Source organism: Diabrotica undecimpunctata, chromosome 1, assembly GCF_040954645.1.
Source record: "Diabrotica undecimpunctata isolate CICGRU chromosome 1, icDiaUnde3, whole genome shotgun sequence".
NCBI lineage: Eukaryota > Metazoa > Arthropoda > Insecta > Coleoptera > Chrysomelidae > Diabrotica > Diabrotica undecimpunctata.
In genome coordinates, this window is record NC_092803.1 from 164,392,484 (window position 1) to 164,516,387 (window position 123,904).

At 33.1% G+C, this 123,904-nt stretch overlaps 4 protein-coding genes and 1 long non-coding RNA gene across 5 annotated transcripts; 4 read left to right on the forward strand and 1 right to left on the reverse strand.

The window, feature by feature from the left end:
- Positions 1-13,017: 13,017 nt before the first annotated feature.
- mRpL17 (mitochondrial ribosomal protein L17) lies at positions 13,018-17,998 on the forward strand. The gene is made up of 2 exons (XM_072531676.1): positions 13,018-13,308; positions 17,429-17,998. Exons 1-2 carry the CDS (start codon positions 13,111-13,113, stop codon positions 17,927-17,929), a joined length of 699 nt encoding a protein of 232 aa, XP_072387777.1. The 5' UTR covers positions 13,018-13,110; the 3' UTR covers positions 17,930-17,998.
- Positions 17,999-26,496: 8,498 nt separating this feature from the next.
- Positions 26,497-79,459, forward strand: bbx (bobby sox). The gene is made up of 5 exons (XM_072520407.1): positions 26,497-26,719; positions 38,849-39,453; positions 58,439-58,900; positions 61,702-62,202; positions 68,129-79,459. Exons 2-5 carry the CDS (start codon positions 38,896-38,898, stop codon positions 68,324-68,326), a joined length of 1,719 nt encoding a protein of 572 aa, XP_072376508.1. The 5' UTR covers positions 26,497-26,719; positions 38,849-38,895; the 3' UTR covers positions 68,327-79,459.
- LOC140432494 (uncharacterized) lies at positions 49,896-78,315 on the reverse strand. Its single transcript, XR_011949807.1, has 2 exons — positions 78,195-78,315; positions 49,896-50,217 (listed from the first exon to the last, which is right to left on the reverse strand). It is a non-coding gene; the product is annotated as an uncharacterized lncRNA (long non-coding RNA).
- Positions 62,463-65,507, forward strand: LOC140432492 (uncharacterized). Its single transcript, XM_072520406.1, has 2 exons — positions 62,463-62,998; positions 63,124-65,507. The coding sequence occupies exon 2, from the start codon at positions 63,174-63,176 to the stop codon at positions 65,115-65,117; it is 1,944 nt and encodes a 647-aa protein (XP_072376507.1). The 5' UTR covers positions 62,463-62,998; positions 63,124-63,173; the 3' UTR covers positions 65,118-65,507.
- Positions 79,460-81,403: 1,944 nt separating the features above from the next.
- Positions 81,404-101,139, forward strand: LOC140432495 (post-GPI attachment to proteins factor 2-like). Its single transcript, XM_072520409.1, has 3 exons — positions 81,404-81,916; positions 83,580-83,780; positions 87,135-101,139. Exons 1-3 carry the CDS (start codon positions 81,490-81,492, stop codon positions 87,266-87,268), a joined length of 762 nt encoding a protein of 253 aa, XP_072376510.1. The 5' UTR covers positions 81,404-81,489; the 3' UTR covers positions 87,269-101,139.
- The last annotated feature ends 22,765 nt before the right edge of the window (positions 101,140-123,904 follow it).

Consider the following 123,904-nt stretch of genomic DNA (forward strand, 5'->3'; position numbering starts at 1 on the left):
AGTAAAAGTGGATTCAGCATTTGAAAAGAGTATGAAAATCTAAATTAAGTGATTAAACTTTTTTACCAAAACAAAATTTTACCAAAAAAAACATTTCAAATACAGAATCCATTTTAAAAAAATATAATATACAGGGTGTTGCTTATGGGGCGAAATATCCGGACCTGGATTTCTTATAATTACAAATTAATTAATCGATTGGGTACCTTAAAGTATACTTGCGTGCCAAATATAAAGAAAATATACAGTGTGATAAAAAGTTGTGAAATAAATAAGAAGTTGGCAAAATAGATAAAACATTAAACGTATGTTACTTTTCCAACGAAACACCCTGTATAAATCCAATGTAAGACCAACTATGATGTGCAGAACTTCATGTTTGGTAGTAACAGTGGGAATGCCTATTATAGAAATAAAAATGCTAAGTTGAATAAGTGAAGTAACCAAAAGGATAAAATGAAAAAATGAATATACCAAGAAAAGTCTGGTAGTAAAAAACAGTTAGTAAGTTAGGAGTCTTAAGATGCAAGATGATAAACAAGAGGTGGATTTGAAAAGAATTATTATTGTTAGAGACACTAAAGATTGAGATTATTGTTGTTATCATTTTGCAATAATGTCGTAGTTATGCCGACCTACGGCAACATATTGTAAGCATGAAGTGCAGAGATTGATGGAAAAAAAATGGTTTAAATTTGTCTCGACGAAATTTACAAAGTAGGCCTCCACGATCCTACACTGGCTTCCAAACATCACAGGATAAATGTAATTAGGGAACGAAACTATCATAGGAATAATCGCAAAGAGAATTGTGATTATTTAAATAGTATTAACCTTAATATTGCAGATATAATTATGCTAGTTTTTCCTCACATTGTAAACTAACAAAAATCATACATAAAAATAACGTCATTTTCGACTTATAACTTCTTTTTTCAATTTATTTATTGTTTTAGTATGAAAATTATAATAACTTAAATTATGAATTTTCTTTACAGGGAAAGAAGTAATGAAATGGGTTCATTAAGCAGAGAAGAACGTAGGAGAAGGCGAAGAGCCACCCAAAAATATCGAACTGCTCATGCCACAAGAGAGCGAATTAGGGTAGAAGCATTTAACGTTGCTTTTGCAGAATTAAGAAAACTTTTGCCTACATTACCTCCAGATAAAAAACTATCGAAAATAGAAATTTTAAGACTCGCAATTTGTTATATAGCATATCTTAATCACGTCCTGGATGTATAAATGTAAATAGCATTCCTCTATATCAATTATGAATGAAATATTAATATTACTTTGAATTCCAATTTATGACTTCTAAATATTTTTTATACTATCAGTTACGGATGATAGATATTAACATGACGATTCTGACTTCATTTACTGCTGCCCTAAAAAGTCCTGTAGTAGTTAAGTTGAACCATTTCCTTAGGTTGTCCATCCAGATATCCTTCTAATATACACCTGTAGCAATGCATCTCAAACGCTTCGAGTGTATTCATAGATTATATCCTTGTCCATTATTTCAAGAATTCTGACTAGAAGTCATCTGTCCTGCAGCCTCGTCATCTTTAACATTTTTATAGCATCTTCTGCTTCCGCTTCTTCAGTATGAATAATCGTAGTCTCTCGAATATCTGTTAAATATCCCTACTTTTTGATTTATATAACTTTGTTGTTTATATTCCTGTGGAGATAAAATGAATTACGTTTACGTTCTAGTATCTCGATTTATTTACATCAGTCTTCCATCTTTCTGTTTTTAGCTTTTCTATTTGTTTGTTTTGTATTTCTTTTTTATTTATTGATACGCTGCGTTGTCATTTTCTTTGACTTTTCTTCTATTCATCAACTATAATTATACTATCCTACTGTGTGAGTAGATTGTGGTCCTTGATATGAGCTCATGATTGTTCTCTTTTTCCGTATTATTTATATATTTTAATTCTAAAATATATTAACTAGAAACTTTTTCATTTCATACAGAAGTAAAAAAGTTCAATGATAATGTTTGATATGTACTTGGCTCACTCGGTTTGATCTCATTTTCCATAGAGGGACCTAATCCAATCGATACCAAATACCTAACAAAAAAATACTTAAGAACTCGGCATAGCTTCCTCTTTTATAATTGTGATATTAAGATTTAGTTTTGTATATTTTAGTAGATTTATTTACTTATCATTTTGAATTAAACTTTAAAATCTCATATTATAGATCAAGATCATCTATCTTAATATTAAATTAAACTTTAATTAGACATTTATAATATAATATAAATATCATAAATCTGATATATAATATTCTTAACTTCTGTAAATAATTTATATAATAAATGTGCAATAAAAATTCAATCTGTATTATTTTCTTTAATATAGCAGTGTTTTTTCCCATTTTAGATATATCAGCCTAATGATCAATACTCTTAAAATTATCTCGAAAGTTATTAACCAAAGAATATGGACAAAATGCGAACAAAACTTAAGCGGTGAATAGTTCGCATTCCGTCAAGGAAATAGAGCCAGAGAGACCCTCTTTATTCTTAAAGTGCTCTTACAAAAATTTAGAAAACATACAAAATATGTTTATGTGAATTCCATAGTTAAGAAAAGACGTTTAACCGAGTAAAACACACCAAAGTCATTGACCTACTCACTAGACAATGGTTAGACGAACGAGACATACATTTTATTTTAAATATGTATTGAAAACAAACAGCCTCAACTAAAATGGGCGAAAACCTGTCCAGTAGTGTTCCCTTAACGTGAGGAGTGCACCAGGGTTGTGTTCTGTTACCTCTGTTCTTCAACAGAAAAACCTACAACAAGACAGTAAAATTAATGGAAGGCTGATCAACAACATAAGATATGCCGATGATATTGTCATCCTGGCAAACGTTCAAATCTACAAGCCAACATTCAAATTTATAACATCCCCATAGATATCTTGGCTCATAGATAACCAACGATATAGAGATTGAAATCTGAGCTCGAATAGTATACTCACGATCTGCATTCCTTAAAATGAAATACCTTTTGACTTATACAACCCTTTCACTGGATACTAGGTATCAATTCGTGAAAGGTTGGAGGCTGAGAGAAGTAGATGTTTAGAAGAATCCTGAAAATACTATGGACAGATCATGTCACTCACGTCGAATCAAATATTGCGTAAATTTGATCCTGACAGAGAACTTATTATATAATCATGAATGTGTTGCTTGTGTAAGTCCATTTCAAAAGGTAAAAGAAATAATAAATTAGACTTACTCACAATCAATTTAATTTAACTATCCAGACGACCGGTTTCGCTTTCTGCAATATGCAAAGCATCTTCAGGTCTCGATACAAAGTTAAATAAATGATGCCGGTACTCTATTAATTGATGGTTGAAAGAACATGGTTCAAACTATCCTGTATTGTTGAATGGAGAACTTAAGTCTGCTATTGTAATTGTTTGACAGCAAACGGGGAAGTTCTTGAGGAGACAGATTTTATCCAATGAAGTAGAGTTAGGTGTAATGTGGTTGTTTGTTAGATGAAAGTAATGTTCCATACCATTGAGTTATTTATATTTATTCTAGAGATATATTTATGAAATGTGTGTTATTTATTGAGATTTTATTTTATGAAGGTGACAGTTGTAAGGTAATGAATGAGATTAGATGTACAAATTGCACACCCACACAATTTGTACATCTAATCTCATTCATTGCCTTACAACTGTCACCTTCATAAAATAAAATCTCAATAAATAACACACATTTCATAAATATATCTCTAGAATAAATATAAATAACTTTTAAATAACTCAATGGTATGGAATATTACTTTCATCTAACAAACAATCACATTACACCTAACTCTACTTCATTGGATAAAATCTGTCTCCTCAAGAACTTCCCCGTTTACTGTCAAACAATTACAATAGCAGACTTAAGTTCTCCATTCAACAATACAGGATAGTTTGAACCATGTTCTTTCAACCATCAATTAATAGAGTACCGGCGTCATTTATTTAACTTTGTATCGAGACCTGAAGGTGCTTTGCATATTGTAGAAAGCGAAACCGGTCGTCTGGATAGTTAAATTAAATTGATTGTGAGTAAGTCTAATTTATTATTTCTTTTACCTTTTATTATATAATATTCTTTAAAATTTCGTACACTTCATCAACGCGATTTTTTTGTTCATTATCATAAAATCGGCTTTTCATTTTTAGTGGATTTTTTAAATATTTGTCGTCGAGGGATTAATGTTGATTCCTCTTTATACACTGGCTGGTTAGTTTCGCTAATTTTAAATTTATTTACAATCCCTGAACTCAGAAAAACTACTGGATCGGGCCCTAAATGACATAAAAAGTGGCCTGCCTGCCTGTAAAGCATCCAAGATGTATGGTAGGTATACCAAAAAGTACATTGAAAGATGTGAATGCAAAAGTATGTGCACGAAAATATTGGAAGATAACCAGTTTTAACTAGTGATGACTAGTAGGAACTAAGACTTCGTGTATTGCAAAATCTAACAGTTAGCCGTTCCTTCGTTACAGAGGGATGAATGAGAAATTGGTTCAAGAAAGTATATGATTATTGAGTCAAAATGGCATCACAGATGTGTTGGAAGATCCAAGCCGAATATTCAACTGTGACGAGACAGCTTTTTTCATGGCTCCACAGGACAAAGAAATGTTAGTTAAAAGAGGGTCTAAAACTGTATATAACAGAACTACTAACGATGAAAAGGAATATCTGACCGTATAGCAACAATATCAGCTACTGGAGATATCCCACCACCAATGGCTTTGATTCCCTATACAAGGCTACCAAAACATTTAGTTCCAACTATGTCAATAGGTTGGGGTATCGGATACAATGAAAGTGGATGGATGAATACAGAAACGTTTTATGAGCATGTCGCAAACTATTTTAATAAATGGTTGAACGAAAAAACATTAAACGACCTATCGTGTTATTTTTGTATAAATATGAATATATCTCTGGCATTGAGCGAGTTTTGTCGTTAAAATGTAATTGTTTTGGTAGAGTTGGTTCCAAATTCCATACATATCATGCAGCCGCTTTATGTTACTATATTTTGACCTGTCAAAGCTACATGGCGCAAAATAGTTCATGATTTCTGAACCTATTTTAAAAATCAATCTCCCTACGCTTCTCCTATCCTCTACTTTTCCTTGAATTATGTGTCTCAAGATGTTGTATCTTTCGCCTCTCATCACATGTTCGAGATATTGCAATTTCCTTTCTTTTATTGTATTTTCCATTTCCCTCTCTCTGTCTATTCTCCTTAACACTTCTCTATTCGTGACTGTATCTACCCATGGAATCCTTAATAATCTTCTAAATGTCCACATTTCAAACGCGTTAAGTCGATTTATTGTATTCGGGTTTAATGTCCATGATTCAGCTCCATAGTAGAGTACACTGTGTACATAGCATTTAATTAGCCTTATTCTGAGGGCCAATGTCAGATCTTTGCTGCATCAAATCTTTTTTATTTTCACGAAGTTAGCACGTGCTCTTTCAATTCTGACTCTTATTTTATCATTCCCAAGTAAGTATATCTTTTTACTCTCTCACTCAATCTGCTGGCCGCCTACCGTTAATATTTCGTTTATATTGTTGTTCTTGCTAATTTTTATGAATTTGGTTTTTTTGATGTTAAGAGAGAGTCCGTATTCTCCACTATATCTTAATATTTTGTTCATTATTCTTTCCAAGTCTTTCAAGTTGTCGGCTATTATGACTGTATCGTCGGCATACCTAATGTTGTTAATTAAACTTCCGTTCACTTTTATGCCGACTGTCTCGTTTACCAAAGCTTCTGGTATGATTTTTTCAAAATAAGCATTAAACAATAAAGGCGACAGTATGCAACCTTGCCTGACCCCTCTCCTTATCTCCACTTCTTCTAACACTTTTTTTCCAATTTTCACATTTGATCGTTGGCTGAAGTATAAATTTGATATCAATGTTACATCCCTCAAATCCTGATTCTTGTTTTTGAGTACTTCTATAAGTCGGTCATGTTTTACCTTATCGAATGTCTTGTTGTAGTCTATAAAGCATACATAAAGATCTTGATTAACATCCAAAGATCTTTGGGTCAGCACGTTAAAATAAAATAGTGCCTGTCTTATGCCCACTCCATTCCGAAATCCAAACTGGAAATCACTAATATCCATCTCTAGCTTAGCGTATATTCTATTATGGATGATTTTTAGCAGGGTTCTTAAGGTATGTGACATTAGACTGATCGTTCGATAATCACTACATTCTTTGGCATTTACTTTCTTTGGTAGACAAATAAATGTTGATGTCAGCATTTCACGTGGAATGATTTCTGTGGAATAGACTGTATTCAGTAGTTGGACTAAAAGATCTATGTTTTTTTCATTGACCAGTTTTAGCAATTCACTTGGTATTTCATCTTGACCAGCAGCTTTATTATTTTTCATGGACTTTACTGCATGCATAATTTCTGACTTTGTTATTTCGGGTCCCTCGTCTTTACTCTGATTATCTTCATATATATTTTTCTGTCTCTGGTCATGGAATAATTCCTCTATAATATATTCTTTCCATGTTCCTAATTTTTGTTCTGTCTCCACTAAAATGTTTCCTTGTTTGTCCAATAGTATGCTTGAGGTTTTTTGTTCTGCTACTCCAGCTAATTTTTTAACTTTCTTATGGAGATTGACGTTATCATATTTGTTTTGTAAGTCTTCTATTTCTTGACATTTTCAGCGAAATAAGTCTCTATAGCTTCTCTTACGAATATTTTGCAAACGTATAATTAAATTCTAACCAGTAAAGTTATAGCGATAAATTAAAATATTGATTGTTTTCATTGTATTAAAATAAAGTATCGAGAGTTATAGATATGTTTGATTCAATAATTGAGAATATTTGAAAGCGGAGTACTAATCTAACAACTAAAATTAAATAAATAAGCCTATTTAATAATTAAGAGGTAGTAAACAATATTGTTTACACAAAAACTTTAAATTGTTGGTTACTGGTATTCGTTTATACAGTTTAAAAAAAAAGGTATAAACACTATTATACATGTATGGGTAATTATCTACCTTTCTTTACTATCTCCTTCGTTTCTCCCAAGGGATGCAGATTTTGTGGAAACGGGTCTCAGCTGTTCAGAGCGCTCGTTGATATAATTTGGCGTTTAACAGCCATGAAAACAGAAGTGACGCAATACCTAATGGAGCTTTATATAGTAAACCAATACTAAAAATCTGTTTTAAAAAATATATCCACGGTAATTTTTATATTTCTACTTATCTTTCAGTGTGAAATATCAAGTAATTTACTTTTGTTTGATTGTTTTTTTTTTTTATTGTAAATACAGTGTAGGTAACATATTTTTGATACAGTGCAGTTATGTCTATATCATCATCACTATCTCAGCGTATTCTACCAATTATGGTGCAGCCTCCCTTAATATAGTCGTTCTTCATTTCTGCCCACGATTGCATAATATTCGATTTTCTGTGCCATTGTGTACATTGTTTTCTTATGTCATAATCCCATCTTAAATTTGGACATCTTGGTCTTTTGACGCCTCTTGGATACCACAGTGTAATTTAACTGAACCATCTATTGTCAGTTCTTCTCGCTAAATGTCCTGCCCACTGCTATTTTATAAAATTATTTCTGTGGATTACATCAGTGATATCAGTTGGTTTTCTGTCTGATTCATTCTATTCTTTTTCGATCTCTCTTTGTTATACCTAGCATCCATAGCTCCATTGGCCTTTGAATGACTTGTATTAATTTCTTCTTTCATTTCTCTTTTTTGTTTTAGTATTATTTTGGTTTTATTAAACAGTTTACTATGTTCATTTCTTTGTCACTATCAAGGATGATTTCCATTCATTGAGAGCTGTCGATTTGGTCATGTAATCTTTCATCAATTGTTCTTTGGTAGTGATCCGAGTTTTCTTTTAGATTGTTAATATTTATACCGGTTACTGTTGGTTTTGTACCATTTTGTTCATTTTCTGTTCGATTTTTTCTTAAAGAATATATTTTCAATAGGCATGTTTTGGTAGTGTGCAACCTGAACCAGTATTTCTCTCCTTTCATTTTTCTCACCGATTCCATACTTTCCCATGAATTGTTCCTTGCCGTTTCTCTTTTCCACTTTGCCATTAAAGTCACAAATTAAATACTTGAAGTGACTTTTATTGTTATTTAATGCTTCAGTTATTGTAGAATTCCTCTATTTCTTCGTCAGTGTGAGTATACATGTATAATTTGTATATTATATCTCTTTGATAGTTTTAAGGTTAAGCTACTTTAACTACTAGATAACTAGTATCCGAGATACTAGTTATTTCTACTACTCTTCGTTTCCATTTCTTCTTGCCTGTTCTGTTTGTTGATGATCCCCGATAGTAGAATGTGTTTCCTGACGCTAATTAAAATAACTCTTTATTTTTCCGTCTTACTTCGCTGATTCCTATGACTTCCCATTTTATGTTTTTGTTTCTTTTTCCAGTTCTACAAATCTGGATTTATTTAATAGCGAGCGGCGGTTACATATCGCTATATAAAGCGTTGTTTGGTGTTTTATTTGGTTGACGGTTTAGACTCAGCAGATTTGGAGCACCCTCTGCCCCTTTTGAGTGACTTTAAGTTTCGCTATTATTTAATTCTTTAGTGTCCAAGTTTCACAACCGTGTATCATGATTGGCAGTATACACTGATTGAATGCTTTTTTTCTTCAGGTGGAGTGGCATTTTCGATTTGAATATAACTGCATTTCTACCAAAAGATGCCCAAGTCACTTTCATTCTTTTGTTGATTTCTCGGAGTAAGGAGCCAGATTTATGTGTTAATTGTCCCAGGTATACATACCCGTCTACTGTCTCAAATGCAGTGTTGTTTATTATGAAGTCTTGGACATCTACTACCTCGTTGTACATGGTTTTTGTTTTTGTCAAGTTCATTTTTAGGACAACTTAATTAACTAGAAATAAATCAAGAATTTGCCAAAAAACTGACAATATACAATTCATTTTGTTCCAAACTGTGCTGCTTACCAAAAATTCATAAAGAAGGGATATCACTTAGACCTATTGTAAGCTCTATATAAATTCAGGAACATATGACATCCAAATTTCTTGCTAATATTGTAAAAGACGCTTTTGACAAAGTGAACAACTATAATTTATAAGATATAATTTAATTCAGAATTATACAACAACCTCTAAATATAGCTTTTTATTACTTTTAAGATATATTTTTGACAACGCCTATTTTAGCTTTAATGATAAATTCTACCGTCAAATATTTGGAGCACCTGTAGGTAGTCCACCCAGCCTCATAATGGCAACTATCATTTTGAATCATTTACTTGATACCGTAATTTCACAATTACCCTTCTCTTTGCCCTTCATTAAAAAATTTGTAGACGACCTTATTTGTTCTGTTCCTTCTTCAAAAATTCAAAACACCTTAAACATTCTCAATACTTTTAATAAACATACACAGTTTACTTTAGAGACTGAAAGTGAATATTCGATATCAATTCTAGACACAAGATTAATAAGAACTGAATAAAACAAAATACATAATGATCGATTGATATCAAAAGCCAACACAATCTGGAAGATATTCCGGTTTCTGTTGATAATCAATACAAGTAGACGAACTAATGTACGCAGACGACCTAGTTATAGTAGTAGATAGTTATACAAAATTGAATAGACTGGCAGAGATGTAGACAAAAGAGATAGAAAATTAAAGACCGTAGAAACATATGATTACCTAGAGACCACAATTTATAATGATGGAAAAATAGACTTAGATATATCAAAAAGAATTTATCAACTTACCTAAATAGGAATTTTAGCGAATAGAATCGTGATGTTGACTATTCCATCTCATACGAGCCATAATCTCTAACCGCTCAATTGTAGTATTTTTGGCCCATATAAAACATTTATTAAATTACATCTTCTTCTTCTTCCTTCTTGTATGTAGGCTTTAAAGCCTGTTTCTTCTTCAATATTAGCCTCCTAAATTGTTTAAATTGTCGCGCCATCTTTTTCTTGGGCTGCCAATACTTCTTCGTCTATTTGGTGATTTATCTCGTGCTATTCGTACTGTCCTATCCTCTGCCATTCTACTAATGTGTTCGTTCCACTCCTGTTTCTGTTTTGTCACCCATCCATTTATGTCTTCTATATCGCATGCTTTTCTTGTTTTTTCGTTTTTCTTCCTATCCCTTTTTTTGCTTTTCCACTTTTTCCTGATATTTGTCGGAGTATTTTCATCTCTGTTGTTTCTAGTAGTCCCCTCGTTTTAGATGTGTCAGGTCTTGTCTCCGCCGTGTATGTTAATATTGCTGCTTTATAGATTCTTGTTTTTGTGTCTTGTCTTAGGTGTTTGTTCTTCCAAATTGCGTCATTAAGAGATCCCGCCGCTTTACTTATCTTTAAGCTTTGTTGTCGTACTTCTTCTTTAACATCTCCATAACTAGTTATATCTATTCCCAGATATCTAAACCTTGCTTCCTGCTTTATCTTCCCATCAATTTCGATTTGACATCGTAATGGGTATTTAGATGTTGTCATACATTTGGTTTTTTGTGCTGATATTATCATATTGTATTTCTTGGCTGTATTGAAGATGTGTGTTAATCTTTGGAGTTCGTCTTCTGTCTCGGCGATGAATGTGGCGTCATCTGCATAACATAATATTTGGATTTCTTTGTTCCCCATTGTGTAGCCATGACCTTTACGTACTGCTTGTATTATTTCGTCCATTATTATATTAAAGAGAATTGGCTTAACGAGTCACCCTGCCTGACCCCGCTTTGTACTGGTATACACTGTGTTAGTTTTCCATTTACCTTTGCCTGTATTCGATTATGGAAGTAGATGTTTTCGATTGTTTGTATAATATTGATTGGTATGTTTCTTTTATACAGTAGGTGTAAGACGTCTTCGATTTGGATGCGATCGAAAGCCTTTGTCAGGTCTATAAAACATAGATATGCTGGTTTATTGTACTCGATGGCCTTTTCTGTGATTTGTCTTAGTACACATACGGCGTCTACGCAGGATCTTCCGGATATGAATCCTTGTTGTTCATCTAATAAAGTTGTTAGTTTATTGATTTTGTTGGTTAGGACTTTTGTGGTAAGCTTAAGTGCGGTGTTCTGTAGATTTATACCTCTATAATTGTTGGGGTTTCTTTATCTCCTTTTTTTAACATTGGTATCATTATGCGTTTCTCCATGCGTCTGGTATCTTGCAGTGCAATATTAATTTTTGTATAAGTTTTGTCATCTATAGGGTTATACTTTCTCCTCCGTGTTTTAGGAGCTCGTTGGTTATTCTGTCTGGTCCTGGTGACTTTCTTTTTTTGAATGAATTTATGGCTATTTCTACTTCCTGAAAACTGATGTCTTAATTCAGGTACGATATTGTGTTGATTATTATTTTCCTTTGCTTTAAACAGTTCCGTCAGGTATCTTTCCCATTCGTTTGCTGGTATGTTATTGTATTCCTTCAATTCTGCGATTTCTTTCCGTTGGTTTCTTATGAATCTCCATATTTGTTTTTGTATACCGTAGAAATCGCTTTCCATCCTTTTTGTAAACTGTTCCCAGTGTTAATTTTTTGTTCTTTTTACCAACTGCTTAAATTACATTATATTATATACTAATATAACAACGCGTGCACCGAATGGATCAGATTAAGTAAAAACCGTATCTATTTACGATGTCGTTTAAATTTCTGGTCTGGCATATGAACTAGCATTTAACCGCACAAATATTAAATCTGGATTCAGAGTTTCAGGGATCTGGCCGGTAGATGAAAATGTACCTATTTCAAAAAGTAAGTTTTATAGTTCTTTGGCCGTCAACAGAAACAATCCTGCTAATATTAATGAAGCCATTCCTTCCAGGCCCCTTAATAATTATGTCGAAATAACTAATAAAATAGAAGAATCTGGGCCACCGTACAAGTCACTAGAGGTAGTCTGCCCTTTACTTAAGGCACATCCAAGAACAAACATACAAACAGGTCATAAAAGGGGTTAGTGTCGAATCTTAACTGATACACCTGAGAATACAGAAATAGAAAAGAAATACGAGGAAAGAATGAACAAAAATATGAAATAAAGCTGGAAAAAAAGTTATGTACCTACAGCCAATCGATAAAGCATCATTTACCAGACAAAAAAATTTAAAAGACTAAACCCGTCGCTCCCCAACAATACAGGGATTTTAACAACTTATCACCTTCTGACGACAACGACGACGTCGAAAGTATGCCTTGCGATGATAGTTCGGATCCTTCTTCTGAGCATGAATTGGGAAGAATATCTGTCCAAAAATATTGTACCAGACACTTTAGAGATTCCACGGAAAACTAGCAGATTCTACCTAACAAAGCTTCTTGGAAAAAAAAGCGTACGTTTTTAGTTGCTCGTTAACTCCAGCGATAATTGTTAAACTAACTTAAGAAAATTGGCTTATCTGAAAACTTCTGCCTGAATCATAAAAAGGCATACGAAATCGAAAGACAAGACATCATTGAATGGCTTGTGGAGGCTTCCAATAAAGATGCATCCTCAAAATGTCAACGGGATATTATTTATACTTTTACCTTGGATTTTCCTGGCTAATTGGCCAGCTAAAGCCATTACAAAAAAACTTGGATTTTCAAAAGATTTGGTTGAATAAGGTTGGCGTTATTTTGGTTGTTTGTTCTCTTTTTTAAATAATAATAAATACTTATTTTATATTGTTGGTAACTTATTTTGCTTAAAATATTACTTATTCTAAATAATAAAAAAAATTTAATTTTTTATTTATTTATTATTATTATTTTTTTTTATTTAATCCAAAACTAAATTTTTGTTATTTATACCTGTTCTTTTAATAATATCATCTTCCTACTCTACGTTTTTACACTTGTACAGAAAATCAAAATAAATGGTGTTCTGTAGTTTGCAGAATACAGCAAGAAGAGAATGACATCCAAACAAAAGAGAAGATGAAGATAACCTTTTACATAACATAACCTATAAGTGGAAGAAAAATATAAAATACTAAAATGAATCAAGCAGAAGTTACAAAACTAGTTTCTAAATTAAAAATTAAAGTAAACCCTAGGTTAAGAAAATTTAGAAATCCTCTTGGACCCGAAGAGAGGCTAAACAAGTTAAGGAAAACCGTAACGGCCCTAATAAAACATGAAAGAATAGAACTAAATTTTGCCAGAGCAAATGAATCAAGGATGTACGCTGAAAGGGTAAATGGGATCAGTTTTATTGTATTATTAAGTTGTACTTAGTTCTTGTGATAGTAATTATGTTATTGTGAAATAATGTAGACCCAGTTATAAACGTGTCTCTAGGTACCTGCAGGTTACTGTCTAAGACACACAATTTGGAATATGTGCATAATGCATTTTAGCTAATATAATGAAAAATACTTTCATCAATTTGTCATCTCTCATAATTGGGCTTCATCTAATTCTTTAGCACTTTATTGTCTCCAATAAATTATTTCTCTGTACATCTTAATCATTTGTCTCTCTAATATTATGACATATAAATTTCCATTTGTCTTCTGGTACTCATTGTGATTAAACTTATGTACAGTACAGCATCAATTATCTGAACATTGATCAACTAACAAACGCTTAGCTGAACTCCCGGCTCACAACAAAAGACGAGCATAAGTAACTTTATGTCCCAGCTTGATTCTTTTAACAGATCCACAAGTTGTAAAACGTGAAACTGCCTAAAACACAGATTTAGATTATGCTGTATATTAGAGATTTACTCAAAAAGATTCCATAGAGAACCTATTCTGATCTGAAGATGTGTGAAAAAGCAGTTCAATTAAATGAAAAAAAAAACAGAGCATTTAAAATTAAAGAATTTACTGATGGAAGAAAATTACGCTCTCCAAAACATTCATAATGCAGGCGAAACTTGGCTCAATTGGAAAGCATTGCCACGAAAAACTCTTGCATCACGTTGTGAATTAGTAGCACCTAGACCTAAAATATGCAAGGATTGTATCACTGCCCCAGCTTGTGCCAATTGGACTGGTAACCACTGATTGTCAGTGCTTGTCATTGGTAAAAGCAAGAAACTACATTGTTTTAAACACATTAATATCATAATATGTCTGTGATCATTTACATTTTACAAATGAGTATTTGGATGGATAGTACAATTTTCATGGAACAGTTTATAGAAACCTTTATATCCTCTTTTAAGTATATCAATTAAAAAATGGCAAAAGACAGGTAACATTATTGCTTCTTGATAATGCCCCAATTTGTCAATGCTGAAATGAAAAAGACTTAAAAAACTTCGTGACCTAGCCACTAGTAAACAACTAATGCTTAAAAATCTTTAATTTCATCATTATTGTACCTAGAAGATGTTTTGTTGTAAAGACTGAACTTGTTTGTTTAATTCATATTTATTATTAAAGATTTAAATACATCTGTAGGTATGTAAATATAGCTTTCATTCTTCTGTAGATAAATATGTATGGCTATATCAATACAGTTTGATTGTCTGGAAAAAACGATTTTCTGAACATCCATATCCCCCAATTAGTTCACATAATTGATGCTCTACTGTAATAATTGAGTTCCCATATGGGGAGTGATTTGTTATTAAAGCATGTGCCATACCTGTTTAATAAGATTGAGATTTGGAGATTGTGCTGGCCACAGCAATACATCAATACCCTGCTTGATCAACAAGTTTGACACAGTACATGCAACATGTGGACTGGCATTATTATGCATAAAGTGAAAGTTTTTGTCAACAGCTCCTACAAATGGACATTATGTTGAAAAATGATTTTGAGGAACTACTGAATTCTCAAAAACCAATTTGGAAAATTGAGGTCGGTTCTGCTGTAGAAAATTATTCTTCCCCATACCATTATTTTATCACCTCTGTATGTGTAGACTTCCTGGATATGTGTTAAACACTCTACATTTCCTGATCTTCCCTATATTCTTATTAGACATGAATCTGGATGAAATTCAACTCTGGATCAGTAAATAAAACAGCAACCCAGTCACTTTCGCCCCGTTCTTTATAGTCTTGACACCACTTTAAGCATGGAGCGTGATTACCTAAGGAAAGAGGAGGGCATCGATCTTGAACTGCAGTTGTAACACATTCTCAATCTAGATATTGCTCAGCTGAACATGTATTTCTAAAACTCTGCTATAATTGATTTATAAATCTTCAATAAATCCTCAGATACATACTCAGCCTTCAGCCCTCTTCATTTTGCCCAAAGTTAAATGATATCGTTTCATTGTAAAGCACATTATTTTTAGGACACCTACTAAAGAAGAACTTCTTCTTCTTTCTCTTTATAACCATATTCTGCTTGTTCATTGGCGGAATACTACCTCTATGGAAGGTTATCACTCCATCTTTTGCACGGTTGTCCGATACTTCTTCTGCTGATTGGTGTTATGTGGTTATTCCATTCTTTTTTTCTATTTTGTGTCCATTCATTTATACACTGTATGTTATATTTTCTTCTAATGCCTTCAATCTCTCGGCATATTTCCTATAATTCTTCTCAGTACTCTCATCTCTGCCGTTTAAAGTAGCCTTTGTGTTGTGGCTTCTGAGGCATATGTCAGTATTGGTCTTACATTGGCTTTATAAATTCTTGATTTCATCTCAGTGTTAATGTGTCTATTGCGCCATATAGTGTTATTAAGCCATCCTGCCAGTCTATTTGCTTTTTGTACTTGATCCCTCAATTCTTTCTCCAGGTCTCCATAGCTAGACAGTGTAATTCCCAGATATTTTATTTCCATTACTTGTTCAATACTGACGCCATCAAGTTCTATTTTACATCTGGTTGGTTCTTTGCTGACTACTATTGTTTTAATTTTCTGAGATGAGATTGTCATATTAAATTCTTTTGCTTTTATGTTAAATCTGTGAACATCTTCATCTTCTGCTATCAATATTGCGTAGTCCACATTACAGAGTATTTTGATTTCTTTGTTTCCCATTCTGTATCCCCTTCCTTTGTTAACGCTTTTGATTATTTCATTAATGATCAAATTGAAGAGCATGGGGCTCAATGAATCCCCTTGTCTTATTCCGCTGCCTATTTCTACAGGTTCTGTAAGTTGTCCATCTATTCTGACTTCCATTTTGTTGTTTTGGTAGATGTTTTTGATAGTTTTTATAATTTTTAGGTGAGCTTCTCTATTACAGAAGATGAATTACATCTTTGAGTCTTACTCTATTAAACGCTTTCTTTAGGTCAATCAGACACAGAAATGCTGGTCTATTATACTCTAGTGATTACTCAGTAATTTGCTTTATAACGAATATTGCGTATCTTCCACTACGAAAATCCTGTTGTTCATCTGCTACTTATCCTCTGATTTATTATCACTTGTAAAATTTTAGTTGTAAGTTTTAGCATAGTATTTAACAAGTTTATACCTCTGTAGTTTTCTGGCTGTTTTTTATCTCCTTTTTTGAATAGTAGAATTAGTTCGCTTGTTCTCCATTCTTCCGGTATTTTATTGTGTTTTATAATTTTATTAATTAATGTTGTTAATTGTTCTGTCATTGCTGCTCCACAATATTTTAGAAACACGTTTGATATCCCATCTTTACCTGCTGCTTTTCTGTTCTTCAGGTTTTCAAGTATTTTCCGAACTTCCTGTACATTTATATTAAGTTCTTCATTTGTAGTAATTTCTGGTATTTCCGGGTCTAACGTCGTTTGTTCTTCTTCTGCATATAGCTTTTTTAGGTAGTCAATCCATGTATCATTTTCTATGTGTTTTGGTTCTATTAGTTCAGTTATCTCTGTTCTTTGACCTCTTATGAAGCGCCATATTTCCTTTTGCAACAAGAACTGTAGAATGTAAAATTGAAACTAGCCAATATTTATTAAAGTATAAAAATTCTGCTTTTTTTCTCTGTAAATAAATTGATGTTGATTAAATAAATCTTGGTGTTATTTTATATTATGTACCTGTATAATTCCTCTTTTAGTCATATATCATATTATTCTGTCTGGTTTTGGGTATTGATAATGAGGTTAAAAAATGTGTTCTTATTTTTAATTTACATAGCCACTCTCTACTAGGGTATTGAAGGTGTTGAACTTTATCCTGTGATGAATTACAAGGGCCACTCCAAATTTTTATTCTCACTCTTGTATTGTGTGTGTATTTTATTCAGTTGCCTAGTCATTGTTTCTTATATTATGACTAGTGTTATTTTATATTTTGTGAGTTTATTGAGCGATGTTTAGGTTCCTCTTTTTCACTTTACAAAATACTTTTGTATTACATACAAATTTAAATACTACATAAAACATATTTTCAAAGATGTTTTTTTTTTTAGTTAATATCTGATGCAATTCGATATGGAGACTGTCACAAAACAACTATGGAAATGGCAGACTATTGGTTGACAGAGAAACAAGTGATCCACAAACTCTTTAAAGTGTTAGTTTCCAGGTACGAAAATTACAACATAGCCTACACTAGATTGGTAAAAGCTCCCAAACTTAATGGAGAAACCCGAGAGCGAGCTGTATTGGAACTAAGAGGTAACCCATATCCTTCCTTGTGGCCAGAGAATAATTCAAGTCGAGATTTACTTCATAATGTGTTACTAGATGAAGCTAAGAAGGTATACAGGATGGAAAAATATAAGGAAATTGCTGCTAAGGTAGAAGAAAATATCAAAGACAGTAATAAGAGTTTAGCTGGGGCAGAAAAAGCTAATGTAGATAAGAAGACAACAGAAATGGGAACAGAAAAAGCTAATGTATATAAGAAGACAACAGAAGTGGGGACAGAAAATGAGAAAGTAGAAATTAAAGACAAAGAAAATGTATAGTATAGTTTTTAATGTAATGTATAAATATTTGCAACATATTTAAGTATAATATAATGTATGTAGTAAGTACATTTAGTTTTTGTTCATCATAAATTGCCACACAAGATGATTATTATATTTAGTCAATGCTTTATCTCTAAGTGCTCTCATTAATTGAAAAATTTTGATATAGGAATATATCTCAATAACCTAAACTCTTTGAGAGTTTATGTTTGTCTATATCTAACTTCATCAGAGTCTTTTTTCTAGTAAATTAGAAAAATACTGTTTTATTCTAATGGCTTTTTGGGCTAATACGTTATTACTAGTTGTATAGTAGTTTGCCTTATCATTTAATTATTTCCCGTTTTTAAATATTTTCCTGCTTTCATTGGATTATTAATTTCGTTGTATATGATTTTACCTAAAATTTTCCAAGTAAAATATACATGAAATTTTCCAGAGAAGTACTGTGTATCTATATAACTATTTCAGCTTAATTCACCTGATATTCGACATGGCCCTCCTTCTAATTTCTTCCATTTTACTTTTTTTTTTTTGTTGTATTCATCCATTTCAGGCCTGTGAATTTTGTGAGATCATGGGCCTATTACATTTTAGGTCTTTCTTATCCTCTCCTGTTTTCCCAAGGCCTATACTGTATGATTAGAATATTTCCAAGTTTATCTTATATGATATGTCCAGCAAATTGTGATTTTACTTTTACTATGTCCCTTCCCAAATCAGTCACTTGAGATTTTTCTCCAATCCACTTATTTGTCTTCTTCAGTTTTATATTTAGCATTTGCTGTTACATTGGTCTTGGCGTTTTCTTTATTCTATCAACCTTTGTAAAAGTACCTACAAACTTGTGACCCATAAGTAAAAACCGGGAGTACTCATTTGTTAAAACCTTTTATTTTCAAGTATTTTTCATATATTTGGTTTTTAATAATATGGTAACTCAATTACCAGACGCCTCTCAATCAAGCCTTATTGTCCTTTTTATTTTTGTAGTCTGAATATATTTGTCTATTTCAATTAGATGTCTAAATATAATATACTCATTAAGCTGTTATATTATCTGTGGTCCCATTCTAATAATTTTCAGTGTGAAGAAATCTAAGAATTTTCCTTTTAGTTCTATTGAAATCTTTCTGTCACCACTCTCCTCCTTCCATTTCATCCATCCTACTCTACTGCATGTATCTCCATCTATTTCCCCATTACTCTGTTTTATACCGATCCCAGATACATACTTAAAACTATTACTTTTCATGATAATTTCACCATCCAAAGTTATGATCTTATTTAACTGAACATTCTGGATACTCCGTTTATTTCCTACTGATTTTTAAACCCGTACATCTATTGTGATAACTTTTTGGTTAGTTATGACGTAACCTAATTCGTTAGTGCTCATGCAAGTCTATTCCTTTGAGTTTTTTTTATTAAATTAAAGAATAAATTAATAAAGCATCTGCTGTGACGTTTTCTGTTCCTTTTACATATATAATTGGAAAGTTGGATTTTTCCAACTTCAATCTAAATTTGGTTAATCTACTGGATGGATTTGCCATATCGAATATGTAAACCAAAGGGCGGTGATCCGCCCAGGTAAATTCTTTCTGTAGCAGACAGTGTACCTATCCATTTAGAAAAGCCCCATATTTCTGATAACAGTTTTTTCTCTATCGTTGGATAATTTCTAATAATCTCTAATAAATAATCTAATAATAACTGGCTTGTTACTATTCGACAAAGTCGCTTCTAAAGTAATGCCTCATGCATTCCTTCTTAAAATAAACTTATACTCCTCCGATAAATCTGAGAATTTAATCACAAGTACATCTGTGCATTCGAATATTACATTCTTTCTGAATAATTTATTTAATAGTGCAGATATTTCTGTAAAATGATTAATATGTTTCATATATTCTACAATGCTGTAAATCTCTTTGTTTCCTTAGCGTTTTTTTGCGTTAATTTTGCGTTTTTCTGAATCTTGTGCTATTCCTTTAGTTATAATTTTATGCCCTAAATTGTTTACCCTACTTTTTCTTCATGAATTCACGTTTACTTGGATTAAATTTTAAATTTAATTTTCTTAGACATTCTAACACTTTCATGAAGCTTTGATTGTGTTATTCCAAACTATTTTGAAAAATATCCAAGCCCTGTTGAAGCTGGCAATGGAATAAGACAGGGAAATACCCTGAGTCCTCTATTGTTCAGCATGATTATGGATGAAATAAGAAAAAAAGTAAGAACTAAAAAAGGACACCAAATGGAAGAAAAACAACTTAAAATAATCTGCTATTCAGATAACGCAATACTACTATCTCAAAATGAAGATGATTTTATGCTGCACCAATTTGATATAACTGCCAGAAAATTTAACTTGTGAATTTCCCCAAACAAGACAAAATGCATGGTTATAACAGCAAATTTACTAAGAGGTAAATTGTAGCTGGAAGGTCAGATAATAGAACAAGTGATGGAGTTTAAATATCTAGGCATCACATTGTCTAGCTATTTAAAGCTCAAAACAGAAGTGGAAGATCAAGTGAATAGAGCAAACAGAGTCTCAGGTTGCCTGAATGAAACAATATGGAGAAATAAAAATATCAGGAAAGAAATGAGAGACAGAATTTACAAAACAATCATCAGAACAATAATGACATACGCGGCAGAAACATGGCATGACACAGAGAGGACAAAAAGAACGTTATAAACAGCAGAGATGAAAGCACTTAGAAAAATTGATGGTAAAACATTATGGAACAGAGCTAAAAGTACAGATATACGACGTAGATGCAAGGTGGAGAACATCAAGAACTGAGTAAGAAATAGAAGAGTAGAATGAAATGATCATATAAGCCGAATGACAACAAATAGAGTAGTAAAGACGGCGAGAGACGGTTCCCCGATACGAAGACCACGAAAGCGATGTACTAGAGGTACATTGAAAAACAGACAGTCATGTCTACATAAAAAGAAGAAGAAGAATCCAGGTATTATCATTGCTCTTGAAAATCCTAGGTTTGTTCTTAATCCCATTGGAAGTTGTCTTTGTGTGACCTCTATTGGTTGTACTCACTGTGTAGGGTCTTGATTCTGGGTCAAGTTCTACCTAATAATATTCTTGGTATAAATCTAAATGTTAAAAGTATATTGCTCCCGATAGAGCGTCAAGAATTTCATTTATACCAATACCCTCCATTTCTTGTTTCCTTGTTCGGTACTTGTCTTAGTACAGGTACAATAAGAAGCATCGACGAAAATTCGGATATTTTCTATAATCCCATCATTCAACATCGTATTTATTTGACAATCTTATTTTTGCTTTGTACACATCCTTTTCATATTTTATGTTGCCTTTTTTAAGGTCTCATAAACTTGGCTCCCATGCATCACTCTTTCACGTGAGGTCTTTGCGATCCTGGTCTGAGGTAAGAAGATAATTCATAGTGATTGCCAAGGCAGGACCATATCGATCGGCTCTAAAGGCTTTGGAAGCACCCGAAGTCAGCTCTAAGCTGGTTCTTGAGTACAAAAGAGCACTGGCTGATATTGCGCTGACCAATAAGTTCAACTTCATATGGGTACCGGAACAGTCAGATGTGAAAGGAAACGAAAGGGCCGACGCCCTGACAAGACGGGTCTCTGCCTGTGAGACCCAAAATTCTGATTGGAGGCCCGTTCCGTACGAGTCGAGGTAGTTTCAAGGATCTTTTTTGCGGAGATTCCAGAACTCTTGGGCTAGTGGTGGAGGTATGGGATAAGGTGGATCCACATAGCGGGGCCATCCAAAAGTTTTACAGCCCAACTTCTCCTTCTGAGTAGAAGATGCTTTCTTGTGGTCAATATGCTTACCGGATATAGTAGGGGCCAGATATCCCTGCCCGTTGTAACAGGCGACCAATGGGAAGAAAGATTCGTAGGGGTAGTACTTTCGCTTAAGGTCGTATGCCGAAAGGTTAGGTAGACCCGAGTTCCGCTAATGCTTTCATGTATCAGAGGTACACGAATTTCTTCATGTAGACTCAAGCGGTATCTACATCTGCTTGGATTGGCGGATGGCTCAAGGTGTCGTCTGTGTGATAAGGAGGAGGAAACCTCCTCACATGAACTCTGGAAGTGCCCGGCATTGGTCCTCAGAGTTGGCAGACCATGAATTCGTCCTTAATAAAACAGAGCCAAATGAATGAGTTACCTCTAAAGAGACTTGTGGCTTATTAAAGAATTCGATCGAAAAGTCTGGAAGAGCTCTGATTTAAAGTCCCTGCTGATTCTAGTAGATCTGTATGCCCGCAATAGCCTGGGTCCTGGAAACGCCTAAGACCAGGTTCTTATGGGTCCGATCCGGATGAGAGGGGTGATATAATGGACTATCCTTTAGAAGGTCTAAGTGTCCGGTTGTCAGATTGTAGTTGGAGACTGTTGTCGCTCGTTCTTCTGTTTTCTCGATGTGAATAAACCAATATACGGTTGGTTTCACAATTTTACATAAAATTAAGTATATTTGACACTTCGACTTCCACTTCCGAAATCGTTCTCAAAATTCAAAACATTGTTTTTTATATATTTATTATACGGTTGTTTCTTGGATTATAATAAATCCTTCCAAAACTAAATAGACGTACGGGCTGTAATAAAACAAACTTGGTATAATACAACCATCAATAAATACAACCATCAATAATTTACCTATATTAGGTTGCTCCTTTTACCTATATTGATCTGGCGTGGTAATTTCGATAATTTTTAGCTTCTGTTAATAAATTTTTAAAATTCATTTTAGATGAAATGTTATTAGGTACTTGGATCTTCATTCCAGTACCTAACAAATGGACCACATTGTAATTTCCCATCTCTAATAATTGTCACGCCCACCTTAATCAAGGGAAAAGATGATAAGATGTTTACATATTGTAATTTTCGTTTATATTGTTGTTACTGAAACAAAAAATAGAGACCCAAAGTATTATTTTATTCAGCATTTAAAAATTCTCTAATGTTAAAAAGTGTGCACAAGGGCAAGGCTACATCCTTTTCTACATAAAGATATGGAACAATTATTTAGGAAATAAATCAGCCAATCCTGTTTACCTAAAATTCAAGCGAAGCAATGTTGCCGTGTTTAAACAATATACATTATAAGAAATTTAGATATTGAAAAAATTGTATATTTATTATTAATCTTTATAGGAATAATACCGCATAAATCTGAAAATAAAGAAAAAAAATTCCAATAACAGATTTAAAATTAGATAAGGCGACGGGTATAATATAAGCAATATAGTATGTTAAAATGTTTAAGATATGTAATAATAAATTATTAGAAAATATTTAAAAATATTAAATAAGTATTTAAGTAAATATAAAAATATATAAGTAAATAAGTAGACAAAGAAAGAAGAATAACGAATACATATGGCAAAAATAAAAATGTTTTAATTGATGAGGGTAGTCTCAAAGAAAGGTAATATTAAGACCAAAATGAAAAGGTATGTTCTAAAGGAAATATACAATAATGGATTTATGACTCACGTTAATTCGTGTTTGCTTCCTTGGTGTCAGGTATTTAATTTTTGATTTCATTTGAACTTAAAGCAAGCCATTTGTTGTCGATTGAAAATTTGTCAGAAGTAGTTTGATTTTACCGTAGTACACATCAATTTCTACAACACTTTACAAACAAAATTGTTAAAACAGGAGTGCTGTGTAATGCAAATTGAAAACTTTGATTCTCGATGAAAAGTTAGAAGTGCTCGAAGCAGTTGTCAAAGAGTTGTCAAAAGAAGAAAGATGTTGCTGAACAATTTGGCATACCAATGAGTACCCTGTCAAAGATAATAAAAAATGAATCAGATATTAGGAAAAATATTCAAAACAGTCAAAATTTGTCCCGTAAAAGACGATGAATTGCAGAATCTCTTGGTTTGGAGGGGTACTTACTTAACTGGTTTGAGCAGTGTTAGAGCCAAAAATAGCAGTGTTAGTTGACCACTGTTAAAAGAAAAAGCCGAAATATACTTTAAAACATTGGGAAAGGCTCATTTCAGAGCGAGTAATGGATGGTTAGAAAAGTCCAAAAAAAAATAAATGAACTTGTTTATAAAACAGTTTGTGGGAAAAGTGCAAATGATAACATTGAAACCTGTAACAAATGGAAAAGTGAATTGCAAGATTTGTTATATGATTACGAACCTGATAATATATTTAATGCTGACGAAATTGGACTGTTTTTAAATGTCTTTCTGATAGGACTCTAATTTTTAAAAATGTCGGGTATAGAAAAACTGGCACCATTAGTGATCGGTAAATCTATAAAACCTCGATATGTCAATCACTACCTTTGAAATATGAAACAAAATAGAAAAGTATAAGTGACTTCTGCAATTTTCAAAAACTGGCTCATAAATATTGTAAAGAAAATGATCAAAGAAAAAAGAAAAATATTGTTATTTATTGATAACTGTATAGCCTATAATGATATTCCACAAAATGAAAGGTATTAAAATCCACTATCTACACGCCAATACCACATAAAAATTACAGCCTATGGATCAAGGTACCATTAAAAACTTCAAATCATTATATCGAATAGAAGTTGTCAGGAACATGTTGAATAATATGTAAGAAAAAAAGAATTCTACCACAGATATATTGCAAACCATGAGAATGGCTGATAAAGCTTGGAGAAATGTAACTACGACTACAATAACAAACTGTTATATAGCGGTTTTTCATCGTCGACGTTATTAATAAAAGAAGCTGAAACTGAAAATGTTTCCATTTAACCTCCTGCAGAATGGAATAAAGTGGTGTCTTAATCAAAAATATCCTTTGAAGACTTTGTAACTTGCGATGATGGAGTTACGACTGCTGGGACATTATCTGATAACGAAATGATCGATTCAGTAGGTCATAAAACAGATACTAATGATTTATATGACATAGAAAACATAAAAAATACGACATGCGCTCCATGGGTTTCCATCAAAGAGGCAAGAATAGCATTGAATACTTTACGGAATTTTATAGAGCTCACCAGCAACTCTGAAGAACGAGAATTTTCTTAGAACATAGAAAACATAAATATGACATGCGCTCCATGGATTTCCGTGAAAGAGGTAAGAATAGCATTGAATAATTTACGGAATTTTATAGAGCAAACCAGAAACTATGAAGAACAAGAATTGTCTGATCTTTATACCTTAGACAATGCTATAGATACGAAACAACGGAATTCTGTAAAGCAAAAAGACGTTACCGACTTTTTTTAATGTCATATTTTTATATTTTAAGGATGCTTTGAAATAATATGTTTATTTATAATAAATAAATAATAACTTGAATTTTTATTTATTTTATCTCTTAAACTTAAGCTCACAAGTAAGAATGACTTTCAACCTCTTTATGTCGAAACAAAATGCTTAATCCGCCTTGAGTCGAAATCCTCCATAAGTCAAAAAATCTACATCTTGAATTTTTTGGCGTCTCCCTTGATGCTTGTCTCTCTTCACTTATCCAGGATGCTGGTTATTGAGTGGAGTCATGTACTCCAGTATTTTTTGTTAGCCTATTTCCGGGTAGTCTTTTTAAATTTCATACGTTTTTTCTGATAGCAATTTTTATGTTCCAGATTTTTTTAATAGTATGTTATGCATAATGCAACAAAAGAAAAAAATGAAGACTACAGAAAGATGCTTACCCAACGAACTAAAATAACTGTAGAGAATTACCAGACAAAGAGAAGAGAAGCAAAGATAATACACAAAAGAAAATGCGAAACCACCTAAATAAGAAACTTAAATATATAGAAAACCTCAATAGATAGAAAGAATTCAGAGCATTCTATAAGAAAGTTAACATGAACAGAAAATAATTCAAGGCAACCACAAGACAATGCGGAAGTCAGAATGGCGACCTATTAACAACAAGGAAAGATGTATTAAATAGATGGGTGGAATACTTTAACCAGGCACTTAATATAGAGGAAGAAAAAGAAAACCTGAAAGACGAAAGAATGATGATTTTTTTAACTGTTTTGTTGTATTGTCCAGTCCACTTATATTTATCACCGATAATTTTTCCATTTACCTTTCTTCCTTCTTTTTTTGTCTTCCAGTTCGTATTTTTTGTTGAGGGTTAATATCTCGTTTGCATATAAGAAGAAGGGTTTGATAACAGTATTGAAATGGCGGATTTTAGTATTCTTTGATATGGATTTCCTGTTACATTATGTTTTTTGTTATCCCTAGTGCTTTTTTGGTCTTTTGTAGTCGGTAATTTTGCAATGTTTCTTCCTTCGCTGTAGGTTGAATAAATTCCCCAAGGTATTTAAAATGCGGCACTCCATTAATTAATCTTTTGTTCTAATTTAGTGGTATCGATCCTATTGAGGGTTTATTTATTTCTTTATACCATTTATGCCTGATTTTTTGCTTCTCTAGAAATACCTATGTAATTCTTCTTTCAAAAAGGAATCCAATTGATATTTTAAAGTTTATTCTGGAGATGCCCGTAAAATTCAGGAGCTTGGCAACGATGTGAGGAAGAGATTGGTGGGGAACAGCTGACAGCCAAACATTTTAGACATCTTTGATTATATTTTGTGCAGTTCATTAATGGAACTTAAAATTTTAGTATGACAGAAACATAAAGAGTGGGTGTTATATTTAAGTTTATTGTTTTTAAAGGTTCAATTTTAAGTAATTATAATTTATAGTTACCATTTATTTTAGTGTTATTTTAAAAGTGACGTCATGTGATTGCGCTTTCATAGAATACCACTTATTTAAGGTAAATTCTTTGATTTTCTCTAATTAATTAAGTGAATATAACCCGATTATTTAGCAAAACAGTAGGGTTTTAGTTTGCCTTTTAGATTTTAGTAATGACAAACAGTAGAGTTGCTTTTTTCAGTAAATATTTGATGTTTAACCAATACTTTATAGTGGATTTGTCCTTGAACGATTTTGTGTTTTAAAATTATACATTTTCAATTATGCTCATTAAACTTAGTATTAATATCTGCGGAGCATACTAATTAGAGGATTTTTTTCCAATTGTCATTGATTTCAATCAATAATAACATCTGGTAGGAATTTTCTTGAGAAAGTTAACAAGTAGGACATGAGTTTATTTCCCAATCTGTAAAATATTTGTGCTTTTCTTTGCTATTTGACATTGAAAGTGATCAATTATTCAAATTATGTATTAAACAAGGTTTTTATTGCGGCCGCCATTACAATCCTATTTGAAATTTCAGCAATTTATATAGATTGTTTTTCAAACAATGTTTACATTTGTGTCTTTATAAATAAGTAGGTAGACCAGATAAAGAAAACCAGAAAATATTTATCTGGATACTGTAATCTTTGTCACTTATGTATTGTTTTATTAATAAATTAACAATCTGGTCACCTTGAATCTTTACATGAACACTAAATCTGCATTTTTTACTTATAGTTAAATTGTTTTTGGGTGTGATTCAGAAACCTATTTTAATAAGATACATACTTCTATACTTTTCTATAAATAGCTATTTGAACATGACAGGTTTTTGTTTATATTTTGGCTGATGCTTATATTTTTTTAGTATAAACACCTTTTATTTTCAATATCATTGATATTGTAAATAATAAATCCTTAGATAAATAAACTGGAGGGTTAATGTCTTTTTTTGACCAATAATATTGTGATAAATATATAAAATATTTTGAGTTTCATTCATAATACTTGTAGTAAACTTGGATAAGTCAAATAAACTGGTTAAACCTGATTTTTACCTTTTATAGAATATTAATAATTGTGTTAGTAGTAATTGATGTAGACATTGTGTAAGGATGAAGCTATATTACACAATAACTAATCATGAGATGCAACATTTAGCCTAGTTGACTTTATTATTTTTTATTACTACAAGAAAATATAATCTATGATACAATAATATGGTTTGTTATGCTCAAATTTCTGATTCAGTTTCATATTAAACATTTGTTCATTATACATTTTAAATTTGGTTGAATTTATACTGTCATCTGTTCATTGGTAATTCAGTGAACTTTTTGATTCCTTAAATTGACATAGAGAGCCAAAAAAATGCAGTTGGGGTAGGCTGTGAAATCTCTTATTTATAAGGCTTTTTAATAATCATGACAATTGTTGTTGAATGACATTATATTATATGTATGACTTGGCATTGTAAATGTTAAGTTGGGTTTAATTTATTCAAGACCAGTTTACAATGTGAAAAAACTCTGAAAATCCATAACAGAAAAGTCTAAAGGTGACAAGTCATTAGAACCATTTTCGTTTGTTTGTTACAGAAAAGAGTCTGTGTGTTTTGACTTAATTGAACAAGTTTTCAACAATTTTTGTAGTTTTATGTAAAGGACCCTGGCACTTTTCTTATGTAAAAGTAGTTTCAGTTAAACTTTGCAGAGAGGTAGCTTTGGTCATGCTGATCAAAAGTTCTCATTGCCCAAGGACTAAGGAATCAATTGTTTCTGAGTTACAGAGGTTCAAAATGATGGTTTTTAGTCCATTTGAATAATACATATTTGTATAATATACAGGGTGTTAGTAAATAAGTGGAACAAACTTCAGGGAGTGATTCTGCATGAAAAATAATGACAGTTTGTTATATAAACAAACTGAAGATTTATTTATTTCTCTGAAACTGGATGAGATATATAAATGAAATTTGGTGGGTTTTAAGAGATAGTTATTGCCTGTTTTTTGACATGAAATTAAGAATTTTATATTCATCATTAGAATGCATATAGGGGTAATAGACACAATTTATTTAAAGAAAAAATGGTATGCCACTAAGATATTTCAAATTAAAAATAATTTTTAAATTCTTTATTTAATTTGTGATAAAAAATCTTTCCTCCTTTTTTTCATATGAGGCGCCATTTTTATGCAATAAAAGCATACCAATAACAGAAAAAAAAAACACTAATAAAATTTTAAATAATTAAAAGTATGCAAAAAACAGCGGTTTTATGTTTTTTGCATAAAAACGGCGCCTCACATGAAAAAAAAATGGAAGAAAGATTTTCTGTCACAAATTAAACGGAGAATTCAAAAATTATTTTTAATTTGAAATATTTCAGTAGCTTTTCTTTTTTTTTCTTTAGGGACCATTACCTGTATGTGTGACAATGATGAATATAAAATTCTTAATTGCATGGCAAAAATCAGGCAATAACTACATCTTAAAACTTAAAACAAAAATGTTTATAACCTTTTTTTGTGTAGAATGAACCGTTCTCTTAGAAACAACGCTTGAAACGACCGTCGATTTCAAATATCAGTTGAAATGCGCCCGAAATCAATGTTCAATAAAATTTGTATCAGCTCGACGGTAAAAATTCGATATCTTTTGATCCAAGTGTCCTATCGACAAAAGTCAAGATGCGTTTTAAAGGTAAACTGTGCAGCTTTCGCATGCAGTTCTGTATTTTGCCGAGAATAAACTCAGTTTTTATAAAGGTTTTAAATAAACGTGGCGCGATTTTTGCCATTTTTTACGATTCTCGTCAGATCAATAAAATTGATCACTTTTATTGACCAGTTGCAGTAAAATTTGATTTTTAGAGACCAATCTTTAAAACCTATGACATGAAATTTCAAGTTGTGGCAACAAATATAAGACATTTGAAATATGAATAAAAAACGCAGAATTTAATGTTTTACATTAAATTCTGCGTAAACAAAATTGGGGTCTCTCAGCGAAAACTGGCCAGAAGATTTCATGTTGGAAAGACTACAGTATACAGGACCCTATCGAGTAACAATATTATCTACCGGAAAAGAAGAAAAGCTCCAAAATACACAGAGGATCAATTAGAGAGAATTCCGAGATGTTGCCGCGCGTTAAGGCGAGTGCATTTCGTCAACAAGTTGATCGTGATGGACGATGAAAAATATTTTACTTTGTCCAACTCTGAGATGAAGGGTAACGATGGGTTTTACACGAACGATTACGAAAATGTACCTGATGAAATAAAATTCAAAAGTAAGAAAAAAAATTTTGGTATGGTGTGCAATTTCTGAGGCTGGCTTTATCTCACAGCCCTACATTGGTGTTGTTCGAGGCGAAGCCTTGAACGCAAATATTTATATTCAAAGATGTCTCTCTAAATTGCTTCAGTTTGTAAACACACATCATGCAAATGATCAAATAGTCTTTTGGCCAGATCTTGCTTCATGTCTTTACGCGAGGATCACAAGGGACTGGTACGAAACTAACAACATTACCTTTGCACCGAAAGCAGACAATCCCCCCAACCTACCTCAGGCTCGTCCAATTGAAGAGTTCTGGGCAATATTAAGTCGGAAAGTCTATAATAACGGATGGGAAACACAAAATCAGGAACAGTTAAGACGCCGCATATATACAAAAATTAGAGAAATTGACGCCGAGGTCGTCCAAAGGATGATGCAGGATGATGACGCCAAGGTGTCAGGGGAATTATTAGGCAAATCGAAAATAATGGTCCCTTGTCTGTCATTTGAATTTTGATTTATAATAAGGATAGTTAAGTTAAATTGTTGAATAATTTAATAAAAATATAAGATTATTGTGGTCACAGTTATATGCTTTTGAAATTTTCCCCAAAACTTTATGTAATTATGGTTTTCATTCACGCTTGAATAAATATGTATGACTATTATATATCAATACATTAGGCTTTCACGGCCATCGTCTACCTTGTTAAACTGTTTGTTCGGGCTGTTAGGCCGTTGTCTTCTGAGATTAGTTCTCGACGTTTCGCCAACACTAGGGGTTGGCATCTTCTGGAGATGTTACTGCTTCGCTTGTAAGCTGAAACTGACTGAAAACCGATTTTCCTAACACATATGTCCCCCAATTAGTTCGCATAATCGACGCTCTACTGTACTAAGTACTAAATTGTTACAATGTTGCCGTTAAAATGTGTTATTGTTTCTCTTTCTAATTAAATGTTATGAGCAAAATCAGACAATTTCATTAATTTCTCTACAAATTTGTTGTAGCTCTTCAATATGCAAGTTACTTGACAATGACTTTACGTAGAATAGTCCAGCTCAGCTTATTTAGCAATAAAAAGTACAAAACTTTTGAGAAGGAAAAAAATATACTTCAAAAACAGACTCAAAATAAAATATGCAATATTTTTGGCTATGAGTGTATAATTTTGGGTAATTTTTTAATTACCTAAAACTGTAATTAAAAACCGCTGAATTTTTTTAACTATAATAATCAATGATACGTAACATTTTAAATTTGTGAATACTATAAAAAAACTTCACTGAATTCAATTCTTTTTAAAAATGACCAAGTTTGCTGCATCAGCTCCTTCATTTTGTATTTAATTATTAACAAATATTTTAAATATATTTATTGAAGAATGGGAACAATGAATCACCAAAAAGAACAAAGAAATCTTTTAAAAATTAACTAAACTAGTCCAAGCTTGATAAAATTTAAACTAATTTTGATATTTCTAATCACCTTTAAGTAATGGCTATTCTTGGGTTATCAAATTGATTTTTACATTAAGTACTTAGAATTTGTGCTTACATTTAAATGCCATTTTTCGTCGAATGGTTAGCTATTTATGAATGTTGGCGACTTTTCCGAAAAATTTACAAAATCAAGTACTTTCTGTCAAATTTGACAAATCACTGCCAGTAGGTTTTCTTAGCTACTATTACGGTCAATTAGTTTCTGACCTAAACCGAAAAATAAATTTGTACCAAAAATATCGTCATTAGAGTCAGTAATTATTGAAAGTTTGTCACACACACTTGTCCACTCCCGGGTTAATTGCCTGAAAATCTTTTATGAGGTGTTTCAGTTTATTATCGACTATAAATGCCACCCCAAATTCCTTATTTCCTCTATATAAACCACTTGACAAGATATTTTGTGTTTTTGTGTCCAGGATACCCTTGCCTAGCCATCTTGTTTCATGAATTGCTGCCAAACCAATCTTGTATCTTTTCAATTCACTGAGCAGGGCGCTCAACGCTCCGTATCTATTCAAAGTTCTAATGTTTTAAGTCCCAGAAGAGAAATCCACGTTTCGTTGCCAATATCGTTGCCTTAATATCCGTTCCGAGGCTTGTTAGCGGGTTGCATAGTAATGGTTTTTTTTTCGGAGATAGATTACTAGCCTATCGCCCAATCCTCCTCCTATATCCGGGCTTGGGACCGGCACTGGTAGTTACTGAGCTACTCAATCCACCCAGCACTTGCCAGAGGCATAGTTACATTAAAAAATTGAAACACCTAAAAGTTCGTTTTGTTGCCGCTAGCTATTAACCCGACAATTGTGTTGTGGTGTGAAAATCACCCACCGGAGAGAAAAACAAAAAACCAAGAGAGAAAAATACACAAACCAACAGAGGATAGTTCGTAGCTCTAATAATTCTATAAACACTGCAAATCGTCACATTGTGTGGGCCCAAGAGGGTAAGGACCAAAAGAACACCAATAAGACGTTCACATAGACATCCTACCAAAAAAACTAACAAAAAATATAAAAAACGGCCTAGGGAAAAAAATTAAAACACTAACAAAAACCCGGCGAAAGCCAACCAAAAAAATTAATAAAAAACAAAAAACCCGGACAAGTAGGACCCAAATACTTGAGCACCAAGTCTGGTTGGGAGACTTGAGGCCCAAGCAAGCAATTTTAGATTCGCGGACAAGTCACTAGAGGATTACAGGAACAAAGCGCGTCACGCTGTCCTAAATTTGAACCGGTTAGGGAACCATGTTGGAGTTCTATTACCCAAAACTCCCACATGAAGAGCATTTGACTGATAGTTGTGTCCCTATCGCACATCAGAGTGCTAGAGGGGGGGGATAGTCTGGAGCACTGGACTCATGTTTTTAATTCGAGTTGATACACCTCGCTCCAATAAATTTTTACACCCGAACGTAATTCTTAGGATCGAACATGTCTCACAGGATGGGTTTAATTAAATTGCTTGCTTGTTGTCGCGTTCTTTGGACCTGTGGGTGATTTTGATCCCCAACACATAGTTGACGTTCAGTATTATTTAGTTTTTGGTAATTTTCACCCCAGAACACCGGTTCATTTTTAACAGGTAACTTCTTATACTACCACAATTTATTTTGATTTTTTTAACAGAAACATAATTGTATTGGTAGGAATATTGAAAATTTAGATGTTATTAATTTCAGACATATAAAAATATGTGTAGTAGGGAAAAAGAATAAGAAGCCCTCTTGAAGTTTTGGCAGGATGAATTAACTGGATCAGAATTAGTAGCAGAAAGCGAATCTGAAAATGAAATTCAGCAGGTTGGCCTTCGTCCCAGTGAGGATGTTTTAGAAAATCAACTTCAATCATTGGAAAATTATCAGCCTGGAACTTCTAGTCAGAAAAGTCAATCATCATCGGAAGAATCTTCTCAAGACAACAATACGTTTGAAGATGATAGAGTAAGACAATCTAGGTTTTTTTATCGGACGGGATGGGAAAACAAAATGGGCAAAGAACTGCCCTAATAAATCGGTTAGAACACGACAAGAATATTTAATTACTCTAGTTCCCTACATCAGTATATCACTAAACCTACGGATGCAGCAGAAATTCGTGCAGATTTCGGATTATTACATATATCTGACGTTTATAAAGCAAATAGGTTAAATCTGGAGAATCTTTGGGCTACAGATGGAACAGGAATTGACATTTTCAGGCTAACAATGTTCCTGCAAAGATTTATATTAATTTTAAAGTGCCTACGATTCGATAATATCGAAAATAGAGAATAACGAAAAAGAGTAGATAAACTGGCAGCTATACTAGCTGTTTTTGATCGATTTTTATCCAATTGTCAACAATATATATTTTATTCCTAGTCGATACTTGACGATCGACGAAAAAATAGAATCTTTTCGGGTACGTTGGTCCTTTCGGCAATATATCCCCAATAAGCCCTCCAAATATGGCATTAAAATATTTGCCTTAGTGGATGCCAAAACATTGTACATTTTAAATTCAGAGGTATATGTTGGCTCATAGCCTGAAAGATCTTTTCAATTCAGTTATCGACCGTTTGATGTAGTAAACAGGCTTGTAAATCCAATACGTGGTACTAACCGCAACATTACATTCGACAACTGATTTACCAGCATACCGCCAATGGAACATCTCAAACAATCTTTTTGTATTCCAAAAACAGAGCTGAAAACCACGCAATTTTCGGATTTAAAAAAGACATTTCTTTGGTGTCCTTTATCCCGAAGAAAAATAAAATAGTGTTAGTAGCTTCTTTACTTGATCATGATGCAGAATTTGACCACAAATCAAATAAACCTGAGATTATCATCATCATCACTAGCTCGACAACCCTTTCTGGGTCCTGGCTTGTTCTTTTGCTTGCTTTGTTTTTCCAGTTGGTAATCTTAAGTGTTTTCAGATCTTGTTCCACTTGTTCCATGTATCTGAGTTTGGGTCTTCCCTTTGACCTTCTTCCTACTGGTGTTTGCCTCATAATATGTTTTGGTGTTTCAGTCTCCAACATTCGTTCAACATGGCCTATCCAGCGCAGACGTCCGATCTTTATGGATGTTATGATCTCGGGTTCATTGTATGCTGTTTATGCATTGTAAACCTGAGATTATAGACTTTTATAATCACACTAAAGCGATGGCCTCTAACAATATTTTTTTAACAATATTTTTAAAATTTTAGTTATGTTATTTATCAACATAACAAGTCAACTGAAAAACTAAAACGCAGATTTTTTTTAAAAGAACTTGGTTTGGCACTAATTAAACCATATTATATTGAACAACGAAGTAACAGTCAAATAATATCACCAGACATACGACGAAACTAAAAAGAAATGACAGCGGAGAGGACACTCAAGGACCTCCCAACAAGAAACAACGAACAACATCCAGATGTGGAGCATGTCCTCGTGGAAAGGACAGAAAGTGTCAAAAAAAGTGCAACAAATTGTTAATTATGCTATTTAAACAAAGTTCTTGGTTACTTTTTATAAATTTTGTATTTTTTTTATTCTGTATCTCCAACAAAAATTTAGTGAAACAAAAAGTTTGGTTAATAAACTAAATGTTAGTGTCTTTTTTGAATCATTGAATTTTTTATCAATTATTATTGAAATCATTGATTTAAAACCTTAAAAAATAATATCAAAAAAATATTTTCTCAATTTTATAAAAATAAAAAAAATGGGGTGATAATTACCCCATACTGTCAGAAAATGTGACCACCCAGTCACCGGGTTAAATTCAAATGGTGGTCAAAAATTTATATTCATTAAATAATAAAAAAAGAAATATCCATATTATATGTACATCAATCAGTTTATTATTTGCACAAAGTCGAGCAGAAATTTACAAGTAAGCGAAACATCACTATTTTATCATTATGACTCCGTTTATTACACCTGAGAATGTAATATAAAATGTGCTATGACTACGTAAAAAACACCGAAAACATTTTGACCAATTACACTTCAGTAGTGCCTAATACGATTTGTCAGAGAGTAATAAATTCTAATAAACAAAACAACATATCAGTCAGTCCATTGTTCATGTGAAGTAACACATTCTTGATAGTATTGAGAGTGATCAACTGATCAGGTATGTCATACAAAAAATATTTTTCTTTTTATTTCAATGCTCAGCATGAAACTATTATTGTTTTCGATAAAAAAAATTATTACGCCATATTATAGTTTTACGGAATTTTTCAATAGTTAATGTTTGTTTAAATTTAATGACTGATCTTGAAATTAAATTTGAAAAGATGTTTTTTGTACTGCAAATTTAATTTTTATTTTTAAATTATTTAAAATATTTGCCATCAATACATTCATTTGTTTTGATTTGACATCTATAACTCTTTCGGACCTAGTGTCAATTGTAATGGACACAACTCTTTTTCTTCTTTACGAGCCATATCAGAGTTATCCGACGTTGACGATCACCATTGCGGAGGCTTCTCGTTCTTCTGCCACATGGAATAATTGTCCTGCATTTGATATCTCAGTCCATTCACGAATGTTTTTTAACCAAGAAACCTCTTTTCTTCCTACACCTCTACGGCCTTCTATTTTGCCGTTATGGATCAGTTATCAGATTAAGGATCAGACACACAATGATAAAATCCAAATAACGAATTTCGGTACTGAATATTGCCTATATATGAAATATTGATATTAATTAATATAATTCTCGAGTCTCTCCTTCTCAAGATCTCAAATTCCTCTAGTTTTTCAAGTTCTGTTCCGTGTCCTCGTGCCGCTCGTCATTGTTTTTTTTTTGTTTTGTTTTATTAAAACTAATGCTGTAAAGTTCCAGATGGACAGTGCTTTCTGATCCAGCTAAGTCATTTATCGTCCGGGAGGTTATCAGGTATCCCGGAGGCACCGTTTGCTACTGCATTCCCCACAGCCATTCATCCCCTGGTCACGGTGGCTACCGAAACGGGATTTCGGATTTTTTATCGAGGTGTACTCCTCTTGATTTGCAACGGTTTTCTCCGTTAGCAGTTAGCAGCAATGCTCGTATACAGCCTGGTGTTCCTCAGTGTAGCTGCTTACTCTACACTGTAGAGAGATCGAAAGGATAAAGAGTGAATAAGGAGTGGGTGATGCTTTCTGATTGTAGTCGAACTTCAGGTCTGATGTATCTTTGGATATATTGGTCATTTACCATTTGGTGACTGCATATTTTTTATCGAGGTGTACTCCTATTAATTTGCTATGGTTTTCTTTGGTAGCAGTGACAGCAACGGTTGTATACAGTCTGGTAAACCTCAGTGTAGCTGCTTACCCTACACTGTGCAGAGATGGAGAGGATAAAGGATGAATAAAATGTGGGTAATGCTTTCTGATTGTACTCGGAATTCAGGTCTGATGTATCTTTCGATATCTTGTTTATTGACCATTTGGTGACTGTGATTTATGCGACAGACTTAAAAGGTGACAGTTAGCGCCTAAGGGCCGTCCAATTTTCGTCAGAGATGGTACAATCAGAAGTCGGTTTTTGAGGAGGAAGGTGCAGCAGCAATTGGGAATGATTTTTGCGCCTTTCAGCGTCCGGCGACCACCCGGTGCACCGACGGCAGACGCTAGTTGGACTGTTCTTGGTTTCTTCGGTCGCGCTCCCCTCACATTAGTAGAGACCAAGATCAATTACTCGACCTTCCACCACGTCGAGGCCATTCCACAGCCCAGGAAGGATCTGGTTCCTGGTATATTCTATAAAGTTCGTCTATAAAGTTGTATCGTCTCCCCCACACTTCATTGTTACTCACCGCTCCATAGATTCGCCTTAGTACTTACTTTTCTTTCGAAACATCCTAACGTGATCCAGGTCTACGATCCCTATGTTAGGACTGGCCGTATTATTGTTTTGTAGAGTTTTATCTTTGTATGTCTCGATATAATTAAGGATTTAAGGAGATTAAGCCCAAAATACCATCTGTTAGCTGTAAAAATTCTACGGTTTATATCTGCGGTAGTTTTATTTTCATTTTTGACGATAGCTCTCAGGTATAGAAATTCATTAACTGCTTCGATGGCGTCGTTTTCTATAGGCCGTAGGATTTGTGCCGTTTTGGTTGCGGGTCTATTTTCATGTACTTCCTTTTTTGGTATTTTTGGTGCTACGTACGTCTCTCGTATAGCGTTTTTCGTTATCCCAATATTTGTTATATATATTGCACTATTTGTTATATATTGAACCGGTGGTTATAATCAGTTGGAGCAAGTTGTATCTCTCTTCACGCGTGAAGAGGCTAACATTTCCGTGATATTCCAATTTTCTTGTTTTGATTGTATTCAAGATTTTCGTTTCTTTATTCATCCTTCTCTTTGTGACGTTCTGTCCACGATATTTTATAGGAACATTAAAGGATATGTCTTTTTTTCTGTATGGTGCAAAGTATTTCAAGATTCCAATTACTTGGGAGAGATTTCTGTGTCCATATTTCTTTTATGAGCTACTGGAGTGCCATTATGGTATCGTGGCCACCTTGTTTATATAGTTCAGAGGGGAGATTATCTATTCCAGGTGATTTGTTTCTGGCTAGTGTTTTAACTGCGCCTTTAACTTCAAGAATCTTTGGTGATTCCTCTTCACTCCCATCTGTTCCTCTGATCTCATCTCTTTCGTATTCCAGGTTTTGTTCTTCTTCTATACATCTTTCCTTTTTGTTAACAGGTCGCCATTAAGACTTTTGCATTTGTTTGTAGTTGCCTTGAATTTCTGCAGAATCATTTGGAGTTCCGAAATTTAGCCCTTCATTCTCGCTTTTTTTTTTCTTTTGGATTGATTGGCCCTTTAGACGCAGTAATCCATATTCTTAACGTCTGAAAGCCATCCAGTACATACCAATGATTGGGTTAGCCTGAGTTTCTATCTTTTACCGTAGTGCTCATCTATCGGCCGACCATACCACTTGCCTATTGCAATTCAAAGTTGCAACATCTATTTTAGATTTTAAACTACTATGTCTAAATTCCTGATTTTCTGCGCGGGCAAACCTACCAACTCGCTAAACTATTCACTTGAAAATAAGTGACGAAGTGATTTTTATGCTTCCTGTCATTTGGGGGTATTTTTTGGAAATTTATTGACTTTAGATTTTCTATAACATCTTAAGCTATACAAAAACAAAAAACATATTTTTGAACATGTTCATATTCTTTTCTTTTACAGCAGTTAAGGTTAATATTCGTTACCGATAATAAATAGTAAGCTTACCCACATAAAACATATTTTCAAGAAAGAAAACAATGTGATTTTACTATTGTTAATATTAATAAAGCGGTTTATTTTTAACGTATTTTGGATTTCTGTATAGTTTGTTTATACATTTTTATTATTACTAATCTAATGTCCTAAATATTTATGTTTTGTTTCAGGTTTCTGGTTATGTTCTAATTTGAAGTTCTAATTTCATCTAACAAACATGAGTTTTATATATCAAAACCCACAAAATTTCGCAAAACCACATACTAAGAATTTTATGTTATCGTCAGAAACACCTACGAAAACCACCTATCCAACTGATAAACAACCACAACTTAATGAAAACAATAATCAGTTGAGTCCCAATGGTAATGAAAAGACATTAAAGGAACTGTGGTCGAAACACAAAATGAAGATGAGCAAAATCAAAACGGATTCCACCATAAACATCGACAACAAAAAGATGACTTGGGATGTCGATAAACCCTCAGAAGCTCTTGTACAATTCGAAGAGCTTGAGGAACCGAAACAGGAAGAGATACCTGTTGTAAAAACTGAAGAGCCCTTAGATAATACCAAAGATGAAAAAGAAGAATCTCCTTCGCACCATGCCAGAAGACCGCCTAATGCCTTTTTGATATTCTGTAAGAAGCACAGGCCGATCGTTAGAGAAAAATTCGTCCATTTGGAGAATAGAGGGGTGACCAAGATATTAGGAGAATGGTGGGCACTACTGAGTGCCGCCGAGAAACTGCCATATAATGATTTAGCTAAAGAGGTAATTTTTTTATTTTATGACAATAAAAAACACTTATTAATAATTTATTAATATTAATAGTTTCTTTTTATTAATGGAATTACAAAATATGTACATAATAAAACTATTTTTTAAATATCTACTTAACATTGTTAGTCGAATGCACATAAAACTGGCAATTTTAAAGTAGATACAGTGATAATATTTAGACGGCATGCATAAATTGCAGAATACGCTGATTCATATTTTATTCTATGAGTAATACGAGGCTTGCCGTTTAAGTTTTTTACAATCAAACAATAGATGGTGTTACTGAATTGCGACGTCACTGCATTTGTCAACGTTCTCGTTTCTAGTATTCTAGTTTGTTATTTCGAAGCTAGTGGTAATTTTGAATTGGATGAGTAGGTTGTTTACAGTGAACGTTTAGCAGAAGCAAGTTTGTGCAAAAATGGAAATCAGTGATTTCCATTATGAACGTGAAAGCAAACAACATACGGTGTACGGTTCATTCATGGATCACTTCGAAGGTTTGTTTAGTCAGGTGTACTAAACACTTCGCAAATAAGTTGTCAGGTCGCACGTCATTTTCAACGCGACAATGTTGCAATATTCACACTCTTGAATTCTTGTTAATTTTTCTTCATCTGTGTTATTAGACATCATTATTTATCTTGATTTTGGTTTTTGTTCTAATGCACCTATCTTTTAGTAGTTTTTGGTATCTCCAGCACGATGTATTGCAGTTGTTTCTTGAAACTAGCATGCACGTTACCTTTTCTTAATTTATTTTTAGTTCTGTAATTTTTGCTTTCTCTGTGAGAGCATTCAGTGCTTATTTTAACCTTTCTTGTTGTTAGTGCCACGCCATACCTTTTATTGAGGCATACTCTTTAATGTTTCCACTATATTTGTATAATTAGCTTACTAATTACATACTGTTTTTTTAATTTCTCCGTCTATTACTATATTAAAAAAATATATTAGACAGATTGTCTCCTTGTCGTACACTATGTTAATATTTTCCATATGTTGAAACGGCCAAAAAATGATTTTAGGTGATAATAAGCAGGTCGTAATACAAGGGCAATACAACGGCCTCATTGCTCGTTATCGGGAGCGCCGAGAGTTGATATGAATATGAATAATAGATAACAGTTTGACAAAAACAAAAGGAATACAGAATGCTAGAAGACTGCAAAGCTAAATGGGCTCCAATAAATCTTAACTAGAGATTTATAAAGGACTCAAATTACGTTATAAACTATATCAAATTCTTACATACACCAAACTATTCAAATTAACATGCTTAAACTTATATATTACAAAAAAAAGGTCAACAAAATAAAATCATAAAAAGGATAATCAGGATCTGATAAAAACAGGCGACATTTCAAGAAAAGTAAATTAATTATTTTTTAAAAGATTCAAAAATGAATAATGAGGGAAATGGACCAAAATGTTTCTACCGAAAAAGCTTTTTGGTTCGTAAATTAAACACGTAATATAAACGGTACATAAATGAACTGAACACTCAATACATATATTTCTAGTATAATTGTCAAAATCTATCGTGAAATGTTCTTTAAATTTACCTCAAAATTCAGAAGTCTAGTGTAGTGAAGCATACTTCATAAAAAGACAGACCCAACCCATTTTAAACGCACATAAAAAATCCATTCTTATCTGGTCAATGTTTCGAACCAAATACCTATTCTAAGAATAACCGAAAAAAGCAGAAACACATATCACAGAAAGTGATGGAGTCGAAGAAAGCTGGACAAAAATTAAGTCTAATATCTTATCCTCGGCCAAGGAAGTTCTTGGTGAAAGAAATATAAATAAAAATAAATCGTTCCGAAGGCGAAGAAGTCCATGGTTTTGTACAGAAGTGAAGGAAAAATGTAAAGAAAAGAAAAACGCTTACCTGAAATACCTGTCAACCAAAACACAAGAGGCATACCATAATTACAAGACAATTAGAAATGAAACATATGCACTTGTAAGAAAAATTAAAATGATCACTGGGAACGCTTTTCGAAAGAAATTTAACATGATTTTTATAACCAGCAAAAGGAAATATGGCGCTTCATAAGAGGTCAAAGAACGGAGGTAAAGGAACTAATAGAACCAAAACACATAGAAAAGGATACGTGGATTGACTACCTAAAAGAGCTCTATTCAGAGGAAGAACAAACGACGCTAGAACCGGAAACACCAGAAATTACCACAAATGAAGAACTTAATATAAATGCACAAGAAGTTCGTAAAATACTTGAAAGATGAAGAACAGAAAAGCAGCAGGTAAAGACGGGATATCAAATGAATTACTGAAATATTGTGGAGCAGCAATGACAAAACAATTAACAGCATTAATTAATACAATTATAAAACACAATAAAATATCAAAAGAATGGAGAACGAGCAAACTAATTTTACTATTCAAAAAAAGAGATAAAAACAGCCAGAAAACTACAGAGGTATAAACTTGTTAAATACTACCCTAAAACTTACAACTAAAATTGTACAAGTACTAATAGATCAGAGGATAAGTTTAGCAGATGAACAATGGGGTTTTCGTAGTGGAAATTCGTGTACAGATGCAATATTCGTTATACAGCAAACTACTGAGAAATCACTAGAGTATAATAGACCAGCATTTCTGTGTCTGATTGACCTAAAGAAAGCGTTTGAAAGAGTAAGACTCAAAGGTGTAATCCATCTTCTGTATAATAGAGAAGTTCCCCTAAATATTATAAAAACTATCGAAAACATCTTCCAAAACAACAAAGTGGAAGTCAGAATAGATGGACAACTTACAGAACCTATAGAAATAGGCAGCGGAATAAGACAAGGGGATTCATTGAGCCCCATGCTCTTCAATTTAATCATGGATGAAATCATCAAAAGCGTTAACAAAGAAAGAGAATACAAAATGGGAAACAAAGAAATAAAAATACTCTGTTACGCAGGTGACGCAATATTGATAGCATAAGATGAAGATAGTCTGCAAAGACTGGTCCGCAGATTTAACATAAGAGCAAAAGCATTTAATATGACAATCTCATCTCAGAAAACTAAAACAATAGTAATCAGCAAAGAACCAACCAGATTTAAAATAGAAAGTGATGTCATCAGTATTAAGCAAGTAATGGAAATAAAATACCTGGGAATTACACTGTCCAGCTATGGAGACCTGGACAAAGAAGTGAGAGATAAGTACAAAAAGCAAATAGACTGGCAGGATGCCTTAATAACACTATATGGCGAAACAGACACATTACCACTGAGATGAAGTCAATAATTTATAATGCCAGTGTAAGACCTCGAAAGAGAAGTAAGAAGACAGAAGAAAATGTAACGTACAGAGTAGACACAAAATAGAAAAAAAGAATGGAATAACATAAGCAGAATGGAGGAGACCCGTGTCATCAAAATAGCAAGAGATAAGTCACCAATCGGCAAAAGAAGTATCGGACGAAAGCGCAAAAGATGAAGTGACAACCTTCCATAGAGGTATTGATCCGCCAATGAACAAGCAGAATTGCTTATAAAGAGGAAGAAGAAGAAGAAGAGAAGAACCAAATTACTTAAAACGAGATGTTAATATAAACTGGCAAGGCTTCTTTGTCAGTGATGTAATAAAATGACTCCTTGCTACAAGTTTGCTCGTATTGGTTTTATATATAATTTGAGAGTTGATGAGCGCTATATTTAGCAAACCGCAAAACACAGTAAAAGGCCAACGGTTAGTAAATCTAATAACATAATACTCTGCTTTCATTTTGTCAGCAACATCAACGTCTCCTTTTGTAAAATTGTAAAATGTAACCATTTCCGGCTTATTCTCAGCCGAATCCTTATCTATTTTATCACTGTCATAAAGTGTTGAAAGCGTAAGGACTTTTTATGCCTTCTTAGGACATATGATGTTAGAGAGTACATTTATTTTTTTCTATTCTGTAAGAACGCATAGTGCTGTGAACAAGCCGATTTCTCACTTGAACGAATTCTTCTTGTACTTCCCTTTTGTTCTTGCGTAAGATGCCCACATAAGTTAATTTGTAAATATGATACAAATCATTGGCAAGTATAATTGAACTGAAGTCATTATCAGCTGTTATATCAGTCCCTGATTTGTCCATAGGTTCTTCATTTGATAATTGAAGGGGTCCGGGAGGTTGCTTTTCACAATAAATTTCCATATTGTGAACGTAAAAGGTCCTTGCATCAGTAAGGTCATAGACTTTTATTCCATACTTAGCTGGTTTGTTACTAATATACTGACGGAAGCAACAACGTCCTCTAATAAGCATCCAGCATTTCATCAACGGTAATATATTGAGCAGGTTTGTAACTGCGATGACATTTGGAGACAAAACCATCAAATAGACTTCGAATGGGTGATAGGTTATCTAGGGTCGATCTAGTGTTGCCCAAAATCGGTCTTGGTCTTGTTCTTGCGTTTTCGCAAGACCAAGACCGCCTAATTTTAGCAAGACCAAGACTGACCGTGCAAGATTTACGCAAGAACAAGACTAAGCCTGCGAGACTCTTACGTCTTGCAGTTAGGGCCGAGTGTCGTTTTAGCGAGTATTGTAGTTCGGGTATTTGCTTAAATACTCTATGAGACGCAAAAAAATATGTAATAAAAATTTAAAAAACTGGACTTATGTGCATTACGAACAATACCATATTTTGTACATTCTTTTCCAGCATACGACTTCTTCGCTCTGAAATTAATTGTCCAGATTTTGAGAATAGCCGCCTTCTGGCCTTCTAATCATAAAATAATCTTGCATTGCTACGCCGACAGTAATATTGTATCGAATTTTTTTAAAAATATGCCACCTTAGCTATAAAAAATATAACACTTTCTATTACAGACACCCACTTAATAATTCAATTTTTTTCCATTATAATTTAGTTAGGAGGAATCTAAATAAACAAATCTTATCGGCCTAAGACTAAACATTGTTTCTGCTGAGTGTGCGATGAGATCATTCGGTTAAACCAAATTTGCTGAAAGAGCGCGACTAATATTCAAAAGTTTATTAATAACAGATAATGTCGCTTACCGTGTAAACAAAATACCGAAATATTTAGAATAACGAAGTAACGATATATAATTCTCGGTTTAGATACTTAGGATATTGAATAGTAACGGACATTTATTTTAGTAGTTACTTTTTCGACATCACTTAACTTCATTTGACAAGTTTACAATTTGACATGGGGACAAAGATTCAAATAGTTTTAGTCGGAGTAGTGAGCGTTGGAATTATAGATATAAAAGACCTAAAAGCAAATTTGATGAGTTTTTCGAAATAATTCATGCATCCCAAATTGCTTTGTTTGAATTGTGCCTACATAGAAAGGTTAAAATAAAAATGAAAAACAGAAACACTTCAGGTTCAAGGAAGCATCTAATATCTTTTCACAAAAAAGAATTACAAATATTTCTTCCTGAAAAAACAAAATTCTGGTTCTTAAAAAAATGTTCCTACTACTTTATTTTGGTAAATTAATGTATTTATTAAGTAGATATCTCCTTAATTTAAAGTAACTTCTTTTGATTATCATTGTTTTCTTACCTATACTTTATTTTTTCAAGTTAGTTTTTTATATAAAGTGGATTATAGTTTGTTATCTTATCGCCTAAAGAATATGTGCCCTTGATACCTGTATGTGGATTTTTGCCACGTACCAATCTTTTTTAAGATTTCCATTTCATATATGGTGGAGGTCCATCAATACCTTTCTAGATAGAAAATGTTCTTTAAAATACAGTCAAGTTTATGTCATTAATTTTGTTTTTTTGTGTTTTAACCATGTTTGATTGACTTTCATGGGGCATGGTAGATAGCTGGGTTAGTTAGAGCATAGGCACGGATCGCTTAGATCGTGGCTTCAAACTTCCCTAGTAACGTTTAATAAATAACAATAGGCTAATGGGTAACTGCAAGACTTGCAAGACTCTTGCTGCAAGACCAAGACCGGGAGTGCATTACCAAGACCAGGTGTATTGGCGCAAGACCAAGACTGTGTAAGTCTCGTCTTGTTCTTGCATTTGGGCACCACTAGGTCGATCATTCATGTCTTTTGTTGTGGTCGTCGAAAATGATTGCTCGCTGAAGTAAACGGAAACGTTTTTCCGACATTATAGCTGGAAAATAGTCTGCTGCAGTACCATCTGTTGCCCAGAGTTCAATCAAGTGATTTCCTCTTTTTACACTTGCTAAATAAAGCAATCCTATAAACGCCATTATTTCTTTTAAATTAGTGGGTATCTCGAGGACGGATGTATGAGGAACGCAATTCATCAAGTTTCTGGTTTGTAAAAGTGAGATTTGAGTGAGAATATCTATAGGAAAAATATTTTCCAGCAGTCTACAATTTCTTTTTCACCTACTACTACTGGAAGTTTAGTAATAATATTTGGATGACATGTTTTAGTTGAAATAAAGTTGGGTTTATGCTTTAGCCTCTGGGTGCCATCTTTCCCAATTAACTGAGGCCCAATTTGCGGATTAATTCTAGGAATATTGTCAACATAAACTTCTTCTTTTGTGTCATTGGAGGATTGTTTAGTATTGGTGTAATGTAAACTATGCTCCGAAACATTATCATCAATATTCTGATCACTGACTCGTACTCTGACGGAGCTTCTTTGTGCCATTTTAGCCAAAGTGCCTCTGATGTGACACCGCCATATCTATATATTTACGTACATTAAACCCAAAATTAAATAACATTTTCAACGCTTACCTAACTATTGAAATGATTCAGATCACTAAATTTCACAAACGCATAAGATCGCTTTGTTAGATTTTACTTAAAAATTTTCACGTACACGAACAGTCGCGTGTTAGATTCAGATTACTGTTCGCCTTCATTTAGCTATCGCATGCGCAGACACGCCATTGTAACATCTTTATAGCGTTGCAGGGACCTGGAAACGATTTTTCAAATTCTGAAGAAAATTTGTGTATTGGATAATTTTTTGTTAGATTTTATCTAACAGCGCGACTGATGGAGGGTTAAACATTATATTTTTTATCAAGATCTGCTAAAAGGTCCAGAAAAGTAGGTATATACTTTAAGCAAGATTATATGGGTGTCCTTGTTTAAAAGTTTGTTTTTAGATATCTCCAGTGTTATCTTTATTATTCTAGAATAATTGCAGTTCCCAATTCAAGTTTTAAATGATCAAAACGTGGTTCCTCATCAGTCTACCTATCAATTTCATTCCAAATACTGTGTTTTCAAGTTATTATAAATTTAAGTTTAATTAATATTTTTAGAAGTAATAATTTATTGAATATTTAGAAGTCATTAACGAGCAACATTCGATGTAACACTTTAAGAATCTCTGGTGATAATGGTTCAGCTGAAGACAAACATACAACAAATTAACTTAATTCAAGTATACGCACCAACAGCGGATAAGGATGAAGAGGAGATAGAACATTTTTAAATGGAGTTAGACACAATTTTAAGATCTATTAAAAAAGAAGACATTACAATAGTAATGAGGGACTTTAATGCTAAAGTCGGGAGAGACTTTACTTTACCACGATAGACTTATGGATTTTTGTCAAAATGAACATTTTGCAATAATGAACATAATGTTCCAACTACCCGACAGAAGATTATACACTTGGAGATCTCCTGTATACGACAAAGACCGCATAGATAGAAATCAAATAGACCATATATTAGTCAAAAATAGATACAAAAACTCAATTAAAGCAGTAAAAGCATATCCCGGAGCACATTTCAACTCAGACCATAACCTGCTGATAGGAAGAATGCACGTGAAACTCAAAAAGATTGTAATACCTAAAAATAAACCAACGTTTGATCATACAAAATTAAGAAAAAGAGAAATACATCAAAAAGTGATCCAACAAATCAACTCAAATCTAACAGAACGAAAACAAGACGAAATCTTAACATCAGAAGATGTCAATGAAAAGTGGAGCAATATTCAGAAGGCATTACTAAAGGCCGCAGAAGAAAATTTAAAGCCTAAAAAGACAAATAAAAAACAGAAGTGGATGACTTCAGAAAATGTAGCATTAATGGAAGAGAGGAGAAAAGCCAAAGGGAGAAATGAGCCCAAATATCAAGAACCACAAAGTAGAATTCAAGTAGAGATAAAAAAGGATAAGAAAAAGTGGTTATCAGATGAATGCATAGAAATAGAAGAGTATGACAGAAAGTACGGCAGCTTTAATATGCATAAAAAAATAAAAGAACTAACAAATACCAAAAGGCGTGCACACTATGGGATACTCAAAGATGATAATGGTAAACTCATTGCAGACATCAAAGATAAACTAAGATTTTGGCAAGAATACATAATGAAACTATTCGACGATGATAGAATGATACAAGAAGAACCACAGGAACAAACAGGACCAAAAATAATAATGTGCGAATTAGAACAGGCAATTAGAAATGCAAAGACCGCAAAATCAGTAGGCGCAGATCAGATACACACTGAGCTAATTAAATACATTGACGAAGAAACACTGCATATACTTTTAGATCTGTTCAACAACGTATATACAACAGGAGTTATATCCGAAGATTGGTTTTTGTCCACGTTTGTAACACTACCAAAGTCAGTACATGCGACAGAATGCTCCCAGTACAGAACAATTTCCTTAATAAGCCACACACTTAAGATATTTCTCAAAATAATACATGGAAGACTACACAAAAAAATAGAAGATATAGGTGACAGCTAGTTTGGATTCAGAGGAGAGGACTAGGAACGAGAGAGGCTCTGTTCGCTTTTACGTTCTCGCGCATAGACGACTAGATATGAACCAGGATCTCTATGTCTGCATTATAGATTATCAAAAGGCTTTTGATAGATTACGACATCAGAAACTCGTAAAACTGTTAAAAGAAAAGAATGTGGATAGTCGAGATATACGGGTTATTGTCAATCTGTACTGGAATCAAAAAGCAAAGGTTAGAATCGAAAATGTCGATACAGAAACTATAGAAATCAAAAGAGGTGTTAGACAGGGTTGCGTGCTGTCCCCATTGTATGGAGGAAAATAAACGGAAAAATCTTGAACAACATAAGATTCACAGACGACACCGCTGTTTTTACAGACAGTCTAGAAGGACTGCAACGCTTAGTAAATAGATTACATCAAGTCAGTATCTGACCTTCCTCTGGAGCTGAGGATAAGAGCCTTAAGATGTTACGTGTTCTCGACTTTGTTGTATGGAATGGAAAGCTGGACACTAAAAGTGGATAATATGAAGAAGTTGGAATCATTTGAGATGTAGTGCTATTCGCTCCGTGCATGACCATGGTAGGGGTACCTTGAAACGATGCCAGCGTGCGTAGCGGCGAAATATGACACAATTGGAGTCTTTATACGCATAAATTTTATCAAAAATGTGTGCAAATACATATTGCGTATTTAATTGTGCTAATAATAGCAAAAATAGCAAGTGTAGTTTTTATAGGTTTCCAAAGATTACATATAAATTAGAGAAAAGAAAAAGATGGATCCGTGCGATTAATATGAAAAAGTAAATATCACATAACATCATTTTATGCAATTAAAATAGGAAATATTTAAATAATTTACCTTAAATGATATTTTATAAGGCTTCAAGCTAACTGCAGAGTGCCTGATGACTTTAGCTTTTATATCATAACTTTTATTATTACTGTTTTTAATTATATGCTCTTTCACGTGAAAAACTTGATTTGCCAGTACTAGATTTTTAACTTTTCTTTTCCGTTTGGGCTTAAAAAGATATATTATGATGAATTTTGAGAAACCCAGTTTTTAATACTACATTTATTTTGTACATAAACTGAAAAAATATAGTTAAAAAGTTAATTATTAATAATTGTCAATTTCGCCTGTATTTAACAATGTCAAACATATGTCATTAATGTCATATGTTTAACCTGAAAATTGGTAGACTCCAAAACTGTCAGATGAAGGCGGTAGGTGTCGCGTCAGTCACGCACAGAGCGAATAGAAGGATTTTGAAAATACCATGGACCCAAAGAGTTAAAAATGCAGAAGTGTTAAGAAGGCTACAAAAGGATGGCGAGGTCATAAGGCACATCAAAACAAGAAAGCTGAAATATTTAGGCCATATTACCAGAGGTGCGAAATATGAGATAATGCAAGGTAAAATCAAGGGTAAAAGATCCATAGGAAGACAAAGAATTTCCTGATTAAGAAACCTAAGAGAGTGGTATAGTTGCAGCTCAGTAGATCTTTTCAGAGCAGCCGCCAATAAGGTACGGATAGCTGTGATGATAGCCAACCTCCGATAGGAGAAGGAACTACAAGAAGAAGGTATAACCTTACTACAATAGTTATATACAAAGGCATTTATAAAGGGAAACGTTATATGAAATTAACCATATAAACAATGCAAGAACTTATGGAGGTGATCACAACATCACAGAATAGAAAAGCAACGCACATCATTTATTTATTTAGCCTATGGCATTTTGACACATTTATGTTACAATAAACAAGTTGTATTAAAATTGACTCTATATAAAAAAACTTAATCATATCTAATTTATAGGAAAACATCGAGATTGTTTATGTAGTTAATCAACTCAGGCGTCGCAAACAGGAAATCTTGGGCACTGCCCTCTTAGACCCGCTGGTAGTTTACCTCACCTGTACAACATATATGCACATGAACCATGGAGCAGACCAAATAAACTTGGAACTTCTCAGATAACTTCTCAATGTTAGTTGGAATCCAAAATACCTAAAACTTTACAAGCGGCATAAGTTATACTGTGTAAACTTTTTAAAAAAGATACCGTAGCAATTTTAAAAACTGTAGAGGTATCAGTCTATTGAATGTCATACCAAAATTATTAATAATAGATTAAAAAAATATTACAGCAGCCATTATAGAAGAATAACAACACGGCTTTTGAGAAGGCAGTGTACTAACGACAACGTTTTTATTATAAAACAAATTATAAAAGGAAGAAGAAACTAGAAACCCATATTGATTTAATATATTTTGAAAAAAGCCTTCGACCGGTTTGATAGACAAAAAATTATTTGAATTTTTTTTTTTAGTTTTGAGTTTGTATTGATATGTTTACGCTTTGATGATAATACCTCTCGTGCAAAACGTAAGGCTTTAGACAAGTTTGTACCTATCAGAAAGATATTTTTATTCAGGGGTTTCAAAAGAATTATACTAACTCAGAGTATCTAACCATAGACTAGTAAGTACTGGGCTTTACAAGCAGGTGTACTTTCAAAATATACTTTCTTAGAAAGCCTGAAAATATGATTTAAAACTTGTAATAAAGTGAGATGCAAAAACAAGCTATATGTGTTCTACTGTGCCACATAAAGGTTGAATTTCTACCCAGTATGTTTTAAAGCTAACTGAGAAAATTCAGGGTACCAATCGCAATATCACCATGTACAACTGGTTTTCGTCGTGTGAATTGGCCGAAAACCATTCGAAAAGGGTTCAGCAATGGTTGGAACGCTTAGAAAAAATAAAAGACCTGCGCAATGTTTGGAAACGAAGCGTTCAGAAATTCGTCCTCAGTATTTGTAGCTACGCAAAAGTTAACACTAGCAACACATGTTCCAAAACGGAACAAATGTGTTCTATTAATCAGTTCGATGCGCTCATTAGACGAAGTAGATTAAGTTACCAAAAAACCAGAAATAATTCTGTTTTACAACAGCAGAGTTCGTCGATACCTTCAATCAATTCTGCCATGGAAAAAGTTGCACTGCGATTCATCTTAATTGCATCGCCTAAATACTGTGATACAGCCTAGCTATTATGTTTCAAATATTAAATGAAGTTTTCGAAATAACCTAAGCTAGTTGAAATAATGAATAAATACGTTAAAATAAAACAAAAAAAAAGATTATTTGAAAAACTTTTAAAAATTATGTTTATAAATTATCTAAAAATATTTCGTTTCCAAGAATTTATAAGAATAGTTAGTGTTTGTTATAGTATCATGAGTTAGTTCTATCTATAATTTTTAATTTCGCATGGGAAACCCATATCGTTTGGAATAAATTCTTAGTTTTATTTATACATCGTTGAAATGTTCCATTTATAAAAGTTATAAGAATTTTCAGTCAGTCACACAAAATGAATAAATATCTTTATACCACAATAAATGGTTGTTATCTTGATTATTTCGAACTTTCGATAGGAAAACATAAATTTTATTAAAAACACGGCTGATAAACGTTGTTGTACTTTTTATTATCTTGCATACTAATTGATATCTTAAAAATGCAAATAACAGCACATATATGTGTTTACTAAATAAACAAATACCACCATTGTTATAATAGCATAAAAATCAATTAACATTGTTTGATAATAAATAAGATTTGATTTGACACGATGGTAATCTCTGGAGCCAGGACCGGATCTTGGAGATTTGTCAGGGTGGGCAAAGATCAGTTTGCCGTCCCTTGCCAGATCCCCTACTTCCCCTCAACCGATCAATAAGCTATAATGCCCACTTAAGCTATTTTTTAGATGCTTCTTCTTCTTCTTTCTTGTATGTAGGCTTTAAAGCCTGTTTCTTCTTCAATATTAGCCTCCTAAATTGTTTAAATTATCGTACCATTTTTTTCTTGGTCTGCCAATAATTCTTCGTTCATTTGGTGACTTATCAAGTGCTACTTGTACTATACTATCCTCTGCCATCCTACTAATGTGTTTGTTCCACTCCTGTTTCCGTTTTGTCACCCATCCATTTATGTCTTCTATATTGCAAGCTCTTCTTATGTTTTCGCTTCTCTCCCTATCCAACAGACTTTTCCCTGATAATCGTCTTTTTTCGGAGTTTTTTCATCTCTGTTGTTTCTAGTAGTTGCCTCTTTTTTGATGTGTCTCGGCCTTCTGATGTTTTTTGAGGTCTTGTCTCCGCCGTGTTTGTCAATATAGGTCTAATTGCTGCTTTATAAATTCTTGTTTTTGTGTCTTGGCTTAGGTGTTTGATATTATCATATTGTATTTCTTGGCTGTTGTATTGAAGATGTGTGTGAATCTTTGGAGTTCGTCTTCTGTCTCGGCAATTAATGCGGCGTCGTCTGCATAACATAATATTTGGATCTCTTTGTTCCCCATTCTGTAACCATGACCTTTACGTACTGCTTGTATTGTTTCGTCCATTATTATATTAAAGAGAAGTGGTCTTAACTAGTCACCCTGTCTGACTCCGCTTTGTACCGATATACACTGCGTTAGTCTTTGCCTGTATTCGATTATAAAAGTAGATGTTTTCGATGGTTTGCATAATATTGATTGGTATGTTTCTTTTATACACAAGGTGTAAGACACCTTCGACTTGGTTGCGATCGAAAGCCTTTGTCAGGTCTATAGAACATATGTATGTTGGTTTATTGTACTCGATGGCCTTTTCTGTGATTTGTTTTAGTACAAATACGGCGTCTACGCAGGATCTTCCGGATCTGAATCCTTGTTCATCTGATAAGTTGTTAGTTTATTGATTTTGTTGGTTAGGACTTTTGTGGTAAGCTTAAGTGCGGTGTTCAGTCGATTTATACCTCTATAATTGTTGAGGTCTTCTTTATCTCCTTTCTTGAACATTGGTATCATTATGCTGCTTCTCCATGCGTCTGGTATCTTGAAGTGCAATATTAGTTTTTGTATAAGTTTTGTCATCTCAAGGGTTATACTTTCTCCTCCGTGTTTTAGAAGCTCGTTGGTTATTCCGTCTGGTCTTGGTGACTTTCTATTTTTGAGTGAATTTATGCCTATCTCTACTTCCTGAAAACTGATTTCTATTTCGTGTCTTAATTCAGGTATGTTATTGTGTTGATTATTATCTGCCTTTCCTTTAAACAGTTCCGTCAGGTATCTTTCCCATTTGTGTGCTGGTATGTTATTATATTCTTTCAATTCTGCCATTTCTTTCCGTAAGTTTCTTATGAATGTCCATATTTGTTTTTGTGTACCGTAGAAGTCGCTTTCCATCCTTTTTGTAAACTGTTTGTTCTTCTTTTTTTTTAGATGCGCTAGTTGAAATTCCGCATTAAGTATATGTACGCCCTTAAGAAGTTCTATTTATGAAAAACACTTTAAAAATGCTTTTATACATAGTAATAAATACATTACACTATTATTGAAAACACTTATCTTAATACAGTTATACGTAGGTAATGTATTAACTTAATTGCACTTAATTGCAACTAAGCATAGCTTTGTTATTATATTGTTCCTCAAAATTGAATTCTTCGAGCATTCTTAGCTGCAAATGTCATCTGATCATGTCGTCAAAATTGATAAGAGATGCTCATTTGTATTCAATTGATAGTATACTTAGATTAGAGATTCTCTCATGTCCTAGACTACTGTAATTTTTCATGACTTTGAGTTTACTAAAACTTCGTTCTCCAAATAACACTATGACTGGCAGTGTGAAAAACATTCTCAATGCTGTAGTAATGTTAGAGTAGCCTTCCTGCCTTCCTCTAGTTTATTTTTTTAAATAAGACTTAACATTTCTCTTGATGTGGCTTCTTTTAAATTTTTGTTCAACTGATAAAGTGGTGCTTAAAACTTTAAATATTTAAATTCTTCAATATTGAAATGGCCAGTGTAGATGTTTGTCAATTCTTGTGCTTCATTTTTATATATTTTATTTGCATTTCTTTAGTTTGAATTCTATTCAAAAATCCAAACTTGCTGTTTATGTTGTCCTTAACCCTGTCACTGAGTTCTCTAATCATCCGGTCAGTAACCTCTAATATACTAAGCTACTTTTTTTAATGAGAAGTATGCAGTTGTTTTTGGTTAACTAAAAACTTCACGTTTGGAGGAAAATATGTTAAATTTATCCTCAGGTCCTCAGGACTTCCAAACGGTTCCTACATTTATTTTTGAGAAAAACCAGTTTTGAAAACCCTGCCTCACACCTATAGGTCGTAACAAAAGGAATTATAAACCTTATCGCTTTTTCTGCTAAAACTGGGTACTCTAGGCGGCAAGACAGCCAAAAATCTATCAGTGGTATTTTGTCAAATATGTCTTTGAGTGCCCTATCACACGATAGTTCAATTACTGACTCAATATCGAAATCCGGAAGTCCTGTCTCGGATTCTAAAACTCCTGACTCCGCTTGTAAATAGATTCCTTATCCATGCTTTGTTGCTATGAATGGGGGGGAAAATATTCCTTCAGATTTGCCTCCAGTCCTAACAGGTGTTCCTTGAAAGCTGCTGAAATCTCCTTCGGCAATGAATTCACGTTATACTCTTTTTGTATTTCTGTTAGCTTTATAATTTCTTGCTTCTGCGCGACATATCCACAAATTAAGTTTTTTTATTGTAGCAATAATGTCATATTTAAATTGTGCAAGAAGTCAAAAATATCACAAAAATAGGTTACCTTGATTAAACAATTGACATTATGAAAACTGTCTTAAAATTGGAATATTACATGCCTAGCCGTTGCTGGATATTGTTCTAAGAATATTGAAATTTCTTCCTTCAATTCAATAAGTCTTTTTAAAACATTCCCTTTTGTTAGCCAACGCACTTCGAGGTGTAAAAGAAGATGTTCATGTTCACTTCCCATTTCTCTGCACAAAGCAGAGAATACTCTTGAGTTTAATGTTCGAGATTTTATGATGTTTACAAATATTACACACTTTTGCAAAGATTCAAAGATGAAAAGCAGTGGCATTTTTTTGACAGCTAAAGCCTATCTGTGGATGCTACAATGTACTCAAACACATTTTGGTGCTACGGCTTTGATCTTCGGAAAAAGTCCAGTACGAGTGCCTGCCATTGCCCGTGCACCATCACTACTTAGTCCCACGCATGTATTCCATTCAATCCCATTGTCATTAATGTAGCTATCAATCAGATAAAACATTTCTTCAGTCGTTGTTCTTGTTGACAGAGATTTACAAAATAGAAATTCTTCGTGAACAGTATGTTCAAAAAGATTATCTGATATCTCTGTACTTTCATCAACTTGCAAGGAACAATAGTTACACACCTTTAAGTGACCTATAATAGTTTCTTCAATATTATCTGCTATCTCCACAATCCTACGCTTTACTGTATTATTTGATAGAGCCAGCGAATTCACTTGCTTTTCCTGTTCTTTATCATATATCAGAGATGCTACTATTTTCATTGATAGATCTATTAATTTCTCGGTAATTGTGTGAGGATAACTGGTTCCATCAATTAATTTTGATATTTCATAAGAAGCCAGTAAAAGGTTTTCAGATTGAGCGTTCTGAGAAAAATTCAAAGACATTCTTTTTGTTAACTGTTAATTCTCTCTTTTTATTTATAAAACAATCTATTGGCTTACTTCTGTATTCCTTGTGCTTCAATTTCAAGTGTCGCTTCAATTTTGAAGGTTTCATGGACTCATTTGAAAGTGCACAAATAACACATAATGGTTTCCACAAGGAAACTAAGTTCCTGTGTTTGGCTGTATACCATATATTAAAAATTTTGAATAAAATCCTTTATAAAAAGGTATATAAAAAACCCAGTTGGGCTATGTTAAATTGGCAAAACGTTTTCGGAATAAGTATTCCATCATCAGTACCAAGTTAATACATGGATGTAGCCACTAAATATGGGGTTACAAACCCTTTAAAAATTGCTAATTGAAATTTAGTTTACATAATGTCTGTTTTACAATTTAGATGGTAAAGTTACCGTTGGATTGGTAACATGGTGACATATGACTCTGCAATAAGTTGCAAGTCCTGAGACGGTATGTCTACGAGGACTTCAATAAAGCAACTGATTCAGTTGCTTTATTGAAGTCCTCGTAGACATACCGTCTCAGGACTTGCAACTTATTGCAGAGTCATATGTCACCATGTTACCAATCCAACGGTAACTTTACCATCTAAATTGTAAAACAGACATTATGTAAACTAAATTTCAATTAGCAATTTTTAAAGGGTTTGTAACCCCATATTTAGTGGCTACATCCATGTATTAACTTGGTACTGATGATGGAATACTTATTCCGAAAACGTTTTGCCAATTTAACATAGCCCAACTGGGTTTTTTATATACCTTTTTATAAAGGATTTTATTCAAAATTTTTACATAATGGTTTATCATCAGTACCCTTTATAAAACCGAACTGCAAGTAATCTTCAGCATATGTCGGGTCCAGGACTCCTTCTTTTTTTGTGAGAGTTGTAGACTGCGCATCGAGTGGCCGTTTGTAATTACCACTCGTATCTGCCTCTGGAAGGACATTACTCGACTGTTTATTATTATTGTCGCTTTTAGAACTTGTACTCGACTGCAGATCACTCGATGGTCTGTTTGTGCAATTCTTAGAACTTGTACTTTGTATTATAACAAATTTATCCTTCGTTAAATTCAATGTAATCAATATTCACGAAAAACACGCGCTCTCTGGCTCTGGACACTTAAGCTTAAACTGAATGGAAAAAAAAGAGCAGCGCTGCAGCAGACGAATATTTGTAATTTGGTGGATGTTGTAGTGGGAGGTTAAAATTAAAGCGGTGGTTTCAGTCAGAGCGCGATCTTAAAAAGCAAGATGTGAAACGGCGAGGCGAGGCGACCCGGCATTTTCCTTTCGTGACCCGGTACCGGGTCGCGACCCACCATTTGGGAAACTCGTTTAAGGTGTCATCTAATGTTGCAGACCATCTTGCCTTTCTTTCGAGTTTCAATGTCAGTGGCACATATTTCCGGAGAACTTCCAAATGTGAAGTGGAAGCCGCAAAAAAATACATACTCAAAGCTCCAAAAAATTCTGAGCCTTAATAGTATCACTTGCGCATTAGGACTTACTAAATTAATGAAGTAAGCAACAATTGGAACAAAATATGCTAGCTCGTTCTCCTGAAATAATGTCGACTAAACTTCTTTACACTTTCCCGTCATATTTGCCACATTGTCGTATAATAATTGACCTCTACAGTTCTCCAAGTTAAGTTTATCTTTACTAAGGATATACGTGCCAGCGGTAAGCGACTTAGTCCTCCACCGAATTATGTGTAACATTTTGGTGTAATAGGCCTTACAGTGCATAGGCCTTCGGTATTGACGCTTACTTAACAATATATTAAATTTATAAATGTCGTTAAGTTTGTCTAGTTTTTTCCATCTCAAAATATTCCTTCACTCTTAATCAATTCTTGTTCTTTTTTTAGAAAATCTTTGCATATTTGAAATATTTTAACTGTTTCACAAAAACAGATTATACAAATACATTTGTTCAGATTATAATTGAAAAACTTTAATTGGTTAAAAAACGAATTCGATTAGTTAAATAATGACGTATTCTGAATAAAACCAATAAAGTATCTGTTTAGATAGTTAACAACTGTAATATTTGACGAGTGCCTTTCTGTACTTTGTGTTATCCTGAGATTGTGGAATTTCTTCACTTACTGATTTTAACTCATTAGACAGTAATCATTTCAAAGCACCAGTAGGATAGTTTGGCCTTGTTGTTCCAAACAAGGTTGTACATCTGGTTGCTAGGACCGAGGGGCATGTTGTATACTTCTTCGCTATTACCATTCCTCTTTCGCGCAAAGAGCAGTATTTTACTCGGATCTGCTCTTTGAGTTGTCAACAATGACTTCATTGTAAATTTTAATGACAAGACTATTATTCTATATGTAGTTTGTAATTACTGGCCATTGACATGCCGACCAGTGACTTTTTAATTTAAATATAATTCGACTTCCTGGTTTACAGTTTTTCTTATTCGTATCTCTTGAAACGTTTTGTGATCTTCTTGGCAATTTTAATAATGGCAATTATAACACGCACGTTTTCTTCTGTTTTAAAGAATAAAAAAGATGTGACTTGACTTTTTAAAGTTTCAATGCCAGTTTGCCTGTAAATAATAAATAAATAAATAAGTAAATAATAGTTATATATCTTCACATATACTATACTAAATAAACAATATTTGTATAACATAATATATTCCGTTTCAGTACAAAGACGCCTTCCTATCAGCCAATCCTGACTTCAGATGGTACAAACTTCCGGCACCTCCGTTGCGCACTTTAAACACCCGTCCTATAACAGCTACAAAACCCCATCTACCCATATCTAGTCCTTCCAATAACACATCAACTTTAACCTCGCCTATTCCCGAATTTACTCCCGGCAAATTGGCTGACGAATCTCAACTCGGTGGCCTCACCTCTCTCATGAACAATTTCGTTTCCACACCAAAGACAGAACCGGAAAGCAACAACAATGTATTGAAGCCGGAGAAGTTTGACGAAACCTTCATCAGTCCTGTTTATACTACCAAAGTCACCACTCCGCCGAAACCGATCAAGAAGCGATATTTTGAATATTTTGAATCCAAAGACTGTGTGAGAAATCTAATGAACGACATAGAAGCCAACCAGGAAGTCGGAGGTATTATGTTGCAGGATGCAAGCAAGGTAAGAATATTTATTATATCATATATTGCATCATATCATATATCACGAGTATTTCAATTTCAAATGACACTACCACGCTATATCAAAACATATTTTTGTTCTCATATTGAATAGATGTAATAATTAACTATAAGAGTTACATTGTACGGTAACTTTGATGATGAATGAATGCTTCCTTTTCTCTCCAGCACACTGTGGCTGTGGAATCTCCTGGTTTGCTTCTTAAACTGTGGCAGGTTATATAAAAAAAACTGAAGTATTATCAGGTGGTAGATTAAGCAATTGGTGTATCAGAAAGTATGGTAAAAAGGGTAATTAAAGAAAGTAAAAACAAACCATCTATTTCAAAATTTGATTCACCCAAAAGAAGCATTTGCAAGCCCAGTCCGAAGTCATCGGGTAATCCATTTGAAGAATACATTATAAGAGATACCATTTATATATTTGTTAATACATTCACAAAAGAAGACCTATCTTGAAAGCAGTGTAAAAATCTGTTAGAAACGAAGGAACTGTGATAAACTATCTTTTAGAAAAATTGTGAAGAAATTAGAATTTAGATCGAAAAAGGGGAAAACACTTTTCAAAACACACACGGTTCCAAAAGGTTGGAATGATGGATAAAACATGTGCAAAAATTTCCTGTATTAAGAGCAATGACTGATTACTTTACTTGTGGTAAAAATGGATTAGTTGAAAACGCTGCTCTCATTTTCAAATTCGGACTAAACAGTGGTGATTTTCATGACGGTATGGATCACCAGAATTATATGAAAGGGTTGAAAGAAAAATTTCTTCCCAATTTACCTACATACATCAGCTCATGAGCAAAAATACATCATGGAAAATGATTGGACATGAAAAAGTGAAACAAAACAAGAAGATTCTACAAGAAGATACTCTGTACTAAACCTAAAAACCCTACGTATGCTGTAGACCAATTACTAGCAAAATATGGCCAATCTGCCCTTGAAAACTTAAACCCTATTGAAAAGATATGGGCCAATTTAAAAAATGAAGTGACAGCAAGAAACACCACTTATAAATTAGCAGATGTTCAAGAGCACTGTTTTGCAATTCAGTATGAAATTCTTCTTCTTCTTCTTTATACGCAATTCTGCTTGTTCATTGGCGGATTAATACCTCTATGGAAGGTTGTCACTCCATCTTTTGCGGGGTCGTCCGATACTTCTGCCGATTTTTGACATATCTCTTACTATTTTGACTACATGGATCTCCCCCATGGTGCTTATGTGGTTATTCCATTCTTTTTTTCTATTTAGTGTCCATTCGTTTATACACTGTACGTTACATGTTGTTCTAATGTCTTCACTTCTCTTTCGATCTCTCAGCGTATTCTCTGTAATTCTTCTCAGTATTCTCATCTCTACAATTTCCAGTAGCCATTTTGTTGTGGCTGTATTGGGTCTTGTTTTTGAGGAATGTGTCATTATTGGTCTTAGACTTGCTTTATAAATTCTTGACTTCAAATCAGTGTTAATGTGTCTGTTTCGCCATATAGTGTTATTAAGGCATCCTGTCTTATAGACAGAGATAGAGATACTTAGAACAAATAGAAAAGGTGATCAGTGATGATGATGATGAAGGCATCCTGTCAGTCTATTTGCTTTTTGTACTTGATCTCTCACTTCTTTGTCCAGGTCTCCATAGGTGGATAGTGTAATTACACGGTACTTTATTTCCGTTACTTGTTCAATGCTGAGGCCATCAATTTCTGTTTTACGTCTAGTTGGTTCTTTGCTGATTATGATTATGATGTTTTTAGTATTCATTTATTTTTTCGGGCATGCGTGTTTCCAAGGTTCATGAGATTTTGCACCAACTCTAATGAACAAACTAATAGAAAGTGTAAAACAACGGACTGGTTACAAAGTGTGAGACATATATCAACATCACAGGCTACACAGACGATGCTTTATTGTTAGGCAGCAGCGAAGATGATCTACAGAGACTACTATACACATTTAACAAAACTACGAAAGAGAAACAGCATTAGAAATCGTAGAGAAAATAAAAAAATTTATGTCTTTTAAATATATAACAGAGGATATAATAAGTACCGAGACATTTATAAATAAACAGTCAATTAAGTCAGAAAAGCAGCAACCATTGCAGGTGCATTAATGGATACAGTGTGCAACAAAAAGCGTTTAGGATTGAAAACAAAAGCAAGAGTTTGTAAAACCTGTAAAAAATCAATACTTAAATACGCAACAAAACAGGTCCTAAAAACAGCGGAGATGGAGATATTAAGATCTATAGTAGAGAAAACTAGACGGGGTCTAGTAAGAAACAAAGATATCAGCCAAAAATAAAATGTCTAAGATGTAGTAAGATTGGGAAGAAAACGAAAAAGAAATTGGAATTAACATATAGCGAGAATGGGAGAATATAGAATTGTAAGAGATGAGAAACCAAGAAGAAGGCTCCCAGAAAAATCACAAATAAGGGTAAATATTACCTATTAAACACAGGTCATAGGCTTAACGTATGAAAAAGCCGAAAACAGCTTAGCTATAAATTTTATAAACACTGAGTCAGCTTCTAAACCCATATTATTGATGCCCAAAAACTTCCTGTTATTTATATTGTTTAGTTTATTACACTTCCTATTTCGAAAAATCCAAAATCTTTAAATTTATCAATTATCGGATATATCTCGGTCTTAATCTATAATTAATATGTTTAGGTAAACATACTAAAGTATGTTTTTCATATTTTGATGGTTTGTTCAATATTTTTTCGAGATAACATTATTTTCTGATATAATTTATTTTTAGGCTATGGAAGTCTCACCTGCAAAATATCAAGACAGCTTTCCCGATTCAAACGGCTTAAAAGAACCTAGGAAATCAGAGAGAATGTGCAAGGGCAAGCGTTACGAAAAATTCATGGTCGAAGGCAAACTACTCGGCAACAAAAAGGACACCAGATTTATTTATCAGAGGCAAACTCGTCACGATTCTAGAATGGACGAAGAAATGAATATTCTAGAAAAACCAGAAACACCAAAGTTAGATTTAGGTAATACTATCAAACGTCTCGCGGAACGTACCAATATCAAAAACGATTTCGACAACGACGTCGCAACTGAAACTGACGTCGAACCCGAAATCAAGCGAGTACGCAGCATATCCGAGACCTCAGAGAACGGAGGCAAGAATGGCCCTCCAAATTTTAACTTAGATTTAAGGATAGCAAATCTTCCAAGTTTGAGCTATGCAGAATTTACACAGAGAAAACGCGATAGCAAGAAAAGAAAAGCCCGCAGCAAATCTGAGGTAAGTATTTTTTGTATATTATTATCATTATCTTTTCTTCTGTTTCTATCTTGGATAATATGACTATTTCCCTTCACAGACATGTCTCATCTAATCCTTCAATCATGGTTTATTTAGACTTCCTTTCCTAGTCCTTCAAGGAATTTGAAAGCGTTGTTTCATATTTAGTTTTTACTATTATGTCGTTGTACTACGTCTATACCGTACCTATAAATAAAGTCCTTTTATCCTATGACGGCCGATATGCAATTAAGATATCGATGGTGTAGCGCACAAATGTTGTAAGTGCAATCTGTAGGAAAAATGAGTTAAGTATCACGTAAGTATATTTAAAGCTATAGAATTATTATGCACAAAGGTGGTAGATTAAATCCATAAATTTAATACCTCTAGCGCCATCTGCCATTCAGTATAAGTACTTTACACTTAAAATCTGTATGCGCACTTGTTGTAAAATCACCTACCACATTTGTGCATGTATTTCTTTGACGGTTTATCCAACAAATGGTGTACCTACCACTTTACACGTGTTAATTTTGAGGTTATACAATATTGTTTACTTGAGTTACAAAAGTATTTTGTGCTTGCTCCTGATTTTCTGTAATAAAATGACTTCCAGGGTGGCAAAAATAGTAGAATTGGCATTAATGCAAAGGAAAACTGGTATGTTATTTATAAGACATGTTTAATTTTAAAAGTAAAAGTTTTGTTTTCTAAGATTCTAGTATAATTGATCATCAAAAGGAAAGTTCCACAAGTACGTCTGAGGTTATTCTATCCACGGAAAGTATATCAAGTAAGTAATATTATATCAAGTAATTGTAGAGAAAACCTCATAAATATTATGAAATAAATTAAAAAATTGGTTAATTTAGGTAACTAATAGTCCCTATTTTATACATTTGTAATTTTTGTTTGTAGATGTGAGCAGATTACAAAGTGAGCTTCCTAGCACATCCGGGACTGCAAAAATGTTTTCGGATGCATCAAACAATGACAGTGAAAGTGAAAGAGACCCTTTTGAAAATTCTAGTGAGTCATTCGTACCTTCAGATTCAGAATTAAGCTCAGATGAGGACCAGATAATGGAAGAGCCCCTTGAACAACACCGGGAAGAGCTCGCACAACAAAACAATAAAACAAAGAAGAGAAAACAAGGTAATAAGTTTTTATGGAAAAGGTCCATTGTGAAAAGAAATAGGCTTAGTGGAAAGAAATATATAAACAGGAGTGGAAAAACAGTTGAAGAAAAGAAGCCTTTGCCCGTTAACTGCACCAAATGTAGGTATAAATGTGAAAAAAATATTACTGAAGAACTAAGAATAATTATTTGTCGCGAATACTGGGAAATGGGCGACTATGATAAGCAAAAATTACACCTGAGTTCATTAGTGACCGATGTTCCAATAAAAAGAAGAAAACAACAAGTAGAACAGTCAAGACGTAAAACTTCAAGGATTTTTTATTTAAAAAACTTCGAAGGCTTGAGAATTCGAGTGTGTTTAAATTTTTTTTGTAAAACATTTAATATTTCCCATCGGGTAATTGAAACATGTATGAAAAATGTGGGTAATACTCATACCTACACTGGATTTGATAAAAGAAAAGGTAAAAGACCTCATAATGTTACAAAGGAACAAGATGTATTGCTTGTCAAGGAACACATTGATAGTTTTCCACGTGTGGAATCACACTATTGCCGGCGAGATTCAACGAAACAGTATTTGTCTTCAGATTTAAATTTATCCCAAATGTACAGATTATACATTGGCTTCTGTGAAAATCGAAACGTGACCAAGGTTTCTAAATTTGTTTATCAGAAGATATTCCACAAATATGACCCAGCATTGGATTTTTTCATTCCGAAAAAGGACCAGTGTTTTAAGTGTAATGCTTATAATACTGCTAAAGACAAGGAGCCATTAAAAGAGGAATTTGACAGTCACAAAAAGAGAGAAAAGGATGCAATGCAGATGAAATCTGAAGATAAGGAAAGAGCCGCTAGGGAAAAAGGACAAACTTTTAGAGCCGCAACATTTGACTTACAAGCAATTTTGTCAGTGCCATTTGCGGGAGACAATCAAATATTTTATAAGTTAAAGCTAAATGTATATAATTTTACAATTTTTGATGCGTCAGATGCAACAGGTCATTGTTATGTATGGGACGAAACACATGGGAAAAAAGGCAGTACAGAAATAGGAACGTGTCTCCTTAAATACTTGTATAGCTTATCGGAAACTGTGACGCATGTTTCTACATTCAGTGATACATGTGGAGGCCAGAACAGGAATAAGTATGTGTCAGCCGCATTGCTCTATGCAGTAAATACAATTAAACATTTGGAAGTTTTCGATTTAAAATTTATGGAGACAGGGCACTCCTATTTGGAAGCTGATTCGATGCACGCCACAATCGAAAGAGCAAGAAAGCATAAAAAAATTTATTCTACAAGAGAGTGGTCTGTGCTAATTTCAGCTGCAAGAGTAAAACCTAAACCATACTGTGTACATAATTTAAATTTCAACGATTTTTATGATCTACAGAAACTTGCTGACCTTATGACTCCTAACAATACTTTAAATACAGATAAAGAAAAGGTTCAGTGGCTAAAAATTAAATGGATTCGTTTTGAGAAAAAAGATCCTTTTTTAATTAAATATAAATACAATTTGTATGATGATACTTTTTTAACCATAGATGTTTCTGATACAAGGAAACTAAGAGGAAGGTCACAAACTTGGGAGTCATTAGCACTAACCCAAAAATATTTTCACAGATTGCCGGTATCCCAAAAAAAGAAGAAGGATCTCTTATCTCTTTTAAATTGTGGTATTATTCCACAAGATTACGCTCATTTTATTAATGACATTCCTGTTACTAATGAAACATTATTACCGGACGACAACGAATAGTTTTTTTTTAATATGCAAATTTTGTTTTAATTCTTTTTTTAACACATTTTGTTATTTCATTTAAAGAAAAATGTTAAGATTAATTGTTTGTTGTTATTTGAATCAAAACCTGTGTTTTATCATCTGTTCACCGTAACATAATTTGAACCAGTTTCCCAAGTAATGGTTATGCACAAAGGTGGTAAGTAACAAAGTATTTAATAAAAATATTACAAGTCATTTTTTTTTAAATGTTATTAATTAAACTTATATTTGATTGTCTTTTGACGTTATTGAAGATAATTTGTAATTTTCTTAGGAATTCGTGATTTAATAGAAAGGTTTAAACTTCAAACCGATTTTTCTCAAAACAGTAACTTTAGCACTTACAACATTTGTGTGCTACACCATCGATATGATCAGTGGGTCGCTAATATTTAAATCCGATCGATTGAAAAGTAAAAATATTTTATGTTCAGTAATAATATTGGATTTTACTTTATCAAAGGCAAATAAAATGAATATAATATGTATATACAGGGCGTTTACTTTCTACAGACACTGTATTAAATATAACCTTGAAACAAATTGGCACTAAATCACTTCCGAGTTTTCAGCAAAACAAAAGGTTTAAACACGTGTAGTCCAGTAATTAATACCAAAACTATTGAGAGTATGCAGTCCAGTAATTAGACCTAAGGTACTTTATCGTTTAACTAAAACACACCACAAAGTCCGAATTGAATTCCCAACACACTTTTTTGTTTCTTCTTTTTAGCAAACGATTTGACCTATTCACTGTCTGATATTTCACTAGCAGAGTCGTCACTATCTGAATTGTCTATCCGAATAATTAGAGGCCGGACCTCATCTATAACTCGCTCGGTTTGAAAAGACTGAACGATTTTGTCTTCCGTATGTCTAATACAATTTTGCCATTGTTCTGCCTTTATTTGTTCTAGCGATTCTTTACATAAACTAAGAACGCTTGCTATACCCCAAACTAGCTCAATATTGCATTATAGTGGCAATGGTAGGGCGGAAATCGAAGAACTTCATGGCCATATTTAAGAGCCATTTGGTCAGTAACAAATTTCTTTTGAACTTTGTGCTCTCCACACCTTTGAAGTAAATCGACTTTTAAAAATATGTCACTGTCATAAATTTTCTTTTCTGTCAACCACAACTTTATTTCTTCTTTTGTCTAGCTGCTTGAAGGAAATCTCTCTTCTACTCTTGAGTTGTAGGGTGCATTATCCAACACTATTATGGATGGTCGCTCCAATTTTTTTAACAAATTTTCTTCAAACCATTCTTCAAAAATATTTACATCCATATTTCCATGGTAATCACCTGTATTCTTTGTGGACGAAAAAATTAAACTAAGCATCAGGAATAAAACCCTCATCATTTCCAGCATGAAGTATAATGTAGCGTTTACCATTATCGGAACGACTAGAAGAATAACATTTCGTGGTGCCATCTTACCAGGATGATTTTGACATATTTCCTTTAGCTAAAATCCAAGTTTCATCTAAAAATACAACTTGCCTCGGACTATCAGACATTTTATTGTTCATGTATTTTCTTAAAAAATGCCACCGTTTTGAAACAACATTAGAGAGTTCACACAATACTTGTCTATTATTTGTCTTTTTATATCGAAAACCTAAATGTTTCAACACTCTCCACAAACTTGTTAAACTAATATCACACAGTTCCTTGTCTTTTATTTTTTGCAACACAGCACTGACTGTTACATGTTCTTTGGCTTTATACATATTAGGTATATATAATATTTTTAATTGCAAGTTTAATTTACTGGTGCAAATGTAAAGTTTTTGGATGTTGACGATTTCTCTTGCTTACTTTATTTATTTCATCCTCACTCATGTTATTAATTCTTCGGAATGTCCTCTCTGAGATACCGCAAGCATCGCATGTGTGTTTCTGAACTGCCATAACAGATGTCAATGGACCCATATTATTTTTTTCCAAATTGAAATAACTTTCGACTTTTAGAACTAAACGCCGTCCTTCTGGAGATAACACTCTACGTTTCGACAGTATTTTATTTTCTTCCAAATTACTTATTTTGCTTTAACGTACCGCTTCACTATACTACTATAAAAAATAGGTACTTATATACAACTACTACACCCTAAAAAGGACGAGGGTTGTACAACAGACGAAACAATCGAACACAAATTATTTAACAGCCAATGCTAAACAAGCATAAACACTGTATTGATTGTGATTGCATAAACCGTTCGCATGTTTTAAATAAGGTTTTTGCTGATTATGTATTTTGTTAAATTATTAAATAACAATTAATCTTTAACGATAAACTGAAGAAAAATATGATGACGTTTGAATTTGATCCACTTTGTCGATGACAGTGTAGTTAACAGAAAGATATTTTAAACAGCATAAATCATTTTTCAATGATTGTGTGTATTTAAGAAAATACATTACTAAACAAATTTTTTAAGTGTGTATAAAATCTTAACTGTCTTTTTTCCTGAGATTGCAATTATTATGACACATGGTATTTACTCCTTATTGTTTAAATAATATGTTCTTGTAAATGCATAACTTTGATTATTGGGTAAAACTACATTATACGATACTCAGAAGAAATTAAAAAAAAAATAACATGTAATAAATTCACTGTTAAAATAAATATTCCGCTCTCGTACTATTGCAATAAAATATTAAAACCAATAAACGATAACTTGTTGAGCAGTGCTGATTGAAACAACAGAGCAGTAAAATGTTATTCATAAAGGCAGTGTAAAATATATAGCCGCTTATCTGGTCCGCTAGTAATAAAGTTACCAGCATTTAATTGCAAATCGGTCTTCTTAGGTGAAAAATCCTTTAATTAGTAATTGTATAGAAAACAAAGTTACATCGTTTCAATTTTGTTGCAATGCAATACAAGTTTGTTTGTTCCTTACACTCAGTTTCGTTGAGCGTGGCTATGATTTTTAGATAAACAATTCATTAACCAGTATATTGTTTGTTCACAGGGAGATCATCGCAAAAAAATCCAAAAAACGAACAAAGATACGCAACTTGTTGGGTCCAAAAAGAGGAAAAACAAACAGAGCATCACTCACTTAGGTAACAAAACAGATTCTAATTTAAGTAACGATCTTCTCGGTCTAGCAACGCTCGCCGAAGTGGCGGCCAACACCGAGAAGATAAACGAAAAAATCTCAGAATAAAACATAGTATTAACGTTGTAGGGTTTATTATTGGGTAGAGGATTAAAATATTCGTATATGTGCCTCAAGTTATTGGTTTCTTTATTGGCTTTACGAAATAAGTATACTCTGTAGGTTGTTTTTTATCCAATTTGATACACTACTCTCATATCAGTTTTTCAAATACGTGACATGAATTTAAAACTTAAATTACTTACAAATTTTACTAACTGTTCTTAAAAATGTCGCTATATATATATATATATATATATATATATACAGATTCGGAAATAATTTAACATAGGTATGCAGTTTAAATGGTAGGAAGTGAGAGACAGTTAAATTTGAGCGAATTGATTTAAATGGCAGCATTCTATTTTTATTGGGAATAAGCCACAATTTTACTTTAAAATAACGATTTCAAGTGGAAATTGAAACGTCAAAATAAACTTATTTTAAAAGTCAAGTTTTGGTGTATTCCCAATAAAAATAGTAAATTGTATTAGGATGCCACAAGAAAAAGCTTCACAAAGGTAGTAAATGGCATCGTCGCATCAATGACGCCGTGGGGCATTGGTTTGATAGGCGTGGCCACTAGTGCTATAATTGTGGTATTATTAATTCAGTATTAACTGATCATTCATGGGAGGATGTAGTGAATAAGATTAATAAAATGGGCGAAAAATAATAATATTTTGAACATATATTTTTGGTTAGATTTTTTGAAAGTAGTAGGTGTGAAAATAAAATTAGTTCTATAAAAATGAAATAAAATTAAAAATATTTCCAACACTATTTCTTAAATTAAAAATTCCAAACAGCTAGAAATTTTAAACCAAATAGAATTCTTAGTAAATTAAATGTTCAAAAAAACCATCACCTTGTTCCAAACAGAAATCAAATCTATTATACAACGCTTTTCTGATGGCATTGAGTTCATTCGCTGATATTTTTTTGCTAAGTTTGATTATCTTTTATCTCAGTTGCTCCAAGTTGGTCGCTCGCTCGAACTCATGCCTATACAAATTGGTTTTTAGTATCCCCCAAAAATAAAAATCTAGTGGAGCTAAGTCGGGTGACCGAGAGGGCCATTTTATTGTACCTTTGTAAGTTCTCCAGGTATACCGTCACTTCCTGTAGATTTATTATTTTTTAGATGTTTTATTGTTTCCTGTACTTCTTGAATTGACGTAGATTCTAATTATGTATTGTTTCTTATGGAGGTGGTGGATTTTTATCTTCTACTTCTTTGGAAAGTAGCTCTTTCCCACCTTCACAATAACGTATTAAATAAGTGAATTTTACTTTTTTGAAGTTAAGTTTTTTGTTCTTAATGTAAATGGTTTCTACCTAAACATTTTTCATCGTTTGTAGATAAAGAGGTCTTTGGCTGCGTGGGCGTTTTCACACCCATCTGAAAGATCTTTTGTGTACACCCTACACCTATGTACACTATGAAGCTTTCAGATAGTATTTAACAGCTGCGTCGACCCTTTTTTGGGTCAAGACCTTAGTTTATCATCAGGTACTTAAACCTTTTACTCACTGCGTCGCCCATCCTCAGTCACTGGACCTTTTTTGGTCCTTGCTGAGTTCCATGTCGGTCTTTTTCCTGGTCCCTTCTTGCCTCACTCACATCAGAGCCTGGCATACTATGAAAAGTCTAATGAAACCTCTTCGCCGCCTTACCATATTTAACTTCTCCTTTATTTCCATTTTTTGGTTTTTAGCTCCCTGTTTTTCTTTTTTTTTCCAAAAAATGAAAAATACATTTAAATTTTTTTTATTAATTAATACCACATTAACCATAATCGCTTGATGTGGTATTAGTCATATAGTGGTTTATAGGTTATACAGTTATGATTTGCACTATTCAATATAAAGAAATATGTAATACAATGTACAATCTTTACAACATGACTTGGACTTATAAAAAACTAAACATTTTACACTTATCTGAATCCTAAAACTTCGTATTCGAACCAATAATCTATTCGCGGTCGATGTATCTCACGATGCGCTATCAGAAAAAATAATCATCACTTTTAAAACTTGATACTTCTGAAAAAACATCCAAATTTGGCTACAACAATGCATGTTCTGGTTATTTCCTGTACGCATCTTATCACGCAATTTTGTGTTGATGACACACAGAAATAAAAAAAAGCTAAAGAAATCTCTAGCAACTACGTTATTTCGAGGAAGGTCGTGGAATATGCCGACGTTTTTCAGATATGTGATTCTAATTTTAGTAATCCATTACTCCATAATTCCGTGCGAGGATCAGATTTGGTTTGAATGGCGGCAATGGAAACGAACCTTTCAGTTCATTTCCATTACCGTTTTCATTTAATTCCACTCATATACAAGCTAATAGACGTCAACTTGAGTTAAAACTCAAAATAATAAGATGGTTAATAAACAAAAAATCAAAGCTAATCGTTTCCCTCGAAATTAAAATACATAGACAATACTGACCCCGAATTAAACGCACGTTCATCAAGAATGTTCAGTAGTGTTGTGTCAATTGTTCATTTTACGAGGACCGAATCAATCAGTGACCAACTCCGAATACGATCGCATCATTTCAATCGTTCGTTCGATTCAATACTTTTCGTTGCCGTTTAAAAGAAATAACGAGTAACCGATTGATTGAGCTGAATCGACTGAAAACCAAGAGCATTGCTTACGGTATTTCATATGTGTATTCACCTTCGCCTAAATTATTGGAATATCACGTTTATTTTTATCCCCTAAACATATATTTTTTAACATTTTAGTTCGTAAATATTCTTAAGAAATTATTCGAGAAGCTAGAATTATTTTCCAATTCCAATACTCCCGGTCTGTAGCACGCAATTCTTAATTCAATATTTAGTATTTTAATGTTTCAATCATTCAAACGAACGCATTCAGCTGATCGATCTTCGTCGCAAGTGAGGAACGACCGAGGACCGAAAGTAATGAGGGTATTGGCTGTGGGTGCGGGATTTTGTTTTGGTTCGATCGGTGCCGTCGGCGATCGATCAATCGATTTTTGTCACCGCCCGATCGGATCGTTATGAGCTAGAGGGATTCGGTCGTTCAATACTTTGAAGTGATTGAATCAAAACGAATCAATCGCGATTGATAGAATACTAGTTCGGAAGAATAATTGGTGCCATATGGAGGTAGGTCTAGAGACCATGCTAAAAATCGTCCGATATGATAGAAGTAACAATCTTTCTTGGTCGTACTATTTCGTCCTATAAAAAATAATCTACAGTGTGTATACAATTTTCCTGGCCATGTTAAAACCAATGATGAGCAATAAACATAGAGATAAACCATTTGTTTTAAAATTTTTCTCATTACAGTCTTTCACGTTAAAAATTGTTGAAAATGTTAATAAAAGTGGGCGCACGAATGTTGTTATTTTGCTTAATTTTTATTTTGTTTATTTTACTTGCAGTTACTGTAACATTTTCTGTAATTTTTAGTTGGAGGATGTTTTGCGTAAATTTTGTTTTTTAGTTATTTATCATAGGCTGTAGAGAATTTGTTTTTGTACATTTATGTTGTTTTTTTTTTGTTATGTTAACCTTCTATTCATAAGTACCAAATCACATTAGTTTCTATAAACCTATAGTAAACTTAGTCATATTTTTGTTAATTATAATGTTTTATCGTTTTATTATAATCCGACGGATTAAACTGATCTGATTTTGACAATGTACAGTTTGTTCTAGAAATTTCATTCAGAAAAGTCAGGTGAAGATTGTATATAGTGCATAAACTATTCTGAAAATGACCCAGAACTATGTAACAAATAATAAATAAAGATAATACTTCCTACATGTCTCATAAATGAAGACAATATCTGTCAGAATAATATTACTATATCTCTATCTTACTTTTTCTTGATAATTTTAAAATTACTTCGAAGATCTTGCGATAAGGTTTATTTACGCAAAAATGCAAAAATTAGAAAATTGCATGGTGCTCCAATAAAACGGAAACGAGCGTGTATTTATATAAAACAGTGCACCGATTGATATTAGATATATGCAAAGAATATCAAACATACCCAGAAAAAAATTTATTCCTGAAGAATATTTACATTACGTAGTTCAGAGACACAATGTGGTCCCTATTTCTGCTAGTGAAGGTAGATGGCGCTTTAGTACTCATGTTCACTCTATGTTGGAAAATTTGGGCGAGAATGCCTAACTTTCTGTCTTCTATATTGTCTTCTACAAACCACTATGTGATTTGCCTCAATAAGGCGAAACATGCCATAGTATTGGACTGAATATAAACGTTTAGATATTTGTTTCTGGAAAAGATGAATTTCACACATCTATCAAAATGACAAATATCTATTACTTTAGATTACTAGAAATATTTAGAGGTAACCATACCGATTGAAAGTTGACAAACATGTGGAACATTAAATATAGCAAATCACTTTGTTTGAATGGTACCCGAAAAAACGAAAATATGTTGAGAGAGGAGAAAAGAAAGGATACTAGCAAAGAGTACTGGAAACCTTAGAAATCAAAATTGTTAGAAAAATCGATGAAAAACACTAAAATTTATAGACAGAAGTCCAGATATATGTTTAATATACTGCAAACGCGGATTATGATAAAGTTCCGTTACGCAGGTTTTGTCGCAAATCTGTTTAAATAAATAAGAGTAACAACTAATATCGTCGAGATATGCCATTGAATGAATGCCGATCTTCCGATCATTTCGCGGGCTGGATGAATCGGGTAATTAGAGGAGAAAATATGCATATTTGCGTTTACTGTAGTTAAGAAAGTGTCATATCGGTGCAAGACTTTAGTATCTACTTACGTAAATAAGAAATATGTATTTTAAGGCAGCTAATAAAAATTATGGGAGTAAAGAAGCAAATTGTATAAACGATAGTTAAAAATACCTTGCAAAATAAATCAATTAGTAAACCTTAAAGATTCGCTGTTCAAAATGCATGCCGCAAAAATGATAATAAAAAGATAAATGGAGCGATCAAAGTGATAAAATTAACAATAAATATATCGACTAGAAGTTTGCGCACCTATCGACGTCAAAATGAACAGGCATATATTAAGATGGTTGCAATACTATCTTCAATAACAATATATAGAAAAACAGACAATACGAAAAGCTGAGTGCTGAATTGATGAAAAGAAGACAAGAGTTGTATCGAGAAAGAGATATAGAAGTGGTAATGCCGAACATTAACTATAGAACCGAAAAGTGGAAATTGTACTACGGGAACGACAGGTAGAATAAATAACTTGGGTTATTTAGATAGTTTTTCATTATCAATATGTTGATCTTCGCCAAAAATAATGAAATACTCCTAAATGAACAACCTGGTATCTTGTCTGTATTTATTTTGATACGTTGTTAATATTTAAAAATTATGGATTGTTGGCGTTACCGCCTAAATAAAGGAATTGTACAATACCGATATCATTATAGTTCTATTCATGTTTCTATACATGTATAATATTTCACTTATTTAAAATTAGAACTTTTAAAACTGTTACAGCTTACAAATTTTCTCGTTGTTACAAGTACAACAATTCATAATTTAAGTCTTAAACTATTCTCTTCGAAAATTATAACAAAAAGCAAATTTTCGTGATCTATATACATTTAGGGAGAATATCATGCTATCAATAATGTCATTACTATAACCATACTAATATATGAATATTTATGGTCTAATAGTCTCTCTCGATAGTTAAAACATATGAAAATGTGTAACAAATCCAAGTTCCAGAACGTTAAACTAAAAAACAGAATTACAGGCCTGGGTGAGAGGCTACAAATCGATAATGAAGTAAATGAAAAATTGTTGAAAAGGACATATTATTACCTATAACATCTCGCAGATATGTCGCCATATGTATACCGAACTTACTATCATTTTGCCGTTTGGACTAACCGAATGGTATATTATAACCTGCTTTTATCAAGCTTTTTATTATTTTCTGTGCTTCTTTCTATCATCATTATCAGATGGCGCTACAGCCCTTCGTGAGACTTGCTCTGCCCCAAAATTTTACTATCATTCCCGGTCGAGTGCATGTCTTTTATATCGCCAAACTCGAAGCATTCAAAAATCTTCCTCCATATTTTCCAGATATCTGAGCTTAGCCTTCTTCTCCTTCCTACCGGCTGGTTTAAGGTACTATTACTGTCTAGAATGCTAAACAATTGCACATTTTTAACAATTTTTTTTGTATCTTGTTTATTATGTATGACAATTAAACTACTTTTTTTATTATTAAACCACTTTTGAAGATTACAAAAAAATTTTTGTCTGTTTTTTCCATTGTTCGTGTATTTTAAAGATGGCGCCAAAATTTTTTCGTTCCAAAATTACTGCTGCAGGACGAACAGTTAATCTTTGCAACAGCAAATCTCAAACATCTCAAAATTTAAAATTCTGAAAAAAAAACAAAATGGCGGACATTTGAAAAAATTGTCACAAAAATTTTTTTATTATTTTTTTTGGTCAAATTATGGTAAACTATCATAGAGAAAACCAAAACAAAGAAAATGCATTAAGGTTCATTAAATTGGACCTATGATATACGCTATGATAGTTTACCACAATTTGACCAAAAAAAAAATAATAAAATTTTTGTGATTAGAAAAGTCGAAAAAAGGTCATTTTTCGAACAATTTTTCAAATGTTCTTAGGTTATTCTTTTTTAAGAATTTTTAATTTTAAGAAAAATTTTATTTTCAAAAGTTGTATAATAATATAAAAGTTTGAGTACCATACATAATAGATAAAATAAAAAAAGTATATCTGTCATTTTCTAGCATTCTAGACGGTAATAGTACCTTAACATAGTTATTTTAGTTTGGTTACTTCCATCCATCCACATCACGTTGTCCGTCTTAGGCGGTTTATTTTGATGTTAACAATGTCTGCATTATAAAAAGTCTACAGCGTTCAAAAGTACCTATATCATCTTTTACATAGATAATCTTATTTAACTCCGCCTTAGGGGATCTTCGATACTTCTCTTTCAAAAGATCGCATCAACTCATCATTTCGCGCTGTCATGTATTATCGATTTATAGAAGCACTTTGTTGGCTTTGTCTCTCTCTTACTTATGTTTTGTGTGTTGTAACCACAAGTTTCATGTTTTATGCTGCATTTTTATGGCTACAGCTGATTTATTTCTGGCTAGACATGATGCTTTATTTATTTCTTCCATGGTGAGTACTTCAGTCTCCTTGTTCTAGTTCTATATGGTATCAATGTTCACCTCTATTGTCCCCATTAAATAGCGTACTAAAGTGTCCTTGTCACCTTATCAGTACTTCTATTTTCCATTTAAAATAGCTCCATTCTGAGCATTAATCTTATTTGCCCGCTCAGATTTTCTTTTGATATGTGTAAAGCTTTATGTCTTCGTTGACTCTGCTTATATGCCCTTCCCTTAAGAAATTTAATAGACATGTTGACCTATCGTACAAAACTCTTTTTAATTATGATTTTATATATGTACAAGATATTTAACCATCTGTCACCTTTTGAATAATACAAATTATTGTAAATTTGTTTCTTGTTTCTGATATAAAATCGGATTATGCGTAGTTGAATTCATGTAACTACAATTGCAAATAGATAAACCAATCTAGAGTTAAACTCTTTGACAAATGTCCCACTCAAGTTTTTTCACTGATGTTTAATATGTGCTTTACATATCTACTGTTTTCCAATCCTATATATCTCTTTTCGTTTGTTTTTATCTCCACTATGTTACTATACGAGTCAATCTATTTTCAGATTATCTTGGCTGGTCACGTGCCTAATCAAACGCTAATTAATTGTTGTCGCTTATTCGTTTTTGGCAGGGAAATCCCTAGAATTACTCACTACATTATTCTTGTGATGACAGAAATCTGGTCATTATTTAATGCGTGTTTAAGTTTCTCAAAAATTGCCCACGATAGGCGAATACGTTTAGTAATGTCCGCATTTTGCTTTTCATGACTTTTCTATGGATTGATCATGAATAGAGATGCTAGCAGCTTCTTTGCTCATAATTTGTGTTTTAATGTAGGTTATCTTTAATCATATCGACAGTCTTTTGATTTAACGTTGACTAATACTAAATGAATACAAATGAATAAATGACACATTGCATTTATTCATTTAGCTCATTATTATTATATAATACTGGATATTATTAATGAATTATTTCTTTATCAACTATTAGATCACGAAATTTTGGAATTTTAATCAAAATTGACGATATATATCCATTTACTTATTCAAGGCTGGATTCTGAATATCAATTATGAGATAACACAAATTTCTAAATATTAAAAGAATTTTTTATTTTTGCTAATGAGAATAGGCCTTAGAATGAAGCGACCAAATATTAATAGATTGTAAGTAAGATATATATTTATATTTTATAAAAAACAATACGCCTTACCTAGATGTAGTGGAATATTTAAAAATTTTATAATATATATTAACAAATTATTTGGTTATGTTATGTATGAATTTTATAAAATATTTTATTATAATGTTGCATGTTATAACACACACGTTAATGACCAATTTGTAATGACAAGGTTGAATTGCAGTTTAAATTTAGAGCGTTTAAGCCTGACTCCAGAATTGGATTAAGTTTTTCTTCATCGGATTGTGGTTCAAGTGAATAGCAGCAAATATACGGATACAGAAGGCTGTATTATGTCCACAAATATTAAACGGCAAAATAAATTATTTTATACATAAGATGTTTAAATGATAATTTATAGTCTGCAGTAATAATTTAGTCTTTTGATTACCCAGCTGGTCCATTGTATGCAGTTGTGGAATGTTTGAAAGTAGTTACGTACATATAATCGAGATTTTATTTCAATTTCTTTGAATTTAATTCCGGTGGTTGTTTAATTGTCGTCAACTGGCAGCTGTTCAAATCGTTCACTACCACATGAATTATTTAATATACATATACATATTGTCTTTGTACATCGGTTTATCATTAAATATTTAAATGAGGATAGGAAACATGTGAAATATCGTTAACTCCGCCCAGTCTTTTCCGCGGTTTTTGAACGGTTTATGAACTTACAGCATCTAACTACACTTTTATAATCATACCCGAACATTTTTCACGTTTGGTCCCGGTGAAGATAGTCTCATTTTAGCTGTCAATTAAGTTTCACAGAACGAAATATTGCGTTGGCAGTGTTGCCATACCAATGATGTTTATATGCTTCACATACAAAGAGAGAAAGCTTTTAAAAAGTGCATTTTTATATTATTTTATAGATTCTACATTTTTATAATTTATGTAAAACACGGATGAGTTAATATTTGTTTCTTTTGATATTAATTGGAGTTAATTATTAGAAAAAATTTTTGGCATTTGTCCCTTGATAGATTACCGGATAGATTTGGCAATAGAGTCAGAACCCTCAAACCACCAGTTGCCAGATTTTTAACAGATGTCTTTTTAACTTTATAGTTTATACAGACTTTTTACTCTTTACTTTTAAAATCGATTTTAAAATTATTTACTTTTTCTTTTTTGTCAAACATTCTGTCAAACTCATTTGAGGCTCATCCTCTTCACTGGGAACCAAATGTGAAAATTGTCCTCATACCCTGTATGAAAGTTATCATGAAGCGATGAGTAGTGTTTTAAGAGGTGCATATGGCCATAGCTAGTATTAGTATAATGTGCAGTATTCCATTATCAAAGAAATATAAATCTATATTGGATAAACATCAGAAGAATTCTTTATATTTGAAATATTTTGTCTTGATGTGCCATATGTTTACAAAAGGTAAGCGAGCTTGTTGCGTTTATATAAAAATCACTTATAATGACTTGCTTTCTTTTTACTTACATAAGTTTTAGGAACTTTTATTTATATTTCTTCAAAATCAAAGCACAAATCCTGTTGTATTTGTTTTTTGTGTACCCAACCATTAGTGCTGCTATTTCAATTATTAATCAGTAACTGTCAGTGTACCTGTTAAGATATTTGTAGCAAATCATGGTTGAGTTTACCGAAAGTACAAGCTGATTATAGCCGCAAATGTCAAACATGGAACAAACAATTTCGGTGTACCAGTGTTGTTAAAAGCTTTCTCTCTTTATATTTGAAGCATATAACATAAATATGCATTATAAAAACATCCCAACACTGCCAAACCCAAATAATTTTGACATTTACTGCTATATTCAGCTTGTACTTTCGGTAAACTCAACCCAAATCGTGATTTAAACTTTTACTATCTTTATTGACTCATGTTGGAACAGCTCCATTGGTGGTATTATTTAGATTACGTCGAAATATTCGTAACTACTTCAGTAATTTCTTATATAACAGAATAAATTGGAATTACTGGAACAATCCTTGTTTACTAAAATTTTTGTTTGTCGCTATAGATTAAAGATCAATAATGGGTTCTTCCTTTTACTTTTCACCTAATTCATCCAACGTTTCATTTGTCTTCCGAACGTTTGACAACGACGAGAGAAGATTGTTTGATGATAAAATGATTTTATGTGTAGTGACTAATATATTTATATTCCCACAACCAACTTTCAGCACTAAATAAAGGTGCAGTAATACAAGTTAAAGTGCATTGCAAGAAATAAAGAAGATTCTAAATTTCGTCATGTTTCTTTCGTGTTTATTACTTTTAAATTTATGGCAATATAGCAATAAATTTGCACAACAATAATTCATGCGCTGTAGAATGCAAATTGACTTTTAGACATTCGTCTCATGCATTCTTTGTGTATATTTAAAAATATAAATGTGTAAATATTATCTGCTCCTATATTTAAGAATAATTCTGTTTCTGATCCCACGTACGAAATAAGTTCTAACTCGACTTTAGCAATTTTGGTGACTGGCTTAAATCGATCAAAAGTAATGACAAAATTGAAAGGTTAATTATTAGAGATCGTTTTCAGCGGAATTGTATTGATGATAGTGATTGGATTGTGATACTTTATTTTTGTATTTACTGGACAGGGATAAGAATTTTATTTATAAAAAGTTTGTATAGATTGTGCCTTTTATTTATTTGATTATAAAATCTTATGCCTTTAGAAACATTATTCACTATGTATCAATTTTATTAAAATTTATTACATAAATTCTTGTTTCATTTCATCATTCTTAGAATACCGAAAGTCTCGTGGAAGGTACTCAACCTGCTTGCTTGACAAACTGCACAAACACCCTGCTCTTGAAAAGTGTAGTAAACGTTGAATTTAGATCCGACAAATCCGAAAAGGCTGATAATTCTCGACCCAGTCGTGGAGCCTACGATTGCTTTTGTGCAATCGAGCACTGAGTGCTCGAGTCGTATATAAACTCCATAAAATAAAAGTAAACTTTTTCCGCTATCAAGTGATGTTCAGACCCATTGTTGGAAGATACTTTGACCAATAGGTAAAGATCATGTGATTACAATATATACTTCTTGGGCACTGGTGACGCTCCAAATGATATTGCATGTTTTTATAATCGAGTGATTGTTTCTTGGTTTGTAAGGAGGTGTAAAGTGTTTATGTCGCAATGGCGTTTAAAAAAGTATTAGATGCAGAGTTAGAGAGTGATGTGAACAGAAAGTGAAGACGATGCATAAAAACCATCAACATCAAAATAAAGGCCTTCTCTACAAAAAAAGGTCTGTCCTTGGATCAACAACCCAAAATTCATGAAACCGGTAAACAGTGGTAGTGATGATTCGGAGACATAAAAATGCCAATAACTTTTTTGAGTGGCACAATAATATATACTTTGACCAAAGAACATAAAGTTTGCTTTATTATACAGAGTGGATATATTCTAGTAGTAGATAAGCTCTATAAAATTCGATCGGTCGTAGATTTTCTACGAAAAACCAGTAAAGCAAATTGTGTGCCTTATATTTTTGTGAAAATGTCAAAGTAGATGAAAGGCTTCTTTTGTTCAAAGGTCGGCTGAGATTTAAACGGTAGGTATATACAATAAAATTTGGGAAAAAGGCACACTTTTTATGTAGATCGTTGGTATTCTTGTCCGTCCCTTTTTTTTTCAGTTTAGCATTTCAATAAAACAAACGCAAAGGCATGCCGCTCTTCGGAGAAAAATTTTAAAAAAATTAAAAAACATTTTTTGCATAAAGTGGTGCGATAGTTACCAGCCAGATGTTCACCACTTCGAGTATAGACTTCCAAGTATGTTCCCTTTCGGTTAATTCTTGAATCATTTACATTATATTGTTTTAATTTTAATTTTTACAACCTCTTAAATGTAATTAAAAGGTATTTGTACCTTTTGAGAGTGGCTACTTCCTCAAGTTTAACTGGAGATGGTCTGTTAGGATCGAAAACGTTTTGAAAATTGTAATCCTTTTGGATATAATTATTATACCAATTACACTAGAAGTTTTTACTTCAATGTAAGTTTTTTAAACTATGGAAGACAGCTAACCACCGGTAAATTACAGAAATAAGAAATGTCTCTTGTGAAGGCCAATTATATCCGTAATTTCTCAGCTGTAATATCAACGGATTGAGATTGATGTTTGTTGCATTCACTCCTGTCGTAAGTGACGTAGTGTAGCGAAGTAGGCAATCAATAAATCTTTCAAAATTTTCTGGCATTCGGTCAAGTTTAATTTTCAAATTATTGCCCCCTTATTTTTTCCCGCCGAAAAATAGCGCTCTCTAGCGGACTTCAATTCTTAATTTTATTAATTCTTAATATTATTAATATTAGGGAGTTCAACCAACAGACATAATAATTCTTATTTATGCGTCTATATTCTTTGTTCAAACTGTCGAAAAATGACAACGAATTTTTATGAAATTATATCATCTCTACATCAGTCAGACATATTTAACGATTGAAAAGATTGAAACAGTTATTCGTTTACACTATTATAGAACTTACTTAAGAGCATACATGCCTCATCTTTTTTTTATATAAAAATAATACATACAAATTTCAAAAAATCTTTTTTAATTCGGGAACTCAAGTCATACTGTCTTTGTTCGGTGGCTAACTTCACATTTCTGCACAGCTGTCCTAGTAAAAAATTGACAATTGAAATCAAAACATCAACTTAATGAAAACAATAAATTTGAAGGGTTATGAATCTATAGCTTAATATTCAATTAATGCAATTAAGAGAATAATGTCAAAAGAAGCACAATATGGTTTATTATACAGTGAATATGAATATTCATCTTATTTACGCGTACCATTCGAAAAGTTCTGTTTGGTTTTAGTGGGAATACCATTTGTAGCATTGATTTTTTGCATATTTTACTCCGTCCTATTTAATTTTGAGAGTGCCACTTACACTCATTGTGAAGTTTACAATATGCTTCCTTCAATATCTGCTGCCATAGGAAGTTTTTCTCCACAGAGGGAAATATGGCAAATGGCCATTGCTGTGCATGCAGTTCCAAGATTTATAATTGCATGGCAGTATTTACATTTACATTATAGCGTGCTACATTCACAAGATATTTGGATTGCACAAGTTGCGTTCTTTCTTAATATTGTGGAGAATATCTCTTTAATAGTGTTGTCTTTCTTTGTGTCCTCACAAAATTATGGTAAGTATTAATCTAAATATTTTATCAGGTACCATTTGAGCCTTACAATTTTTTTAAATATACTTACAATAATATGTATTGGATAATACTTTAGAGACAATTCTTTTTTAAAGTTGTTAAGTTCAGAATTGGAAAGCTTCTCAAAAATAATGAAATTAATGTCAGCATTTTGTTTTTGGGCTAAATGAAGTATGAATATTGCTCCATTAAATTTGATCTTTATGTCTTTAATATATTGACATACATGCACAAAGAAAATTCTCAGTTAAACATAGTAACTTGCTATAAAATTGTATTTTATTTTTGTTCAAGGAAGTATTGAACATCACTATTCTTTGTCTCCATCCTCAGTTTTAATGATATAATTAATATATACTGTAAACCTGGCTGTTAATCGCAGTTTAAAACTTTTGCTTTTAGTAAGAAAATGTGAAACAAAAAATTGTTTACATTCTGTGTTTACAAAAGCCTTACTTTTTAAAGATCGGCCAAAATGTTTTTTATTTGTATACAAATTTCGGTGACAATTCATGTCCTATAACTCTTTAATTTCATTGTTATAATCCTAGTTTTTTAGTAATATGCTTGAGTAATATACTTTGGTAATATACAAAATTAAAATGTCCTTCTCAATATTTAGGTCTTTACTTGCTCTCTTTACCAATAAAGTGTGACTGCTTTAAGGTGGTTTTGCTCATTGTTATATTGATGAAGTTTCTATCAGGTTTTTTCTGCAATATCCTGTAGTAGATCACAAATTTCTAATTTTCTTGCCATCTTGTTCATTTTTGTAATACATATCAATAATATCACTATATTAGAAATCTGTTAACCATTTTGTAAATTTAGTATAAATTATAAAATAAATCTATGAAATTTTCTAGCATAAATCATAAAAATGTTATAAATTTTGTTCATTAATATTCTTGAAAGTTACTTAACATGTTGCTTACAACTTTTTAGCTTTAGTCAGTCAATATCAAAATTGTATATTCATAAAGTGCATGATATTTTTTTTTATTTCAATTAATATTTTACCGTTTTTAAATAAAACGAGCGGTTCTAATTTATATAAATATATTTATTTATAAGTTTACAGCACGAAAGTATCTTATCATCTAAACTCTTCAATCATCGTTACTTATATATATACAAGTTATTATGTACTAGAATATTCTGGATTAGTCCACCTCTAATTCGTTTGTTTGACGGGTCGATCTCTCCCGCGCTCGATTCATCGGGAAGTTTCTTGTCGTCTCGCAATGCAACTGATATATATGGGCTATGTCTACTGCATGTTCATAATAATATTATCTTCTTCTTAAACTAATAGTATAAGTACCTAAAATTTTATTCTGATGATTATAATTGATGAATATCAAAAAGTTTATTTTGCCTATTATTTCATAATCCATTATAATCTCTAACATTGCATTATATTGTTCTGAAGATTTCCCTCACTGATCTCTCTAAAATGCCTATGTGTGATTTTTCAAAACTCATGTTTTACTCACATTTGTAAATGTAGGTTTGATGTCATATATTCCTGTTTTAAATTTTCTTGTCTTTTTTATTTATTAATATTGCCATTTGAAAGCATGTTAAATCTTATACTTTCAGTTCTTGTATGCTGTATATCCTTTTTTCATATTCTTATTTTTAGCTGTACATAAGAAAGCCTTTGTAATGTTTATTATTACATCGGAAATCTATATGATTCTGAGCTGTATTCTTCAAAGCCGTTTTAAGAAGCAGTTTCGGATAAGTTTGAAATGGAAAAAGCGATTTTTAGTAACCAATGTGATATGTATCTTAGCTGCTACATATTTTTTTATGAGGCACAATTCATTCTGTGAACCATATGGTAAGTTAAAACCTTATTTTTCTTCTTTCCATATGTAAATGTTAAAAATCGTCTGTTTTAATGGTAGTAATATTTTAAGTCTCAGGATATATTGTCTTTGTTTTCATTGCCACTCAACATAAGCATAAAAGGAGAATTATAAACTTTATCAAATATACTGTACAAATTGTCATTTTTTCTCAAACTTTTTGTTTACATATACCAGGGACTAATGCTTACTCTGAACACTATCTGTTAAAAAGGAAAATTAGAGCCAGAATTTTAAACATATAAAAAGTATTAATATTTGTCAAGAATGAAAAAACCAACCTTAGAACTGGAGAAAACAAACTACCACATAATAAGCTCTCTAAAGGATGCTGTAAAGTTATAGACATTAAGGAATAAACTGATTGAGATTAAACAAATATATTTACATTAAAAAATCTAATAGAAAAGATATTAACAAGAAAACTGGAACTTCACATCACTTTTATAAATCTTAGCTAGGCATTTGACTCTGTTATATATTGTAGAACAGAAATTAGTGATCCAGCTATTGAGAAAAACTAATTTGGTCATGGATTTTACATTTAAATGTGACTGGTTCACAATCAACAATTTTGCAACAAATAAATGTCAGTGTGTGACAAGTAACATTTACGTCATTATCATTGAAGGTTGTTTAGAAACATATTCAGTTAGGATTTTTCCATGGCTCTATTATATACAAATGCTGTAAAAACGTTATAAACAGAAAACTGTACTCTTGAAAGTCAAAAACCAAACTTTGCAGGCCTTTTTACCAAAGAAAGGTATTCAATAGGGTTTCTACACAACAATATTTAAAATTTAAATCAGTAAAGTTTGAAAAAAGTGGAAAATATTTAGAGAGAAAGAGAGAGAGGGTCCTTTATTGATCAACATAATTTGATTATACTCAAACAGTGATCAGAAGAAAAGGAAAACATCCAAACTTATAAATGTAAGAGAAATGTAAGACAAGAAATTGATATAGTCACTACACTCAGGTATTTCATAAGGATATCAGTGATAAAGCCATCCTCACCTAGACAAAAACAGCAAAGAAACTACTAAAAAATTACAAGAATAGTGCTTTAAAATGATGCAGTTGACATAACAGTGGAATAAAGATAAATGAAAGTATATCTTTGCATGATGATCTACCTCCAAAATAAACAGACGAACCTTGATGTAAGACTATAATGAAAGGATCATAATAAATGTACTTGGTCCTTTGTTAATTTGCTGAGCCAATCTTCTTCAGCCTAAGTAGCTCAGAGGTGACTGCCACTACTACACTATCCTTTCGATGTTTTTTTTTTGGAGAGTGGTGAAAATATGGTAGGTAAAGTAGACAGGAACTGGCTGAGATTCTCTCCGTGTCTGATTCACCCTGGGGTTGGTATGTTACCCATAGTAGTGTCATATGTTTTTATTTGCGTCATATTTTTGTTGTTCATTTGTTTTATGATTTCAAAGATGTTTGCTGGAATTCTTTTCTGTCTTAGTTTTTATAATATACCGTTAAGTTTGACTCTATCAAATGCTTTTGTTAGATCCAAAAAACATACATTTGTTTATTGTTTATTCTATCGACTTTTCTTTCACTTGTTTCATAATGAATATTGCGTCCGTCGTCGACTTTTCTGAAGCCTTGTTGTTCTTTTCTGATCTTTATTTTGTGATTCCAATTTGTCCTAAATATATAGATAGATAGATAGATTTAGAGAGGTGGCTTTTTGACCTATTGAACTGCGACCTTTCCGGATCTATTGTGGTTCTCTAGTCCTAGGTAACATTCTCCAGCCTGATCCTTTTTAAAAAGTCTAATAGCTTCGAGACTGTACCTTCCATGTAGCTATTTGCCGGTGGATTTTCTTCTCATAATGCAAAGAACCGCACATTTGTCAGACTGTCACACTGACATAGTATGTGCTTTGCTGTTTCTTCTTCGAGGTGACAGAATCTGCACAGGTCATCATCTAGCCATAGATAATCCCATCAGCTTCAAGTGACTATTACGCTTGCAGTGTCCTGTTAGAAGACCTACTATGGCTTTGACTGTTTTCCTGTCTTTGCTTATTAGGTCTGCCATACATTTTGGCGAATGTTCTGTAATGAACTGTTTCGCCTGTCTTTGTCCTGGTGAATTTCTCCACCATTCCAGAGATTTGTGAGCTACCCACTTCCTTGTAGCCGTTCTTGTTACTGTCTTTGCAACGCCGCAGAAGGGTTCCGGTCCAATGAATGGCATTGATGAGCCTTGTTTGGACATTTTATCTGCTTTTTGATTGCCCTTATGACCCTCGTGTACCCAGATTACCGTAACCTTGCTACGGTTTCCTAGTTTATTTAGGGCACACACGCAATCCCATACTAGCTTAGAATTGACCTCTGCAGAATTGAGTGCCTTAAGCGCTGCCTGACTATCTGTGAAGATGGCAACTGAACGAAACGTTTTTTCCTGCCTTTTTATTTCTTCCACGCAGTGATGGATTGCCGTTATTTCCGCCTGGAAAACTGTCACATCCTTAGATAGATTTACCGGGAAATGTATCCCTTGATTTGTCCCTACTATGCCGGCTCCCACACTGGTATCTTAATTGTGAACTTATTGTTAAAGCTGTATCTCGTAGCTGTTGCATCGATAGGTTGCCTCATTACAATATCGGCTTTTAGCTCCTCGATTAGCTTTCTGTTGTCAGCACCATGCATCTGGCTTGTATGTCGCTGACTATGGATTAATCTGTGCATCACTGATCTGGCTTCGCCCTGTATAAAGATATGAAGTGGTGGTAGATTCAGCAGGACTTCTAACGCTGCAGTAGGAGTTGTTTTTATGGCCCCCGTAATACACAGGCATGCTGGCCTTTGTGTATTACCTAGCAGCCATATTGCTCCCACTTGCTGCGTCTTTGTCCACCACGTCACCGAGCCATAGGTTATCACGGGTCTAATAACCCTTGTGTATAACCGTAGAGTAATTTTGGGGTTAAGTCCCCAATTCTTACCGCACATTCTTCTACATATGCCCAGGGACATAGTAGCTTTCTGTGTGGTTTTTAGAATGTGGTTTTCAGAATTGTCCTAGGTAGGTCCCAAGTAGGTTTGTGAATAGATTCATTGTATTTAAGAGTATTATTGTTATGTAGTTGTCCGGCCATGTTTTTGACCTTTGTATTCCATCAGTTCCTGGTCTTTATTCTCGCTATTACTTTTGTTTCTTGGGCCATATATCTGCATTTTACATAAAATCAAAGAATTTTACATATAACATATATATCATTACGTTTTAATTATTTGTTTATATCGTATTGCGTATTTTTAACTTTAATTATTTTTTATTTTTAGTGTATACATTATTCGCTTTATGTGAGTATATCGTAGTACTTTCCAACATGGCGTTCCATTTGACAGCTTATTTCGATTTTAAAAATAAAGACATTGTGATCTATAAACATGGCCTTGCTCTGACAGAAAGATAATATTTAGTCATTTAGCTAGTCATTTAAAATTGTTTATTTAATTTATTTTTTTGGTTATGGGATGAATGTCGAGAAAGTTTTGAAAACAGTATTAACTTAGTATTGAAACTATACAAAATAGCTTCTAAAAAATGTGGTGGTTATTTTGTGTAATATTTACTGATGGGTGCAAGAGTATTTAATATTTTGGTGATTGACCCTACCACTGCCATCGGTTGATTACCATAGTAACAAATATACAGTCAACAATTTCAGTTTAGAACAATTTCTGTTTATTTAAGAATAGATCGATGATAAAGGTTTTGGTGTGAATAAGGACGGTGTGAAACGAGACTGTTTGGACAAAATTCAATTTAGTTTTAACCCTGAATTGAATTTAATTCAAGTTTTGACTTTTATAATTGTACCGAAGAATAATTTTTAAGACAAAAATTAAAGACTGTTATTTTTCCAAGGTAAACAAATAATTCATGGAGTTTCTTATTTTGATAAGAAATTATTAACTAGACATAAGAAAATTCCACTCAGTGTGCGCATAGTCCGATTCTGTCTTTTTCAAGACGTATTCACCATAAACTGCATGGTGTTAACTCGGGTCGCAATGATGTATTAAATTCTTGAAATCAGCGCTACATGCTGTGCTGATTAACCCGCTTAGCATTAGTTTAATCATGGTTTACTGAACTTAACTTTTGAATATCTTTAAAAAAAAATCAAATGTAACTATGAATATTACACTTTACACATGCTATACAGCTTTTCAAGAATTCTGGTTTAGTAGCTAATATTTTTTTATTTAAATTAATGTGTTTCCGCTGAAATGTCTAATTAAAAATTAATTAGATTATGAATTTGATCGGACGAGTTTAAAATATCTTCAATATTTGACATTAAGTTTGTATTGAGTTCTTTGTATCGCATACCGAGGACGCTCAATAGGATGTGTTTTACGGTTAAACCACTAGAGCAGGATTGGCAGTTGGGCTTCGGTTCAGAGTTCATCAAGTATGTGTGAATCGGGTATGTCCAATTCTTAATCGTCGGATGACTCCCTTTTCTCTTCTAGGCATAGTTGGAAGCTTAAATATATTAACAGTCTGGCGTATCTCGTGTGACATACTCTTGATGGTGTTCTAGTAGATTTGCCAATAATGATGCTGTTGTTGCTTGAATATATGCTTCAGGTCATCGTGCATTTGAAGATGATACACTTTTGAGTGTTTACCATTTAGGGCACAAGCTAGTTTGTCATTATGATCTGTTTTTCATTACCGGGGATGCCGATATGGGATGGTATCCAGATGATAGTGACATTTACACCTTGAGAAGTGAGTATACCGTAATTTTTATGGATGTCTTGAACTGAACTAAGTGTTGCCGAACGTATAAACTTTTTATGGAGAAGAGTGGCGATAGGGAGTCTGTGCCCATTGTTAGGTTCTTACCATCTGTTCTTTGGGATTTAAAAACTTCTAATATCGCATATATCCATTGTAAACGCTGCATACATTTGGTAACAACAATGATTTTATTGTTTGATCAACTGTGGTAATAGCACATATGTTTGGAAGCATCTGTGTATAAAGTTTTTTGAAATTGGTTACTGCTTAGGATTTCTTCAGAGCGTTGCTTTATAAGAAGGCTTCAAGTTTCGTGTATGTTGTAGGCCAACAGAGAAGTGTTTAATTGTAGGATTGGTATATTCCAAGAATCCAAGGAGGAGTATCTGGGATTAAAAAGGATTTTTGTAAGATCGATGCCATTTCTTAAAGTTGATTTTTGGATGTTAATAATTTGTTGAATTCTGCTTGGAGTATCAGGGAGAGCTGTCGAGGTAATTAAAGGGTAATCGGGATTAGATGGATTTGCGGATACTGTAGTAAAGTAAGACGGTAGGAGATATCCTTGTCTAATCCAGACGGGGGTTCATTAACCTCACAATAAAGGACTAAGAAACTATGAACTAGATTTAAAAGCGCCTAAGCAAAGTCAAATGAAGATGTTATGTACAGAGTTGAGTAACTTTCAGTCGGAATTTGACGCAGACATGTATATCTAGCTACCATGGTAAGTCTCGAGCGAATAAAGCTCTATAGACACCAAATAAGATACTTTCGTACGTTCCCTTTACTTCGCTAATATGCTGCTTCCAAGTTAGCCTACTATCAAGAGTTAAGCCAAGTATTTTGTAGTGTGTAACAGGATGGCAATTGTGTTCTGTTAAGGGTGATAATAGAAGTTTGACTACAAGGTCTTCTGCTAAACTGTTCCATCGTTTTTGTGGTCTTCCTACTGATCGTCTTCCTATTGGGGAGCTACTCTATTTTTTTACCCAGTCCTTGATGTTCTCCACCTTGCATATACAACGTATATATGTACTTCTAGCTCCGTCCCATAGTGTTTTACCATAAATGTTTCAATCTCTGCTGTTTCTAACATCCTTTTTGTCATCTCTGTGCCAGGTCGTGTTTCTGCCACGTATGTCATTATTGGTCTGATGACTGTTTTGTAAGGTCGATGCCATTTCTTTTGTAACGTCGATTTGGATATTGAAAGTGTTAATTCACTGTTTTTGCACCATTCGCTCAGTTGATTTACGGCGGTCTGCAGTACGTCACCTGTGGCCGTTGTATATATCCCTAGACAATATAAAATAGGATGATTCGCATCCAATACGTATTTCATAGATAGACAAAGACTCGAACAGATGTCAGTTGTTGCAAGAATGAACAATGTACTGAGTACAGAACCTTGTGATACTTCATTACTTTGTGAGTATGCGCTAATATTTCAACATTTGTTTTTACCTTAAACGTTTGTTCAAGGTAAATTTTCTTGTAAAACATTTGTGGAAAAAAGTTTTGTATGAAGAAATAAACATTGCCTGTCATATTGTATTGAAGCATTTGAAGAATGGCTGGTTGTGAAATAGTATCGAAAGCTCCTTCTATATAAAATACGGTAGCCATCACTTCTTGTTTATTTAAAAGGTGGTAGCTATTTGTGTTTGCAGTAACGGGATGTCAAGTATAGAACGGTGACGTCTGAAACCAGATTGGGCCTTGTTAATTATGGCTTATTTTTCTAGAGACCAGGTTAATCTTGAAATAATCATTTTCACGAACAGTTTGCATGATGAACAAGTTAGGGCGATTGGCTTGTATGATTTTGGCAGGATTGAGGGTTGCCATCTTTTGTTGTAAAGATTCAGAAGGGTTACGGGGTTGGAATGAGATACATTTCTGATAAATATAAATGGAATATTATCTGGCCCAGCATTGGAGTTTTTACTAGAAGTTAGTGCTACAGGTAATTTTTGTTATGTAAAAGGCAGGTTTATATCGGCGACGTCATGCCTATTAATTTGAGGAACATGAGAAATTGATGAATTCTGCTCATTTAGACTTTGATTCTGCTCAAGCTCAGATCTGAATTTCCGTGCGAAAGTTTCAGCCATAATTTGCGAAATTGTTTGGTTGTCTGCAATTACTTTCCATTCCTGTATTACTGCTGAAATTTTTGGGGGAGTTTTATGTCCTCTCATTTGTCTTATTTTTCTCCTTACCTGGACTGGCGAAGTATCACTAGTAAGGGTAGAAGCAAACATACTTTTTTTTAGAACATATTTCTGTTTCTTTGATATCTGTTAAGAGCCATTTTACGTTGTCGTACAATTAATTCATATTGTTATTTTTTGGACATGACTTTCTGCGGCCATGATAATGCATTAATTAAAAAGAGTTATTGTCTCGTCAATGATAGATGATTTTCGGCACTAATCTTAGAATTATTCTAGTCTATTTAGCGACATTTCATTTAGTTATGGTGCAATATTTTTATCGCTATTTGTTATAACTATTGGGAAGTGATTATTATCCTACAGACTAACTAGAGTATCCCATGAGAGTGAATCAGCTAACTTGGGATCACATATGCTTAAATCAATAGAGGAGACATTTCTTGATGCAAGAATAAACTATGTACCTACTGGCTCCAATATTCATCAAACAAGCATTATTGCAACTGAATACACTTTTTCTATGATTTTTTCTCTACCGATTGTTTTCTTAGAGCCCCACGTAGTGTTATGTGGGGTTCTACCTAGCCCCATTTAGTATTATGGGCGTTAAGTCTTTAACTCGTATAATCGGATTAGGTAGTTGGCAGATTATTTCAGCAAACTGTGTTTCAGTAAGGTTATAATTAGGTGTAATGTAAGTACTGCATATGGTTATTTTGTCGGGACACCAGTTACTGCTATATCCTCCAAATTAGTTGGCGATTAGGATATGATGTAAAGAAAATAAATCTTTGGACGCAAAATAGACGTTCCTCCACGTGCCCTTGTAAACGTTGTCCGAAGAAAATTGCAACCTTGCAACCTTCAAAATGTTTAATTAAGTAACAATGACATTAAAATTGGATGACGTTAAAAAGTGTTAGTCAATCAGCATTCGCTCACATCCTAATATCATTACCTATATTTTGACCTAAACCTATACTGACAAAAAATCGTTGAATGTATAGCTAGGTGTGGTTCTGAAACCAGGTTCTGAAATTCCAAAAAATGTACTAATTAAATAGCTGGGCCTGCAGAACAAAAAGATTGTTTATATAAATATAGTAGTATTCTGATATGGGTTATTATATTAATCAACCATCAATAAAAAATATTCCAGGGGCAATCAAATATCTTGCACTTATCAGAAATTTGGATGATCCATCACTATTTTGTAAGAGTCTTCCGATTGGACTTCTTTGTTAGTAATTTTTTTTATATAATTTTATATGTGGTTTAGAATACTATTTCGTAACTATCTAAATTTTAGGTTTATAATCGCCCAAATGTAATATAATTGCTGGTCAATTCAGTACTTTATAGTAGGTAAAGTTACGATGCTCAATCTTAACATAGTGAAAAGGGTTGACATTAGACAAGAAAAATATTTACTAAAGTTATAGGCTACATCGTATAAATATAGTAGTCCTATTTGAACTGTATCTACTCCTTAGTTGTTAAAGTAGCCTCTGATAACCCGTGTTGGGTAGCTCTACTAGACCCCAGACTCAGTTAAACATAGTGTTCCATTTCCAGCGCACATCGAGAGTAGTGGTAGCTGTCGGTGGGTGCGCGTGCGTACAGGTGGTAAGCCGACGGCGAGCGTTGGTGATGCCATCGTTACAAACCAAGCTGTATTTAAGACTCTGCAGTCTATAAGATGTGAATCTGTAACAGCTTGGAACTGCAAAGAATCTCGGACTACGGATGATCTGTGCTATGATTTTCTATTATTCTAATTTCATTGTTAAGGTTTTATCGACAGCGTAACGGAAACTCTATAGGGGGATTCATAATGCAATATCGATAGTACTAATGCTCGGTGAATCCCTGAAAATCATTCGCTTGTCATCTGCCGCTGCGCGTTACGCCGAATGTGTGAGATTTAGTTGAAGCACTTTCAAAGTGGTTTTTGCAGAAAAGATCGGAGGAAGTACCAATCTCTGAGTCAATGTGGGCTAAGTAAGCGGAGAGTTTTCACGAACATTTGAAAATCAAAAAACATTTCAATACATCCAGTGGTTTGTTACATCGATTCAAAAAACTTCATCATGGGATTCGTGAGCTTACCATTCAAGGCGGAATGTTTAGTGTCAACGAAGAAGCAAGCCAAGTCCACATATTGCAGCAAAAGAGATCATTTTTTTGCTGGACTCAGTACATTCGCCAGATCTTAATCTCTTAGAGCCCATATGAGATAGGATTCAAATATGGATCTATCATGATCCATCATGATCTGAATTTCATTACTCGCAAAGATCTTACGTAAGACTTGAACTTATAAGCTTAAAACGAACTTGATATTTTAATGTTAAGTATGCCAAGAGGTCTAAAGCTATATGTAAGTAGTGCTGCTGGGGTAAATGAAAATTAATAATACGTTTTTATTAGGATTTTTCGTTTTACATTCACTGTTATGCACCACGAACCAGATACCTCAAACAGTAGAGTGTTTGACAATCACGGAGATACTTCGCGGCGAAAATATCTAGGTATTTTTAAAATATCTTGAATCTACCTGAGGCTCTAAAGGTCTCAGGTCGACTCATCCTGAATAAAATGAGTACCAACTGTAATCATAGGTGGTTGAAGCTTTGCGTTGATGCGTTTGCGTTTGCGTCCTGTTACCTCCTTGTATAACAAAGGCACAAACTACCTTAGGCTAAACTCCTGGCTGTATAAAGACGTGATATTATTACTTTCTATATTTACCATACAACTCCACTCTCTCTAATTCCAGATACTTTCGGTGGATAAAAGGATTGAGAAGCGGTCTTATGGAAATTTTCACTGAGAGTCAGGTATTTGCCGTATGTCGTTTTCTATAAGGTTCTTTGGATAGCACCAGTAGTAGAAAAGATAATTGGTACCGTTTGGGTACTTTTAGACATTTCTGTCACTGCCTGGATGCTTTCAGGAATTTACAGACTCTTTTATCAGCTGTAACAGATCATAGTAACTAACAACTTAACTGGAGAATGTTATTTGGAGAAGGCGATAATATTTCGAATTGTCCGAGAAGTATAAAGAAATAGTTAATTGTAGAGATGTAATATCTTTCATCAAAATTGGTAGGCTTAGATGGGCTGGACATGTGTCAAGAGCAAATGAAAATTACCCATTCAGACGTGCCCTATTAGCGTCGCCAGTAGGAAATAGGAGTAGAAGTAGACCAAGACTGAGATGGAAGGAGGGTATGGACGAGGGCGCGAGAAAGATCAGCGCAGCGGTTGGTTTCGCGGTAGGCGAATTAGACTGGGGTAAGTCGAGGCTCAACTAGGGATGAAGCGCCACTGATGATGATGATGATGAACAACTTAACTGACATCAGCATAGATGGAGAAATAGGAGAGATGGTACAATCATACAAATATTTAGGCTGTTGAGTGACTGAAAAATGAACTTATCTCATCCCAGGAAATCAGCAGCAGAATATAGCAATGTGTAAAAAAATTGAGGTTTTCGAGATGTGGGCTTACTGTTAATTGTTAAAAATAAATCACACGTCACGAAAAAGTAACGAAATAAGCAGTTTTACAACGTCTCAACAAAGAAATAGAGGTTCTGAATAGAGGTACTTTGCCCACGTGATGAGAAATGCGAAATATGAAGTACTACAAGTAATTATTCAGAGGAAAATAAAGGAAAAAGGTTGTCCTGAACGACGAAGAACATCCAGGCTCAATAAACTTTGCTAGTGGTATAAAGTCAACACAACAAAACTATTTAGGTCCGATGCGGACAAAGTAAGGATCATGTGACTTGCTGCCAATGTTTATGGATGACTTCATCTTCATGTACCATGTCCTTGCAGAAAGTTGGTTACCATCACACTATTTTAATCTTATTCACTGCCACCCTATATACCATGCTTATATTAATCCCATACCAATCTCGCAAGTTCTTCTACCATGAAGTTTTTCTTCGTCGCGGATCCTGCTTGCCTGCTATTTTCTCTTGCATAATATTTGGTAGCAACCTCTATTTAAGGCCTCTCATTATATATCCGAATTAATCTAATGATCCTTGGAGGCTCTTGACTTATGGAGGACGATGCGCTTAAAGAAGAAGAAGGAGGGTACTTTCCATACTCCGTTGTTTCCTTATTCCGAGCTAAAGATGTCTGTACTTATATCGACACACTTATAAGTATTGTTTATTTGGTTAGTCAATTATGGGATCCTACAGCCGAAAAAATGAAAGATTACCCATGAAGGATCATATCAATCACTTATTTTGTATTTGCTGTCTTTTTCTATAGATAACAAATGTTTGTTATAGAAAAAGACAGCAAATACGAAATAAGTGATTGATATGATCGTTTATGGGTAACCTTTCATTTTTTCGACTGTATGTGCCACTGATTGGTCTGTGAGCACGATACGGTCTCGGTATAGCTTGTACTTGTCATTCCCAAGCATACCATGAGCGAATATTAAAAATAAGTAAGATGGTTAATTTGAAGTAGATCTCGTGATGGAATATCTTTCCTACTGAGTCATGCCATTCTTTATATTCAGTTGCAGTAAATGTCTGACAGCTATCGATAAGATGTTGGGTGGTTTTTTGATTATTAATATTATTGTCACGCACAAAATTGTCTTATTTCCTTCTTAAAATTTTTTCTTTGTTTATTCTTAGCGACTAATATAATTATGTCAGCCCTTGTGATTTTCTAAAGCAACATTATACTCATTCTTTAAGATTTTATAACGAATAAAACAATAGAGAATAAAAATTAAATCTTTATTTAGATAGTTGTGGAATCAGTAGATGAATTCGAAGACTCCGGTACTGTTTTCAGTCATTTAACAAAACGTACTTCTTTTTGAGAGAACAAGTGGTATTTAAAAAAATGTGATTTTTATATGAAATATTTTTATTGATATGACCAGTAGATGTTAAGAAAAAAAAGATGTCCTACATAAATACTAGAACTGACTTTTTAGACTTTTATATAATCACTTTATCAAAGGATCTTGTATAGAGAATACAACATTCTGAATTACTTTAAACGAACTATGAAGCCGCAAGTAGGGATTCCAATCATTGCTGCTATTTTTAAAATCTGTATATAGAAATATTATTGGTTGTTCAGTTCGTTTTAATAAATTCATGAATATGTATATTTCTTTTAGTTTATATTACAATTTATCGCAAAAAAACCAAAATTTGTAACTTTAACTCTATATTTAACTATATATGTCGAAAAGGAAAATGGACTGTAATGATACATTATGTCATTTCTTTGTGATATTAGTTACGTCTGTGACTGCAGCAGATCTTATATTAGTGCTTGCTTTGGTATAGCTTGTGTTGGAACCCATTGTTTAAACAGTTCCATTCGACTATAAACTTCTGCATTCGTTACCCAAATGGTTGGTTACTTGAAAACCACTATAGCAAAAGGGAGGGGCCATAAAAACATTAACGGATCTTACAATCTGAGCATGGGAATCTGCAATTGGGGGGAAGGATTGAAACATCATTGAGACATAACTAAGTGATATACGATATATACGTCAAGAAAGAGTTAACCGCATTATCGACAAACAACGAAGACGACACAAGAAAGTCTGGGATCGGTCAAAATTAAAAAAGAACTGTTGTCTACCCCAGAAATGTTACATTCTCTGTAGTTGATATTCAGTATAAATTGAAGCAACAAAATATAATGTTACGTTTTTCTGTTGATTCAGGGATTAAGTGAAGCAAACGTGGTTTAAGTAACTTTAATTTAACTCAAAAAGTAAACTCACTAAATTACAAATATCATAAAGTCTGCGTACAATTCACACGAATATCGCTTACAAAACAATTCGCTGATACTGATAATCTAATGCCGACTCGACAGGCTTATATAAACAGATCGTAATTATTGATCGAAAAGAGTATTCTCGGCTTTGCCAAAGCACAGGACTGCAATTAGCAATATTAACACAACAACGGTATTTGCTTGTCTAAACAAAACAGCAACAGTCTCCTTGATCACTCAAATGTATTTGAAGAAACGCAGATCGCACTACCATCAATGGATGTTCAGAGCGGCCATCGAAATCCAAAAGCACTCACCGAACTTTAATCGTAAAGAAGGCGGTCTGTATATAAATAAGATATCTCAGCGCTACGAAATACGAAACCTCTCCTTGAACTACCGAAAATTCTAATATCGTTTTAGATCAACGGATTGAACCCAAGGATCACACGAAGACTATAAATAGCAAACAAATTCTACGAGCACCATAAGTTTGCGGAAAACAGCTTCGAAGACAGCGATAAAAAAGACAATATTACCGTCTATTGAAAACTTTAAAATACGTTTCTCACTTATGCATTAATCATATCAGAAATAGAAGTAATATAGAAAAAATAGAAAGGGAAGCATGTATATACAAAGGAACAAAATATCGACGACTAAATAGATCAGTACTGGAAATTAACAGAATATAAAAAAGCATTTAAAATTATTAAAAACAATACCGAGAAGATAAAAAATGCAGGTAAGAGAAAACATAATTGAAAATAGGAGTGAAAAAAAGTAACATATATTTTTTAAACAAGAGCTTGGAGAAAAACAAAAAAAAACTAATAATCCAATAACATCGCACAAATTTTAAAAATTTAATAGAAACATTATCAGCGGAATTCATGACAGTGTAACTAAAAATAGAACAGTAGAAATATTGAAGTTTGGACTAATAGTAGCAAAGATGTTCTACTAAGTCTTCTAAATGAAATTCGTCATAAACATGTTATTGCAAATCTGGAAGAAAATATAAAATGTAATTTTGTAAGAAAAAACAAATTATTTAAAAAACTACAGGCTCAAAACTCTATTGAATGTCAAGTACAAACTATTAACCAAAATTTTAATACATCTGACAGCTGTAGTCGTGTTAGTGGCACGTGTTAGTCGCAATGAAGTTGCAAGGTGGCCATTCTCAAGTAGTTGATTAAAAATGTCTTCGCAAGAAGATGAACTATTGTTGTTGTCTTATTAGAAGAAGATGACGCCGAAGAATAATAGTGTCTGGAAATGGCAGTTTGTATACAAATACTCAAAAATTAGATATGGATAAACAACAATATCTTCTTCTTCTCATTGCGCCGTCTCCTTTCGAAGGTTGGCGATCCAAATGGCAATTGTAGTTTTGGAAACTGCTGCGCGAAAGATCTCTGCGGATGTGCGGTCGAACCATCTCCTCAGGTCTTTCAGCCACGAGTTCTGGCGTCTTCCTACTGATCTTTTGCCCTGTACTTTTCCTTCCAGTATAACTTGAAGTAATTCATATCTTTCGCCTCTCAGCACATGACCCAAGTATTGCATTTTCCTCTCTTTGATTATTCTTAGTAATTCTTTTTGTTTACACATGCGACGAAGTACCTCAACATTAGTAACTCTTTGTAACCATGGAATCCTCAACATTTGTGTGTATATATACATCTCAAAGGCATCTATTCTTTTTTCTATTTCAGAGTCCATAGTCCAACTTTCACAGCCATACAGTAAGACAGAAAAAACGTAACATCTGATCATTCGGATTCTAAGCTGTAGATTGTAAAAATGTTTTAATGCTCATGAATGTTTTCCTTGCTTGTTCGATTCTTGATAGGATTTCTTTTTTTGGATTACACTGACTATTGATATTTGTTTCCAAATATTTTATGGAATTTACCTGTTCTATTATTTGACCCTTGGCATACACCTGTACGTTTATTGGTGTCTTTGAAAATACTAAAGTTTTAGTTTTGGAAACGTTTAGATGTAAACCGAACATTTCGCTGTGGTGAACTATCGCATTTATTATATTTTGTAGTTCTTGTGCGTTGCTTGCTATTAAGACGGTATCATCAGCATATCTGATGTTGTCTATATCTGATGTAGATATTGTTACAATATCTTATGAATACATAATCACAAAAACTAACACTTCTTCTTCTTCTTCGTGTGCCTCATGCTTTAAGGGCATTGTCGATCATCACGGCCCATTTTACTGTGTCTGCAGCAGTTCTGAACAGTTCTATTGTTGTTTTTCCACTTCACTTCTTTAAATTTTTCAACCAGGACGTGCGCCGTCTGCCCGGTCCACTTTTTCCTTTCACTTTCCCTTGTATAACCAATCTGAATTTGAGAACCAGCAACTAAAATTAATAACCAACTCAATTTGTTAGTGACATGCCAGTTCAAACCATAGTTACCTTTATTAAGAATGTCTATGGTTGAAACACCGATAGATCGGTTCGGCGTGGTAAATGGTATTGACACGTGGCAGTCGCATTGTGCTAGTTGCATAAACAATGTGTAACGCGCCATTGATAACACAGGTTTGATTTCGAGTAGTATGCAACTACTGAATATAAAAAAGAGAAAACTTGAATACTTAGGCCACCTGATGAGAGGACAAAAGTACACATTCCTACAAAATATAATGCAAGGAAAAATCCAAGGACGCAGAAATCCAGGCCGTAGAAGAATGTCCTGGATGAGAAATTTAAGAGAGTGGTTTGGCTATACCACTAACGAATTATTCAAAACAGTAGTAAATAAAATTAGAATCGCCCTAATGATATTCAATCTCCGATAGGAGAGGCACTCAAAGAAGAAGTATGCAACTAGCATAAAAAATATCAGTAGCAACATGTCAGTCGCATATGTATGTAATGTGTCATAATACTTCATATGACATGTATTCACTTCGATAAAACTCTCGAAAAAGCCTTCGATAGCATAAAGCTCATACTAAAGATCCAATAAATTTATTACAATACTGAAAATGAATCCAAATAGCTCTGATAATTGCAAACAAATGACACGATATAGCTGATAATAACATTGTTTTCATATCAAACAATAGAGAAAATGAGATTTATAAATTAGTATTAAGCAAACCTTAATTGGGGCAAAAATAATGTCATGACAAGTCGAAAATAAATCGCGCCACTATTAGTATTTCGATTTAATTTCAATAAAAGTAAGATTTTGAGTTATGATTTATTTTTATGCACGTCCTCATGTGGTTGTATAAAATACTAAAAGGGCAGTTCACGTATTGTAAATATGCATTTACGTCACAGATTCTGCAAAAATATGTATATTCATTACTTATTTATATAAAATCTAGGTAGGAGATGATATTAAAAACTGTTTATATAATATATATTTTTAAAGTTCCTGTGGTGAACGAGTTGTTTCCATCCGTTGTCCTGTTAGATAACGGATGAATATAATATATTTTAGTTGGAAATATTTAAAGCTTGTACATATCATCTGCCAGTTGTTTATGAAACTCCAAATATACAATTCTACATTTCCGTCAATCAATTCATTTTAAAATAAGTTATTTATATAACTATACAGCGTTCCACGTTAAGAAAATAACATTGCGGAGATAGGGCCATTCTTATGGACGATAGAAGCGCAGCGATGCCACGATGAGCACAAGCACGATTCAGGGTTGTATAATTTGTATTTTCGTTTTCACAGACATAATTTAAATAATTGTTTTTTAACGTAATTGACCAAAAGTGTCCATTCGAAACAAGAGATGAAAAGTAGGGAAAACGATTTTAATTAAATAAATAGTATTTACAAAAGGTAATTTTATTTTATCTTATTTTAATTATAGTAACGACAGTTTATTTGTTTTTCGGTAAGAATATCATATACCATGAATCATAGAAATCAGTAGAAAATATTGCTTAGTTAAATCATGCACTTTGCCGGCTATTAAAGATTTAAAAGCAAATAAACGGACCGCTTGGAATGCATATATCTAATTACTAATTGCAACTTAAAATAATACGGTGTGCGTATGTCAGCGATTTTATGTCGTTCTCTGAGACTACATAATGATAATAAAGGCTTTGTGGTTCTTCAGTTGTTATTCTGACTTTACAGTTAAATGTTAATTGAAAATGGAAATTCGAAAAATATATCGACAATCTAGTAAACCGCATGCCTGAGAGTTTTGGCAACACTGATCTCCATAAGCTTAATGTTATTTTCTTAACGTGAAATGCTATATAGTCAAAATCAGCATATTTCTTGCGCTAGATATAAAAACTGAACAACGATTATAACTATTGCTAGTTCAACGTATCATGTGCAATAATACTCGCTATTTTGCATCGCACTAATCGTCTAAATATTGCAGAATGAAGAAAATTTATGTTAATAAATTGATTTTAGTCGTAGCAACGAATATGGGCTCATATTCATATAGATGTACAGCTGGTTCCTAAAAAACTGCTACGACTCTTAGTAAGATTTGATCATTTTGAGCAATACACTTGATTAGTCTGATATTATATTATATTTATTATGACAGACAAATAATAAAATAAACAAACAAACAATAAACAATTGATAACATATGTTAATTCATAAATTGTAATAATTATTAAGGTCTAAATTTTGATATTTTGAATTCCTGCATTTTATAAAGAGTATATAAATGATAGTTTTTACATAAAATAGGGTTGCTGTTTTAAAAACCCAAAGAGCAATGGAAGGACAAATGTTGCACATAAGACTAATGGATAAAAAGAGAATCGAGTGGATAAGAGAGAAAACAAAAGTGAGGGATGTTAGACAAGAAGTTGCAAAATTGAAATGGAGATTTGCCGGACACAATATAGGACAAAAAGAAGACCGATGGAACAAAATTCTTATAAGTTGGAGACCGTGGGAATATAAACGAAGCAGAGGAAGGCCCCAAATGAGATGGGCAGATGATATCAAGACAAGAAGCACGTGGGCTCTAGGTGGATGACTGTAGCGACAGACAGAGAAGAATGGAAAAGGATTGGGGAGGCCTATGTCCAAAGATGGACTGAAGAAGGCTAATTAGATAGATATATAGATAGGATTGCTGTTATTATTTTTATTATTATTTAGAATTAAGGAATAAAACAAACGACTTAACTCAACAATATATTGAAGCACGAATTGTAACCAAATTAAAATATAACTGGGCACTATCGGAGGCAGCAAAACATTATTACATAAGCAAAACCACAGTTTTTCTATTAATAAAAAATGGATGGAACAAGAAGCTCTCGATAGAAAGCGAGTGTCTGGAAGACCAAATCCGTGGGAAAGGAACTATGAAATTGTCTTCTTCAGAGAGCTCTTCTTAAACCTGTTGTATACCGTGCCACAACTCTTCAGCATTTTGAGGTATAAAATTACGCCGATACAACCGTTTTATAATAACCCCACACATTCTCGATTGGGTTTAAATCTGGACTGTAGCTGGGCCTAAACAAGGTTTCGATGTTGTTATTCTGGAGCCACTGGTTTATTATATTTACAGTGTGAATAGGACAATTATCTTGTTGGAGAATAAAATTATTTTCTGGATACAACTGTTCTACACTGGGAAACATAATGTTTTCTAGAATATTCAGATAAGTCTGCCCAACAAACCTACCATCAATACGCCATACCATTCCCATTCCTCTAGATGAAATTCATCTCCATACATTGGCGCTAAAATGACCAGCTGCTCGATATCTATCAACATATAGAGCATCTATAACTATTATTATCTGGTCTATACACTCCAATTTTGCCCTTTTTAGAAGATCGAAAAATTATCTCATCTTTAAATATCACCCTGTTTCAAAATTCTTGATTTTGTAACTGATGGTTTAAAGCAAATATAAGTCTTGATTGCTTCTGTTGTGGTGTAAGAGCTTGTTTTCTTTGCTGCAGTTCGGTATCTAAGACCCGATGCTTTAATTCTGCGCCAAGTTGTTGTCTTTTTTCCCGGAAACTGTGACATAATTCTTGCAGTTTTTGCGTCTTCAAAAGGATTCTCTTCTAATCTCTCCAAAAGCGTACGATCTTCATGAGCGGTAGATATTTTTGGTCTTCCAGAACGTTGCTTTCTTTCGAGAGTTTCTTGTTCTCTCCAGGTTTTATTAATATTAAAAACTGTTGTTCTGGTTACGTTAAAATGGTTCGCTACGACAGAGAGTGAACAACCATCTTCTAATTTCGTTACAATTCTTGCTTTTAATTCTTTGCTAGCATGTGGAGCCATTTTTGAGGTTAAACAAAATAGGTTATAAAATGTTTTGCTGCCTCTGATAGTGCCCAGTTATATTTTAATTTGGTTACAAATCTTGCTTTAATATATTGTTGAGTCAAGTAAATATTTTATGTAAAAACTATCATTTATACTCTTTATAAAATGCAGGAATTAAAAATATCAAAATTTAGACCTTAATAATCATCACAATTTATGAATTAACATATGTACATAATCAATTGTCTGTTTGTTTGTTTATTTTATTATTTGTCTGTCATAATAAATATAATATAATGTCAGACCAATCAAATAAACTGCTCAAAATGATCAAATCTTACTAAGAATCGTATCAGTTTTTTTAGGAAACAGCTGTACATTCTACGTCTATATTCGTTGGTCGTAATGTTAACAAGTCGTACTTGTCAATTTTTTTAAGCCTTTGCCGCCTTTTTGATTGATGATGGATGGTTTATTTATTTATTTGTTTGTTCATGTGTCTTCGTTTGTTTCTTTTACAAAAAATTAAATATATTGTTTTTTTCTTTTTTGTTAATTTCTTGTTCAATAGAATATAAGTATAGTAATCCTTGCGATTTAATACGAATATTTTAACAATGGCACACGATTTTCTGACTGCGATGACCTGGCAACGTTGACTTCTTTCCTCAATGCAAATGGCGGACTCAGCTCTATTTAATCTGTAGGTACCTTTTAAATAGGAGTTGTTTATCTATTTATTGGTTTAATATCTCTGGTTAATACAACGATATAATATTATATCGTTGGGTTAACAAAAATATCATTTTTGACAAGCGTCAAAAGGTGAATTCTTTGTTTAGAAGTTCAAAAGTGCTATCATTTCTTTTTTTTTCCGTTTCGTCCATTGAAATGTTACATTTTTTATGCCTTAGCGTGCATTTCTTAGAGGACGCAATTTTATCCTTTTGATGTGTTGGGAGGGTAAGTATAAGATAAAGATTAAGTTTGTGGGGTGCCAAAACGGGGGAAAAGGTTTTTGCGTTGTATCTCGTAAACTAGTAACCCTACAAAAACATTTATTCTACATTATTTGTAGCAAATTAAACTGTTTACAACTTTATTTCTATTATTTTGAATCGTAAAATGAAAAAATTAAAAAGTTATAAACAAAAATAACTAAAAATTCTTGAACAAATTTTCTTTTAACTTTGAAAATTAAAGGCAGATATCGAGCACAGTTTTATTAATTAAATATTGCCCAAGTACTTTCGCTCCCTAGAGCATCTTCAGGGACATTTCGTAAATTTTGGGCTATCCAACAATTGCAGAATATCATACACATAAAACTAAACATAAGTTTAGTTATTACTTAGCAAACTGGCTTAGATTTACTTATGTTTAGTTTTATGTGTATGACATTCTGCAATTGTTGGATAGCCCAAAATTGACGAAATGCCCCTGAAGATGCTCTAGGGAGCGAAAGTACTTGGGCAAGATTTAATTAATTAAATCTGTGCTCGATATCTGCCTTTATTTTTCAAAGTTCATTTATTCGAGCATTCAACCTTATATCAAATTAAAATTTCGTTTGTTCCTTATAACCTTTTTTGGTCATTTTACAATAAAATGACATCAGAGCAATACTGTAGAGCGATTTTCATACAGTAATTTTCACTACTCGGTCAGCTGGCCAAGCGGGCTAGGCGGCCGATTCTCATTCGCTTCACTATCGAATGGTTCAGTGGATGTGGGTTTGAGCCCTAGCTCGGTGTACAGAAAAATAAAAAAGGCTAACGCAGTAGTTTAAAATTCTAGATGAATCTGCGGCTTAGACTAGAATAGCAGCAAATCAGCAGTTGCTAGATTGCAACAGATGTTTGCAATTAATTTGGAAAGAGACAAATATTTACTCGTTATTGTTTCATATAAATTAAAATTTGCAGAATTCATAAAATAGTATAATCAAAATGTACTTTTTAAAAGCTTTCTCTCTTTATATTTGAAGCATACAACATATGGATTATAAAAACATCCCAACACTGCCAGACCGAAATATTTTATTTCATGGTTGACATTTACGGCTATATTCAGCTTGTACTTTCGGTAAACTCGACCTGTTTTACATATTTTTACTCCCATCGGTCATTTTTTTTTCATGTTCTAGAAGATCTGAGCTTTTAGTCTCAGTGATTGACATAATTAAATTCATGTTTAAATTATTAAACATCTTTTGATTCATATTGAATCTTATAACGTGTCTACAGCATCTTTAGCGAATGTTTGATTTTGAATGCTCCTATGTATAGCGTTTTGTTTTTACATGTTATTCCCACAGCAGCTTATTTTAAACATTGTTGTATTAATTTATAATAAATTATTAACAATTTTCCGGACGATTTTCTTATTGATGGTTTCTGAAAGGCAAATAAAATATTTTTTAGTTTTGGTTAGTAGAATATTATCAAATATTTTTATTGTCTGTAACCAAGTAATTATTAACACTCGGGACATGAGATGCACTATTCGGTATTCAAGTAGTGATTAAAAAATGTCATAAACGGAAAGATATATTTCTGTGCTTTATTGTTTATTAAAAGGCATTTGTCCGACTGAAACAAAGATCTGGTATCACTGATCTGGTATTAGTTATGACATTGACCACAAAAATATTACACTTATTAATAATTTATTCTGGGAACAAACTGCTTAGGTTAACATACATAATAGGTGATATTATACAGATAAAACCGAGAGTACGACAATGTTCTGTAGTTTCACCTCTTCTGTTCAATAGTTCAGAAAAAACTTTTCTTAAGAAAGGAATAGAAAGGAGAATACAAAGAAATTAAAGACGCAATCTAAGCCTCAATTATTGTATCTTTATATGCAACAAACGAATAAAGCCTGTATAAAAAATATCATTACAAACTTCACCTGTAGGAATAAACAGTATGACAGAATGCGGAAAGTATGTTACAAAAAGTGGAATCAGAAGTTCTAGAGATTATTAAAGTATGTAAAATAAATAATTTAGGAAGGAGAAAAATACAACCATTTACGTGTCATAATGGACGGAAATATTGAAGGAAATAATGGCTTGCCTGAGACATGTATGAGATTGGACAGACATGGATACACAATCAGCACTAAAAACTGTACAAAACAAATAAATTTGCCATAATGGTAACTTTAGTAATGGGAGGAAAGTATGTAGAATAAATTGAAAACTTGTGTTTTAGAATAAAAAACATAATAAAATATTGAATATGACATTAAAAAACTGTTTTTATTTTCTCTGCTCTTTGTCCATCTCCTTATCTGCAGGTATGTACTGACAAATTTTTCATTGGACATTTGGCATCGCCGCATATGATTGCTATCCACGTAAAACTATCCCTACCTTAATAACTTCTTTGTAATAACAATTTGGTTATTTAACTGATTTTTTGTATCTTAAAACAACTGGCACTTGATATACTTCTCTTTTTCCTGTATATATTTTCTATTTAAGGTTGCTGTCTGATTATGTATAATAGTCATCAAACCGAATTAATTCTTAAGATACTAAGACTGGGACATTTGACAACATAATTTAAGACCAAAAATTTATATTCAACAGTGGTAAAACCCAGTAGCTACATTTACTGACCATAGACATTTAACAGTTTGTTTTCCTGAACGAAAGTTTCTAAAATTAATGTACTAACCATCCACGAAAATAAAATTAATTTTTTTTGTTGTTTTCTACTATTTTTATGTTAAATATATGGAAAATCAATACAGTAGGTATTACATATCATGATATTATACATGAGTATAATATACAATATTATGTAAGTACATACAATTTATGAGACGCCATTACATGTGAATATTTTGTGAGGACTTTTGTTATTAGATTTAAGTGCTTTCTCGTTTCTACATTCTTGTGCAAATAAAATAAATTTATTATTCCATTTAATTTATTTTATGGCAAAAACTCTTAGGAAAAAGTCTTATTTATCTGACATTTTAATTGGATACTTAATCGTGATAAATATAAAATTGATTTTATTCATTAAATATTTATTATATGCTTAGTGCTGGTATTATCTGCTCACCGACTTACCCTCTCCATTGTTTTATTGTAACAATTTATTTAATTAATGACGCCAAAATGCGTGCTTTGACGAAATTTCACAATTGGCGTTTACATTGCATGTATGGACTTACTAGTAAAGGAAAACAATTTTACATGAAATGGTTACATGAAAAGTTAATCTACACATTTGACACTTTTGTGGATTTTTTTTACTTTCAATGAAAACTTAGTTTCAGGAAACCAAATTTTACAATCAAATCGGCGAAAAATTAATGTTGTATTGAATCTTGTACATCTGTCTATAGAATTCTATTCTTCGTACTGCACATGTTATAAATACTTGCACTGATTTTTGTATATTAACGACGCAGTTGTTGGATCTTAAGTATGGCAGTTGTTTATTAGAAACGCAGGTAAAAAGGAGTTGATGATTACCTAAATATAAATTCTGCCAAATAATATTTATAGGAAATAGTTTTCGATGTTTAGATAATCATCATTTACCAATAACAATTCTAACCAGGGCATTTTTAAAAATAATGACAAAAAGGTTGAAAATAATCTCAAGCTTCTTTGGCCGCCACTTCCTCCGCACTTACTATATTGTTATATTGTCAGATTTGTCACGACTTTTTTTTATATTTGGAGTACTAGTAGTTTACATCTTGTTACATAGTTGTTGCTTTGTAAATTAAATTTCTCTCTAGGCACATCTTCCACAAAAATTCGATGTTTATATCTTATTGATGAGACCTACCGTATGTTCATGGGGCTTCAACATGAAAATTTTTATCGAATGACCACGTGTAACAAATATTGTGTATCACAGACTCTTGTATCGAGCTGTTTTCATTGCTGTCGCAGTCTAGTGTATGCCGTGCCGGAAAACTATAGGATCTGTTTCAGTCTTGCTGAGAAGTTTGACTTGTGATAAAAGCTATAAAATCCGTGTTGTTTGTTCAATAAAATAAAATGTCTTACTAAGAAGAGCAAAATCGGCTACAACTATTGTGGCAGGTAAATATTTTTTATATGATGAAATATGTTTATAGGGGAAAATCGATTTGGTGGTACCGAAAATCGATTTTTTATGACACTAACTATATTTAGTAGCGTCTATATTCTGCGACAGTCGTTTGGGAACCGACCAATCAAATTTTGATCAGCAAGGTTGTATTATTATTTTAGATTGCTAATAATTTAGAGTATAGTTTTTGTAACAGTAAGATTATTTTACATATGCAGCTCAATGACTCGCTAAAGAAGTTACACGAGGGGCTATAGTGCGTTAGTGGCAAGATACAAGTATTGACGAAATGAAAAAAATTATTGTATACTGGTTTGGATGGATCTTGTTCAATATCCAAGTATCGAATCATATTGGTCAAAAATGAACATATACCAAAATGCGATAAATGTCTCGCAATCAATTTTAAATAATGTTGAAAATGTGGCATTTTAATAATAATGAAAATATGCCCACAGACAGATTGCAGAAAATATCGCGTCTCGCAGAAAAACTCAATCAAAATTGTCAACGATATTTTACACCAACCGAAGCCCTTTGTATTGACGAAACACTGGTTCCCTTCCGAGGTAGGTTGTCTTTTCGACAATATATTAAAAATAAAAGGCACAAGTTTGGAATGAAACTGCACAAACTGTATCGAAAAGGGATATACTTACAATATGTTGATTTATTGTGGACAAGATCGAGTAGAGGGCCAATCTTCATCCAAAAAAGTAGTACTCACTCTTGCAAAGTACGTGCTTGATAAGGGACAGACAATTTTTACTGACAATTACTACACAAGTGTCGAGTCGGTACATGGTTTACTTGGTTGAAACTCTCCGATCGAATTGAAAGATGAATCCTAACAAGTTCTTGAAAAATAGCTTAAATAGGAAAACCGAGGCAGCCGAAAGCAACTTAGGTATAATTATCCAGAAGTGGACGGACAAAAGAGTTGTGCTTACCTTATCCACAAAACATACTGATGAGTTACTGAGAGCTGGCAATAATAAAGAATTGCAAAAACGCGGTCCAGAGCGGTGAAGTGGTACCGCAAGCTATTGGTAGTGCATTAGTGAATGCACATTTTTTGCACCAAGTAGTAGCCAGTGAAAAAATGTCTATAATCAAATTCAAACAGGAAATCGTCAACAGTCTTTTAGGTTTTGACATTGATCAGCATACGCGGGATATTATAGACAATCGTCATCATTCATTGGAAGCTGTTGGTACCAACAATAGACGTCGATGGTCCTTTGTTATGAAGAGATTCAAAGAGAATCTGGGAGAGCCCAAGCTCAAAAAAAACCTGCGAACAAAACTAAAATGTTTTTTGTTTGAGGTTTAGGACAAATATTTGTTTTATGTTATAATTCACTTAATAAACAAGTTCTTTCTTTTTATTTTTCTTTCACTTTTTCGTTTTAATTATCTATGTATATTTCAGGCCACGAGTATCCACTTGTGGTTCACAGATCTAAAAACCAAAAACAGGTTTAAACATTTACAGCCGTGATCCTTCAGTTCCTTATAGCTTATATAGGACTGAGGCTCACGCGGCTATAATGCAGAATTACTACCGAAACAACTTAGGTGTATTACGCGGCTGTTATCGAAAACAACATGAGGGATAACATTTATGTCTCACAGCAGTAAACGTGTTAAATTCGTTTAAATTCCGGTTTCCGGTCTCTTAAAGATTCCACTTTTTCCTTTTTGTATTAGACTTCACCAATTTAACTCCACATCCGTACTATTTGCTATGTTGCCATATTTTTTCTTATTTTTCGTTATTGAAGTTTATGTATAACTGATTATTTCTTAGTGTAGTTCACATTCACCTGGCCTTCTAGTTTTACTTTGACAGTTTCCACAAATTTTTTAGCTGTATCTGATTTTTTAACTCTGTTGCGTTAAGCCTTTCGTATTTACTTCCTTTAATCTTCTTTGACCTACTGAAGACATATTAGCCCAAATAAAGAAATGAGATTATAGTGGAATATCCGTCTCTCTATTAACCGTCACCTCTGTTAACCGTCAGGGTCCATACATAAGTTATATTTTTACATATTATTTATCTACATTTTTCATGTAAATAATTTTTGTTATTATTCAGGTCTCTGGATTAAATTTCAATTTAAATAGGTAATGATAAATGATACCGTGCTTTTAGAGTTCTATTTTTAGAATCGCATGCCGAAAATAAAAACGCACAGCACAATTATTATTAGTCAATATCTGTGTGTCACCATAATTCAGTTTGATTCACATTCGAACATTGATACTGTGTGTTACTTAGTCGGTTGATCAATTAAGTTTTGAAAAATGGAGCATTCCACATCTGGAGTATCAAAAAAAAAACGTGTTGTTTTGTCAATTAAAAAATGGAAATTATTGCAGATCTAAGGAAAGATGTTTCTGCTGTCGCATTGAGCAAAAAGTATGATGTTCTAAGAACAACAACCAGTGATTTAAAGAAAAATGCTGAAGGAATTGGAAAGTATGCTTCGCAAATGGTATGGTTGGATGGCCGGGTGAAACATCGTAAGACAATGAAAAAAGCCACAAATGAATAACTCGACACGGCTCTGTATTTGTGGTGCGTCCAAAAAAGAAGCGAAGGTGGTCCTTTGTCTGGACCAATTATTGCCGAAAAAGCGTTGTTTTTCAACATGAAATTGAATGGCGATCCTTCATTCAAAGGAAGCAGCGGTTGATTGGAAAAGTTCGAAAATCGCCACGGTATACGGGAACTAAAAATTGAAGGTGAAAAATTGAGCGCCGCAAGTATTGAAGTCGTTGACGAATATAAAAGAAAGTTTCAAGCTATGATCGATGAATATGGTTTGACACGCGATCAAGTGTTCGATGCGGTTGAAACTGGTTTAAACTACAAAGCATTGCCAACGAAAACACCGGTGCATTATCTGAAAAATATGCACCTGGATTTAAAACGCAAAAGCAACGAATCACAGCAGTGATGTGTTGAAATGCAAGTGGTGACCATCGCCTTCCTTTATTATTGATGGTACAGCAAAAAACCACGTTGTTTCAAGGGCATAAATATGGACGCGCTTTTCGTTAACTACTACGCACAATGAGAAATGATAGAGGCATACAACCAAATAGAATGAGCTGCACAAAATAGTGGTCTTAAAATCAATCAGACCAAAATAAAATATATGCAGGTAATAAAAACGCAGAAATAAGGCAGACACAAAATATAACAATAGGAGAATACAACATTGAAGGGGTAAAAAACCTTATATAGTTGGGATCCCTAGTCACGTCTGATAATGATGTTACGGAGGAAGTGAAGAGACGAATATTTATTGCAAATAAATGTTACCATGGCTTAATTAGGCAACTAAGATCAGATAACGTCGTAAGAAAAACAAAATGCCAAATATATAAAACCCTAATAAGACCGGTACTCACATACGGCTCAGAAACCTGGACACTCACTAAAAGAGAGGAAACCTTGTTAGTCACCTTCGAAAGAAAAATCTTGCGACACATATATAAGGGCACAAAAGAAAACGGAATATGGCGAAGAAGATACAACTCTGAACTATACAAAATATACCAGGATCCGGATATTATAACATTCATTAAAATAGGATGGCTGCGTTGGATAGGACATGAAGAAAGAATGGAAGAAGGCGAAATACCGAACAAAATATTCAAACAGATGCCAGTAGGAAAAAGAACAAGAGGAAGACCGAAGCTGAGATACTTAGAACAAATAGAAAATGATATAACAATCTTAAAAATAAAAAACTGGAGAAAAAAAGCACGAAACAGATCAGAATGGAGAAGAATCCTGGAACAGGCCAAGACCCAAAAAGGGTTGTCGAGCCAGTGATGATGATGATACTACGCACAATATAATGAATGGATGTCCCAGGAAATATTCGCTGACTGGGTCAAAAAGTTATGTATTGCAAACCAAAATTTGTTTATCTATTTTTCTAACGTCTTGCTTTTAAGGTTTTTATACCGGACGTTCGACAATACTTGCAAGCAAAAAATTGCCACCAAAGGCGATTCTCATTTTGGACAATGCACCTGCGGTATGCTGCGAAGTGACGATGGAAATATCACGTGCTCTTTTCTGCCTGCGAATACAACAGCATTGATACAGCCAATAGATCAATCGGTCATTTACACATTCAAAAGAAGATACAGAAAAAAAATTATTAAGAGGAATATTCTTTGCCAGAATACTGGAAAGCATATAATTTAAAACATCCAGTCGACAATGCTGTGGGTACTTGGGCTGATGTTTCGGAAGTGACGCTGAAAAGAGCGTGGAATAAATTATGGCCTCAACTCAAGATAAAAATGCCCCCGTGACAGCCGAGCGTGATGCGGTAACAAATGAAGTTATGGCTGAATCAACAATTTTGTTTTCGTTGCCTAAAGATTATATAAACGAATGGTTAATTTGTGATGAGGACGCAAACGGCTATCGATTGCTTACAAATGATGAAATCAGAGGCGGACGAAACTGATTCAGACTCTGACACAGACTTTGACTCCACTGTATGTGCATCGCACACACAACAATTCATCGAGTGGTATTCTCGGCAAGAAGAAGCAAATAAGGTAGATTTGATGATTTTACGTCAATTAAGAAATTCAGCCGTTGCAAAATGTGAAGTAACAATAAAACAAACAAAGATTTCGGAATATTTTAAATCAAATTGATTCGACTGTTTTAGCATAAATCCCTCTTATATTGTCAAATAAAACAACTAAATACAATATGAGAGTTACACTATGAACTTTTATTTTTTTTAATGTTCTGTTAACCGTCTTTTCGATTATCCGTCATATCCTTGGTCCGGTGCTCTGACGGATAATCGAGGTTTCACTGTAGTTAAATTATTTTAAATGTAACAGTATAAGATAGTTAGGACAGATAGAAATGTTCGTTTTCACGACTTCTTATAATCTGAAATCTTAAAAAGTTTTGATTTTTCTATTTATGATCTGTTTTATTACCTTAAAAGACTATAAAACCGAAATACACAGTTCGAGTGGTTGTTTATCAAATTTAAATGTAGTAAAATACTATAATTACTTTAACAATATTAATTTGGGCAGTATTTTACACTCAATCATTGTTTTAATAAAAATACAAACGCCTCCTTAAGAACCACAAACCGACTGTCCTATTATTAAAAGTAATCTTTTTATGTACTTATTAAAAAGGTTACTTCGGAAATATTTTTAAATATTTGTAGATTGTTCTGTTACAGGTAATAAGGTGAGTATAGAACATTAGGCTTTCAATGAACTAGATGATCATTAAATAATTATTTAAATTCGTGTTTGACTGTGGCGCCATCTATCTCTTCGCATTTAGCACTACTGGATATCTTTTATTACAGTACGACAAGCGAGAAGTGAAAAATGGTAGCGTAACTAATAACTAAGTCCTGAAAAATTAAATAATAAAAGAAAAATACTGTGAGCGATGTGTAAAATCATATTTTATTGAGGTTTCCAGTGAAATGTGTTCGTTTGTTATTTTGCTATAATTTTGCTCTAATTGGGTTCGTAAATCGCCAATGATTTCTTTTTTTTTTTCATGATAAAAATCAAAACAGTTATAATGTCGCGTAATGGCGGTCAAGGTATGGGGAAATGGCAGTCTTAGATTAGATTAGCTCAATAAGAATAATGATACATTAAATTTCATTTATTATTACATATTAACACATAACAAAAATAAATGAATGTAGCATATCATTCGAACATTATTTTACCATATCTCAGCTTTTCAAACTTCATAAGTTTTCCCACAATATAATGTTTACTGATGAAACTCTTGTCATCTACTTCTGGGAAAACAAATATGTTCCTTGGACCTCTATATGCACGCATAAACTTTACTGAAATAGAGTTCTTCTTAAGTTCAACCACTTCCGATGGAAAATTTTTGTTTACTTTTTGATTTGAAACTGTCACAAGAAGAAAGTCACCTACGTTAATTTGTTACCATAGTTCTTCGAGGCTAAACCCTTTGGGTAGATTATCTTCAAGTTCGCAGTCAGCGAAGTGCACTGAGTCGTTATCTTCAGATTCCTGACAAATCGCTCTCATTTGGACAGTCCACCTCAAAATCAGATGAATCAAATACTTTTCTTTTAATATAATTCCCAACTTTAGGAGCACATTTTTTCAAAGTTTGTTTTCGTTCTTTCAATTTTAAACGCTCTTCACGTTTTCTTTCTTCTTTTCTAGCTCATCTTTGAATGATGTTGAAGTCAAAATTTGCGAGTGCATCTTTCTGGCGTTATTTGGTCCTGGTTCAGAAAAATCAGGCACCGGGGTAACATCTTTAAACGTCACCGCTTGTAAACTATGAGATGGTGACATTGTAGCCACTTTCTCGGATTTTAGAGGGAAATCATCACAGGAGAATATATGGCAGTTTATAGGATATATTCTAGTTGATAAAAATCTAGAGATTGGTTTAGCAACCATGGCAACATGTATGTATGCTTTGTTAAAAAGTTCCGCAAACTTATAAACTGTAATCCTTTCGGTTGAATGATTTTCATGAAAAGATCGCCTTCCCTATTTTTTTAAAGGTCTCAAGAAAATGAAATCGAGAGGCTGTAGGCGATGAGATGAATGGGGAGGCAGCGACAGCATCGTTATGAAGTTTTCTTTTGCAATACTCATAAGCTTCTAAGGCGATATGGTTGTCTAAAATTAGTAAAACTGGTTAAGTTTCTTTGGGTTTGCCATACTTTTTAAAATGTTTTAACCACTGAATAATAAGTTCCTCGTTATTCCAGCCGTTTTTGGAACATTTGTAAAAAGATCTAGGTGGTCCACTCCCTTCCAGAAGTGGTGTCATTCGTTGCCGTGCATAAATAAAAGTAGGGGGAACATAAGTCCCTGTAACGTTGAATGCACAAATAACTGTAGTATTTGTCCCCTTTTACCAATCGTTACAGCTCCTATTCTCTTTTGCCCCTTTGCTTATAAAATTTTGTTGGTGTCTTGAACGGTTGTAATACCTGCTTCGTCCATATTATAAATGTTGGGTGTAAATTTAATTTTTTCCATCACGTTTTCAAGGTTTTCGAAAAATGTTTTCACCTCGGTCTTGTTGAAGCCTTTTATTCGATTAAGACTAGTTACTTCTGGTTTCAGCACTGAAATGGATGACTATACCCTGCTTGTTGAGTTAAATATGTGGTGAATATTCAGTATGTCTGAGCTTCTTGGTCAGAGTGATGAAATGCTTTGTCCAGAGTTATACTAGTTGATTGGTACATAAGACTCGATTTGTTAAGTATCCAATTAACTGGTTTCAGCCGCATTTAAAAATTTTGTTGGCGCGATAAATTTCAGGTTCAAATTAAATTACCTTGTGGAATTATCTGATTGATTTTTTTGATAAATTTCCTGTTCAAGAATGGAAAAAAAATGTAATAAAGTCGTTATAATTGAAGATACCTTTGTGTCAAAAGAAACTTTATGTGATGCAGTTTTTAATCAAATTATAATTGAGTTGGGTGACAACGCGCCAAACAGTAATGCTGATAAAGATATTTCTAGCTCGGGTGGTTATGTAGCGACCAAGAATAACAACCTTTTAGGTTTAAACTAAGGCTTATGAGACTTTCTTTTCAATTTACGCGCATATGACCGGCCACTTCTCGTTTGTCGTACTGTACATAGTTTTAAATGGACGAAATTAAACATGTAATATGAATAGTTAAAGAAAAGTGTCCGTTTATTTTTAATACTATTGGAAAATATTTTTTTTCCTGATTAGTCCTGAGTTTTAGTTTTTGTTTAAAGTAATACATGAAATGTCTTACTTAGGACGTAATTTCCACTTCCAGACATTGTCATATTCATCATTATAGCTTATTTTCTGAATGTTTTATTTATAATATATGTCTCATACACTCAATAAGCGTTTATTAATGTTCTAAAACCGCACGACGCAATATTCTCATATATGGTATCATTCCCAATATCTATATCATTTCTCTAGGTTTCTCTTAATTTGTTCAACATTAAAAAGTTCTTCACAATGATTAACTGTAGTTTGCAATAAAAAATATTCAAAATTACAACAGACAATTTCGAAAGCACTAAAAAAATCAAATACTTATCTACCGCAAATTTAAAAAGGAGTCACTCATAAAATTAGAAAATGTGCACATCAGATATCGTATTAGTATCATATTGATAGTAATCACATCCCAAATTGAAGAAACAGTTAATAACTCTTACTCACTAGTGTTCGGTGTGAAGCGTTATTTTCCATCTTTCCATTGATTTTAAATCAGCTTATGATAGTGGACTAAGAACTAAACTGTATGGTGCTGTGGACTGGCGAGGGCTAAAATTCATTAAGTTATCTGCAAATTACAAATACAGGTTGAATGTTAACAAACTTTTGAAATACATATCGGATTATGTCAGTAAGATAATTTGGCTTGTTTCATTTTAAAGAAAAAAGATATTATACGATATTATACCAAATTATACGATAAAGACAAAAAAGAGAATATATAATACCCTGACAAGAAGTATCCTGACATATGGGTCCGAAAACTGGACAATAAACAAGAGAAATAGAGGTAGAATAAGAGCAGTAGAAATGGAGTTCCTAAGGAGAAGCTGTAGACTTACAAAAAGAGACAGAATTGAAAACGCAGAGATTAAGCGGAGAATGGGAGTGCAATCAGACATAATCGACTATATAGAGGAGAAGAGACTATCCTGGTACGGCCACGTCAGAAGAGCGGACAGAGGACGCTGGATAAATAAAATCACAGAATGGAGCCCGATTGGAAGAAAAAAGAGAGAAAGACCCCGAAAGTCATTCAGAGATGAAATCGACGAGGCTATGGAGAAAAGAACCCTGCGAGATGGAGACTGGAATGACAGGGAAAATTGGAGAAAACGGTTGAGTGAAGGAAGACAGTGAAAACTGTGGAAATCCTTAGTAGTAGTAGTCATTTTAAAGATAGTTTTGAAGAAAATGGTCAAAGATGCCAAATTATACATTTTTAAAAACAGAGGTACCTACCATGTTTATTAAACCTTCGCAAATTATAGCCTTATTCATTATGGAATTCGATTTGGACCCAACTGCCCGAGCGACAGGCAAATTAACAGAAATGTTTACTACCAGTGCTTCAATAAATATGACCTGCAAATAAAGGAGGTAAAAATCCAACAACAGAATCATAAATATTGGTCACAACTTTGTCGTCGAAATTCCTAAGTTCGAAGTAGTAGACAAATTTCCGTACTTTGGCCCCTTGAGGCCAAAGAGAACATTATCACAGACGAAATAAAATGGAAGGTTATTCTCACAAAAAGTGCTACTTTGGCCTAAGTATACAATTAAAATTACAAAGATTAGCAGAAATTTAAAGCAAAATACAAAAACAATATATAAAACTCTTATTGTACCAGTGTTGACAAACGGATCAGAAACATGAAACATCTCCAAAGTAGATCAAAATCTGCTCGTGCTAGAGTGACGGATTCTGAAAGAAATATTTGATGGCAATACGGAGAAATAAAAATAGGAGCATAAAGTACAACTATGAAATATATAACAAATATATACAAATACATATCAGATGGAAAAGATGGGATAATTCTTATAAAAAGAGAAAAAATGACAACGATTTTGTTCTCGTTATAACGACAATTACTTATACAATTCTTTGTTGTGAAATCTATACCTACTTCATCGTTGTAAACATATAAGAAAGTAAGGATAAATCCACCTTGTTAAATTCGATACTGAGTTCTAGCTTATTAGACCAACTTATAAATAAATGCAGTAGCTTCTAAATAGATATATAAATAGATAATGATGGACAGTTTTATGTATATCTCAATTTATAAGAACGACTGAAAAAGGCATGTCTTTTTTGTCACATAACTATTTTATAATTTCACTTTTAATTCTCCTCACTGACGACCTTCTCATCCGACTTAAATTTCTGCCCGCCGAGTGACTTTTTCAAATTTGGAAACAATAAAAAGTCGCACGGTGCCAAATCTGGAGAATTTAGTGGATGGGGCAACAGGCAATAGTCACCGTGTTACGTCGAAGGTCACTAAACGTCGCACAAACTCCTTCCGGTTGCTCTTAAACAGCGTCAAACAGTGCTCTGAAATGGTCACGCATTGCGCTGTTGTCCGTCTGGAGAAAACGCGACACATATGGTGCCAACAGCTTTTCTGATGAACAAAATTTCATGCAGGATATGACCCACACGTTTGTTTTTTGAGATTCCTGCTGTGTCAGCTATCTCGCGCACATTTAATCGGCTGTCTGTAAACACGAATCGTGGATTTTTGTCACGTTATCCTCCGTGATAGCTGTTTTTGGAGCAATTGGGCGTGGCTTATCAAAAACCGACCTACAACCAGTTTTTGATGATATTCATCGAAGAACAAGAGTCACCATACACAAAATACAAGTTCTCTTTAATTTCGCTGTGCGATTTCCCTTCCAAAAACAAAAATCGAATTACCGACCGATATTGCTCTTTTTTTATTTTTTTTTAAATCCGCTGACACTCACTTCCACAGCCAAAACAAAACTATAATTTCGATTATGCTGAAATGTTGACATTAGCCGTTTACAAGAATGTACTACAGGATAGTAAATTTCTTTCGTGACAGTGGAGCTATCGGACGGTGAGGCTAACTACTTATCGGACATGTTATTTAAAACATAATATTTATGTTATTATAGACCCTGGATATTTCTCATTGATTCTGAGACCTGATTTCTTTACGTGTATAGTTAGAAATATAACGATTTTTTTTATAAATTTATAACTAGCACAGCTTTTTCAGAAATATAGTGTAGAAGAAATTTCAAATAAGGGCTTTATTTAAGTATCTAGTCATTTGGTTTGACTTTTCGATCATCTGGCACGTTGAATGACTTAATGTTCATATTTACTCACACTGTATCAAACATATAGATGTACCTATGAAGGTAATGTTCTTACAGAATTAATGTATATTACATTTGAAGAAAGCATTCGCTGATCTTACATATCATATTTTAAAATAAATATTTACATTTATTATGTTTTTTATTTATACGTATATCCGATATCATGGAAGAATATTTATAAGATATATAGAAAATCTGCTTATAGATTAAGATAAAAAAGATAATAGAAAACCTAAAAATGAGTCCGAGTACAATACTCCACATAATAGAAAGAATCACTACTTACTTACTATCAATGTAGTTCCCGAACTAACCGCTTTATCACTGATCAAATATTAACACTATATACCTAATTTAATTCGGCCACATAGCTAGAAAAACGGAGACCATGGAACTATTGACAGTAGAACGAAAGACACAAGGCCTGGTGGGAAAATCCCTACATGAAGCCGTCTATATGGCACAGGATCGCAGCCAATGGAGACAGCTAGGTAATAATATGTATAGTATCAACACGCCCTGGCAAGGACTCAAGAATGAGGAGGAGGAGTACAGAACACTGAAAAAATTTGACGTTCAGAAGAAATATCTACCACTGGTCAAAATGACTCTTAAATCAACAAGTAGTAGGGTTAAAATAGGAAGAGAACTCTCAGCATCTCTAAAAATAACAATTGGTTTAAGATAAGAAGACTACTATATTATTTAACTTGGCTCTTGAATTAATCATAAGAAGTTTACCTAACATTGCCTGGGGTAATTGCGGGGTAGGTCGAGTAGCTCTGCGGTTATCACAGCCGGTCCCAAGCCCGGATGTGGAGGGTGATTGATAAGGTTAGCAACCTACCAATCGTAAAAACGAATATTGCTTACAGAATCAATGTACAGCCTTGATAACAAGGAACAGGATTGATACTATGAAGATGACATCAGCAAGAAATAAGCACAAACAAAAAATATCCAAACCCCAGATGAGAATTACTACTCGAATGCTCAACTCAAGGCACCAAGAAATAACCCAAGTGCTGAAAGAGAAACAAATAGACATTTGCGCTCTACAGGAAACAAAAAAGAAAGGAAAAAGACAATCAAAATTAGGTGAATACATACTAATCGACAGTGGAGTAGCAAAAGAAAACAGGACCAAAGAAGGTGTAGCCTTACTAATACACCAAAGATACCAAAATCACATCAAAGAGTGTCAATACATATCAAAAAGGATTGCAACAGCAAAGATAAGAATGGAGAAGGAAGACCTGAACATCATCGGAGTATAAAGCCCACTCAAACAACAAGGAAAACGTTTTATGACGAATTGCAACAAGTAGTGGATCAAGTCAGAGGGAAGATGATAATATTGGGGGATTTTAACGCTTGAATAGGCAATCAAGTAATACCCTGAATTAAGCAATAACATAACGAGAATATTAAAAACATGGAGAACTAATGATAAACTTCCGCACGAATAACGAACTTAGAATAAACAACACATTTTTTGACCACAAAGACCAAACAAATATACATTCAATAACACCCGTGGACAATGATCTATCTGTGATAGATTACGTTATAACAAACAGAGATATACATATATCAAAAATAATCGACGTAAGATACCTCAACTCAGCAAATGTAGGTAGTGACCATAGCCTAGTATGGGCTAAGAGAGCCCATACTAGGCTATGGTCATTACCTACATTTGCACACCTAAGAGAGCGGCGCAAACACAAACAAAAAACAGAGTCGAAGGACTAAATACAGAATCCACGGAATAAAAGTGATAACAAATAAACTGAATGAAATTATAATACTAACAGAAGAACAACAAGGTTTTTGGTCGGAAAGATCATGTACCGACGCTATATTTATAATGAGGCAAGTGCAAGAGAAATCATTAGAATACAACAATCCGGGAAATCTATGTTTCGTGTACCTTACGAAGGCATTTGACCGGATCAAATTAAAGGACGTTATCCACTTATTAAAACAACACAATAAAAGTAAAAGTAGAAGAAGAACTAACTGACCCTACTGAAGCTGGCAATGGGATAAGACAAGGAGATTTCCTGAGTCCTCTTTTATTCAACCTGATTATGGATGAAATAATAAAAAAAGAATCTATGTAAAGAACTTTTTATGATCTACAACTTTTATTTGAACCATTTTGCTCTAAATTGTATAAGAAAGATTTAATAAGCAAAACTATTTTTTTTTCACTTTTTACGATTGTTTAATAAAAAATCAAAGCAAAATTAACTGTGCGTCTTCACATAATTGTTATCAGCTACCCCTTATATACCTGTTTGAACCTTTAAATAACCGTATAAGATTTTTTCAGCTTTTTTTTGACTGGGGTAGACCAGTCTAATGTGAAAAACTATGAAAAAATCACTGATTTCTCGTAAAAATCTTATACAGATATTTGAAGGTTCTAAAAGTAGTTGATCAGAAATTCGTGAAAATTTGCAGCTGATTTTGCTGTGTTTTTTAAACAATCTTAAAAAGTGAAAAAAAATATTTTTTGTCTATAAGACGTTTCTTAACATTCTAGTGAAAAATGGTTTAAATAAAAGTTACAGATCATAAAAAGTTCTTTATTTTGAGAGTCTCCAAATTAAAATACATAAATAATTGACCGGTATAATTACAAAAAACCCTTATTTTTGTAATAATTTATAATTGTTAATAACTTTGTTTTTTGCACAATGATATGTAATATAGCTACTCAAATTTGTGGCAGTTATTAGGTTATTAAAGTGTGAACAATTTCAAACTTTTTTCGACCAAATGGTTTATAAGTTATTCAATTTGTTTATCCCTGAGAGTGATTATTTAAACAACTGTACTTGCCCTAGAGTCACTCTAGAGGTATTCTGTAAATCGCAATCGATTCTTTGAGGCTTTAATATATCTGATAAGATATATTAAAAAAACTTAAGATTTTATTAAATTTGTTATTAAAAAACAGTTTGAAAAAGGGCTGCCTTTTTAGCTTCTAAACATTTATAATATCTTTGATTATTTTTATGTCACACGGTTATAACTAGGCTTAATGAAAAGCTGGGGAAAACCAGCTGGATCCAAAAAAACAACAGAGCAAGCCGAGATATTGCAGCATCAGTTCTCCCCTCCATTTTTCCGTGGCAGTATTTTACGAGTACCACCATTTTCACGGGTTATAACTTTTTATTTCTTTACTGTGTATGCTATCTACCTATAAGTTGGATCATAAAATTAGATCTTCATTTACTTGAATTTGTTCAATTTTCATCTCTTAATGTTAATAAACAATGGAAATATTGTTTTAATAAAAACATGCAACCTTGTTTCCTATTCGTCATACAAGGTTCTGTTTTTTTTTTGAAAAGTGTGTTTTCTCGCAGCTTTTCATTGAGCCTACTTACAAGTGTGTGACATAAAAAATGTCAAAGGTATTATAAATGTTTATAAGCTTAAAACTTATTAAAATCTTGTGGTTTTTGAAAATACCTTAAAAATGTAGCCTCAAAGAATCGATTGCAATTTACAAAATACCTTTAGAGTGACTGTTTGGGCAAGTGCAGTTGTTTGTATCATTGCTCTCCGGTATAAACAAATTGAATAAGTTATAAACTATTTGGTCGATCTGTTTAAAATTTAACACACTTTAATAACTCATTTTCTAAGAGAGAATTTTGAGTAGTTATATTACATGTCATTGTGCAACATTTATAAATTACTGCAAAATTAAGAGCTCGCAAATTGAAGAACTTTTTAAGATCTACAATTATTATTTAAAACATTTTTCTTTAAATTGCTTAACAAACGTTTTATAGTTAAAAAAAAATGAATTTTTGGTTTTTTAAGATTGTTTAAAACAAAATCAAAGCAAAATCAGCTGTACATCTTCACGGATTTTTTATCAGCTAACCGTCATATCCCTTGCAACACGAGCGCACACGATCGTGCACTTTATTTCAAAAAATTCCTGCCTCTTGGCTAATTAACTTTGCGGGCCCAAAACGGTAGCGAACGATACTGCACAAGTTTGTTTATGATTTAAATACCGACGTGTGACTAAGACGGCACGATATACAGACAGAAAGTCTACAAAAAGCCGAGACAGTCCCAAAGGATCTGGAAGCAAATGCCATACAACCAGAAAGAACACTGCTATCCAGAGCGACCGCCGGCGGCGGTTAGGTCTCCTTTGGCCTATTTTGAAGACTATTTTGACGAAAAATTTTTTGGGCATGCCGCAGTTTGTATAAATAATTATTATATGCGAAAAACTGAAACAGTTCTAAACACCAATGCAACAGAATTAAAAAAAAATGTAGGAGTTCATTTTATCATGAGGTGTATTCCACACCCATGCATTCACATGTACTGGCGGACAGAAATGCGATTAGCTTTAGTTGCTGACAAGATTTCTAGGGATCGTTTTAAAATTCTTCGTATGGCTTTTCACGTTGTGGAAAGTGGTCAAGCTCTTACAGGAAACCAGAATTCACCCTGGAAAGTGCAACCTGTACTTGATCAAGTAAAGAATTATTGCAACAGATTAGAACGCCAACAAGGTTTTTATTCGATAGACGAACAGATGATTCCATTTTGTGAGAGATGTCCACGTGGTTTGAGACAAGTTATTAAAAAAAAGCCACGTCCACAAGGGTTAAAAGCTTTTGTCGCCACTACTCACGATGGTTTGATAATTGACTTCGAAGTTTACCAAGGCGCTAAAACAAACTGTGGAGACAGATCTCTAGGTGTGGGAGCTACTGTCATTTTTCATCTATCTAAGTCGTCTATTCCACGTGGTAGTTGCGTATATTTCGACCGGTTTTTCTCATCTATACCTTAACTGGATAAATTAATAGAAATGGAACTTCATGGGACTGGCACAATTATGATGAATCGAATTCCTGATAGAAAAAATATTGATTTTGGGCAAGATAGCAAAATGAAACGTAGTGAATCTTAACAGTTCATTAGCAATGATATTGTTTTGGGATAGTT

Bases quoted from the DNA above. Each gene is read 5' to 3' on its own strand.
- mRpL17 (XM_072531676.1), top strand. From the start codon at position 13,111: ATGAATCAAGCAGAAGTTACAAAACTAGTTTCTAAATTAAAAATTAAA. The intron at 13,309-17,428 runs GTAAATGGGATC...TTTTTTTTTTAG, and splicing joins CAAGGATGTACGCTGAAAGG to TTAATATCTGATGCAATTCG.
- bbx (XM_072520407.1), top strand. From the start codon at position 38,896: ATGAGTTTTATATATCAAAACCCACAAAATTTCGCAAAACCACATACT. The intron at 39,454-58,438 runs GTAATTTTTTTA...ATTCCGTTTCAG, and splicing joins ATAATGATTTAGCTAAAGAG to TACAAAGACGCCTTCCTATC. The intron at 58,901-61,701 runs GTAAGAATATTT...ATTTATTTTTAG, and splicing joins TGTTGCAGGATGCAAGCAAG to GCTATGGAAGTCTCACCTGC.
- LOC140432492 (XM_072520406.1), top strand. From the start codon at position 63,174: ATGTTTTCGGATGCATCAAACAATGACAGTGAAAGTGAAAGAGACCCT.
- LOC140432495 (XM_072520409.1), top strand. From the start codon at position 81,490: ATGTCAAAAGAAGCACAATATGGTTTATTATACAGTGAATATGAATAT. The intron at 81,917-83,579 runs GTAAGTATTAAT...TCTTATTTTTAG, and splicing joins TGTGTCCTCACAAAATTATG to CTGTACATAAGAAAGCCTTT. The intron at 83,781-87,134 runs GTAAGTTAAAAC...TTTTATTTTTAG, and splicing joins TTCATTCTGTGAACCATATG to TGTATACATTATTCGCTTTA.